The sequence below is a fragment of the Lethenteron reissneri genome, chromosome 4 (assembly GCF_015708825.2).
Source record: "Lethenteron reissneri isolate LAM-NWPU_2019-01 chromosome 4, ASM1570882v1, whole genome shotgun sequence".
NCBI classification, from domain to species: domain Eukaryota; kingdom Metazoa; phylum Chordata; class Hyperoartia; order Petromyzontiformes; family Petromyzontidae; genus Lethenteron; species Lethenteron reissneri.
The window spans coordinates 4,393,084-4,537,262 of record NC_083782.1 but is presented as its reverse complement, the minus strand read 5'-3'; the positions used below and the strand labels follow the sequence as shown (position 1 = coordinate 4,537,262).

The following is a 144,179-nucleotide window of genomic DNA, read 5'->3' as shown; positions in this document are numbered from 1 at the left end:
ACTTCGTTGTGCAATCATTTGTGGCCAGGTCGCTTCTGAAAAATAACGATATCGCTCAGTAGGCCTTACCTGGTCAAATAAAATAGTAAAATGGTTTTTATTACTGGACCACACTGGGCCGTGTGAATTGGCCAGGAATTGAACTTAGGTTGGCGACAAATATTATCGAAATAATAAATATTATCCATAGTCGTACTTTAATTTTAAATGTGGTGGGTTTATTCTCCAACGCACCGGTGTGCTGAAGTAGTAACACATTGGTACGTTTTGTTTTACGTGACAAACCTTACTAATTGGCTGCGTCTCGTGGTGGCGGCTTTAACGACACTGATATTTACGCGATCTAACTCCCAAAAAAACCCCTTCATTAGGAATTGAACTTCGTTTGCCGAGTTCACAGCGCAGTGTGCTGACCGCTGTACCACCACTCCTTTGTAATGAGATGGCCTTTAGTTATAACCAGGTTAAGATGAATGTTTGACAGGATGACCTTGACCAGAAGATGTCTGGTCAAAGGTTAAATATGGTTACGAACCTGTGTTGGACGGCCCTTAGAATATGAAGGGCTCTTTCAAAATTCTATACAAACAAGCGAAATGAGTTTCAAACGTAATTGTTTTGGAAAGCAGACCTTGGTATTCTCAGGCCTACTTTTGGATTTCATTTCGTAGTTTCCTACTCTTTTGGATTAAATTTATAACATTTTTAAAATGTAATTGCTTCTTCACGGCATTGAATCATTTTAGTTTTTTTAAAACATGAATCAGTGCATTATAAAACACATTTTACATAAAGTTATACGAGTAAAACAGTGTTTTTTATGTACATTAAAAAAAATACTTTTAATAAGCTTAAGCAAAAGCGACTTTGCACATCGCAAAATTTACGTCATCACGGAACTCTTGCCTTGACGGCATGGAAGTGACGCTACTGCCTGTCACGACAGATCTTCTGAACTATCCAAAATCAAATTCGGACCGCCTACGCTTCATATCAAGGCCCAATTTTCATATCCATCGGACAATCGTGAACACATCACTATTTTACACCCCAAAAGTTCCCCCTAAAAAAAGGGGGGGGGGAGGCGAGGGGTCTTTTAGGGCAGATGGCCCTTAGGGGTTTTAAGGTCAAGAAAAGGAGCCCTTTTAGCAAGGGGACATTAGCAGCAGCAACAGCAGCTGAGGTTTACTGTGTCAGAGTGTGTGTGTGTGCGGGGAGTGGTGGTGGTGGTGGTGGGCGCATGGGAGTTATTGCAGGAGACGGCGGAGGGACGTTGTGTGGGGTAGGGGTGATGATGATGGTGGTGGCCGTGTGTTCTTGGGTCTGGGGAATTCACTTGGGGCAGTGAGGCTGATGGCGGCACATCTCGGGAGGGGAGAGAAAACCGGAACAGATGGTGTCTCGCTTTTATAAATACAAAGACAGCACTCGTGCCTGCACGCCCGTCATTTACACCCCCCTAGCCTCAAACCCCCCCCCCCCCCTCCACCTATAACCCCTCCACCACCTCCTCTGTTTCACCTGGACCCCCTTGGCCCATCTTCCACGCAGCCACTTGACCCCGCGAGCACCTCAAGTGACCCTCACGGCAAACACAAACCTCCCGCTTGCTCGCAGCGCATGGCACAAGCAGGTTCCACAAAGCCCCCCCCGCCCCCCCCCCCGGGTAAATCCGACGAGATTCGCGCTACTCACGTATCGCACCGAGAACTCATTCATTCATTCATTTCCACCAAGAGGTGCGGACATGGAAATTGGAGGTGTCCTCCGATTGGCGAATCGTTCACCGGTTGGTTGTTGGTTATGTTCAGCGCTTAATTGCAGTCGGAACGCTGTTCCGGTAATTATTTTGCCAGGCCCCATCCATTACTTTCTCCTGTTATTTTTTATATGTATATATAAATATGTGCCAGGATTATAGGAAAGATAGGGTACAATCATACTGGAGTATACATTTTTATGTAAAGCTTTCGTGACTGCAGGGATTCATATTCTTGGTTCTTTCGGTAAATTTCCTTAGAAGGGATCACTCATCATCAGGTGTGAAATCCACAGCAAGAAAATTTCCAATGTCAAATTTTCATGCTGTGGATTTTCACACTTGATGATGATTGCTTGTGTATTTTTTTATTGTTTTATATTTATATTATATTATTATTTCCCTTCTACGTGACTTTACCGAAAGAACCAAAAATATACATACTAGAGTATTATTATTAAATTGTCCCGGAGATACATGTACTCTAGTGGTAGTCCCTTTTGCCAATAATACCTACCCCAAACCGGGCTAGTAGCCTTCCGGAAAATGTAGTGACGGATTAGGCCCTGCGTAGACTACAGACGGAATCCATGAGGTTCGCACCCCCCCCCCCCCCCCCCCAATTCGTCGCGCAGAAGAGGAGTTCTGCTGAACTAAAGTTGTCCTACATCTATGTAGCTGCGACTTGACTCATTGTCACGGTGGCTAGGAGATGTTAACTACCTCGCCTGGTATACAGGAGGTCGTTAGTTCGATCCCGACTCTGACGCCTGCTGCTGTATATTTGTAGAGTTTGCGTGTCTCTCTCTCATCATCATCACGGTGGCTGGGAGATGTTAACTACCTCGCCCGGTATACAGGAGGTCGTGAGTTCGATCCCGACCCTGACGCCTGCTGCTGTATATTTGTGGAGTTTGCGTCTTCTCTCTCCCCATGGTCACGTGGTTTTTTTTCCAGGTCCTCCGGGTTTTCCCTCCACAATTAGAACCAATAACGTGCGTTCAGAATATTTGGCTGCTATAAATTCTCCACGTGATGAGCCACTTCGTTGAGCTATCATTTGTGGTCATGTCGCTTCTGATAAAATCTGTGCAGCTCGGTGGAACCTTACCTGGTGTAGAGGTTCCGTCGTCAGCGAAATCGGCATTTACGTCGCCCTGTAGATGAAGGGAAAAACACGCGGTCTAACAAAAACCACCAGGATATTTGTCCATAATTTGGTGGCGGCTCTTAGCCACATCTAAACATGTTATGGGCGTCTCTTAGCCACATCTCAACATGTTTTGGAAGTATCTTAGCCGTATATTAACATGTTATGGGTGTCTTCACCACATCTAAACATGTTATGGATGTCTCTTGTGTATGTATGTTGAACTTATTTTGCACCGTACGTAGCCAAGCATGCTTAACCATATCTAAACATGTTGAAGTATCTCAGCCGCATCTAAAACATTTGGGGGCGTTCGGAGACAAAGACAAAGATCACCCATATAGCCTTAACAGACTGTAGGGGCAAGTGTTGTTAGCGAGCACCAATGAAGGCCGGAACGGTACACGAGGGGGTGAGTGGCCAGCACCACGCCCGACCGCCTTTGTCTCCCCAGTGGCGATGTTTACACACCGCACCAGGTACTCATTTAAGGCTGAGTCGACCTAGGGGAGGCCCAGGACCGGTTCAGATAATCGTCACTGGTGTTGGCCGTGAGCGGGAATCGAACCCAGGTTGCCAGGTTCATAGCGTAGCGCGCTAACCGCTACACCACCGCTCCCCACACACACACACAGTGACACACACGCACACACACACACTACCACACACACACACAGACACACACACACACTACCACACACACACACAGACACACACACGCACACACACACACTACCACACACACAGACACACACACACTACCACACACACAGACACACACACACGCACACACACACTACCACACACATACACAGACACACACACTACCACACACACACTAGCACACACACACACACAGACACACACACACGCACACACACACTACCACACACACACACTACCACACACACACACACGCACACACACTACTACACACACACACAGACACACACGCACACACACACTACCACACACACACACAGACACACACACGCACACACACACACTACCACACACACAGACACACACACACGCACACACACACGCACACACACACACTACCACACACACACACAGACACACGCACACACACACTACCACACACACACACAGACACACACGCGCGCGTGCGTGACACCCATCAGTGGCCGCGTCCCTGATCCCAACTCCCCTTGTAACTTAATCTCCCTGCACGTGAGAGGCCCCCCATGGTCCTGGGCCTCACCCAGGGTCCCCGCTCGCGAGAGGCTCCGGTGCCAAGCAGCTCAAAACCGGCATCGATGTAACCGGGACGTGATTAATGGCGTCGTTATTAACGGTGTCATTAGCGCGGTGGGTTTTACACAAAGTTCACGAGAGCGTGAGTATTTGAGACACTCTGAGCAAGAGAGAGGGGGTGGGGGTGGTGGGGACTTAAAATACGAGAGCGCCAATTACGTGTTACGAATAAATGCACGGCACACAGCGGGGTGATGTGGCCTGCAACACGCCCGGTCGTCTTTGTCTTCCCAGTCCTGATTGTTTATGGCCACGAACTAATGTCCGTTTTCAGGCTACGTGCCAAGCCACCCTGTGTTGTACAGAGACAGTTACCCCTGGGGGTGCCCTAGGCGAGACCACATGGCAATCTTTGCCCCCTACTGGCAGACTAATGCCCGTTTGGAGGTCAGGTACTGAGCCACCCTGTGTCACGTAGGAACGGCAGCCACTGGGGGTGCCCTTTCAAATGTGTTGAGAGGAGATGTGTTAAGCTGTCCGAGACACCCTGGCGAAGAGGGAGGGGGCGTGATCTTAAAATAAATGAATTATTCTAATAATTTATAATCCTTTTCAACTAAGGCCGAAAACGTTGATGCATTAGCTCTGTCCGTACGTAGCAGAGGGTCGTGATAACTCTCGTCAAGATGGGAACAACAACTTTTGCCATCAGCTGGCGTTGCCAGGCGTGAACGACGAGTCGGCCGAGGTGACGGCCAACCAAGAACAAGACCTCAAGCCAGGCGGGTGGTGGTGGTGGGTGGTGGTGGGTGGTGGTGGGTGGTGGTGGGTGGTGGTAGTGGGTGGTGATGGGTGGTGGTGGTGGGTGGTGGTAGTGGGTGGTGGTGGGTGGTGGTGGTGGTGGTGGGTGGTGGTGGTGGGTGGTGGTGGGTGGTGGTGCTTGCTTGCGCGCTTACCACCGTGCAAATCTTTCGGTCGTTTTTTAACCCACTTCCCGTGATCCAATCGAGCTGACATTTTGCACACAGACTCGTTGTGCGTGACAATTTATTTTCGTGAAATTTTTTTTCCAAAATTTTAGGAGTTTTTTTTCATATTTAATTTAAAATACCAATGTGATAAAAATGAAACTCTTACTCAAGAAAAACAGAAATGAATAATAAAATAAAACCGATGCCACGCATATAAAGGATTTATAGTGAAAAAATTTGTTTTTACGGGTTAGTGTTTTTTCCCCTCCACCGTGCAGGGGATGACAACCAACCTTCGCTCGGGCAAACTTTGCTCGAGAGCGAATTTCGGCGCGTTCGGGGCATGGTGCTTCTCCGTCTGTCGCTGTCCGCTGGTGCTGAAGTGGCGTTAATAACACATTAGGTCCGGCCTGCTCATCCATCTCGCGGAATATCCAGGCCCAGGTTTTAATCTGCGTCGCCACTCGCCTCTCCACCGACGCCTCACTCGATCGATTTTTATGAGCAATAGCTCATTCGAAATGCCTCGGTCTCATTAGAAATGGTACTGTTATGTCCGGACACTTTTCGCACGTGCCCTTGACCTTAAAAATAAAAAGATTCTCAAACCCCCCGCCCTCACCCCCCCCCCACCACCACCACCAACACTCATTTAAAAACAAAAACCTGTACGGATATTTAAAAGGTGTCTGAAATGATGACATGCCGCCTGGGTGATTGCTAGATTTTGAACAACAAATCTACATCTTCTGCTGGTATAAGGCCTCCCCAGACCATGTCGGTCATGGGGGTGGGAGGGGGAGGTGGCTGTCCCACCATACTTCACCTTTCTGGTTCAGACATCGGTCTCCTCTGACGCTAACCGTGGCCGGGAGTCGAACTCGGGTCACGGGTTCACGTTCTCGCTGTGCACCGTCGCTCCGCACCCCATCTCTGCCCAAGGCTCTGTCTGGTCTCAGGCTCTGGGTTATTCTTCACGCACCTCGGCAGCATGCCACTCGAAGAGGGTGGCTACCATCATCGCAGGGTTAGCCGAGGAGAGTTCTTAGGGTTTTTTTTTCGGTGAAGTCACGTAGGTAAAAAATTAAAATTAATAAAAGTAAAATAAAAAATAAAATAAAAATCACGACGTTTCGGAGGCAACACAAGCTTCCGTCTTCAGGTGGAACCGTCACAGCACGATAGCTGTATCAAGTGATTAATTTTATTTTTTTACCTACGTGACTTTACCGGAAAAAACCTAAGAATATGAATCCTTGCAGTCACGAAAGCTTCAAATCTAGAATTAGCCGAGGATAAAACCTAAAAAAAATGTCTCGGCAAACTTGCAGGTAATTCTACCTACGTGACTTTACCGAAAGAACCAACGAGTATGGATGCCTGCAGTCACGAAAGCTTCAAATCAAGATGAAACGCGCAGTCCTTGTTTGTAGTGCCTATTGAGACCCACTGTGCCACACAGGGCCTGATCATGAGGGTCGGAGACTGGATCGCGATTCTTCACCTTAACGGTGGTAATCGGAGAACTCACTGGGAGTGAACCCTTTGGCGCAATTTAAGAGTGATTTGTGATCTTGGGCTGTTGAGGCAGCTACCATCCCAGCAAACCTTGGCCACCGCTCACGTTCTATCTCACACACACGCACAGAATAACCACCCACCCGTCACCCTATCGCCTTAACAGACTGTTGGGGCAAGTGCTGTTCGTGACCACCCCTATAAAGGCTGACACAGCTCACGAGGGGATGGGTGGGTGGGTGGTCAGCACCGCGCCTAACCACCTCTGTTTCCGTGGGTGGCGATGCTTACACACAGCACACAGGTACCCAATTAAGCCTGAGCCGACCTAGGAGAGGCCCAGAGCCATATTCAGATATTCGTCACGGATGTTGACCGTGAGCAGGAATCGAACGCAGGTGGACACGTTTGTAGCGCAGTGCGCTCACCACTACACTACCACAAAGATAAAGATACCCCGTATAGGCTTAACCGACTGTTGGGGCAAGTGCTGTTAGCGAGCTCCTATGAAGGCCGGCACGACACACGAGGGGGTGGGTGGTCAGCAACCACGCCCGGCCGCCTTTGTCTCCCCAGTGGCGATGTTTACTACACACCGCACCAGGTACTCATTTGAGGCTGAGTCAACCTAGGGGAGGCGCAGGACCGGTTCAGATAATCGTCACTGGTGGTGTTGGCCGTGAGCGGGAATCGAACTCGGGTCACCGGATTCGTAGCGCTAACCGCTACACCACCGCTCCCCCCCACACACACACACACTCTCTCGCTCTTTGTAACACACACACACGCGCGCGTGCTTAACACACACTCGCTCACTTTCTCACACACTCTCTCCGGCTCGATTCTAGACCCTTCAAGCTTCTCCTTTATCTATTATTTACTTTCCTGGGATGCCAAGGTCTGATGTAGTTCTCTGATAGCTTCCGAATTCCAGTGCGTTTCTCCCTCCGCCCACTCACCTCTCTCTCCCTCCAGGCGACACACTTCAATTTGTCCTCCCCGCTCTCTTCTCACACCCCACTCTTTATTATTCGAGGTACAGGTAAATGGGATAGAGGCGCAGCCCTGCAATCGCTTGCCCGCGCCACTGTTGGCGGAAGGTCCTCCAAATGTACCGTTTAACTTCTTTCGCGGCGTGTGTAGCCAGCCGCACTAATCGGAGGTGCGGGGGAATGACAACAAACTAAACACAAAAAGCAGTTCTCAAGAAATGAGGTTTCAAGCGAGATGATGATTTTAAAGTGCGTGGCTCTAGTGGCTTCCTAATATCGGAAGGAAGAGCGTTCCAGACGGCCGTAGAGGCGCAGAAACGCATCTGAAAGCGCGCGATGAGCTCCTCTGGACAGAATTTGACCTCCTCTTTCTGAGTGGCCAGATTTCTTTGGTGGCATCCACCACACATTACCGCTACACCACACGCGAGCTGCCGATGGACTATTTGTGGGGAAACACATTTATGCTGCTGAGTTTACAGAGGTGGTAGTGGTTGGGGGGAGGGAGATTTGAGAAACTTGCCCCAATGTTTCACAGCTGCCGCGCCGGGAGATGGACTCGAATCGGGCGCAAGCTGGATCGCAAGTCCCGTGCGATAAGAATTGCACCACCGTGGCAAGCTTACTCCTGTCCCCTCGTTCTCACACTTTTGAATGAATCTCTACGCGCTTTGGATAAGGTATTGCCTTGTCTTCAGCCATCCTCGCTCCGAGGGTTGGCCGCACCATGGGCAAATCCGTCGCCACTGACTTCTGTTTTCTGCGATCATCATTTGTCTGTTCCAGCGTCAGCCTCGTCCATGCTTTTGTAATGACAATAGATCCTGCATGCGGTGTGAGTGGACTAGTGGCCACGGGAGGTAATGACAGGGGTATCAGTTGTGAGTGTGAAGGGACTGGTGGCCACGGGAGGTAATGACAGGGGTATCAGTTGTGAGTGTGAAGGGACTAGTGGCCACGGGAGGTAATGACAGGGTATCAGTTTTGAGTGTGAAGGGACTGGTGGCCACGGGAGGTAATGACAGGGGAGTCAGTTGTGAGTGTGAAGGGACTGGTGGCCACGGGAGGTAATGACAGGGGAGTCAGTTGTGAGTGCGAAGGGACTGGTGGCCACGGGAGGTAATGACAGGGGAGTCAGCTGTGAGTGCGAAGGGACTGGTGGCCACGGGAGGTAATGACAGGGGAGTCAGTTGTGAGTGTGAAGGGACTGGTGGCCACGGGAGGTAATGACAGGGGAGTCAGTTGTGAACGCGAAGAGATTGGTGGCCACGGGAGGTAATGACAAGAGAGTCAGTTGTGAGTGTGAAGGGACTGGTGGCCACAGGAGGTAATGGCAGGGAGTCAGCTGTGACTTTACCGAAAGAACCAAGAATATGAATCCTTGCAGTCACGAAAGCTTTAAATCACAATATAATTGCATCGTGATTTTTGGTGGCCCGTTTCCTGTTATTTACGATTTTACTTCCGGACAAAGAATTTATGAAATTACCAACACGCAATAATTAAGAGTTCTCAATAAATAGCTGTTAGCCGTTAAATCAACTGGTCTGCGAGATATTTTTTTATTCCAGAGTAATTGACAGCACAGTGTTTCGAGGACATGATCGTCAAATGAATCCTTCAAATTACTAAAATGATTTCGCGAGGAAACTGACCGGCCGGGCGTGCGCGGCAGGTCATCAGAGCAACTGTTGTAACCCGAGACTGTTCACCGCGGGAAGGGGAGTAGGAGTCTAGGACGCAATGCACGGGGAAAATAAAATTGAACGGGAAAGAGAAGAGACGTGGTGGAATTATATGAAAACAACAAGGAAATATAAGGCGACGATACTACTAAAAAGAAAGAATAAATTAAACAATAAATAACGACATAAGACATTTATTTTCGATGTAAAGCTTTCGTGACTGCAGGGATTCATCTTCTTAGTTCTTTCGGTAAAGTCACGTAGAAGGGAAATAATAAAATAATAAAAATAAAACATCATCAAATAAAAATTCTCACGACGTTTCGGCCACAACACAAGCAGCCGTCCTCAGGTGAAGAAACAGAGCTGTCGAAACAGCTGTCATTGGGACGCTGTATTTCCGACAGCTCTGTTTCTTCACCTGAGGACGGCTGCTTGTGTTGTGGCCGAAACGTCGTGAGCATTTTTATTTAATAGTTTTATCTTTATTATTTTATTATTTCCCGTCTACGTGACTTTACCGAAAGAACCAAGAAGATAAGACATTTCGTAATAAAAATGAGAAACTAAGAGGAAAACGATGGGAAAGGGATGGAGAAACGAGCGAAAAGAAACCTCGAAAGTGTCGTGATGGGTTTACTGCAGAATCTGACCGTGTCCGTCCAGTGTTCGCCAAGCTGCGTTGACTTCCCGTTGCTGAACAAACACATTGCGAGGTCGTGCTCGTTACACACAAAGCGCTGGCCACAAACGAAACACACGACACCTCGCGGATCTCGTCAAGGGGCATAAAACTTCGCCCGAACTCTGGTCATCTTGGCAGCAGCGGCGTTTGCTTGGCTGTCGAACAAAGAGGGTCACCGCATCGCAGATGCGCTCACCGCGGCTGTCTGGAACGCTCTTCCGTCTGACATTAGGAAGTCGCTGGGATCTGTGCACCTTAAAGTCATCATCGAGATTGACAAACGAACATCTTGAGATTCTAGATTTGAAGCTTTCGTGACTGCAAGGATTCATACTCTTAGGTTTTTTCCGGTAAAGTCACGTAGGTAAAAAAGAAAAATAATATAAATAAATAAAAATAAATAACGAAATTACTAAATAAAAGTGACTTCAATTACGACGTTTCGATTGCAACACAAGCAATCATCACCAGGTGTGACAATCACAACTAGAAAATTTGTACTAAAAAGTGCCAAAGAGTATGGATCCATGCAGTCACGAAAACTTCAAATCTAGAATGTTTTTGTTCAGTTTGTTGTCTTTCCCCCGCACCTCCGATCGGCACGGTTGGTTACGTACGGTGCGAAAGAAGTTCAACGTGCATACGTGCGGCAGTCACTCTCGCCGTAGCTGCGAGCAATACATATTGGAGCGCTCAATAATTAATGCTCCCAATTGCTCACCAGCAGCTTAAACCCTCGCCTCCACGATCATATTCCGCTAGCGAGTTGACTGCGTTTGTGTCTCTGGCCTGTGTGCGACAGAGTTGGTAGCGGGGAGCGGTGGTGTAGCGGTTAGCGCTACGCTGCGCTACGAACCCGGTGACCCGAGTTCGATTTCCGCTCACGGCCACCACCGACACCAGCGACGATTGTCTGAACCGGCCTTCCCCTAGATCAGGGCTCTTCATTGCAAGAACCGAGGGCCACTGGGAGCCGCTGGTGACCTTCATTGCGGCCTCCGACAGTACACAAAGAGTGAGAACACCTCCCCCCATCATCATCATCATGCTGCTGTCAAACCCCCAATGGTTTCAAATGTGTCGCGGCCCCTACACTGATGATGTGTTGTCGGCGAAAGGGGCTCTCTCCTCTGAAAATTGTGTGAAGAACGCTGCCCTAGATAGACTCTCAGCCTCAAATGAGTGCATGGTGCGGTGTAAAAAAAAACCATCATCACTGGGGAGACAAAGGCGGTCGGGCGTGGTGCTGGTCACCCAGACCTTCGCGTGCTGTGCCGGCCTTCATAGGTACTGGCTAACAGCCCTTGCCCCAACAACCTCTGTAGGCTATATGGGGGTCTTTATTGTTTTAAAACGGTCATGGGCCTCCCCTAGGTCGACTCAGTCTCAAATGAGTACCTGGTGTGGTGTGTAAACATCGCCACTGGGGGAGACAAAGGCGGTCGGGCGTGGTGCTGGCCACCCACCCCCTCGTGTGCCGTGCCGGCCTTCTTCACAGGTGCTACTCGCTAACAGCACTTGCCCCAAATAGTTTGCAAAGCTATCCGGGGGATGTTTGTCTTTGTTTAATGGAGTTAGTGGGGTAGAGGGACTTTGATGATCCTTCAGTTTCTGCTTAAGTGCCGGAGACTCTACGAAGTCGGACGAAAGAAACTTTATGATTCTTAGAATTCTGCATTCACGGCTCACATTTCTTGATCTGTATTTGCTGAACGCAACTTGACCACGAGAAGCAACGTACCGGTGCGCGTCTAACAAAGATGGCATTCAGAATCAGAATATGTATTTGTACTGGAGGAATCCGATGAGCGATAAAGCTCTTTTTATTTACAGATGTCCAGGAGGGGGCAGGTCAGGTCTTCACAACAACGAACTAAATGAAAACACGATAAGTCCAGAAAGGTAAACAAATCACTTAAATACACACAAAACGAACTAAGGGGCCGGCCATAAATGACGTCACGCACCTAGGGGGGAGGGGGGTCAGACATTTGTGACGATGTGTGATGAGGATGGGGGGGTGAGAAATGTGACGTCACATCAAAATGAGCAACTTTAAATAAATTTCGATTTAAAGCTTTCGTGACTGCAGGGATTCATCGTCTTGGTTCTTTCGGTAAAGTCACGTAGAAGGAAAATAATAAAATAATAAAAATAAAAAATTATAAAATAATTCTCACGACGTTTCGGCCACAACGCAAGCAGCCGTATTCAGGTGGAGAACAGGTCTGTTATGTTTTATTTTTATTATTTTATTATTTTCCTTCTACGTGACTCTACCGAAAGAACCAAGAAGAACTTTAAATAAATATAGACAACACGTTCTACTTAATTAAATAGACTTTGTAATAAATGTTTTCTCCTACAACATCAGAGTGCAGCGCCACATTAAATACGCACTACAATGACAATAGTTTAAAGCGATTTGAAGCATGTTTTATTTATTTGGGGGGGGGGGGGGGTAGAGCTTTGTGACGTCATATTTGAGGGGGGTCTGACTTTTTGTGACGCCGTGTGACGAAAGGGGAGGGGGGGGGGGGTCAAAAATTGTCCAAAATCGCGTGACGTCATTTATGGACGCCCCCAAACGACGCGCCATATCACGTGGGAATTTAAAGCGGCAACAAAAATTATCTCAATGATTCAGACGCGCGAGTTTCTTTGCCGGTCATCTCAGTCGGACCTCCCTTGCCAGGCGGCGTTCGGCAACTTCCCCGTGGCCTTAACGTGCACCTAGCCTGGTACATGCAGCGCAGTGGCTGCTGCTGCTGCTGCTGTTGTTGTTGTTGGTGCAACGAATGAAACGCACCCCATCCCCCTTCTCCGATCACACCCCACTACCCACACGCCTCCTTATAAGCCCGGAACCTGGGCCCCCATTGCAAGCCACGCGTTTCTTTTCGATTTAAAGCTTTCGTGACTGCAGGGATTCATCTTCTTGGTTATTTCGGTAAAGTCACGTAGAATGGAAATAATAAAAGAATAAAAATGTAACATAATACATTATCTTCTTGGTTCTTTCGGTAAAGTCACGTAGAAGGGAAATAATAAAATAAAAAAAATTAAACGCAATACAATACAATTCTCACGACGTTTCGGCCACAACGCAAGCCGCCGTCTTCAGGTGGAGAACAGGTTTGTCGAGAAGGCAGAGTCTACGTGACTTTACCGAAAGAACCAAGAAGATGAATCCCTGCAGTCACGAAAGCTTTAAATCGAAATATAATACATTATTTTATTTTATAATGTTTTATTTGTATTATTTTATTATTTCCACTCTACGTGACTTCACCGAAAGAACCAAGAACACGGGATCCTTGTGCAAGGTGCCGTGTACACGTAGATGTGTGTACACGTACAGTGAGCGAAACAAGTATTTGATCCCCTGCTGATTTTGTGCGTTTGCCCACTGACAGTTGCCAAACGTCAGCTTCGAAACCTTAATGACTTGGAGAAGATCTGCATCGAGGAGTGGGACAAAATCCCTCCTGAGATGTGTGCAAACCTGGTGGCCAACTACAAGAAACGTCTGACCTCTGTGATTGCCAACAAGTGTTTTGCCACCAAGTACTAAGTCATGTTTTGCAGAGGGGTCAAATACTTATTTCCCTCATGAAAATGCAAATCAATTTATAACATTTCTGACATGCGTTTTTCTGGATTTTGCTGTTGTTATTCTGTCTCTCACTGTTCAAATAAACCTACCATTAAAATTATAGACTGATCATTTCTTTGTCAGTGGGCAAACGTACAAAATCAGCAGGGGATCAAATACTTTGTTTCCCTCACTGTAGCTGTGTGTACACGTGGCTGTGTGTACGAGTAGCTGTGTGTACACGTAGCTCCGTATACATGTAAACAAATGATTACAACAAACTCTTTGAAATTCTTTCCACACTCATCCCCTCCTCGCCTCCCTGTCTCACCCAATCGTTTTTCATCTCTCCATCATTTCTCGCTTCCCCCCCCCCCCCCTCCTTACTTCTTCCAAGGGTTTTATCTTGGAGATACAAACAAGTCCATCCCTCCTTGCCAGCCTCTCTCTCTCTCTCTCTCCCACCCCGGGCGTAATAGCAGCACCTTTTAGTTTGGTGTCGTGAGCGACGATCTTGCACGGCGAGGCGAGGCGATCTCTCTGCCGAGAGAATGAATTGGGAGACGCGGGCGTGCACAGCTTAATGCTCTCTCAGCTTTCAGTCTCACGCAGTTCGCGTCGCTTAGCGTGGGTGTGGGGGTGGCCAAAGCTATGGGTTGGCTCTCCACCCTCCTTGACAACCAGCACGAGATGTGTTTTCGACAACAGTGTAAATAAAAAAAGGACAAACTTATTTAATACGCCGTTAATTTTTTTAAATGAAAATGCTTTCATTTACGTTCCACATTTAATTTGAATCTTATTACGGCGGTGACGTTTGCGTGTGCGTGACGAAGTGATTGGGCAAGCGGAGCCGCGAGATATAATAACATCGGTGCGACACAAGTGAGCTGTCAATCGAGATGACGATCTAAAAGTGCAAAGCTCTCAGTGGCTTCCTTATATCGGAAGGAGGAGCGTTCCAGACGGCCGCACGAAGCGCATCGGAAAGCGCGCGATGCGGTGACCCTTTTTGTTCAATGGCCAGCCAAAATAGCAGCTCTAAAGAAATTCGTTTTCAATCTAAATGTAAAAGCGCATCGCTACCAGTGGCTTCATAATGTCAGAAGAGCGTTCCAGACGGCCGCACGAAGCGCATCGGAAAGCGCGCGATGCGGTGACCCTCTTTGTTCAATGGCCAGCCAAAATAGCAGCTCTAAAGAAATTAGTTTTCAATCTAAATGTAAAAGCGCATCGCTACCAGTGGCTTCATAATGTCAGAAGAGCGTTCCAGACGGCCGCACGAAGCGCATCGGAAAGCGCGCGATGCGGTGACCCTCTTTGTTCAATGGCCAGCCAAAATAGCAGCTCTAAAGAAATTCGTTTTCAATCTAAATGTAAAAGCGCATCGCTACCAGTGGCTTCATGTCAGAAGGAGGAGCGTTCCAGACGGCCGCACGAAGCGCATCTCAAAGCGCGCGATGCGGTGACCATTTTTGCCCGATGGCCAGCCAAAATAGCAGCTCTAAATTTTTTTTTTATCTAAATGTAAAAGCGCATCACTCACAATGGCTTCATAATATATATATCGGAAGGAAGAACGTTCCAGACGGCCATCCAAAAGCCGCTACTGCTGCTGCTGCAATGATGACCGCTGCGATGGCGGTGGCAAGTGGCGATTCTCAGGCCCCGACTTGACGTGCCGTGAGCCGGACGACATTATTTATTTCAGCAGTGGACCACCAAAGGAACCGCACAAGGTCCTGATTTCCCAACGCGGTAAATGTACTAACTACACACCGCCTGGCGCACGCGAGATCATTGTTGCTGTGCTTGCCACAAATGCGCCGATCTCATCAGGGAGCATCAACCATCACGCGAACTCGCTGTTTACCGTGGTTGGTAAGGAGCGGTTACCGTGTTTGGTAAGGAGTTGTTTCTGTAGCTTTGAAGTTTTCGTGACTGCAAGGATCCATACTATTTGGTTCTTTCGGTAAAGTAACATAGGTGAAAATTAAAGAAAATAAAAATAACTAAATGAAATGACGACGTTTCGGAAGCACCACAAGCCTCCGTCATCAGGTGGGAGACAGCCGCAGAAAGAAGTAACTTGCTGGAGTGGACAAGAGCTGCTCGTAACAAGGTATTATATAAGGCACGAGGGGGGGAGGAGCCAGGGGGAGCGGGGGGGGGTTGAGTGCCACCAACCAATCAACAACGGCCAATGCGAACAATGGGGGTGGGGGGGGGAGTAGGGGGAGGGGCTTAGCCACCTGGTGAACGACATCGCCGGTGTGATACAATGCCGGAGTGGTGCACTGAGCGGGTCTGGGGGGTGGAGTAGAGTGTTCAAGAGACTGGAGATACGGTTATGAATATAAACTATAAAGAAACTAAGATTGTACCTGGTTAATAACATCCTTCCAATGTTTTAAAGCCTTCGTGACTGCAGGGATTCATCTTCTTGGTTCTTTCGGTAAAGTCACGTAGAATGGAAATAATAAAGTAATAAAAATAAAACATAATAAAATAATATAATAAAGTAATATTATAATATAACATAATAAATAAATATAATAAAATACTATAATAATATTGTTTTATTAAGTTTCATTTTTATTATTTTATTATTTCCATTTTACGTGACTTTACCGAAAGAACCAAGAAGATCCTTCCAATGATTGCTCAATTTTGAATCCATCTTCTCGGTTTAAGTTATGTCTATGTTTGTATATCTGGATGGCTTCATGGACAAATCTCTGGTGGTATCCAGACGGTTTGCAGAGCACTTTCGTATCGGAGAAAACAATATCATGAGAGCCCACCGCGTTGTAGCAGTGATCAGCCACGGGGGAAGAATTCATCCTGCCGTGTTTCAAATCTGCCTTGTGCTCGCGAATACGATCTGATACTGCTAATCCTACATAATGCACGAGACCCCCCCCACCGCCTACGCATTCCACAAGTAGTGACTAATCCCATATCTGCATTTCCCATAAATATGCTAAATTCCTCTGTTGATATGCAAATTCCTTTGTCAAGGCGCCCTTCCTCCCCTAACCCAGCTTAAATATACGCTGCCAAGCTTGGTGGTGTTCATTCAGACGCTGTCTTTCCGACAGACCTGTTCTTCACCTGAGGACGGCTGCTTGCGTTGTGGCCGAAACGTCGTGAGAATTGTATTTTATTATGTAATTTTTTTATTATTTTTTTATTTCCCTTCTACGTGACTTTACCGAAAGAACCAAGAAGACGTGTCGTTTCGTTTCCCCAATGTAACAATCACCACAAATGCAACTCGGTTTGTAGACTCCAGGGTACTGCAAGTCAGGAATGACATCTTTTGCGGATGGGATCAGAGTGGATGGGATTAGAGAGTTGGTAAGGAGTGGTTACCGTGGTTAGCAAGGAGTGGTAACTGTTCTGGGGTAACGGATTGGTAAACACGGGAGCGGTGGTAGTGGTGGTGGTGGGGGTCACGTGGGTGGGTGGTGGGGGTCACGTGGGTTTCCTGGCGGCACGTTCAGACGAGACCCGTTCAATAGTAATCACATCCAGAGCCAAGGCGAAGCGAGGATCACGTGTCTCTTCAAATATAATATCGCTCCCAAATCAATTACATTACAGATCCGGTTGCTCACTGAAAGGCGGCGGGGTGGTTGGTGGTGGTGGTGGGGGGTGGGTGGTGGTGGTGGGTGGTGGCTGGTGGTGGGTGGTGGTGGGGGATGGTGGTGACTGGTGGTGGGTGGGTGGGGGGTGGTGGTGGGTGGTGGGTAGTGGTGGGTGGTGGTGGGGGGTGGTGGGTGGTGGTGGGTGGTGGCTGGTGGTGGTGGGTGGTGGTGGGTGGGTGGTGGTGGTGGGGGGGGGGGTAGTAAATAAATAATTATACAACCGCACTTCGGGTTGAGAATCGCCGATGCGAGGTGGATGATGATTGGGGGAGGAGGAGGGGGGCAATGATTGTTTAGAAATCATTCCAGACCAACATTTAAACGTCGCCTTGTTGCTGTTATTGTTATTGTTGTTGTCCTCTTGGTGCGGTGACGGTTGACGTGGTCATGCTTACACCGTGGTGCAGTCATCAGTCGAGTCGGTTGATGCTGCTTGTTGCTGGCGGTGGTGGTGGTGGTGGTTAATGGTGGTTGGCATTTTTTTCATCTTCAGCGATTTGTCGCTACGATCCTGGCGACCCTAGTTCGACTCCCGCTCACAGCCACCACGGGTGGCGATTCATGATCAGGAACCGACTCAAGCCTCCGATGAGTGCCTGGTGCGGCGTGGTAAGCATCGACAAAGGCGGCCGGGCGTGGTGCTGGCCACCCATCACCTCGCGTGCCGTGCCGGCCTTCATGGGTGCGCGCTAACGGCACTTGCCCCCACAGGCTATACGGGGGATCTTTGTCTTTGGTGATGGTGGTGGCGGCGGTGATAGCGGTGATGATGGTAGAGTTGGTGGTGGTTGATGGTCGTGATCGTGGTGGTTTTATTGGTGGTAATGGTGACTATGATGGTGGTGTCAATGATTGCTTTTGTTGGCCATAGTGGAGGTGGTGATTGTGGTGATGATGATGATGATGATAGAGGTGGTGATTGTGATGATGATGGTAGGGGTGGTTATTGTACAGGCGGTGATTGTGATGATGATCGTGATGACAGAGGTGGTGATTGTGATGATGATCGTGATAATAGAGGTGGTGATTGTGATGATGATGGTAGGGGTGGTTATTGTACAGATGGTGATTGTGAGGATGGTCTCGATGGTAGTGGTGATGGTGGTGGTGATGGTGACAGTAGTGGTGGTGGTGGAAGAGGTGGTGATAGTGATTGTGATCATAGTGGTGGTGATGGCAGATAGTGATCGAGGTGGTTAATTGTAAAATCATCTTTAACTCCACACTTGTCCAAGGTGACGACGTGACATTACCCGTCAATAATTTCAGCCCCAAATCATCACCACATTAAACAAAATATATTTAATTCTAGATTTGAAGCTTTGTGTTAAGCATTACTTCTGCTTACTTACAGGCCCATTTATCAATCGACTGCTGGATGAAGGCCTCTCCACGGCGTGTCGGTGATCGTTTGACCATACTTCACCACGCTGGGTCAGTGCAGGTTGGCCGATTGTCAGCAGCCGCGGAAGGGTGGTGGAATCGAACTCAGGTGGCCGTGCTCAGCGAACTCACCGAAGCACCACCGCTCCCCCATACCACTCTCACGACGACGTGCCCTTTATTTAAACCAGCGGAGAAGGCCCACGAGCAATTAATTATTCATCATCAATTACAGCAATCAATAAGGCACTGTCCCTAAAGCCCGTGACCGATTCACCCGGATTGCACCCGAAGCTAAGCAGGCGTCAGCCTGGTCCGTGCTTGGATGGGCGACCGCAGGCAGGCTGCGGGCTGGGCAGCAGAGGGCAAATGCGAATAGGGGGAAAAAAATTCCTATTCGTGTGTAGACAAAGATCCCCCGTATAGCCTTCATCCAACTGTTTGGGGCAAGTGCTGGTCACTTGATACAGCTATCGTGCTGTGACGGTTCCACCTGAAGACGGAGGCTTGTGTTGCCTCCGAAACGTCGTGATTTTTATTTTACTTTTATTAATTAAAATTTTTTACCTACGTGACTTTACCGAAAAAAACCTAAGAATATGAATCCTTGCAGTCACGAAAGCTTCAAATCTAGAATTAGCGAACAGCACTTGCGTCGGCTGAGTCGACACATGCGGTGGTCGTGGGTGGACAGCACCACGCCCTGTCGCCTTTGTTTCCCCAGTGGCGATGTCTACTTATGATTTGCACCGGGTAATCATTTAAGGCCGAGTCGACCTAGGGGGATGCCCAGGAAACGGTTCAGATAATCGTCACCGGTGTTGACCGTGAGCAGAAATCGAACTCGGGTCGCCGGGTTCGTAGCGCAGCGCGCTAACCGCTACAACTACCGCTCCCCACTGTATACAGCCCAATGCACCCACACAGGGCTATGGTCTCCACCTTCACCAACATGCATCGACCGGCGTGGTGAAGTATGGTCAAATGATACCACGTGACCAGCATGAGAGATTCTCACCCAGCAGTGGATTGACAAAGTGGTGTACATGTCCGTGTGTACTGCAACTCGATAATTAATTATCCAAACATCCTGCACCAGACATGTACAAGGGTGTTGAGACCAATTGAGGCTTTTCTGGATAAAGTAATCGATTACAATTGTGACGAAAGAGTTCTCATTAATAATATCTAATTAGTATTAACTTGACCGTGCTACTGTACTTGTGATCCCAGAGTGATGCAGTCATTCGGAGGCGACACAGAGGTTAAGAGATCCGCGGGCTGGGAGAAGGGATGGGGGTGGTGATGGGGGTGGTGATGTGGGAATGTGGGTGGTGATGGGGGTGGTGATGTGGTGATGGCGGTGGTGATGGGGGTGATGATGTGGGGATGTGGGTAGTGATGTGGTGATGGGAGTGGTGATGGGGGTGGTGATGTGGTGATGGGGGTGGTGATGTGGTGATGGGGGTGGTGATGGGGGTGGTGATGTGGTGATGGGGGTGGTGATGTGGTGATGGGGGTGGTGATGTGGTGATGGGGGTGGTGATGTGGTGATGGCGGTGGTGATGGGGGTGATGATGTGGGGATGTGGGTAGTGATGTGGCGATGGGGGTGGTGATATGGGCGGTGATGTGGTGATGCGGTGGCTCTGGGTTGATGCGCTCCGATGGCGGGGTGTGTGGAGGGGATGCACAGACGGGGTTACGCATGGGTTCGGCATCATCAATCTCTCCGCGGCGGACAGACTGACGCACAGCGCATCGATTCTGACTGTCCGGGTCAGGAGGTGGACAGAGGAGGGGCCGTGGGCCGAGATGTTGACGCCCTCGCCTGGTATGCAGGAGGGCGTGGGTTCGATCCCGACCCTGACGCCTGCTGCTGTATATTTGGAGTTTGCATGTTCTCTCTCTCTCTGTCTTTCCCTGTGGTCGCGTGGATTTTTCTCCAGGTTCCTCCGGTTTTTCCTTCCTCATTTAGAATCAACATCACGCGTTTAGAGCATTTGGCTGCAATGAAATGTCCACGTGATTGAGCCACTTCGTTGACCGTCCATTTGCGATAGCCAGGGTCGCTTCTGAAAAGAGAGCTACGTAGCGTAGTGGTGGTGTCTTACCCGGTGAAAAAATAATAATTCTAATTTGGCTGACAGTTTTTAGTCTTAGAAATCGTCTCCTCGCGCAATGTTAAGGGGGGTTTCCTCTGGGCACTCCGCGTCTTCCCCACCTGCTCGCAAAGACAGATGGACGAGTAGTCAGGAGGACATATGGGACGCACGGAACGACAGACGCACGTGCAGACAGACAGAGGTGCAGGCAGCCGTGCAGGCAGACAGGTAGGCATGCTGGCAGGTAGGCAGCCAGGTAGGCATGCTGGCAGGTAGGCAGCCAGGTAGGCATGCTGGCAGACATGTAGGCGTGCAGGTAGGTAGGCGTGCAGGCAGGTAGACAGGCAGAGAGGCAGGCAGGTAGGTGGGCGGGCAGGAAGGTGTGTAGGCAGGCGTGCAGGCAGACAGGCAGGTAGGCGGGCGGGCAGGAAGGCAGGAAGGTGTGTAGGCAGGCGTGCTGGCAGGCAGACGTACAGGCATGCTGGCAGGTAGGCAGGCAGCCAGGTAGGCGGGCGGGCAGGAAGGCAGGTAGGTGTGTAGGCAGGCGTGCTGGCAGGCAGACGTGCAGGCATGCTGGCAGATAGGCGGGCAGGAAGGCAAGCAGGGTCCTTTCTTAGAAATATTTCCCAGTCAGACTTTCCAAGACTGTGTTGCTGACAAACGTCGCATGTCGAATGTAAAACTAAAGAACCCCCACCGCCTCCTAAGACCGGTGGGAAACAAAATCTGAACCTAATCCGCTGCTCCCCTTCGACCAATCCACACCGATCATCATTATTAAGCGCTGGTCAAACATCGCCTCACTACCGAGGTGTTCGTCCAGCAATGGATTGATAAAGGGGTGTAAATTATTGTTGTTGTTATTATGTAATCATAACGAGAATACTCATTTCGCGCGCAGGATTGTGGGAGGTGGTGCCCCGCGTCTTGGGGAGGCCCCTATTCAGCAGTGGATTGAGCAAGAGAAAGAAAATTATCGTCATCATAATAATCATCATTTTATTTGGGTCTTTCGGTAAAGTCACGTAGATAGTTTTTTTTCCTGATGACGATTGCTTGTGTTGTGATCGAAACTTCTTAGATTTTTTGTTATTTTCTTTTAACCTATCTACGTGACTTTAATAATAATAATAATCATCATCATAATTAATGATGAGATTAAAAGCACAAAAACAAAAGCAGAGATCTCCATATAGCCTCAACACACTGTTGGGACAAGTGCTGTTCGAACGGTACACGAGGCAATGTTCACACACTGCAGGAGTTACTCATTTTAAGGCTGAGTCGACCTAGAGGAGAAGCCCAAGACCGGTTCAACTATTCACCACTGTAATTGGTCGTGAGCTGGAATCGAGCTCACACACACACAGGTACACACAAAGACAAAGATCCCCTGTATAGGCTTAACGGACTTGGGACAAGTGCCGTTAGCGAGCACCTATGAAGGCCAGCACACGAGAAATGGGTTGCTGACACCACGCCCGACCGCCTTTGTCTCCCCCAGTGGCGAAGTTTACACACCACACCGGCAACTCATTTGAGGCTGAGACGACCCTAGAGGAGACCAAGGACCGTTTCAGATAATCGTCACTGCCGGTGTTGGCCGTGGAGCGGGAATCGAACCCGGGACGCCGGGACGCCGGGTTCGTAGCGCAGCGTAGCGCTAACCGCTGCACCACCACTCACTCCCACCACACAACACACCTCACCGCCGGCACGCACACACAAAGACAAAGATCCCCCGTATAGCCTTAACAGACTGTGGGGGCAAGTGCTGTTAGCGAGCACCTATAAAGGCCGGCACGGCACACGAGGGGTTGGGCTGGTGGCCAACACCACGCCCGGCCGCCTTTGTCTCCCCAGTAGCGATGTTTACACACCACACCAGGTACTAATTTGAGGCTGAGTCTACCTAGGCGAGGCCCATGACCGGTTCAGATAATCGTCACTGAGTGTTGGTAGCCGTGAGCGGGAATCGAACCCGGGTCGCCAGTTTTCGTAGCGCAGCGCGCTAACCGCTCCACCACCGCTCCCCCCCCCACACACGCACCCACGTTGGCACGCACACACACGCGCACGTCGGCACGCACACACGCGCACGTCGGCACGAGCACACGGAGTGCCGCTACCCGGCTCACACCTGTGAGTTGCGGGAAGGCAGCTCGGATGATTGATGGCCGATAGATTGTGCCATGCAAGCTCTCTGTGCGAGCGAGAGAGCGAGCGGACGGGTTCTCTCGCTCTCTCTCTCTGTGTGTATGGATTTTGTGTTCGCCTTGCCGCTCAGAGGTATTTACATAAAGCTGCGAACAAAAAAATATTCAAAGAGCAAGTCATCAATCAGAGAACGGGAGAGTGAGACGGGAGAGCGGGTGGAGGGGGCGAGAGACGGGGGAGACAGACACACGAGTACGGGGGGATTGGTGGGGGGATTGGTGGGGGGGGGTGGTGGCAGTGGTGGTGGTGGGGGGGTGAGTTGTTTCCGAATGCGCAACGGGGAATTTTAAGCAGTGGTAAGAGAGGTTAAGCGTGACTTGTTAGAGGTGGCGGGTACAGCAAGCGGGTTGACCTACACAGACTGCTCCCTCTCGCCTGTAGGGGATGTGTGCGTGGCGGGTAGTTGGGTGGGTTCGGGTGAAAGGGTGGGCTGGCTGGATAGGTGGGAGGGTAGGGGTTGTGGGTAGGGGTTGTGGGTAGGTGTTGTGGGTAGGGGTTGTAGGTAAGGGTTGTGGGTAGGGGTTGTGGGTACGCGTTGTGGGTATGGGTTGTGGGTACGTGTTGTGGGTAGGGGTTGTGGGTAGGGGTTGTGGGTACGTGTTGTGGGTACGCATTGTGGGTAGGCGTTGTGGGTAGGAGTTGTGGGTAAGGATTATGGGTAGGCGTTGTGGGTAGGGATTATGGGTAGGGGTTGTGGGTAGGGGTTGTAGGTAAGTGGGTAGGGGTTGTGGGTAGGGGTTGTGGGTAGGGGTTGTAGGTAAGGGTTGTGGGTAGGTGTTGTGGGTACGTGTTGTGGGTACGTGTTGTGGGTAGGGGTTGTGGGTAGGGGTTGTGGGTAGGGGTTGTGGGTAGGGGTTGTGGGTAGGTGGGTAGGGGTTGTGGGTAGGGGTTGTGGGTAGGGGTTGTGGGTAGGGGTTGTGGGTAGGTGGGTAGGGGTTGTGGGTAGGGGTTGTGGGTACGCGTTGTGGGTAGGGGTTGTGGGTAGGGGTTGTGGGTAGGTGTTGTGGGTAGGGGTTGTGGGTAGGTGTTGTGGGTACGAGTTGTGGGTAGGGGTTGTGGGTAGGGGTTGTGGGTAGGGGTTGTGGGTAGGTGTTGTGGGTACGAGTTGTGGGTAGGTGTTGTGGGTAGGTGTTGTGGGTAGGTGTTGTGGTTAGGTGTTGTGGGTAGGTGTTGTGGGTAGGTGTTGTGGGTAGGTGTTGTGGTTAGGTGTTGTGGGTAGGTGTTGTGGGTAGGTGTTGTGGTTAGGTGTTGTGGGTAGGTGTTGTGGGTAGGTGTTGTGGGTAGGTGTTGTGGTTAGGTGTTGTGGGTAGGTGTTGTGGGTAGGTGTTGTGGTTAGGTGTTGTGGGTAGGTGTTGTGGGTAGGTGTTGTGGGTAGGTGTTGTGGGTACGAGTTGTGGGTAGTTGTTGTGGTTAGGTGTTGTGGTTAGGTGTTGTGGGTAGGTGTTGTGGGTAGGTGTTGTGGGTAGGTGTTGTGGGTAGGTGTTGTGGGTAGGGGTTGTGGGTAGGTGTTGTGGGTAGGGGTTGTTGGTAGATGTTGTGGGTAGGGGTAGGGGTTGTGGGTAGGGGTTGTGGGTAGGGGTTGTGGGTAGGGGTTGTGGGTACGCGTTGTGGGTAGAGGTTGTGGGTAGGTGTTGTGGGTAGGGGTTGTGGGTAGGTGTTGTGGGTAGGGGTTGTGGGTAGATGTTGTGGGTAGGGGTTGTGGGTAGGGGTTGTGGGTAGGGGTTGTGGGTATATGTTGTGGGTAGGGGTTGTGGGTAAGGGTTGTGGGTAGGGGTTGTGGGTATATGTTGTGGGTAGGGGTTGTGGGTAGGGGTTGTGGGTAGGGGTTGTGGGTAGGTGTTGTGGGTAGATGTTGTGGGTAGGGGTTGTGGGTAGGTGTTGTGGGTAGGGGTTGTGGGTAGGTGTTGTGGGTAGGTGTTGTGGGTAGGGGTTGTGGGTAGGGGTTGTGGGTACGTGTTGTGGGTACGCATTGTGGGTAGGCGTTGTGGGTAGGGGTTGTGGGTAGGGGTTGTGGGTAGGGGTTGTGGGTAGGGGTTGTGGGTATATGTTGTGGGTAGGGGTTGTGGGTAGGTGTTGTGGGTAGATGTTGTGGGTAGGGGTTGTGGGTAGGTGTTGTGGGTAGGGGTTGTGGGTACGTGTTGTGGGTACGCATTGTGGGTAGGCGTTGTGGGTAGGGGTTGTGGGTAGGGGTTGTGGGTAGGGGTTGTAGGTAAGTGGGTAGGGGTTGTGGGTAGGGGTTGTGGGTAGGGGTTGTAGGTAAGGGTTGTGGGTAGGTGTTGTGGGTACGTGTTGTGGGTACGTGTTGTGGGTAGGGGTTGTGGGTAGGGGTTGTGGGTAGAGGTTGTGGGTAGGGGTTGTGGGTAGGTGGGTAGGGGTTGTGGGTAGGGGTTGTGGGTAGGGGTTGTGGGTAGGGGTTGTGGGTAGGGGTTGTGGGTAGGTGATGTGGGTAGGTGGGTAGGAGTTGTGGGTAGGAGTTGTGGGTAGGTGTTGTAGGTACGCGTTGTGGGTAGGGGTTGTGGGTAGGTGTTGTAGGTACGCGTTGTGGGTAGGGGTTGTGGGTAGGTGTTGTGGGTAGGGGTTGTGGGTACGAGTTGTGGGTAGGGGTTGTGGGTAGGGGTTGTGGGTAGGGGTTGTGGGTAGGTGTTGTGGGTAGGTGTTGTGGGTAGGTGTTGTGGGTAGGGGTTGTGGGTAGGTGTTGTGGGTAGGGGTTGTGGGTAGGGGTTGTGGGTAGGGGTTGTGGGTAGGGGTTGTGGGTAGGTGGGTAGGGGTTGTGGGTAGGGGTTGTGGGTAGGGGTTGTGGGTAGGGGTTGTGGGTAGGGGTTGTGGGTAGGTGGGTAGGGGTTGTGGGTAGGGGTTGTGGGTAGGGGTTGTGGGTAGGGGTTGTGGGTAGGTGGGTAGGGGTTGTGGGTACGCGTTGTGGGTAGGGGTTGTGGGTAGGGGTTGTGGGTAGGTGTTGTGGGTAGGGGTTGTGGGTAGGTGTTGTGGGTACGAGTTGTGGGTAGGGGTTGTGGGTAGGGGTTGTGGGTAGGGGTTGTGGGTAGGTGTTGTGGGTACGAGTTGTGGGTAGGTGTTGTGGGTAGGTGTTGTGGGTAGGTGTTGTGGGTAGGTGTTGTGGGTAGGTGTTGTGGGTAGGTGTTGTGGGTAGGTGTTGTGGTTAGGTGTTGTGGGTAGGTGTTGTGGGTAGGTGTTGTGGTTAGGTGTTGTGGGTAGGTGTTGTGGGTAGGTGTTGTGGGTAGGTGTTGTGGTTAGGTGTTGTGGGTAGGTGTTGTGGGTAGGTGTTGTGGGTAGGTGTTGTGGGTAGGTGTTGTGGTTAGGTGTTGTGGGTAGGTGTTGTGGGTAGGTGTTGTGGGTAGGTGTTGTGGGTAGGTGTTGTGGGTAGGTGTTGTGGGTACGAGTTGTGGGTAGTTGTTGTGGTTAGGTGTTGTGGTTAGGTGTTGTGGGTAGGTGTTGTGGGTAGGTGTTGTGGGTAGGTGTTGTGGGTAGGTGTTGTGGGTAGGGGTTGTGGGTAGGTGTTGTGGGTAGGGGTTGTTGGTAGGTGTTGTGGGTAGGGGTAGGGGTTGTGGGTAGGGGTTGTGGGTAGGGGTTGTGGGTAGGGGTTGTGGGTACGCGTTGTGGGTAGAGGTTGTGGGTAGGTGTTGTGGGTAGGGGTTGTGGGTAGGTGTTGTGGGTAGGGGTTGTGGGTAGATGTTGTGGGTAGGGGTTGTGGGTAGGGGTTGTGGGTAGGGGTTGTGGGTATATGTTGTGGGTAGGGGTTGTGGGTAAGGGTTGTGGGTAGGGGTTGTGGGTATATGTTGTGGGTAGGGGTTGTGGGTAGGGGTTGTGGGTAGGGGTTGTGGGTAGGTGTTGTGGGTAGATGTTGTGGGTAGGGGTTGTGGGTAGGTGTTGTGGGTAGGGGTTGTGGGTAGGTGTTGTGGGTAGGTGTTGTGGGTAGGGGTTGTGGGTAGGGGTTGTGGGTACGTGTTGTGGGTACGCATTGTGGGTAGGCGTTGTGGGTAGGGGTTGTGGGTAGGGGTTGTGGGTAGGGGTTGTGGGTAGGGGTTGTGGGTATATGTTGTGGGTAGGGGTTGTGGGTAGGTGTTGTGGGTAGATGTTGTGGGTAGGGGTTGTGGGTAGGTGTTGTGGGTAGGGGTTGTGGGTACGTGTTGTGGGTACGCATTGTGGGTAGGCGTTGTGGGTAGGGGTTGTGGGTAGGGGTTGTGGGTAGGGGTTGTAGGTAAGTGGGTAGGGGTTGTGGGTAGGGGTTGTGGGTAGGGGTTGTAGGTAAGGGTTGTGGGTAGGTGTTGTGGGTACGTGTTGTGGGTACGTGTTGTGGGTAGGGGTTGTGGGTAGGGGTTGTGGGTAGAGGTTGTGGGTAGGGGTTGTGGGTAGGTGGGTAGGGGTTGTGGGTAGGGGTTGTGGGTAGGGGTTGTGGGTAGGGGTTGTGGGTAGGGGTTGTGGGTAGGTGATGTGGGTAGGTGGGTAGGAGTTGTGGGTAGGAGTTGTGGGTACGCGTTGTGGGTAGGGGTTGTGGGTAGGGGTTGTGGGTAGGTGTTGTGGGTAGGGGTTGTGGGTAGGTGTTGTAGGTACGCGTTGTGGGTAGGGGTTGTGGGTAGGTGTTGTGGGTAGGGGTTGTGGGTACGAGTTGTGGGTAGGGGTTGTGGGTAGGGGTTGTGGGTAGGGGTTGTGGGTAGGTGTTGTGGGTAGGTGTTGTGGGTAGGTGTTGTGGGTAGGGGTTGTGGGTAGGTGTTGTGGGTAGGGGTTGTGGGTAGGTGTTGTAGGTAGGGGTTGTGGGTAGGGGTTGTGGGTAGGGGTTGTGGGTAGGGGTTGTGGGTACGCGTTGTGGGTAGGGGTTGTGGGTAGGGGTTGTAGGTACGCGTTGTGGGTAGGGGTGGTGGGTAGGTGTTGTGGGTAGGGGTTGTGGGTAGGGGTTGTGGGTAGGGGTTGTGGGTACGCGTTGTGGGTAGGGGTTGTGGGTAGGGGTTGTGGGTAAGGGTTGTGGGTATGGGTTGTGGGTAGGGGTTGTGGGTAGGTGTTGTGGGTAGGGGTTGTGGGTATGGGTTGTGGGTAGGGGTTGTGGGTAGGTGTTGTGGGTAGGGGTTGTGGGTAGGGGTTGTGGGTAGGGGTTGTGGGTAGGGGTTGTGGGTAGGGGTTGTGGGTAGGGGTTGTGGGTAGGTGTTGTAGTGGTTCGTGCTGCCGCCGCTACGAACCCGGCAACCCGATTCCGGCTCACGGCCAACACCGGTGACGATTATTTTGAGCCGGTCCTGAGCCTCGCCTAGGTCGACTCAGCCTCAAATGAGTACCTGGTGCGGTGTGTAAACATCGCAACGTGGGAGACAAAGGCGGTCGGTCGTGATGCTGACCACCAACCCCCTCGTGTGCCGTGCCGGCCTTCAAAGGTTCATAGGTGCTCGCTAACTTCACTTGTACCAACAGCCCATGTAGGCTACATGGGCATCTTTGCCTTTGCTGTTTTGAACCGGTCCTGGGTCTCCCCTAGGTCGACTCAGCCTCAAGTAACTACCTGGTGCGGTGTGTAAACATCGCCACTCGGGAGACAAAGGCGGCCGGGCGTGGTGCCGTTCGTGTGCCGTGCTAGTTCGTCATCGATGGTGCTACTCGCTCACAGCACTTGCCCCAACAGCCTGTTAGAGGCTTTGCACTGTGCAGTGTGGGTGGTGGTGGTGGTGGGGGTGGTGGATTTTTGTTGTTTACTCCGTTGGATTATAATAGAAGGCGGTCTGCCGTTACGCAGTCGAGTGTTGTTGCAGTTTTGGCTTTGCGCGCACGCAAACTCGCTGCCGTATTTATAGCGGCTGAGTGGGTGTCGGTGTTGGTTGCTGCTCTGAGTCACAGGTGGTGTCACAGGGGAGCAGGGGGAGATATCGACCTCCCCCCCACCCGCCGCCTCCCCCCCCACTTCGCAAGCCTGGGGATGAACAACAACAACAATAACAACAACAACACGGCACTATCGTCGCTTGTAGAAGCGTGGTGGTGTTCACGCTGAAACGCGTTGTCGCAGGGTCGAGGCGGCTCTCCCACATCGGGAACGCGTTTCGCACAACGCGCCCGCTATAACGCGTGTCCCCTACAACGCGAAACCAGCAGTCGGACTACTTTCTTGGGCTGCGCCGGTAATTATCGACAGGACGCGGAATGATACAGTCACGCGGTGGCGTAGCCTCGGTCGTCTGTCCCGCGATGTCGCAGCGTGTCTCGCCAAACGTATCGTGACATTATTATCCAAGCGGAAATTATGTTTCCCCCCTTCCTCCTCTTCTTCCTCTTCAATAGAGCGGCGCCTTTCAGGAACGCATCTACCGCGTTAAACCAGGACTTACTCTATACCTCAGCCCTGTCCACATTAAACTCCACGAGTTCTGGACGGACATTGCATACGCGTCGTTGTGACTGTGTGGAAGGGTCTTGTGTGGTTAGTGTCGCGGTTAGCGCTACGGTCATCACCGGTGACGATTATCTGCACCGGTCCTGGGCCTCCTCTAGGTCGACTCGGCCTCAAATGAGTACCCGGTGCTTTGTACACACATCGCCACTTGGGAGACAAAGGTGGCCGGGCGTGGTGCTGGCTACCTACCCCCTCGTGTGTTGTGACTTCATCGGTGCTCGCTAACAGCACTTGCCCCAACAGCCTGTTAAGGCTACACGGGGGATCTTTGTCTTTGTCTGTCACGGGGAGAAATTCGCCCGAGCCAGGAATCGAACGCGATCCCTTCGTGCTGTAAGGCACGAGTGTTGCCACTGCACAAAACCTGTCATTCAAGTGATGGTGATGACTACAATGATGATGATGATGGCGTTAATGTTTTAGCGAGGCAGCAGAGCAGGTGCAGCAGAGCTGAGTGCTTGAAATGAACTCGCGTACGAGTGGGGGAGTGGAGCCATCTGTCACGTGCGAAATGGGTTGTCACAAGGCAGCGCGAGCGGTAATACAGGGAGATGGATGGCACGAGTACCTCCTAGCGGGGCACCTCCACTCCCGCTGCGCCGTGCCGTGCCGCACGGCTCCCACGTGACGCACAGCACCACGTGACGCACGGCTGCCCCGTGCCGCACAACCTCCCACGTGACGCACAGCACCACGTGACGCACGGCTGCTCCGTGCCGCACGGCTCCCACGTGACGCACGGCTGCCCGGTGCCGCACGGCTCCCACGTGACGCACGGCTGCCCCGTGCCGCACAGCACCACGTGCCGCACGGCTCCCACGTGACGCACAGGACCACGTGACGCACGGCTGCCCCGTGCCGCACGGCTCCCACGTGACGCGCAGCACCACGTGACGCACGGCTGCCCCGTGCCGCACAGCACCACGTGACGCACGGCTGCCCCGTGCCGCACGGCTCCCACGTGACGCACAGCACCACGTGCCGCACGGCTCCCACGTGACGCGCAGCACCACGTGACGCACGGCTGCCCCGTGCCGCACGGCTCCCACGTGACGCACAGCACCACGTGCCGCACGGCTCCCACGTGACGCGCAGCACCACGTGACGCACGGCTGCCCCGTGCCGCACGGCTCCCACGTGACGCGCAGCACCACGTGACGCGCAGCACCATGGCTCCCACGACCTCCTGCGTACGAGGCGAGGGAGACACCCTGCAAGTGTCCTCTTGCGGCGACACGGTGAAACACGACCCCACTCCGATCTACGTACGAGTGGGGAGCTGCACCGCACGCGAACCTTCCACGAAGAGTCGAAGTAGGTAGCTGCCAAGGCAATGCAACTACCACCCTGACGATTGACGACCATGATGATGATGATGCTTGGAAAGCCGAATGTAGTTCACGCGAAATCACAAAACACAAACGCGTCCTCGCGAAAGACGACCCCCCCCCCCTCCCTCCTCCATCGACGCAGAAGTTCCCAGGCTTCGATCTTCTTGCAAAGCGTCTGGGTCACAACCTCGAACGCCTCATCCACTGCACGGGCGTGGCTGATGCGCGATAATTAAATGCGCGAATAGACAACGCGAAATTCTCCGTGGAAGCATCCATCTCTCTCCGTGGGACATTCAGTTTTGTTTTCATTCAGTTTCATTTATTAGGTACGAGGTTCGTTGACTCGGGTGCGACCGTAACAAACAAATCACGAGCAGAGAAACATCTTAAAGTGACGTTTCGCTAACAGAAACATCGAGGAAAAAACCGGTAAAAATCTTCCAGTAAAAATAGCACCGTACATCAACGCCGCGTGCAAACATCCCAATGGGATGCGAGTCGAACACATAACAACCATAAGGCATATTTCTATGACGGATCGTGGGACATGCAGAGACGCGATGGCCTCCTCGATCTACGACTACGAATGGGACAATCATCACGGCGGTCGCTCACTCCGCTGCTCGTGACCGCGGGTGTCTGGGCTTGACGCACCTGAACGTGCAAATTGTAAGTTGTTGGTGTGCATCTGAATCATCATCCGTGCGACGACGAGACGAGGCAGATGAAGGAAGAAGAAGGAGGCAGAAGGAAGAATAAATAATGAGAAGGAATAAGAAAAAGGAAGAAGAATGAAGAGAAAGAAGGAAGATGAATAAAGAAGGAAAAAAATAATAAAGAAGAAAGAAGAACAGGGAAGGAAGAAGGAATAAGAATAAAGAAGGAATAATAATAATAAAGAAGAAAGAATTACAGGGAAGGAAAAAGAAGAATAACGAAGGAAGAAGCATAAAGAAGGAATAATCATAAAGAACAAAGAAGAACAGGGAAAGAAGAATACGAAGGAATAATAATAAAGAAGGAAGAGGAAGAATGAAGAATAAAGAATGAAAAAAAGAAGGAAGAAAAATAAAGAAGGAAGAGGAAGATGGAAGACGAAGGAAGAAGAATAAAGGAGGAATAAGAAGAAGGAATAAGAATGAAGGAGAAAGAAGAAGAAGGAAGAAAAATAATGAAAAATGACGAATGAATAATAAAAAAAGTAGAAGAGAGCAAGGCACGGGCCATACAAAGGAAGATGACTCAAACCCTCCACCGGCCATTGCTCGTCCGTGTCAGCGTTCGTCCCACGCGAGTCGGAGATGGATCTCGAGTTAATTTGAGAGTTCCACGAGGGTGCGATTCATGCTGCTGGCGAGATTCCCTTTCCCCACCACCCCCCCCCCTCTTGACACTTTCCCCCACCCCATCACCCCTTTGCTTGATAAATTCACGACCACGTGCGCTCGTTACGAACCCATTAGCGGCGAAAGCGGGCAGTTTGCTGGTCCAGGCAATTACGATTAAAAAAAAAATAGCTCCGCCACGCTCTCGTCATTTGTATAAATTGTTTTGTTCATAATTGGCGTCGTTAAAATAAAATGGGGGGGTGGGGGGGGAATATCGGACGTGAAAGTTTGGGCGACTCGGCGTTCGCTGAATGCTGATGATGGAACCTCACGGTCCGCAAAGCAGTTTCATCTCGGCCGCGTTGCGCTGATGAATGTTCATGATCATTTGGCCATCGTGGAAACGGCGTAAGTTCGACTCTCGAATGTGACCAAAACGCGCGCATGGGGAGCTGCGCTACGAATCCGGCGATCCCGAGTTCGATTCCCGCTCACGGCCATCAACATCCAGTGACGATGATAACACTGGTCAACACACTTTTTCTGGCATAAGGTATTCCAACGGGTTTGAAGGTAATTTTGGGGTGCTGATTCCAAATCTGGCATCAGTTTTTGTCTATCACATCAGGTTTTTGAGATATCAAATATTGCATTTTCAATAAAAACTGCAGAAGAAAAATATTAAATAAATGTGGATATCTATATAAAATGATTCCAAATCTGGCATCAGTTTTTGTCTATCACATCAGGTTTTTGAGATCTCAAATATTGCATTTTCAATAAAAACTGCAGAAGAAAAATATTAGCTAAATGTGAATATCTACATAAAATGATATTATAAACACACTATCCTAGAAATACAGCACCATATTTTAACACTAAAGCAGTCACTGACTCGCAACAACTTGCAATCATAAGTGACTAAGTTAATTTCGGGTAAAATCAATGAAAATGGGGTATGCCTATAGCATATAAATTAGATGTGATAGAGCAAATCTGAGATCAGATTTGGAATCAGCACCCTGAAATTAGTATAAAACAGCTGCAAAAGTCCAGGCCAGAATTTTGTTGTTGTTGACCAGTGTAATCTGCGCGGTGTGTAAACATCGAAACTGGGGAGACAAAGGCGGTCGGGCGTGGTGCTGGCCACACACCACCCCGTGTACCGTTCCGGCCTTCATAGGCGTTGCTGCTACTCGCTAGCAGCACTTGCCCCAACAGTCTGTCAAGGCTATACTGGGGATCTTCATCGTTATCTGTGTGTGCACACACAGACAATTCACTTGCTAAGGTTGATAGATCAGCAGCACCTACGAAGCCTGGTTTGGCCACTACCCCTCACATGCTTAATGTTTCTGTCCGTGCTAAATTCAGAGTTTAGGCCAAGTCTACCTAGAGGAGGAGACGCTGCAAGGTGTGTAATGGTCAGGCACATTTGACATCGACGTCGGTTTGATCTCCAGGCGCGGAAGTTGGAAAATAAATGGCCAAGTTTCTTAAATCACCGCAGGCCCCCTCAGTGTTTGTCCACCCAGCAGTGTGAATGGCTTCACCACAGCCAGTGCATCAGCAGGTCACGTGTGTGGTGGGGTAAAGTGTGGGTGACGTCACCTCTTCTATCAGCAGGTCACGTGTGTGGTGGGGTAAAGTGTGGGTGACGTCACCTCTTCCATCAGCAGGTCACGTGTGTGGTGGGGTAAAGTGTGGGTGACGTCACCTCTTCCATCAGCAGGTCACGTGTGTGGTGGGGTAAAGTGTGGGTGACGTCACCTCTTCCATCAGCAGGCTGTGTGTGGTGGGGTAAAGTGTGGGTGACGTCACCTCTTCCATCAGCAGGTCACGTGTGTGGTGGGGTAAAGTGTGGGTGACGTCACCTCTTCCATCAGCAGGTCACGTGTGTGGTGGGGTAAAGTGTGGGTGACGTCACCTCTTCCATCAGCAGGTCACGTGTGTGGTGGGGTAAAGTGTGGGTGACGTCACCTCTTCCATCAGCAGGTCACGTGTGTGGTGGGGTAAAGTGTGGGTGACGTCACCTCTTCCATCAGCAGGTCACGTGTGTGGTGGGGTAAAGTGTGGGTGACGTCACCTCTTCCATCAGCAGGCTGTGTGTGGTGGGGTAAAGTGTGGGTGATGTCACCTCTTCTATCAGCAGGTCACGTGTGTGGTGGGGTAAAGTGTGGGTGACGTCACCTCTTCTATCAGCAGGTCACGTGTGTGGTGGGGTAAAGTGTGGGTGACGTCACCTCTTCCATCAGCAGGTCACGTGTGTGGTGGGGTAAAGTGTGGGTGACGTCACCTCTTCCATCAGCAGGCTGTGTGTGGTGGGGTAAAGTGTGGGTGACGTCACCTCTTCCATCAGCAGGCTGTGTGTGGTGGGGTAAAGTGTGGGTGACGTCACCTCTTCCAAGGCGTCTTGCAAGCTGATTATGAAACCCTTTTTACCGAACCCGAGATAATTTTTCGTCAAAGTATTTTCTCAAGAAATTATTACAAAACGGTACGATTAGTTTTTATAGCACGGTCATTAGCGAACAGTACACAGGGAAACAACAACAACTGCTCAAATAAGCATGGAGAAACGCGTGACTGGAATTACACCGAGATAGACAGAGGGAAACTAATAGATTAAGAAAACATTCGGGTGTGAGTACTAATAATGTCAGCTGTTAACGAAAGTCACTGGGCGCTTCGCTAGACGGGGGGTGATCGCCGATGGTCGAGATTAATAACGGAGTGGCAGCCGAAGGATGGAACGCATCCCGAGAGGCCGTCCGCCGGGGAGATGGAGCCGATTGAAATGAGATCGTGCGCGCAGGTGCCATGGTGGATCATCTGCGTAACTGCCCATGGTAAACTGGACATCCATGGTGAACTGGACTTCATTGGTAAACTGGACGTCCATGGTGAACTGGACTTCCATGGTGAACTGGACTTCCAGGATAAACTGAGCTTCCAAGGTGAACTGGACTTCCATGGTAAACTGAACTTCCATGGTGAACTGGACGTCCATGGTGAACTGGGCTTCCATGGTAAACTGGAGTTCCATGGTGAACTGGACTTCCATGATAAACTGGAGTTCCATGGTGAACTGGACTTCCATGGTGAACTGGACTTCCATGGTGAACTGGACTTCCACTGTAAACTGGACTTCCATGGTGGGTGACTACGAGATAACTTCATGAAACAGTCCTTAGCGAGCAGCACGCGGCTCTAGCCGCAAGTTGCCGACGCCTGCCCATGGTAAACTGGACATCCAGGATAAACTGAGCTTCCATGGTAAACTGGACTTCCATGGTGAACTGGACTTCCATGGTGAACTGGACGTCCATGGTGAACTGGACGTCCAGGATAAACTGGACTTCCATGGTAAACTGGACTTCCATGGCGAACTGGACTTCCATGGTAAACTGAACTTCCATGGTAAACTGAACTTCCATGGTGAACTGGACTTCCATGGTAAACTGGACTTCCATGGTAAACTGGACTTCCATGGTAAACTGGACTTCCATGGTGAACTGGACTTCCATGGTGAACTGGACTTCCATGGTAAACTGAACGTTGCCGGCTCCGGTGCCCCAGGTAACCGACCCTCGGCGTAGCCGGCAGCTGCGGACACGAAGCCATTCGGCGTGAAGGCGAAGCGCTTGCACATTACTCTACTGGTGTTTAGACTGCCACCTACTGTCCACGCGTGTGACCATTGACGTGGTGTGCGAAGTTGTTCCTTGGACAGTTCAACAAATTAAGCAACACCAGTAAGTGGTCCTCATAGTGTTTTTGTAATTGATTAGAGTATCATTTTGAAGGCGATTGCCGTTTGAGAGACTGTGGAAAATTCAACGAATTCGTCAGTAACACTTCCCTCGAAGGAGAAATATTTAAATGTCTCTAAAAAGATATAATCGGCGACATGAGATATGTATGTACTTTAAAGGCCACAGTGTCATTAACGAATGCGTGGAGTTTGTTGTTAATTGTGCTTGTGCACCATTGTCAACGCAGCAGCAGCATCACTAAATATTATCATGAGGTTTGATTGACAATTTTCAAGAAACACTTTACGAATCATCAGCATCCCAGCGTGTCAGATAATGTCAAACCACAGACCAACCAAAGTTGGAATAACTATGACAACTGTCAAAGGCAAGGTCGAGTGCTCATCTGCGCTGCGGGCCCTTAGCCAGCGACGACAATTCCACATTCCTATGACGGGAGCCAGTTCACTACATAATATTGAATGTAGGGCGTTATCCCGTATCCCTCCCAGCCCAAACCACGTGTACGGTTAAATTTCTATTTAAAGCTTTCGTGACTGCAGGGATTCATCTTCTTGGTTCTTTTGGTAAAGTCACGTAGAAGGGAGATAATAAAATAATAAAAATAAAACATAATAAAATAATACAATTCTCATTATTATTTAATAATAAAAATAAAACATAATAAAATAATACAATTCTCATTATTATTTTAATATGTTTTATTTTTATTATCTCCCTTCTACGTGACTTTACCGAAAGAACCAAGAACACGTGTACGGTCCCTTTAAGACATCCGTCACCATGGAGATACGTGGGGGGGGGGGTGTAGGGGGGTGGAGGCGTGCGCTGATTGGCCCTTGCCGCGGCCACGCTCGGGTGACACGCCCCCCAGTTGGCAATCACCTTGGAAACGCCCGCGGCGCGCTCCGATTGGCTGTCCGATCGCCCCAGGCAACCGTGATTGGCTGTCGCCATGGAGACGAGCGTCATTGGTTCCGGGACGCGGCCCCCCCATGGAGGAGCGCCGCTTGGCGGAGGCGCGATTTTGAATTTTTTGTGTTTTTTTGAGGCACAAAAAATCGAATTTAAACCGCGAAGATGCCGCGAAAGTTGTTCAAATGCACGGTGGAGTTGGACGTGCAGGCGGTGAGTACACGCTTCGTTGTTGCCAACGCGCTAGTTTGTTTCGCTGTAAACGAGAAACGTTTATAACGACACTCGCGGCCCTGTACCGGAGGCTCTAGGCACTGTACGAAGTTGCGGCGTTTTTACTTTTGAAGTTTTATTTTGCATTTTTTTTAAAGAATCCGCGGTTTCGCTTTTCGTGGCCATCGAATAATGTATCGCAATTACAACGAGTGTCACGTCTCATAGTTGTAAACATCGGTGCGGTTCGTTTTATGAAGCGCCGATTGAGAGTTGAATGCACTGCGAAGGGAAGGCCACTTGCCCGAAACGTCGGCGATTGTTTTTTTTTCCTTTTGAGGCCACGGCGTTTGTTGACGAGTGCGTTCCGAGTTTGTGTATTGTGCCTGTGGACCACTGCCAGCGAAGCATCACCAAATAATGATAAAAAAAAATTGTGAGTTTATGTTTATTTAATGCCTACAATGTACAGTATAGCTTCGCGGTAGCGTTCGGATTCGAAACAACTACGTTGAGCATTGGGGCTAATAAAGTCCTGCGTCCGACAATGCCCATTTATGTCAGCGTCCTTCACACATCTTCTTGTTTCTTTCGGTAAAGTCACGTAGAAGGGAAATAATAAAATAATAAAAATAAAACATAATAAAATACCATTCTCACGACGTTTCGGCCACAACGCAAGCAGCCGTCCTCAGGTGAAGACCAGGTCTGTCGGGGAGACAGCGTCTGAATGAAACACCACCACGCTTGGAGCGTATATTTAAGCTGCTGGGTTGGAAGGGGGGAAGGGCGCCTTGACAAAAGAATTTGCATATCAAGATGAATTTAGCATATTTATAGGAAATGCAGGTATGTGATTAGTACTACTTGTGAAATGCGTAGGAGGTGGGCGGGGGGTTTCAAAGTCATATGCCCGTGCATTATGTAGGATTAGCAGCAGAGAGGGGATAGGGGTAGCATTAATAAAGGGAATGTTAATAGTATGTAGCTGCAGTAACTAAACAACCACGTAAAAAAAAGTATAAACTACATAGTATCATCAGTATACTAAATATACTCTCCAATAAGCTGAGCTACTAACACGTGTTAAGAGGCGGGGGTCACGTTCGCCGATAAGATATCATCAGTGTGAGGGCCGCCACACATTTGAAGCCATTGGGGGGTTTGTGACAGCAGCATGATGATGATGGTGGTGGTGGGGGATGTTCTCACGTGTTGTGTGTTGTTGGGGGCCGCACTAAAGGCCCACCAAGAACTGCCAGTGATGGAGAACGCTGCTTCACTCAGTTCCACCGTGACCACGATCACCACACACCACTCCTCACCAGCCTCTTGTCATCGTCGTCAAATGCGCATCTTCGTTGCCGTCAATCATCTTCATCACCCCTCGTACATCACGTCGTTTTCGGTGTACAAAACGCGGCAAAGCAGTGCGCCGCACTTTGTGGTTCACTCACCTGTTAGCACGGTTGGTTACGTACGGCGCGAAAGAAGTTCAACATAAGGTACATGCATACAACTACTGTGCGTGTTACTACAAATGTAGTACTCTATATGGACAGGATTGACAAACACACACATACAACTACTGTGCGTGTTACTACAAATGGAGTACTCTATATGTACATGATTGAATAAAGTAAATCGCACGAAAGTACAAGTCAAACCTTGGATTGCGAGTAACTTGGTCTGCGAGTGTTTTGCAAGACGAGCAAATGTTTTAAATACATATTAATTTGATAAACGAGCGAGGTCTTGCAGTACGAGTAGTACGTGTCTACGCTTTGTCTGCCGAGCGTCACGTGATCACAACTGATATACGAGTGCTTTGATATACGAGTGCTTTGGATTACAAACACGTTTCCGCAACGAATTATGCTCGCCAGCCAAGGTTTTACTGCGCGCGCTGCTGTTTATGTTCATGCATTTTGTCCCGTTGCTGGTGTATGTACTTTACAGTGCTCACAAGTTTCTCATCATTTACACAAAGTGATGACATGCGTTCGTTGTTTCTCTGAGGCTGTTTAGAACTCTTCCCCCCCCCAGGGGCTAGGGAACGCTTGCCCGCACCAAAGTCCCTCAGGCGCAAGGCAACAGCTGGCAATGGTGATAAGGGGCCGTCCATAAATGACGTCACGCACCTAGGGGGGGGAGGTCAGACATTTGTGACGATGTGTGACGACGGGGGGTGGGAGTGAGAAATGTGACGTCACATCAAAATGCGCAACTTTTAAATAAATATAGACAACACGTTCTACTTAATTGAATAGACTTTTTAATAAATGTTTCCTCCTACAACATCAGAGTGCAGCGGCACATTAAATACGCACTACGATGACAATAGTTTAAAGCGATTTGAAGCGTGTTTTATTTTTTTTTTGGGGGGGGGGGGGGGGAGCAGAGCTTTGTGACGCCATATTTGAGGGGGGGGGTCTGACTTTTTGTGACGCCGTGTGACGAGGGGGGGGGGGGGGCGGTCAAAAATCGCGTGACGTCATTTGTGGACGGCCCCTAACACCGTACTTGAATCCTCAGCAGAATTGAAAACTCGCATCATCATTGCCCGTGCTGCTGTCGCTGTCTAACTAAGGCCAAATGTGTTCCTCTTTTGAGTTCGCGGTTCGAAAACGCGGCTGTGTGCGTGATGTGCCAGACCTGCACGGCATGAGGGGGTGGACCGATCCTGTCGTCACAATTGCGCCTTTTACTCGTCTATAACTCACTTGTGTATGATTAGTCTTAAAGTGTATGTGCGCGCAGGTAACGTAGTGAGGTGGTTAGCACACTGCGCTATGCAACTGGTGACCTGGGCTCGATTCCAGGCCACGGCTAACATTAGTTTGGAATATATTGTAAGCGATCCTGCCCCTCCCATAGGTCGACTCAATTTTATAATAAGTATCTGTTTCGGTCTGTAAAGCATTGGGAAAATAAAACAAATGTTCCAGAGAGGTGCTAGCCCCTTGTGTTTAGTGCGGGCCTTCTTAGGTGCTCACTTACAGAACTTTATTCAAACAACTTGTTCAAAAGACTGCACGGGGGATCTTTATCTACTTTTCTCTTTCTTGTCTTTGCACAGGTGACATGTCCAGGTGTGTTCCTGCCCAACAAGGACGACATCTACCTGAGCGTGTGCATGTTCGGCCAGTACCGCAAGTGCCGCTGCGTCCCGGCCGTCTTCCCTCTGCTCGTGCATGAGCGTCTGCGCTTCCAGAAGGTGGTGGTGGTGGCGGTGGTGGTGGTGGCAGTGGTGGTGGCGTCACGGGGGTGGGGATGAAAGCCCAAATATGCCCGCAAAGAGACCGACTCAGACACAGGGAAAGAAACAGGCACAGATTTTAGTCTAATAACAGATACGTGAGATAATGTCCATTCGGATAGATTCATTACACGGATGATCTTGTTTGGCCATTTGCCCGGCTGTATTACATGGGACATCCGTGGTGAGTGAGCACAGTAGCAGCAGCAGCAGCAACAAAAACAGACACGAACGTCAACATTGTGGAGGACGAGTACAACGCCCCAAAGGGATATTGCACAACTAACCAACCTTTTCAGTTTCACATTTTTTATCTTTCAGTTGATAAAATATGACGGGAGGTAATTTATTTAGTTTTTTTTATGTCGGGTTTAGAGTTAAGTGATTAAAGTTTGGATCAATAATACCCAAGAGACTGATTTACTTACTCGCATCTCTTGGACGGTAGCCGAGGCTATCCGCAAAATATTCTTTTGACGGGCGATGCTGTTGTGTTGCTCTCTCCCCATAACCTCCCCTCCCCTCACCTCTCCCGTGTGTTCTTAACCTCATCCGGCATATTCAGTTCCCCCACCCATTATGTCTCTCCTTAGCCAGTGTCGTGCCTCACTCTTGTTGCATTGAGATGCTAGATAGATAAATGAGCCAATGTAACAAGGCGAGAGAGAATCACAGGAGGAAAATGTCTTGCCAGGGTGTTCCAGCGTGTGAGAGGCACGGGTTTATTTAGCACACATTTATAAAACTCTCATACCTGCCCGTCTGCTACGTGGCCATGAGGTGGCAGTACAGAAAGTGGATTCTTGAATCCATCTGCAGACTGTGAGTGTTATCACCGCGTGTGTGTTTAGATCTTCACATGTAATAACTCAATATAGAAACTGTTCAAGGATCCCAATGCATGCAGGAACCTCCTAAAAGCCTTGAGACTCGATAAGGCTTTTCTGTACAAATGAAGGACTATCATTACTTTAGCCCTTTGTCAGTCCACTGCTGGATGAAAGCCTTTACATGCATGCCATGTTGGTCACGTGGGCTGTTTGACTCTACCACACTGGTCAGTGCTGGTTCATTAAGGGAAACCCAGAATCAGTTAAATGTTCACTTGCCACTGATGTTAGCCACGATTGGGAATTGGAATCGGGTCGTCGGGCTCACAACGCAGTGTGCAAACCAATGCGCTACTGCTCCCCCATTAAATTAAATATAAATTTGTAATTTGCGGGATACTGTGTTATAATTGCTCACGAAATGTGTTTAGGAGCGATGGTTATGACAATTAAATTTGCGATGTCGCCCCAGGTTTTCCCTAGAGCAACGGACCCGGCAGATGTTGCTCAACTCCTGGAAGGTAAGATCCGAGGCAGTTGTATAAACGGTGACAATCCAATATCCCACTAATCACCATATAGCGATTATTTTATTGCAATTTTGGCCCATGACCATGACACGTGTGATGCGCCCAGTCTCGTCAGACCTCGGACGCTACACAGAATGGAACCCGGTGTTACCCGCGGGAACATTTTATGGCAGTGGATGCAGGAGCAATAAAACTGAGTGATCGCCTTGCGACCTTTGGGATGTTATATCTTTAAAATAAAGCCACATACCTGGTAACCAACATTCACACTTGATCGCGTCCTACAAACACGAAGCAACGGTGACATCACCACACTGCTTGTGCCAGCTTTGGTTTCTTGAGGTCACGTGAAGTGTCAATGGCTCGATGGAAGGAGGTCATGGAACAGGTGTCTAGGGTTAACTTTCTTGAGGTGACTGTCAGAAGATTAACCACCTCCTCTACATAAATTAGGACGGGGGGGGTCTTGCTCTCCTAATCCTGCATTGTGTCTGATGGGTAATGGCTGCCACAGCACCTTGCTACAGAAGCGTTGTGTGGCAGCCCAAGATGCACTTCTTACTGTCAAGGAGTTGACACCTCCGATGACCACAGTTGGCTATGTACGGTGCGAAAGAAGTTCAATATACGTCACCGGAGAATGATGTGGCGACTCAACCACGCCATCCTCACGGTTCCTGCTCAAATAATCTTTGCGTCTTGACCTGTCCAAAGACACTGCACGTGTGGTGTGTATCTTGTACGTGTGTTGAACTTGTTTCACACCGTACGTAGCCAACCGTGCTATTCGGAGGTGCGGGGGAAGGACAACAAACTAAATATGAAAAGCAGTTCGAATGAAATGGGGTTTTAATTTAGATTCAAAAGTGCATAGCTTCAGTGGCTTCCTAATATCAGTAGGAAGAGCGTTCCAGATGGCCGCAGAAGCGCATCGGAAAACGTGCGATGCGGTGACCGTCTTTGTTCATTGGCTAGCCAAAAACCACTGCAAGGATAACCGGAGTTCGTGTGATGATGGTTTATGCTCCTTGACGAGACCAGCGAGGTGGCGTGGCCTGGAGTCACACCATAATATCAAGCCCGGTGTCCACCCTGTCTGGAGATTGTAGTGACTGACATCTGCACAGCAGCAATTTGTTCTCTCCTATCCTGCCTGTGACTCAAGTCTGCTGATGCCGATCTTCACGGCTGTGTGCATTCCTACTCTACCTGGCTAAAATAAACTATTTTTATTTTACTAGTTAAGGCCCACTTAGCTGTATATAGTAGTTGTTCTGGCCACGAATGATAGCTCAACAAAGTGGCTTATCACATGGGAATTTTTATCAGCGAAATGCTCAAAACGCACGTTGATTATAAATGTGGAGGGGAAAAACCGGAGGACCCGGATAAAAATCCACGCGACCACGGGGAGAACACGGATACTCCAAATGTACTGGCATCAGGGTCGGGATCGAACCCAGGGCCTCTTGTATACCTGGCAAGGTACTTAACATCTCGCCACAAATGCAAACTAAGGGAGTGTTCTTAATCAGATCTAAGTGAGGTGCCGCCTGCTCCCTTTTTAAATCCTTTATATTAAGTTCGCTTGCTTGCTTGCTTGCGTGCTTGCTTGCTTGCTTACGACCGTGCAAACCTTTCGGTCGTTTTTTAACCCACTTCCCGTGATCCAATCGATCTGACATTTTGCACACAGACTCGTTGTGAAAACAAATTAAATATTTAATTACCAATTGTTTAATGCTGCAGACAATCATCTGACCCATAGGTGGCAGCCATCTCAAGCCAGAGGACGAGAGGACTCTAGCCGCCACGCATATAAAGGATTTAGAGTGAAAAACTTTGTTTTTACGGGTTATACTTATTCTTCCAGTTGAAAAAGTACGCTCGCACAACCTAATCACCATTCGCCTGCAATTTCCCTTTGTTAGAAGGGAACAAGAGAGCATACCACACTTTGTATTTGGAAAATAATGAATGCACCTGCTCACTGTCCTCCTGATTCAACTTTAAAATTATGGTAATACACATTCCACCGTGATAATGGAATACGTAAGTGCTAAGGTAATGAGAAACAGATGAAAGGATGATTGGTAAATGTATCGTTGGAAAGAGGAACACAAGGGAACGGTCTACCAGATTTTACAACCAGCTGGGACATGAACATTGTGAACACCTTTTGAAAACACGTGGATGTGGAGGATCCCAGATGTAGCAAATACAAACGTGTCTTGATTATGATTTCTAACACAGAAGCAGCAAAATGTCAGGGGTGTCTCTGTCCTCTGTTAATTTAATACAGAAGATGATTACAGTTTGGTACGGTTATAGTCATGAACGTGAATAACAGCAGACAAAACGTATTGCAGTCAAATAGAAGATATCAAAAATGTAGTTCACTATACAACCAAAATGAGGAACAGTTTGTAACCCACCACGAAGAACAAAATAACGAGCATTTAAATTAAATAGCTGTAAGTTAATTAAAACAAAGGGGGACTTGTTGTTCAGCGGATCGTACAACGCTCTATGAACCAGGTGACCTGAGGCCATGGCTGCAGGGTTTTGGTAGTACATGTTGTTTATGCCATTTATTGTGAAAATTCCGTCACAGTTCCTATGATCACTGTTTCATTGCTTTCATGGCTTTATTTAGGTGATTTTGAAAAGTGTATTGGTTTAGCCATGTTTGTTTGTTGTAGTACAGAGTTAGACTGATGGCCTTAATTTAAGTTGTCTTGTGGTTGTTGTTGGTTGTTTGACTTACATCCCACTGGGATTTTTGCACACAGCGTTGGTGTACGGTGTTTTTTTCTGCAATATTTTGCTGTCTTTTCTTGGATTTTCTGTTTGCACTCAGTCACATATTCACTTTAAGATGTTTTTTTGTTCATGTTTTAGTTTTTTGTTTGTTGTGGTTGCACCCGATTCAAGAGCCGAATGGCTCACAGGGCTATACCTAATAAATAAACTTGAATTTGAACTTCAGTGGTGAGTGATATCTAAACCGGTGTTTGGCCCTCATTCACCAATCGGCGCTGACCAGCTTGGTGCAGTATGGCCGGAACAACCGCAGTGCAGTGGCTATAATGAATGTATCGGTGCTTGGGATTGTAATTATTAGCAGACTCAACGAGCCATGTCGCAAAATATCAGTATGAGTTCTATATATCGGCACATGCAGGATGTTACGTACATTATCTGTAAGTAATCTTTATTTGGTTCTATCCCGATGACTCTGTGTGTGTGTGCGTGTTTATCCGCAGAGGAATGTGTGCGCATCGAATTGATACAGCTTACTCTGCCAGGTAAATAAGACTGCACTTGGCCTGCATGTGCAGGCTTCTCCGACGGCATTCAAAACTCGCAAGGGAGCTGCTGTGCGTGTCACGTCTAGAGGCGCGACGCAACATCAAAAAATACGACATGCTCGATTTAGTGACTGACTCTTAACTGATTACAGATTGCTAGAACGGACGTGACCCCTGGCTCCAACTCACAATGATTAATGCATACGTTTCCTAACCCCCTAACCCTGATCATAAATAGTAAATGTCCAAATCCACAGTAGACATTTGCACAAATGTAACCCAATGTATAGTCAATGGAGAAGCCCGTCACCAGCAGAGTTCCAGATAACTCCAGAAACACACGATGGGCAAAATGAATAAATACATCTGCAAACACAAATGAGCATGCCACTGCATAGGTTTCGCGGTTGTGGATAGGTTTCGTGGCTAACCATTGAACAAAGACGTTCACTGCATCGCATGCTTTCAGATGTGCTTCTGCGGCCGTCTGGAACAGTCTGCCTTCAGGTACTAGGAAGCCACTTCGAGCTATGCACTTTTAAATCTGAATTGAAAACTCATTTCTTCAGAACTGCTTTTTGTGTGTAGTTTGTTGTCCTTCCCCCGCACCTCTGATTTGCATGCTTGGCTACGTACGGTGCTAAAGAGGTTCAACGTACATGCAAGCGTACATGTAACTATTCACGAGATGCTCTCAGCACCTCGAACAAACCGTGAGACATCACAACCCGAAAGCTCATCGGACAAACGAACGGGCAGAGTTCAAGTCGTTCATGCATGTCCGTGTGTCTGTGTGGGCTCACTCGGCCAGGCGGAGAGTCCCTGGCCACCCACGAAGGCGACGTTCGATGCTTCCTGTTCCCGGAGCCTCGCCTCACCCCATCAGCCCACGGTTCCGATGGGCAGATCCTTCTGAACCGTGCGCACAACTACCCTGTACGCAACCACCGCCCTACGCGCGCACACAAGGACAAAGATCCCCCGTATAGCCTTCACATACTGTTAGGGCAAATGCTGCTAGCGAGCACCTATGAAGGCTGGAGCGGCACACGAGGGGGTGGGTGGCCAGCACCACGCCCGGCCGTCTTTGACTCCGTAGTTTGCGATGTTTACACATCGTACCAGGTACTCATTTGAGGCTGAGTCGACCTAGGAGAGGCCCAGGACCGATTCAGATAATCCTCACTGGTGTTGGCCGTGAGCGTGAATCGAACTCGGGTCGCCGGGTTCATAGCGCAGCGTGCTAACCGTTACGTTGCCGCTCCCACGCACACGCACACACGGACACCACGGGGCACGTGCAGGCACAGTTATCTAGGCGGTTTTGTTACGTTCGTTGGAAAATTTGTTTAAAATCCCTGAATTGACTGTGAATTTTGGAACTGTTCGCTTCAATTTCGTGCCACTGATATATTGGAACATGTTATCTGTTCATGAGTGTCTGATAGAATCCAGGTCTCCAAACTCTCCCTTGCAATAAGAAAAGAATCCCCAAATGGTTTTCAGCTGGCTATTAAAGTGCATGTGTGTAGACTCACTCAAGATGTATTCGATGGGGTTTTGTTGATGGAGGCATATGCCAGGGAATAGCACTGAATTGTGAAGTATCATTTTTTATATTGTTTATGTCTTGGTTTTCCATCGGCCTGCTGTTGATAAGTAACTGAATCTTGCATTTATGGTTCACACATTGAAAAAAAACCTAATTTTCTTTTTAAATCAAAAAAAGCCGCACTGAGTCTTATGGACAGTTTTTCAAGAGGGTCCTCTATTGGCATATTTTGGTCATGATGCGCTTCTGCGGCCGTCTGGAACGCTCTTCTGATATTAGGAAGCCACTGGAGCTATTATGCACTTTTAAGTCATCTCGATTGAAAACTAATTTCTTTAGAGCTGCTTTTTGCATTTCGTTTGTTGCCCTTTCCCCGCACTTCCAATTAGCACGGTTGGCTACGTACGGTGTGAAAGAAGTTCAACATACATAACAAAACTTGGTAACCAACTCGAGCAGTAGTTGTTCACCTGGGGTGCACGCACCCCCTGGAGGTGCGAGATGCCCTTTCTGAGAACCAAAGCGGTGCAGGCTGCAGTGAAGGTGAATAACACTGGTCAACACTTTTTTCTGGCTTAAGGTATTCCAACGGTTTTAAGGTAATTTTGGGGTGCTGATTCCAAATCTGGCATCAGTTTCTGTCTATCACATCAGGTTTTTGAGATATCAAATATTGCATTTTCAATAAAAACTGCAGAAGAAAAATATTAAATAAATGTGGGTATCTACATAAAATTATATTATAAACACACTACCTTAAAAATACAGCACCATATTTTAACACTAAAGTGGTCACTGACTCGCAACAACTTGCAATCATAAGTGACAGAGTTAATTTCGGGTAAAATCAATGAAAATGGGGTATGCCGATAGCATAAAAATGATGTGATAGAGCAAATCTGAGATCAGATTTGGAATCAGCACCCTGAAATTAGTCTAAAACAGCTGCAAAAGTCCAGGCCAGAAAAAAATGTATTTTTTTGTTGACCAGTGTAATCACTGAACCATAGGTATCTCATTCTCAAGTCAGCACACATGGGTTCGGAACGCACTTGCCGTGCTGCTACTTACTGGTCACCGCACAGCTCAGTCGGTTTTTGAGTCTTAACGCGCACCGATTCGTTACATCGTTCAACGCCAAAATGCTGCTTTATTGGTGTGCGTCGCCGCGCCTGGCTATTTTTTTATAGATATATCTCAGTGAGATTTTACAAGCGATTTGCAACTGACGTGATAGATGTTTTTAAAAAGAAAGTATATGGGCGAATTAACAGTCACGCCGAGGGCCAGCTTAGGGGGCCATCTGTAATTATCATTGCTTGGCGAATGCCACGAATTTCGATTTAAAGCTTTCGTGACTGCAGGGATTCATCTTCTTGGTTCTTTCGGTAAAGTCACATAGAATGGAAATAATAAAATAATAAAAATTAAACATAATAAAATAATTCTCACGACGTTTCGGCCACAACGCAAGCAGCCGTCCTCAGGTGAAGACCAGGTCTGTCGGGGACTTTACGGAAAGAACCAAGAAGATGAATGCCAGGAAGCGACGGCTAATTTCTGAGAAATAGTAATTGATAGCACGGTTAAATTTCGATTTAAAGCTTTCGTGACTGAAGGGATTCATCTTCTTGGTTCTTTCGGTAAAGTCACATAGAAGGGAAGTAATAAAATAATAAAAATAAAACATAATAAAATAATTCTCATGATGAGGAGGGGAGGTGGGAAGAAGAGCGCTCTTCTTCCCACCTCCCCCCTCCAACCCAGCTTAAATATACGCTCCAAGCTTGGTGGTGTTTCATTCTTCACCTGAGGACGGCTGCTTGTGTTGTGGCCGAAACGTCGTGAGAATTATTTTATTATGTTTTATTTTTATTATTTTATTACTTCCCTTCTACGTGACTTTACCGAAAGAACCAAGAAGATGATAGCACGGTTATGAATCCCATACCCTGATTTGAGTCTAGGTCAATACAAACGCGAAGGGCTTTGTTGGTGAACATTCGTGTGCATTTTGAAAACGTGGTGGTGCAGCTGGGCTCACCATTGTGTCGTCCATATTAAGAACACAATTTATGCATGGCAGCCACGCACACGGGCAAGCACATATTTGTGTTGCCTCTGAAACGTCGTGATTTTTATCATTTTATTTTATTTTACTTTTTTTAATTAACATTTTTTACCTACGTGACTTTACCGAAAAAACCTAAGAATATGAATCCTTGCAGTCACGAAAGCTTCAAATTTAGAATTAAAGCACAGATTTCGCACATTCATGCATTCTCTCATAACGCAGAAGCCTCTTAACAAAGCAGGTGCACTTTAGACATCTTACAATACACGGGTTTTTGACTACGTCACCCAGAACGTGCCGACCTTGTTAGGTCTCAGAAGCTGAAGCGGTGTTGAGCCTGGATCGTGCTTGGATTGGCGACTGTCGTGCATAACAGGTGTTATAGGATGCAGGGCTATGTTGTGGGCAGCAGAGGGCATTGCAGAAAAAGTTCACCGCCCGTACTGTACGGTACCTTTTTTGCTCCCATGGTTATCCTCCCCACCTTCACCAGCGTGCACTTGACCAGCTTGGTGAAGTAAATCACGTGACGTGGGGAGGCCCTCATCTAGCAGTGGATTGACAACAGGCTGCACATGTGCGCACGTGTATAATTGTCTTGTCTTCTGTGTTTATAATTGGCAGTCACCCTCGGTCTTGCAGCGGGCTGGTAAAATAGTGCCTGCTGCTAGTGCTGCTGTTGCTGTTGCTGCTAGTGCTGCTGTTGCTGCTATTGCTACAGTTGCTGCAGTTGCTGCTGTTGCTGCTGTTGCTGCTGTTGCTGCAGACATTGCCGAGTGTTGCGTTCCCCAGCTGGCCGGCGAAGCATGGCCAGCCGGCCGCGACCTGCCGCACGCCTTTGGGGAGGCATTGGATTCACGTGCGCGCGCATAATAATTTGACGCGCGATATCTTGACTGTCCGCGGTGAAGGGCATCGCTCCTCAGCTGGAGTTCTCCACTCGGACCTCCATCGTGGAGACGTCGCGACGCGCAGACGGGGAGGGGCAGGAGGGGGAGCACTGGGGCCCCTGCTCCTTCTGCTGCTACGGCAACGGCGCCGACGAGGCGACGACGACGACGAGGAGGTCACGCGGGCGCTCGCCAGTTGCGAGGACGTCGCCGAAGAGGGCCTCGGAGGGCGGCGCTGCGAGGCCGGCGAAGCGACGTAGCGTGTCGCGAGCCGCCGCTGCCGTGAGTGGTCGATAACCTCGAGGTCATCGGCGACTGCAATACCTGACACCAAAGACATAGATCCCCCCGTATAGTCGTAACAGACTGTCGGTGTAAGTGCTGTTACCAAGTAGCACCTATGAAGGCCGGCACTGGCCACCTTTGTCTCCCTGGTTGCGATGTTTACACACCGCTCCGGGTACTCATTTGCGGCTGAGTTCGACCTAGGGGAGGCCCAGGACCGGTTCAAATAATCGTCATCGGTGCTGTTCTGCAGGAACTCGGGTCACTGGATTCATGGCGCCGGCACGCTTTAATCGCTACACTACCGCAGTGCGGCTGAAGGAAGCGCCGGGTTTTTACCGCCGCAGTACTGCAGTCGTGCCCGCCGATGGCCATGAGCAACGAACGCGTCGTTAGCTCCGCCGCCAGCCCTGCTTGGCCTCGAGCCAGATTCAGATGCCTTCTGAGGCCAGAGGTCTTTATAGTTTGGTTCCGGCTCGGCTCGGCTTGGAAAATAGCCAGTGGAAAAAAACACTTGTATGCCGATAGCCCTACACTGGCGTCGATCCGCTTGTTGTTGTTTTGAGCGGCGGTCACAACAACAAGCGGAGCATTTCAGTTGCTAGAGCGCGGTGAGTTGGCGCCTTGTGGAGTGCTACAGTAGGTTAGCTCGTAACGTGTGAATGTTGGGTGACTCGCCAGCGTGTCTTCGTCACTTCACATGTCCTCAAAGTACACCTGGCCTGGCACAAGTGCTGTGTTGACATTGCCGCCACTGAGCGGAGAACGTTGTTGTATTGTCGCAGGTGGGATCGCGCGCCAGAAGCACCTCTCCCCGCCAGGGATACTTCCCAGGGACCAGAAGCTCGCCTTCGGGTAAAATGTGCACGCGATAAATGCACCTCGTAAAAGAATTGACTTTTTAATTGGCTCCAATTTTCTGTTAATGAACCCTTTCCCCGTTCCGAGACGTCTGCAGGTTGCAGGGTGGGTGCTGTTCACCGCTGAATCTCGGAACGCAAAAGCATTTAGCATTTATTTTAGAGAGGCATAGCGCCGTTTTAAAATACATTGTACTCGCTGCAGAGAATTGTAGCGACACGACCGCACTCTGCGATAGCTGGTGCCAAACTGTGCCGCACGCCCTCTCGCATGGCCTTGTGGGAGCCTCGGTACCGATAAAGTTATTTTATTTTAGTTCTTTCCGTATGCGTACGTCATCGGAATGGGAAAGGGTTAACCGTACACTGGTTTCAATGGAGTGGTGGCGAAGTGGCTAGTGCACTGCGCTATGAACCCAGTGCCCGAGTTTGATTCCTGGCCACAGTTAACTTTAGTGGCGAGTGAGATCTGAACTGAGCCCGTAAGTATGTGTGTGTAACAATTGCTTGGAATTTTTGTTTGTCTTTTTTTCAGCTTCGCCCAACAGATGCCAAGGCAATCGGTGTGGCAAGGTGTGACTACCCTTGTGTCGGTGTGCTCGCACTGCCATTCATCCAGGAAGCCCTGAGCTTTCAGAATGCTTCATGCATGCTTTTGCATTGGGAAGTCGGCTACTCCCTTTTGAAATCCTTTATATTAAGTTCGCTTGCTTGCTTAGGACCGTGCAAATCTTTCGGTCGTTTTTTAACCCACTTCCCGTAATCTAATCGAGCTGACATTTTGCACACAGACTTGTTGTGCATGACAATGCATTTTCGTGAGAATTTTTTTTTCAAAATTTTACACTGTTTAGGGAATTTTTTTTAAAAATATTTAATTACCAATTGTTTAATGCTGCCAGACAATCATCTGACCCATAGGTGGCAGCCATCTCAAGCCAGAGGACGAGAGGACTCTAGCCGCCCCGATGCCACGCATATAAAGGGTTTAGAGTGAAAAACTTTGTTTTTACGGGTTTACTTGTTTAACACTTTCCAACTGAGGTTGAAAGTGTTCGTGCATAAGAGACGGACGGTTACATCATGGTCAATGGTGGGGGCGGCTGGAGGGGGGGGCCGAGTTCCCTTTGCCAAAGGCTCACCCCCCTCCTAGATACTTAGAGTCGAAGTGAACAAATATTGGGAACTGCAGTAGAATGCACAACGAACAAACTCAGATCATTCAGATAAGCCCCTCCCCCCCCTCCCACTTAACTTTAAGAGCTTGCCTCTTGGATTGTTTTCCTCACTTGATACAGTAAATTTAGCTGTGACGGTCCCACCTGATGAGGGAGACTTGTGTTGCCTCCGAAACGTCGTGATTTATACTTTTATTTCTATTATCATTTTTATTATTTACTTTAATTTTTACCTACGTGACTTTACCGAAAAAACCTAAGAGTATGAATCTTTGCAGTCACGAAAGATTCAAATCTAGAAACTCAGATCAAGCCATGAGTACTATTGCCGTTTGTCGTTTTAACGTTTCTTTAAAGTTTACGTGACGTTGATAGTGCTGTGCCCCCCCCCGCACTCCCCCAAGTTTTCTCACGCGCCCTCGCTGCTTTAAACCGGTCCGTACGTTACCACGCGACGGTCATCGTGCGTGCACATCCACAGGTGGCCACGGTGCACAACGTCACAATCAGTTACGAAGACGGCGACAACTACGACGACGACGACGATGGAGCTGACGACGATGACCTCACGGTGGGGGCGCTGGCGGCCCGGCCGCTGTCGGCCCCGACGGCCACGTCACGGCGTACGCCGCTGCTGGATGGGTGAGTGCCGTCGCTTGTACGTACGTGTGTATGTTGAACTTCTTTCACACCGTTCCTATCCAACCGTACTTTGTGTATGTTGAACTTCTTTCACACCGTTCCTAGCCAGCTGTGCTTTGCGTGTATGTTGAACTTCTTTCACACCGTTCCTATCCAGCCGTGTTTTGTGTGTATGTTGAACTTCTTTCACACCGTTCCTATCCAACTGTACTTTGTGTGTATGTTGAACTTCTTTCACACCGTTCCTATCCAACCGTACTTTGTGTGTATGTTGAACTTCTTTCACACCGTTCCTATCCAGCCGTGTTTTGTGTGTATGTTGAACTTCTTTCACACCGTTCCTATCCAACTGTACTTTGTGTGTATGTTGAACTTCTTTCACACCGTTCCTATCCAACCGTACTTTGTGTGTATGTTGAACTTCTTTCACACCGTTCCTATCCAGCCGTGTTTTGTGTGTATGTTGAACTTCTTTCACACCGTTCCTATCCAACCGTACTTTGTGTGTATGTTGAACTTCTTTCACACCGTTCCTATCCAACCGTACTTTGTGTGTATGTTGAACTTCTTTCACACCGTTCCTAGCCAACCGTACTTTGTGTGTATGTTGAACTTCTTTCACACCGTTCCTATCCAACCGTACTTTGTGTGTATGTTGAACTTCTTTCACACCGTTCCTATCCAACCGTACTTTGTGTGTATGTTGAACTTCTTTCACACCGTTCCTAGCCAACCGTACTTTGTGTGTATGTTGAACTTCTTTCACACCGTTCCTAGCCAACCGTACTTTGTGTGTATGTTGAACTTCTTTCACACCGTTCCTATCCAGCCGTGCTTTGTGTGTATGTTGAACTTCTTTCGCACTGTACGTAGCCAACCGTGTTGGATTTACCTTGGCTGCGATGACCTTGTGACCTCATCCAGTTGAGTGCGTTTTGCCTTGGCAACATTCCGTTTCAAGTTCGAACAAAGTTGCCGTGTCGCACAGCTACGTGCCGTTGTCCACGTTTAAAAACAGCACGACATCGAGAGCAACTGTGTTTTAAGCAAAATTATTGCTTTAAAATTGCGCGGTGTTTTTTTACGTTCGCTTGAGGAACGGGGTTCATACGTGAGGCACCCACGCGCAGTCTTCTCCTAACTGACCCGCGCGCGGCTTGCCGTGGGGTTTTGTCAGGCGTGAAAGCTCGCCGGTGAACTCCTGGGAGAAAATTCACGAGAGGGTCAAAAACTTGCTCGCGACTCACCGTGCTCGCGACAGGCTGTGGAAGGTAAGAGCTCGGCACAAGTGGCACGCCCGCACCAGGCGACTCGGTTGGTTTCGGGAAAAAAAAAAAAAAAAAACACTTCAATGAACCCCCCCCCCCCCCCCCAGAAAAAACATGTCTTTCAGAAAAATTGAGTGCATCGTCAGCGCATCGCCACACACACACACACGTCAGTGCATCACCACCACACACAGACATCAGCGCAACAACAACAACCGCCATTCGCCACTAAGTGACGGTGACGTCACCACGGCGCTTGTGCCAGGCTATGTGCACGTTGAGGCCACGTGAAGTGTTGAACGTCCACCGGCAGGAGGTCACGGGGCAGACCCAGGTGTCATGGGTCGACTGACTGAGATGACTGGCCGATGTACCACCTGTGCCCCCTACCGTGCCAACTTGCAACATCAGCGCATCACCTCCACACACGTCACCGCATCACCTCTACACACACACATCACCGCATCACCTCTACGCACACGTCCCGGACTCGTTCATCGTGCGTGACGTCAGTGGCACGGCTCTGCTTCCACTGGCTCGGCGTGGCCCTGGCTCGGCTTGGTTGCGCAGTGGAAAAAGAGGCATAAAGAGGATGCTCTGTGCTGCAGGGGGCGACGGAGTGGGAGGTCAAGGAAGTCCTGGAGAGGAGGAGTTTGTCTCCGCACCGTCTCACTTTTCGCGAGAGCCACTGACGGGCAACGGGGCGATCGCGCACGCTGTCCACCCCCCCCCCAAGCACGGCCGACGAACATCGTTGGCAGACAGCGCTGGGGAAAGTTGGCTACCCCGCACGACCACACACAGAGACCCCGCGGGCCACCCTCCGCTGCCTACTACCTCTTATTTCCCTTGTACTTAAGTATTTCATGTTTTACACTGCAAGACAGCTGATTATTATTAACCCTCTCTAATGCGTGAATTATTAAAAGCAAAGCCTGTGTGTTTTGGTTTTATGTGATTTTTGTCAAAGGCACCGCTTCCAAATATGCAGAAGGTTTCATGTAATTTATCACAAAATTATGATTATTTCCATTACAGCAGACACTGAGCTTCCTCTGGCCACCGCCTTCATGAATGGCAACCTCCGCTTTACCAAACCTCCCTGCCGTAGAATCACACTTTCCACCGCCAGGTGGCAACACTGAATAGCTTACACGACGTCCTGCGGAAGGACGACCGCACGCACCAACGAGAGCTTTGCTGTCACCACGGCTGAAATTCCAATAAATCATCGCAGTCCACCACAGTGGACATGATGCACGAGAGGGTTAAACACAAGAGGTGGGTGGTGGGGGTGTGCTGTGCGTCATATGCCACGCGGCCCGTGCCAGCGACCATCGGTGCCAAAGTTAGCAATGATATTAGCAGCGCAGGCACCGCGCTCTGGTTTGTGCCATTCAAGGAGAGTGTTCATAAAGGTTGATGAGTCAACGTGTGCCTTCGTTTCGGTGACTGTGGAAATGCCTTTCTCGTGCCCCGTGCCACGTGGTGGCGAGTCCACACTTCTAAAGGTCTCTTCCGTAGACACAACCACTTTCAGTTGTCCTCACAAAAAGCGATGCTCATTTTAGTGACCCCCTGAAGGTATGATTGGTCGATTTCACTCCCGGCCAGGATTTGAATGTAGCCTTCTGAATGTGAGTTAAGTGATCTGTCACATCATCACGCAGCCTGTTTAAATAAACAAGTGTTATAATTACAGTACAGTATCTTAAGACGCTGAATGAGTCCCAGAATTACAAAAATAACAAGTGAAAAGTGAATGGAATTGTCTTATTTTAAACCGTGAAACTCGTCAAACCCTTTGCGAGAGTCCACATCTAAATGTGGTGCAAGCTCTGGAGATTTACGGGGTGGCATGGTGATTAATGACTATCAGATATAGTTGTGCCTTTGCTAAAGAAGAGAATATGACACAAACATTAACTGTGGGCTGTCGTCACATTACACGCCTGCATGGACACGGTGGATGTATCGCAAGGTCAAGAACTGCTCCACGCCTCGACCACACAACTTGCAGACCATCACATTTTCCAGCTGTTTGACACAAAGGCTCTCGCGAACAATATTATCCATAAGAGGTTTTGGGTTACACATGCCAATTCGTCGCTGTAGTAGTAACGAATTGTCACGTTTTGTTTACGTGACAAACTTGACTAAGCGGCTGTGTTGGGTGGTGGCGGGTTTAATGACACATTTATATTTATGTGATCTAACCCAAAAACCTATATTTATGGTTTTGCCAGCTGCAACGAATAGTCGGTACATTGGAATGTCACCAAAAAAACCAAGCAATGCAGTTCCTTTTTAAACAATTTTCACAAGGTGACTTTCCAGTGTAGACGGTCCCTTCGTACACCCAGGATGACGTAAAAGATCACGTTAGTTGTTCGACTCAAAAAGCAATTTGTTTTTTTTTTTGCTATTAAACAATGACATTTAGACATTCATCACAAAAGTGCTAGCTAGCTGCAGTCAACGTAGCCTTTCCAGTTATTACATTTTATTTTCTTGACCCCCTTTGGGCAACGCTACATTTCCCACCATGTCCTTGCGCGTGCCTCATTTTGCTGCATTATTCCTCACCTTTGGAAGAGCTTCGTAGCCATCGGGGTCGTGAGGTCAAGTCTCCAGAGATCCTCCGTAACAAAAAAACACCGGTGATTGCAATTGTCAACCACTTCGTACGACGTGAAACGTGTGGCAAGTGAAGTGAACTTGAGCGGTGGGTTAGTCGGCCACTGTTGGGAGGAGATGCGTGGTCTAGCAAATAACATTGCAGGGTTTCGTTTGCCATTGCAAGGGAGTGTGGTAGTATGGACCCCTTTAAAATACTACCGTTCTCTCTGTGATGAATGATTTTACTTTCTATAATTGACTGTGTGGTTTACATTTATATGCTGTGTTGACGCATGTGATATTTTTGTATTTGCATCATACGTAGGGAAGGTTTCAAGCCAGAGAAAAGTTGAACAAATACTTTAAATGATATTCGTTGGCTATACCTTGGGTTACCGTAATCTTGCAATGAACAGTTAATCTTCTACCCCCATACCATGAAGACTACTATCCATAGTGCATTGCTGCTGTTCATTTATATCAACAGCAACCTGCACGGTCAGAATTAAATATAATGTGATACATTTCTTCCAAAACGCAAACGCAATTTTTTGTTAACGTGCCAAAGTTTACATTGAATCAATTTATACTCAAACTTACTAAATGTTTTGATGGTTTTTGTTGTTGTTGAAGGATTGAATAAACTTAATAACGAGAACATGATGCATGCGCATTATGCAAGCCCTTTGATCGTGTCCTTCCTGTCCATTGTGTGTATTAAAATAGCCGTAGCGACGGTAATCCCTATTGAAGTATGGTGGCCTGTATCGGCACGCATTTAAACAATTTATTATTTGATGATTCGCTTCCACGCAGCACTAAGTCGGTAGCTACCTGAAAGGTTAAAATTTGTATTTCTTTCAATTTCGATAGATTCTCTAATTAATCTTTCCCAGTAGCAGCTGTAAGGTTGGCGGAGCTTCTAGGAGGGGGTGAAATATTGCATTTTTAGTGACAAGCGGAGAAACCTCTTATTGGTTCTTTCGGTAAAGTCACGTAGAAGGGAAGTAATAAAATGATAAAAATAAAACATAATAAAATAACTCTCACGACGTTAAGGCCACAACGCAAGCAGCCGTCCTCAGGTTAAGAATGCATTTATTTATGTTTTATTGTTTTATTTTTATTATTTTATTACTTCACTTTTACGTGACTCTACCGAAAGAACCAAGAAGATGAATACCTGCAGTCACGAAAGCTTTACATGGAAATTTAAGCGGAGAAACATTCTCAAGCACAGCAGTTGGCCTCAACAAGAAGACGGTGACGCGGGGGGGGGGGGGGGGGACGACCAGGGCAGGTGGTAACCGCAGTCCAGGGGCTGAAAAATCAGCTTTTCCAAAACCTGACATCGTAGGTCATTCGTTGACCCCACGTAACGAGCCCCGCGCCTCTGGCTCCTCCAGGTGACAAATGGGGCACCAGCCGAGGCCAGTGCTTGGAAGTTCCACATTCACGTGCCGAGCGCAATAACAGTACGGAAATTCATTTTGATGTCCACCCACGTGCGTACGTATGTACGTGTATAGAGTACGAGCTTTTATTATTTATTTTGGTGTAACTTCAATATGAACAGTGGGGTGATGGAATTGTGTGGTGGTCAGCGTAAGGCGGTGTTGGGCAGTTGAGTGGCAGTGCAGCCAAAGTAGGGGCAGTCCTCGCTTAACGCGTGGCGGCTTTGACGTTGTAACGCGTTTTCGCTGTAACGAGGACCTTCCATTAGGGAACACTTCGCACAAGACGAGCGGCCCGTTATAACGCGGAAGGCACGTCCTGTTATAACGCGCGTCCTGTTATAATCCGGTTTCTGAGCGGTGGAAGAACTACTTTCCTGAGCTGGGCGACTGAGCGGAGTGATATAGTACGCGGAATGATACAGTAACGCGGCGGCGTACCCTCAGTGATTTTTCCCGCTATCTCACTACGTGTGCTTGCGTAGTAGTAGTCTTACAGCGTATCCCGCCAAATGTTATCATTAACATTATACTGGTAGGAACCTCCTGGTTACACCAGCCCACAGGGGATTATTGTGTCCGTCCGTCCGTCCGTCGTGCATCCAAAAATGGGAGGGGTGGGGCTGGGTGGAGAGGGGCTGGGTGGGGAGGGGCTGGGTGGGAGGGTGGGGCTGGGTGGGGTGGGGCCGGTCACCCCGTGGTGCCCTTATAAAACTCAACGTTTCACCTACTCACGCCGGCTTGTGCCCGCCCTCACAGTCGGGCATATTTGCGGAATACACCACGCCGCCGTTGACCCTGCAGGCCATTGACCGAGCAACCCAACGTTCCTACCAGCTCCCTCCGCAGGAGGAATGTGTTTAATGGGGAAATAGTTTTCGCTTAACGTGGCACTGTTCAGGAACGCACCTACCGCGTTCAACGAGGAATTACTGTGCAGTTGCACTTCTATGCTCCCACGCCTTGCCAAATACCGCACTGATCGGCGTGGTGAAGTATGGTCAAATAGCCCCCAACAACGTGAACGGCGGTGTGGGGAGGGCCCTCATCCAGAAGGGCTGCGATGCAAGTGCTTGATTGGGGCATGGCAAGACCGATGGCAGGGAGAGGCCTTCATCCAGCAGTGGATGGAACATGGCTCACGACGATGACGACGGCGTCACGCAAAGTTTTACACAACATATATTTATTATTTAGACACGGATAATGCACAAACGCCACATTGCAGCACCATCAGCTGTTGATTCTAAAAGTGGAACCACCAAGAGCTCACACTTTTGTGTCAACCGCAGCGATATGTAATGCGATTCAGAGATTATAGATTTGAAGCTTTCGTGACTTGCAAGGATTCATATTCTTAGTTTGTTTCGGTAAAGCCACGTAGGTAAAAAATTAAAATTAATAAAAGTTAAATAAAATAAAAATCACGACGTTTCACCTATAGACGGAAGCTTGTGTTGCCTCCGAAACGTCGTGATTTTTATTTTATTTTACTTTTATAAATTTTTTACCTACGTGACTTTACCGAAAAAAACCTAAGAATACGATTCAGAGATACTCCTATAACCAAATCACCCAGGATGCACCACATCTCATCAAATAGTAGCCGTTAATATGAACATCTATTTACTTTTTTGTTTCACGAGTTATTTGTACGCTGAATATTTGCCGCCGTGTCTTGTAACAGCGCTTTAAAGGTCCTCCATGAGAGGCGCTTCATAAATGCGATTCTTGTCGTCATTGTTGTTAAAACAATTTGCAGCTTCGCGAAACGGACGAATCATTAAATTTCGATTTGCTAAATTCCTCTTGATATGAAAATTATTTTGTCAAGGCGCTCTTCCCCCCTCCGTCCCAGCTTAAATAGACGTTCCAAGCCTGGGGTGTGTCATTCAGACTCTGTCTTCTCGACAGACCTGTTCTCCACCTGAGGACGGCTGCTTGCGTTGTGGCCGAAACGTCGTGAGAATTATTTTATTATGTTTTATTTTACTGGTAGGAACGAAGTGAACCAGCCTACAATTAGGTGTAGCAACATCGCCCCCTACTGCAAACACTTGGCAGGACCCTACAAAAACCTTTAGACTCAGTGAGGCTTTCCTGGCTAAACAAGTGTAACATTCCCTTATAATTCCCTGAGATAGTTTTTAATTAAAACATTGGAATTAAAAATTAACTCACAGCGGCCTAAAGCCTACAGCTAGGCCTAAAGCCTAGAACTAGGCATCAAACTCTCCCTTCGTATCGTACCCCCGCCATTTCATTTTATTATAGCCATTCATTTGTTCGTTCCTACCAGCCCACCCCGCAGGGACCTGTTTATTATTTTATTATTTCCATTCTACGTGACTTTACCGAAAGAACCAAGAAGACGGACGAATCATTGTTCGATCGCGAATTCGATATGCGACCAGCACCGCCACACAGCACAGGTGCTATAGGCTGCTGCGGGGTTACACCGTGGGCAACAGAGGGCAGTGCAGCACAATCCATTGTTGTACTGTATGCCTACGTTGCCAACGTCTATGCTCCCCGGGCCTTCAGCAACCTGCAGCGACCAGCGTGGTGAAGTGTGGTCAAAGAGCCCCCAAGAAACCCGCCCTTGGCGTTGGGAGGCTGTCATCCAGCAGTGGATAGAGAGCTGGGCTGTATGTGGTCGGCGTTATATTACTGGGCTGCACTCTGATGCGATGGATTTGTGGCAAAGTTGAAACTAACTTTAAAAACTTTTTATTTGACCAGGTAAGGCCCACTGAGCCAAGGCGCAAGTTATAACCCGAGCCATTGGGCAAAAGCCTACGTGGGACTCAAAATCCTTTCACACATTTCACAAGATTTTCAACGGTCAAATACCCAAGAGATTAATAATTTACCATAAAAAAAATAACAACGCAACGCACGGATGCTCTGTAGAATATATATATCAGTTACGTTTATAATAACAGTATTTTATATAATAAATTCCAATATATACGTGTACGATATCTGAAAGTGCAAAATGATGACGCTTTGGGAACATTCTTTAAGTCGGCGTTTTCTTTCTTCTGATGTCTCGCGCTGCCTAAAGGCAACACCTAATTAAAGTTGCCCGGTGACAGAAAACAATTCCACTGGAAGAGGATTTTGTATTTCTTCCACTGCACAATCGCACACGGGCTGTGTTTCTGATGCAAGAAGGTCGTGGTGAACAACGTGAGGATCCCAGAATCAGAATATTTTATTTATACCGGAGGAATCCGATTTAGCTGCAAAGCTCTTCTTCTTGGTTCTTTCGGTAAAGTCACGTAGAAGGAAAGTAATAAAAGAATAAAAATAAAACAATAAAATTATTATGTTTTATTTTTATTATTTTATTACTTCCCTTCTACGTGACTTTACCGAAAGAAACAAGAAGATGAATCCCTGCAGTCACGAAAGCTTTAAATCGAAATGCAAAGCTCTTGTTTCACAGATGGCCAGTAGTTTCACAGATAGCCAGTAGTTTCACAGTGTACCACATTCCTGGGAGGCTCAACCGGGACACACGGCGAGGTGGTAGCCCCGCCAGCTTGTACATCGCCACGGCCACCCAATCTACCGCTCCTCTGGTGACCACGCGACTTTGTTATCTATCGCGAGCCGAGCGTGAACCCCCCCCCCACAGACAATTTGAAACCGCAAAGAAAATCTCGGATTTTTTTTTCGTACTTTTCAGGACGCAGCCCTTCTGACAAAGCGGCACTGCCCAGTGATTACATAGCAACGAAATTGGGGATTGGGTGGATGTTGGTTGTTTATCCGATATATGTTACGACGAGGCTCATTTAAAAATTTCTCAGCCGTTTGCGGAGGAACAGAGCCCATTACTTTGTAGCATAAACAATATATATATTTTTAAACCGAAAGTCCATGTAAGTCTACACGAGCAATAACAATAAAATTAATCTCACCGAGTGCCTATAATGCTCCACGCAACAACATCTCCAGCACACTGAGGCCGTATTTCTAAAGTGCGACAAAGGCCTCCCCCCCCCCCACCAGGTAGCCTCAATGGACTGTTGGGGCAAGTGCTGTTAGCGAGCACCTATGAAGGCCGGCACTGTGGCACACGAGGGGGTGGGTGTCCAGCACCACGCCTGGCCGCCTTTGTCTCCCTCATGGCGATATTTACACAACGCGCCAGGTACTCGTTTGAGGCTGAGTCGACCTAGGGGAGGAGGACCAGGACCGCTTCAGATAATCGTCACCGGTGTTGGCCGTGAGCGGGAATCGCCGTGTCCTTCCCACGCGTGTCGACTTGTCTCTTTCCCGTGCGCGTGGAGGCCTCTGGCTCTGCAGTGTCAACTTTCACCAATTGGAGCGGCAAGTTTCGGGATCCACGTTGTTTTAGCGCTCAAGTCGGCGAGTTCGCAGTTTCCTGTTTGAAACCCCGAGCCCAGCCTGGAGATTCCACAATCGTATGGACGGTGTCCATCTCGGACAAGCTGGAAGCCAACTCTAGATGTCTCGGGAGCGAAGCTTTTCACTTATCACCGACTACACTCTGGGTCACTTGGTAGACTGGTGTAAGCACGCGCACTGTAGCTGCAGCGATAGTGAGACGTATACTGGATGTGGTGTGCAGGCTGTAAGTAATATCCTCTGGCTCGCCAACCCAAACAGACCCGAATGAACTCAACTATTTTTTTTATCTGACCAGGTAAGGCCCACTGAGCTATTTAGCCTTCTTTTCAGAAGTGCCACAAATGATAGCTTAATAAAGTGGCTTATTAGCGCGATTAAGTTGACAGCAGCCAAACACTCTAAAACGCATGGTGTTGAGTTGAAAATGTGGAGGGAAAAACCGGAGGAACCCGAAGAAAAGTCCATGCGACTACGGGAAAAGAGAGAGGCAGGGAACATGCAAACTCCAAATATACAGGCGTCAGGGTCGAGATCAAACCCACGAACTCCTGTATACCAGGCAAGGGAGTTAACATCTCGCCACCGTGGAACTCTATACCCGCACCTCACACCGAACATGTAGGAATGCCTCTCCCAGCGATGCCTTCGAACCGGTGGTGAATGGCCGTAAGAAGTTCTGACTGCCGTGGGTGACCCACGGTTCGAGCATCAGGGGAAAAAAATAAAACCGTGGTCGACTCGCGGGTGAGCCTTCGGGAAGGGTCGCGCGCCTTCACAGCTCCGTGTCCTTCTGCTGCTGCTGCATCGTCGCTTGGTTCATCAGGGACTCCCACTCCTCCCCGTCGTGCTGGTGCTTGGCGAAGCTCACGAACACCTGCGGAGGGCGGGTGCGGGATGGGGAGACACGGCGATCAATGGCGCGAGTCTCCAGCGCACGTCCACGAGGACGCCCTGTCGCGAGCGGCTGATCGAGCGGCGGGCGAGGCCCGCGTAGAGCCGGCGCGGCGTGGCTCAGGGAGGCGCGAGCTTCTTGCTTCCCCCCATCGCAGAACCAGAGGCCTTGCAGCTCCACGCGCGAGAGCCATGGGCAAGTCGACGCGCGTGGGAAGGACACGGCGATTCCCGCTCACGGCCAACACCGGTGACGAGTATCTGAAGCGGTCCTGGGCCTTCTCCCTTTGGTCGACTCGGCCTCAAATGAGCACCTGGTGCGGTGCGTGATAACATCGCCACTCGGCCAGGCGTGGTGCTGGCCACCCACCCCCTCGTGTGCAGTGCTGGCTTTCATTAGCTGCTCGCTAACAGCACGGCGGGCGGGGGACCTTTGTCGTTGACGCCATGTTTGAGTTGCAAGCACTGAAGCGACAATTCGAGCGGCGAGAGCGGCGTTCGACCAAGGCCCCTGGCCCCGCTTGGCTCAGTTGCCAGACTTAGACACCCTCTGTGGAGCCCAAGCGCATCATGGTTTGGTTCTGGCTCGGCTCAGATGTGCCAGTGGAAAAGGACCTTGGAGGAGGCGGAAGTAAATACAAGGAAGAGCCGTTGAACAGCCCCAATTGTGAAAACACGTCCTGTTTTATCGTGGTCGAAATCGTGAGGAGCTAACGGCACATTCATATACATGTACATACATCCAAATCTTTACACTCTTTTCAGTTAAGACTCCCGCAGTATTAACCAGGGCGGCCATCGGGACTCGGTCAGCGATCCTCTGCAATGAGCGGCAAAACGAGCAACCGCTCGGCCATGTCACCACAAAAATAATCTACAATTTCTATTTTACCAGGCCCACTGAGCTACATAGCTCTTATTCAGAAGTGACCTGGCCACAGATGATCGTTCAATGAAGTGGCTGATAATCACGTGAATAGCAGCCAACTACTGTAAACGTGTGATGTTGATTCTAAGATGTGGAGGAAAAAGCCACGCAACTACGGGGAGAGAGAGACGTGGAAACTCCAAATATACAGCAGCAGGCGTCAGGGTCGGGATTTAACCTACGACTTCCTGTATACCAGGTGAGGTAGTTAACATCTTCCAGCCACCGTGATGATGATGAGAGAGAGAGACACGCAAACTCCAAATATACAGCAGGCGTCAGAGTCGGGATCGACCCCACCACTTCCTGTATACCAGGCGAGATAGTTAACATCTCGCCACCGCAGCGCCCCCTACGATTTACGTTCAAGACGCCCGCAGTATTAACCAGGGCGGGCATCGGGGACCGCGAGCGCGACGGCCGTGGAGCCGGCTTCACCTCGTCGAGCGTGGTCTGTGAGACGGAGTAGTCCTCCACGTTGAGCTCCTCCTTGTGCAGCGCCAGCAGGTTGAAGATCTTGGCGAGTGAGGACTCGGCGGAGGGCAGCTGGTACTGCAGCATGTTGTGGTGGCGCTCCTTGAGGAGGCTGCCGGGGAACGCCGAGTCGATGAACTCCTCGACGGGCGGCAGCACCGGCGGGGAGCCGGCCACGCGCAGCGTCACCGTGTAGCCGTCGCCAAACCTGCAGCGGCACCACCACCGCCGCCACCCAGCGACGTTACCAGGGAAACCAGACGGTGCTGTGAGTGTGTGAGTGTGACTGTGCGTGAGTGTGTGAGTGTGACTGTGTGTGAGTGTGACTGTGTGTGAGTGTGACTGTGTGTGAGTGTGTGAGTGGGGAGCGATAGTGTAGCGGTTAGCGTGCTGCGCTATGAACCCGGCGACCCGAGTTCGATTCCCGCTCACGGCCAACACCAGTGACGATTATCTGAACCGGTCCCGGGCCCCCTCTAGGTCGACTCAGCCTAAAATGAGTACCTAGTGCGATGGGTAAACATCGCCGCTAGGGAGACAAAGGCGGTCGGGCGTGGTGCTGGTCCACCCACCCCCTCGTGTGCCGTGCTGGCCTTCATAGGTGCTCGCTAACAGCACTTGCCCCTACAGTCTGTTAAGGCTATAAGGGGGATCTTTGATCTTTGTGTGTGAGTGTGTGTGACTGTGTGTGACTGTGTGTGACTGTGTGTGACTGTGTGTGACTGTGTGTGACTGTGTGTGACTGTGTGTGACTGTGTGTGACTGTGAGTGCGTGGTGCTGGCCACCCACCCTCTCATGAGCCGTGCCGGTCCTCATAGGTGCTACTCGCTAACAGCACTTGCCCCAACGGTCTGTTAAGGCTATACGGGGGGGGGATCTTTGTCTTTGTGAGTGCGAGTGTGTGCTGGGGCGGTAGTGCAGCGGTAAGCTGCGTGTGCTGCGCTACGATTCCGGCGACCCGAGCTCGATTACAACTCACGGTCAACACCCAGTGGCGAATATCTGAACAGGTCCTGGGCCTCCCCTAGGTTGACTCAGCCTACAATGAGCACCTGGGGCAGCTATGTAGACGTCGTGTGCCGTGCCGGCCTTCATTAAGTGTTCGCTAACAGCACTTGCCCCAACAGTCTTGTAAAGGCTTTCTGGGGGATCTTTGTCTTTGCCACATGCAGGTCGCCCACTCACTTGTTCTTGAGATGCTGCACGCTGCCCAGGCACTGGAATCTGCCGTTCACCATGATGGACATGCGAGTACACAACGCCTCACACTCCTCCATGCTGCACACGGGCACACGGGCGGGTGAGCGAGCGGGTGGGTGATTGGGTTAGTGGGTATGTGAATGGCTGAGTTGGTGAGTGTGGGTGGGTTATTGGGCGAGTAGGTGGTTGGGTGAATGGGTGAGTGAGTGAGTGAGTTGATGAGTGATTGAGTGAGTGAGTGGGTGAGTTATTGAGTGAGTGAGTGGCTGAGTGATTGAGTGAGTGGGTGGGTGAGTGATCGAGTGAGTGAGTGGCTGAGTGATTCAGTGAGTGGGTGGGTGAGTTATTGAGTGAGTGAGTGGCTAAGTGATTGAGTGAGTGGGTGGGTGAGTTATTGAGTGAGTGAGTGGCTGAGTGATTGAGTGAGTGGGTGGGTGAGTGATCGAGTGAGTGAGTGAGTGGCTGAGTGATTGAGTGAGTGGGTGGGTGAGCTATTGAGTGAGTGAGTGGCTGAGTGATTGAGTGAGTGGGTGGGTGAGTTATTGAGTGAGTGAGTGGCTAAGTGATTGAGTGAGTGGGTGGGTGAGTTATTGAGTGAGTGAGTGGCTAAGTGATCGAGTGAGTGTGTGGCTGAGTTAGTGAGTGTGTGGCTGAGTGATTGAGCGAGTGGATGGGTGAGTGATCGAGTGAGTGGGTGGGTGAGTGATTGAGTGAGTGGGTGGGTGAGTGATCGAGTGGGCGGTTGGGCGGCCGAGCGAGGCGAGGGAGCGGTACCTGTGCGAGGTGAGCAGCACGCACCGCCCCTCCTTGATGACGCTGAGGATGCAGTCCCACAGGAAGCGCCGCGCCTTCGGGTCCATCCCAGTGGTCGGCTCGTCCTGCGGAGACAAAAATCGTTTGAGCGTCTGCCCCCACAGCCTCCACGTGACCAGCCCTCCGCGTGTGGCGAGCACTCGGTCCCCCAGACACCGACCGTGTCATCTCACCTGTACCGTGTTCAACCACCTCCACCACCACCACACTGTGGCGGCTCTCAACAACGCACTCACCCCACCCCGCTCACCTGCTCACTCACTCAATCACGCACCAAAACACCCACTCACGCACCAATACACCCACCAAATTCGCGAAACGTATCAACTCTCTGATCATCGCTGGCCGCCCGGCGTTTTTTTGGGCCCGTGCTCAACAAGCGTGTGAAAATGTAATAATAACAACAATACGATCGCCCCTCCACGCGAAGGGCACGAGTCCGAGCGCGCGGCGCGTCTCACCAGGAAGACGACGGGAGGGCAGCCGATGAGCGCCATGGCCGTGGAGAGCTTGCGCTTGTTGCCACCGCTGTAGCTGCCGGCCGAGCGGTCCGCGTAGCGGATCAGGCCCAGCTTGCGGATCCCCCACTCGGCCACCTGATGCGGGGGGGGGGGGGGGCGTTGGGGATTAAACGGCTCTCGTGGTTACCGAGCGTGCGGGTGGTGCGACCACGACCTCTGGCGGCCCACAACAATGTCAAGTTCTGCGGTCGGATGGCCGCAATTGGTGGATTTGTGCACGTGAACTGGTCACGTGACGCCAACGCGCCTTGGACAATATCGTGGTACGCACCTTTTATGCATGCTTGTTGAACTTGTTTCGCACCGTACGTAGCCGACCGTGCTAACCATCGGCAGGATTAGAGCACAGCTTGTCTCATTTAATGTCATGCCAACCATGCTCTGCTGCTGCTGAGAGGTATGGGGTTGGCAGCTAATGGGTGGATAACAAAATGGGGCGGCACTGCAGAGAAACCCCGAGGGTCGCCGCTGGGCACCTACCGTGGCCACCTCCTTCTCGGGGACCCCGCGCAGGCGAGCGTAGAACTCCAGGTGCTCCCGCCCCGTGATGAGGTCGTTGATGGCGTCGAACTGCGGGCAGTAGCCCATGTTCTGGTGCACCTCCCGCATGTTGGTCAGGATGCTGGCACGTGGCGGCACGGACAGGAGTGTGAAATTACACCAAAAACACAAACTCGGGTTACGTAAGTAAAAAAAAATTCACAATATACTTTTGAACAATGGTTTGCTGGGGACGAAAGGAGTATCTCGAAATTTCGGCCGACTGGCCTCCCACGGGAAATATCGAGGTCTAGAGACAAAGACGATCATGGTCTAGAGTAGATCTCAGACGACCTCTCTACAATGAACACGACGACGCGTTTGGATGCCACGCGCGCGGAACCGTTCCATCGTAATTGCAACCTGACATTTCACGTACGACTTCGCTGGACCAGCAAACCGGACCCAAGTTCACCGTGTGACCAGGCAGGAGTGTAAACAAAGCAAGGAGGAAGAGGACGGGGACGAGGAGGAGAAGAGAAACACACGGGAGGCAGCCATACACTCCCAACGCTTGTGAAGACGCTAAAGACAAACAATAATGATAGTCATGGCAAGAAGCAGCTGTGTGCAGGTATGGTGCTGTTATCGCCATGGGACTGCCAGTACTGTATTAAGATGAAAAAACAAATATTAAAAAATACTTTAAAAAAAAACACGCTTTAATGAAATGTACTGTCTGAGCTGCCCCTCCCCCTGCCCCCTTCCCCCATCGCCCCTCCCCTCCTTCCACATCCCCCGCCCCTGAGCGTGGCTCCCCGAGGCTTGCTGTGACGTCAGGGATCACGTGGTGATTAACAGCTAACGTGAGTTGAGCGTGGACAATTAGAGCCGTAAACGTGGACAATTAGAGCCATAAAAAAGATTGTTTAAAAATATATTTTTATTTTCAATGATAGAATATAGTATTGTCATCAGTATGACATACCTATACCAAGTTTGCAGTCGATACGACATTGGGAATACGGTTGAAATTGACTTACACATTTTTTGGATACAACACATACAGTAAGTTAAATAAAAGCGTGTAAAAAGTTTTCAAATATATGTTTTGGATTTTTTATGATGGAATATCGTGTTGTCATCAGTATGACATACCTATACGAAGTTTGCAGTCGATAGCACATTGGGAAGTGTGTAAAAATTGAGTTACAAGATTTATTTTTTGAGGATACAACAGACGAAGTGAGTGAAATAAAAGCGTGTAATAATAAAAAGGCTTTGGCCTTCCTGGAATAATGTGTCTATTTTGGTGTTTTAACATCTTAACACCAGCATTATTGCCAGAAAAGGTAGAGCCTTTATTATAATTTTATTTTAAACGGACTCACTCGAGTTTAAGTGTAAAGATAATTTTACAACATAATTGCAATGATTAAGCTTGTTTGTAAATTGTGGAAAAACTCACATCTCCTTCCTGAATGGAAAATTAAAGACTCCATGCTGCCACGGTGGTGAGATGTTAACTCCCTCGCCTGGTCTACAGGAGGTAATGGGTTCGATCCTGACGCTGACACCTGCTGTATATTTTGAGTTTGCATGCTCTCCCTGTGGGACGTGTGGATTTTTCTCCGGGTCATCTGGTTTTTTCCCCTCCACATTTTAGAATCAACAACATGGCCTCTAGATTATTTGGCTGCTATAAGCTTACACGTGACGAGCCACTTCGCTTGGAGCTTTCGTTTGTGGCCGAGTCACCATTTAAAAACAGTTTCTTAGCTCTACGGTGCTTTCCTCGGTGGGAAATCAACTTGTGAACATCCCACGATGCCCTCTCGTGTTTCACTCGAGCCGCTGGCCTCTGCCACGTGCCACGGTGCGTCCTGCCCGTCACCTGTATTCCGTGAGGAAGGCCTCGCCGCTCGTGACGTCCGTGTCGCCCGTCAGCATCTTGAACATCGTCGTCTTTCCCGCGCCGTTCACGCCCAGCAGGCCGAAGCACTGCAGGGGAGAGAGACGACCGACCCGGGCCCGTCCGCTCGTTTACCGACGCGTACCATCGTGTGCGTGCGTGTGCTCGTACTTAAGCATATACGGCAGGTCCTCGCTTTACGCGCGGTGTTCACGCAACTCGCTATCGCTATAACGTGGTTTTCTTCCATTCTGGGAACACTTTTTTGCACAACGTAGAACGCGCCCCCCATTATCGCATGGTTTCTGACGAGCGTTGTTTGACGACTTGCATCCCAATGGGATTTTTGCACACAGTGTTGGTGTACGGTGCTTTTTCTGCAATATTTTGATGTCTTTTCTCGGATTTTCTGTTTGCACTTAGTCACATAGTCACTTTAAGATGTTTTCTTGTTCATATTTTAGTTTTTTGTTTGTTGCGGTTGCACCCGATTCAAGAGCCGAATGGCTCACAGGGCTATACCTAATAAATAAACTTGAAACTTGAAAACTTTCTTGAGCTACTCGGCTGAGCGGAATGACACAGCAATACCGCGGCGTACCCTCAGTTATTTGTCCCGCCATCTCACCGCACGTGCGTCGTAGTACGTCGTATCTCGCCAAACTTTAGCGTCCCCACATTATTTACGGGGAAAGCGTTGTTCGCTTACCGCTTCTTTCAGCTCGCCATGGCACTTTTCAGGCACGCATCTCCTAGCACATTACAACGAGGAGTCCCTCTACTCGCGCGTACGCCACGCAGGCCTGTCACCCACGTGGCCGCGCCTACAGCTGGTACGCAGAAGTAAGAAAACAAAGCTCGCCACGGTTCGCCATGAACGACGCGACGTTACATTTTGGAGGTCACGCTTTGCCCTGTGAGAAGTGGTGGGGTGTCCCGGCGGAAAGTTCACGAAACATTTGACAGAGGCGATGTGTCTAAAAACGACGACGGCGCTACGCCTACTCTTAGGTTTTTTCGGTAAAGTCACGTAGGTAAAAAATATAATTAAAATTAATAAAAGTAAAATAAAAATCACGACGTTTCAGAGGCAAGACAAGCTTCCGTCTTCAGGTGGAACCATCACAGCACGATTGCTGTATCAAGTAAGAGAAATTCTAAGAGACCCGTCCTTGTACAGTAGAACCTTGGATTGCGAGTAACTGGGTCTGCGAGTGTTTTGCAAGACGAGCAACATTTTAAAATAAATATTAATTTGATTAACGAGCGAGGTCTTGCAGTACGAGTAGTGCGTGTATACGCTTTGTCTGCCGAGCGTCACGTGATCACAACTGATATACAAGTGCTTTGATATACGAATTATGCTCGCAATCCAAGGTTTTACTGTATATATACTGGTTGAGGGGGGGAGGAGCCAAGGTAGGCACCTGGATCGGAGTTTTGTATTATTGTTGTGAGGTTGGTGCGGCTGAGGCTGCTGCTAGGAATGAGCCTTTGTTGTGTAGACTGGTTGAACTGGGAGGTGCCAGGGTTGTTAAGGTGTGGCTGCTGTAAATGGGACTGAGCCTTTATGTAGATGTAATATGAGAATATATCCGGCTCACTGACGTATCACACCTTGTCCAGGGTTGCGATTTCCGCACCAATTTCCGCAAACATGCTGTTTTCGACCGCATTTTGCGGTAGTTTCTGTGACCCTCTTCCGCACAAATTTCCGCAATTTGCGGTGATTCCTGTGAAGACTTCCGCAAATCGTGACTTCGATTCCCGCCTTTCTCGGTGCCGTACTCGCGCGGTTGGCGCACATATCTTGCGTATGCCCATTTGGCTCTGCTGACTTCTGGAAAAAACGATATGTATATATGAACTATGGATTCCTGCATTCAGACAGCGTTGTTGGTGCGCACGAACTGTGAAAAAATCAATGAGAGCCGCGAGCTCTTGTGCGTCGAAGTACTTGTCGATGCCGTCGATGAAGCACACTTGCCACAAGTACACGACGCCACCGTTGACATGTTTGTCGCCGATAGGAATCCCTACGGTTGCATCTTTCCGGATCGACGCAACCCCCGGCGCTGTGCTCAGGCCCTTTTGCCCAGCCCCATGATGTCTCCTAGCGTCTGCCATTCGGAGCCCTCGCAGTACTCGTAGCGACAAAGGAAAAAAAAAAAACTGTAGCATTTTCTTTATTCATATTCTGTCGATATGCAAAACTATTCATCGTCGCTCAGATTGCAGCGCGTTGGGAAATCCACTGGTAATTTTGGCCAAGCGCTCAGATACCCACGCTGTTTTCGATACGCTCAGATACACACGCGTTTCCGCTCAGGTAATATCCTCGTCCAGCGTACGCTCATTTGCCTCTGTCGTAGCTACTTTATACCAGAGGTGTGGACTCGAGTCATGTGACTTGGACTCGAGTCAGACTCGAGTCATGAATTTGATGACTTCAGACTCGACTTGGACTTGCATAACAATGACTTTGTCCCACCTCTGCTTTATACCTCCTGCGAATATATACACTTTACTGCTAACGATTAAAACTTTGGCGCACAGGTCGGTCGGCTGTGAGAGGGCTTTCTCTCTGCAAAACAACATCAAGCCCGAGGAGTGGTTGCTCCTCTCGTGCAAGCAGTTGAACGCGCTTATAGTTTGCACCCGCGACAAGCCAAAACTCAGCATCTTTCACGCCGAAGACGACATGAAGCGCTGGAAGAATGCGAAGAAGTGAAAGTACATGTGCTCGTAATCACGGCTCCGCATTTGAATAAAGTATGTGGTTCTTGTGCGGAAATGCGGAAATCATATATTCATTCCAATCAGTAACTCAAAGCCCTACGTGATGCTGGGCCTTGCATGTATCCTTTCCAATAGAACGCATTAACGTGTTGTTAAAAGCGCGCGGTCATAGGAGTAGTCTTTCCACCGTTTGCGGTTGACTTTAGCAAAAATGCGGGAAAATTTGAACCCTCCTTCCGCATTTTCCATGCGGAAATCGCAACCCTGACCTTGTCATGGTGATTGGCTCTGCCGGTCCTGGTTTACAGCCAATGGGGGGAAGCCTGGGGGCGTGGCCCTGACGTGATGGAAAGGTGACAGCTATAAGGATTGGTTCTGCTGGCTTTGGCCACAGCCAATGGGGAGATGAGTCAGGGGCATGGTCCCGGGAGCTGACGAGGGAGCCTGGAAGATTCGACGCAGGCTAACGAGGATTGGCTGAAGCGTACCACATGACCCGGGGATTAAATAGGGGTAGAGAGGAATGACACGTGGTCAGAACGGGAACCAACGGAGGAAGGCGCATGGCTCCGAGTTGCCACGTGGCAGTGCGTCTCTCTCGGTCTATCTGTCCCTGCACGTTGTCTACCAGCAGCGTGAAGTAGATGTAACCCAAAGTGAATAAAAGACGGATTCCAGAAGTCGTCTCAAAGAGTCTTATTACATAGATGAAACAGCGCTGAATAAAATGTACGCCGGGTCGCTTGGATTCGGCGGTGAACGGGACGCCCCCACACTGCCACTTGCAGACGTCTCGGAGCGGGAGAGTGTCAAGGTGTCGATTGGCCGACGGGCGTGCGCTTGGTTACGTGGCGTACCTCTCCCGGCGGGATGCCCACGGAGACGCGGTCCACCGCAGCCTTCTTCTTCCCGCGGTAGATCTGCACGCGGGAGACGCGGCCACGGCGACTGTGAGTGCTGCAGTCGGTAAAGCAACGCAGTAGAACTGCCCCCCCCCCCCCCGCTCTTAACGGCGGTAATTGGTTCCGCGAAACCAGTCGTTAGGTGATTTGGTCATTAAGCGAGTGTAGAAAATACACGTATTTTTTTTCTCACGTACGTATTTAAACAATGGATATTAATACATAAAATATACTAAACACATATTAAAAGAAACATGGTTAATCAATGCATTCATATATATTTACTGTACCTACAACAGCCCTTTGTTAACAGGGGAATGGTCGGTGAGCAAACACATTGGGCTCTATTGGAGGCACTACAATACTATACACTACACTACTATACACTACACTACTACTATACTACACTACTATACACTACATTATACACTACTATACACTACACATTGGGCTCTATGGAGGCCCGTCGTTAAGCGATTAGTCGTTAACAAGGGTGGTCATTAACAGGGGTTCCACTGCAATACTACCAATGGAAATAATCTGATGTCATCGTGACATTACCAATGTCATTATTTGGATGGTGCTGTGGTGCCACGGCGCAAGGTCCCCGGTTCCATCTCCCGCCAACGGGGACGCAGCGAGCGTCGACCTGTCCAAGGGTCACGGCGTGACCCTGGATTTAACCTCCCTGTGATTATCCACGACCCACACGTGCGTATGGACATTGAACTCCGCTCACACCGTGCGTAGCCAACCGTTGCTCAATCCCAGGTCTTAGGTCCCACACCTCTGACAACGGTCCGAGCTGTTACAATGGACTTGGCAGCCAGAGCTCCCTCTGGTTGGAACAAGCGAGCAATTGCAGGGCTGCGCCTTTACCTTTGTCACCTCTGTCAATGGAGCCCCCCTTGAACGGTGGGCAAAGAGCTGTGGCAATTGGGGCAATAATGCAGTGGGGGGGGGGGGGGGTCGGGCGGAAGGGAAGAAGGGGTGGGGGGGAGCCACACGGACGGGTTGTTGATCACCTTGACGAGCTCAACGATGCGGAGCGAGTCGGTGAGGCCGCCGCCGGACGCGATGCGCTGCCGCTCGCGAGCCACGTCCTCGTCCTCGTCCTTCGTGGCAGGTAGCTCCATCTTCACCGGCCTGGGGGGGGAGGGGGGGTGGCGGCACGCACCGTGGTGATGGCTCAGAGAGAGAGCCTGGACTTGTTGTTCAAGGTCCTCAAAAACATCCACCTAAAGTTCAGCCTCCACTTCTCCCCGACGGTCCTCATCTTTGGATACCAAAAGGGCGACGGACCCCAACATCTACAGGGGCTGGTCAACGTGCTCGTCGGCTACGCCAAGCTCGCCGTGCACAGGGCGAGGAAGGTGGCCCTGGAGGGGAAACGTCCGGCCAGCAGCCTGGGCATCTTCCGCGCTCTGGTCGGAGCCAGGGTGTGTGGACCGGAGTTCCGCCATGCGCGGCTGACCCACGCCATGCCGGCCTTCAAGGAGCAGTGGGCGATGGAGGAGGCCGTGTGCTCGGTGGCAGATGACAGGGAGCTCTGCATGCTGATATGAGCTACCCGTCTGAGGCCGTCAAACTGTGAGAAGGGCTGCGTGCAGAACGAGAGAGAGCGAGAGAGTGAGCGAGAGAGTGAGCGAGAGAGTGAACGAAAGAGTGAGCGAGAGAGTGAGCGAGAGAGTGAGCGAGAGAGTGAGTGAGAGGTGGGGGTTTACATAAAGCAAAGTTATAAAAAAAAAATTACGAAATGATGAACGAAGCAAAGTGCCGAATACACCGAGCATCTTCTTGTTTCCACTGATCGTAAAAAAAAGAGAGAGTAGAGAGAGGAGAGAGGAGAGAAACAGTGCAGAGAGAGAGAGAGTGCGGCGGAGGACTCGCTGTGCCGCTCACCTGGGCTTGACGAAGAAGCGGTATTGGATGAGCAGTGTGAGCGTGAAGAAGACGACTCCCTCCACGGCCATGGCGAAGAGGTTCTTCCCGACCACGTCCCAATCAAAGGGGTTCTTGAACGAGTTCTGGCCTGGTGGGGGTCGCACGGGGTCACGGGGTAGCGGGGTCGTCCGCGACTCTCATTGCAAAGACAAATTAAAATCTGGATTTGTGTTTCGGCGTACGCTCAGGGCTGCATTGAGTTTGTGAGGGGCGGGGGGGGCACGGGGGTGTTATAGTTTTATGGGACTCCCCCACCCCACCTCCCCCCCCCCCCGCCGTTGCGCATTTAATCCCTTCCCTTGCTTGGCTCACGCCCTGCCGATGATCTGTGATGTCCGCGATGGGAGGGGCATCGCCGCACGTTTCCGCAATAGCACCGCCCGCAGAGGGGCAAACCGTCCCTCCCCGCCTCCCACGCAGTCCTTGGGCGCAAGAAGAACATCACGCACAAGTGCGTACGTACGCACGCAGGCATACGTACGTATGTGTGCGTACGCACGCACACCTACGTACATTCGTCTGCATGATGTTCTTCTTGCGCCCAAGGATGTATGTATGTACGTACATCCGCGTACATACGTACAAACGCGGATGTACGTACGTACACGAGCGTGTGCGTGCGTGGGTGCTCGCGGCGTCGTACCGAAGCGCGCGCCGATGTCAGCCAGCTGCTGGTTCTTGGCGAGGTCCATGAGGCCACGGCCGAGGCAGAAGTGCGGGAAGATGAGCAGCACCACGCGGAGGATGTCGTTCGCCTTCTGCAGGTCCTGCTCCACCGGGACGCAGCAACGGGGACAACAACAACAACAACAATGACGACGACGATGACAACAACAACAACAACGACGACGACGACAACAACAACAACTACGACGACGATGACACGGTGCTCGTGCCAGCCCAAGTGCACTCCAAGGCCACGTGACCGAGATAAAGACACACACACACACACTATATATACAGAGATACATCTGTGTGCTTGGATGTACATACCCAAGTCCAGGACACAAAAAAACTCAAATACTCCGTATAGCCTCAAGAGACTGTTGGGGCAAGTGCTGTTTAGCGAGCACCTATGAAGGCTGAGACGGCACACGAGGGGGTGGGTGGCCATCACCACACGATGTTTACACACCGCGCCAGGTACTCATTTGAGGCCGAGTCGACCTAGGAGAGGAGGCCCAGGGCTCATTCAGACAATCGTCACCGGTGTTGGCCGCTAGCGGGAATCGAACCCGGGGCGTTGGCTTCGTAGCGCAGCGCGCTAACCGCTGCACTACGGCTCCCGAGGGCACACACACACATACAAAAATGCATACATATAGACACAAAGGTCCCCCGTATAGCCTGCAACAGGCTGCTGGGGAAAGTGCTGTTGGCGAGCAGCACCTATGAAGGCCATCACGGCACGCGAGGGGGACTGACCGGCTGGTCTTTGATGAGCTCCAGGACGAAGGTGGCGACGCTGCCGTTGATGCCGATGAAGAGGTTGATGCAGGTGAGCACCACGTACGCCGTGCTGGGCACCGAGAAGATGAACGACGCCGGGTACATCAGCGGGGTGATCGACCACCTGCGGCGCGGGGGGAGCGGCGCACGGGGAGACGCGTGAGTCCACGTCGGGCGGATCCCACGCACGAGCGCAGGCTCTCGCACGGTCAATATCTCAGATGTTGACTACCTCGCCTGGTGTGCAGGAGGTCGTGGGTTCGATCCCGACCCTGACGCCTGCTGTATATTTGGAGTTTGCGTGTCTCTCTCTCTCATCATCATCACGGTGGCTAGGAGATGTTGGCTACCTCGCCAGGTATGCAGGAGGTTGTGGGTTCGATCCTGATCCTGACGCTTGCTGTATATTTGGAGTTTGCGTGTCTCTCTATTATCATCATCATGGTGGCTAGGAGATGTTAACTACCTCGCCTGGTATGCAGGAGGTCGTGGGTTCGATCCTGATCCTGACGCTTGCTGTACATTTGGAGTTTGCGTCTCTCTCTCTCGTCATCATCATCACAGTGGCTAGGAGATGTTAACTACCTCGCCTGGCATGCAGGAGGTCGTGGGTTCGATCCTGATCCTGACGCTTGCTGTATATTTGGAGTTTGCGTGTCTCTCTCTCGTCATCATCATCACAGTGGCTAGGAGATGTTAACTACCTCGCCTGGTATGCCGGAGGTCGTGGGTTTGATCCTTACCCTAAAATAAAGTTTAGAAAGAAGCTCAACATACATTCGGAGAGCGGACATCGCCGTGGAGGAAAACAGCGCGTTGCAAACGACGACGACGGCGACTTGGGGAGACGCGAGGCGAGGGGGGGTGGGCGACTGCGTGGGGGGGCGACTCACCCGTAGAGGAACAGCAGCAGGATGAGCACGGGAAGGTTCGCCGTGGACACGTACGCTTGCTTTTGGAAGCAGAGGAATATGACGATGACGATGACGGTGGGGACCGCGTAGTTGCACTGCGGGGGGGGGGGGGGGGGGGAGATGCCGCGAGGGACGCACGCTCGATGACAACGACAACGAGCGTGTCCGCTCTCGTAACGAGTGCCTTCAAATGGTGCTGGACGATGTCGCCCTGACAACTCGGGGCCGTCACCCCCCCTCGCCCCCCCCGCCCCCACCCCCCTCCCTGTCACGTTACTCTCAGAGCGGTGGGACATGGTACGACTGTGTGACAGCCCCGCTGTGTCAATGCGGTGGAGCAGGAGGCCAATGGCGCACTGTCGTCTCCGGCAGTGAAGTCCGTCAAGGCGTGCCGGGCACAGACCGGTTGTTGCCCTGCACGTGCTGGAGGGGGAGGCTGTCACGCGGCTCTGTGACTACGTTGGGCTGACGTCCACCTCACGTGTAACATATCTGGCGCTCTCAATGTGTGACGGTCACGTGTAACAGCATTCTCCAAGTATATTAGTGCTGCCCCCTTACGTCACCGCGCTGCCGCTCTCATCAAAATCACCCCCCCGCGTCCCCACCCCCCAATGCCCCCCACCCCTCACCATATCCCAGACGAAGTTGCAGATCCAGTAGACGGCCGGGTTGACTCCGCTCACGAACTGCAGGTGCTTGGCCTTGCTCACGCGCTCCTGGATGAGGAAGAGCACGAAGCTCGCCGGCACGAAGGACATGGCGAAGATCACGCAGATGGCCACCACCACGTCGATCCCCGACGACCTCCTGCCGAAGGAGACAGACGCGGCATGTCGTCGCAACGGAATCAAAAATCCATCCCGAACGGAATCGCAAGTAAAAGGCCGTGCGGGAAAGGCGCGCGGCGCAGTGTCGGCGCCGGCTATCGTGGAGTGCGGCGGTCGCGTCCGCTACGGTTCTCCGCGGCGAGTGCAATGTCGTCAAGAACAGCGGCGCAAATGCTGCGGGTGCTCACGCGATGACGTCCGTGAGCTGCTCCTTGGTGAGGTTCAGCGGGTGGTTGAAGGCCGTGATGCCGTAGTCCGAGGGGTCGGCCCCCGCGGGAAGGCCCGCGCGCAGCACGGCGTTGCTCGCGACGCTCGTGAAGGCTCCAGGGGCGTGGAAGGCCTTGCTGTTGAACCAGACCTGTGGGCGGACACGGGTCGCGGGCGCTCAAATGCCACGGTAACGTGCCGCCCCCCCCCCCTTCCCCCCCTCTCTCCGCACCGCATGTTATAAAATATGATTAACCTAATTGGTAACACGTACAGTCTGCTCTCCTCCAACACGTGCTTTCATAATGCCCAGAGACTCCAGTGTTATCATTGCTCCTGCAGTACCGCTCCTTTAAGGCGTGAACAGTAATTCGGTGCCGTTCACGTGAACAGTGACGGTGGTGGTGTCGGTACCTTCAGGTTGTTTCGTGTCCCAATGAAGTCTTCGATTGTCACTCCTGACGAGCCCATGGTCGGCTGCACAAGAGACATTCCGCGTTCATTGACGACAACGATGATGACGGTGACGAAGATAGTCAAGTGGTGGTGGTGAACCACAACTCGCCAATCTTCTAAATGTGGCGCACACCTCCACGCAACAATCACAACGACAGCCGCCGTTCGCCACCGAGTTGCGGCATCCGCATACAAGACAAAGATCCCCCGTACAGCCTTTAGCAGACTGTTGGGGCTATGCCCCGCCGCCTTTGCCTCGGCCAGTGCTGATGTTTACACACCGTACCAGGTGTTCATATACAGCTGAGTCGACCTAGGGGAGGCCCAGCGCCGGTTCAGATATTCGTCGCCGATGTTGGCCGCGAGCGGGAAATCGAACTCGGCTCGCCGGGTTCACGGCGCAAGCGCGCCAACCACAACGCCGCCGCTCACCGCCGCAACAAAGACAAAAGATCCCCCACCCGTATAGCCTTAACAGACTGTTGGGGCAAATCCTGTTGGCGAGCAGCACCTATGAAGGCCGGCACCGGTGCGCACACACACACACACAGACACGTGTCAACACGCACCCAAGGCAGCGAAGGAAAAGTGTCGGTGGCATCAGCGGCATTGGTTGAGATGACCTCTCAACCTTGACCTGGATGCGCACCCCGCACAAGAGCGAGAGAGCGAGAGAGCGAGCGAGCAAGCGGTGTGAGAGGTGCACGCACCACGCTCAAGTTGAACATCTTGCCGAAGCGTGCGAGGAGGAGCGACTGGTCGGCGGCCGTCATCCGAACGACGCTGTTCTTGTCTCCGACGGAAATCCCGCCGTGTCTGCGGCACACCGAGGGGGGGGGGGGGGGACGACGACACACAGCTGTTCGTTACAATCAACACCGCCGGGGCTACCGAGACACAGAGACGGCACTGCCGAGATCCTGTGTTTTAATCCGTCAGTCCCTTGTAGATGAACTGGCCTCTCAAGTGTGGAGGAGTTGAATGGTCTCAGCCTGGTCACCGATGAATGCACGAAATAACCCATTGCTATAGTCGGTTTTGCACTTAGTTTGGCCAAAAAAATAACTTTTAATTTCACCAGGTGAGGCAACCTGAGCCTTATAACTCTTTTTTAGAAGCGACCTGGCCACAAATGATAGCTCGCTCAAAGAAGTGGTTTATCACATATAAATGTATAGCAGCTAAATAATGTAAACGCGTGATGCTCATTCTAAACGTGGAGGGAAAAACCGGAGGACCCGGAGAAAAATCCACACGACCACGGGGAGAGAGAGATACACGCAAACTCCAAATATTCAGCAGGCGTCGGGGTCAGGATCGAACCCACGACCTCTTGCAAACCGCGGTGAGTCGATGGTGTCAGGTTGGTCAACGATAAACGAAAAAAAATAAAACCTCATCGCGTAAAATTTGGTTTTCGATTGACGCGGAAGATTCTTGGTCATCATTCCATCTCGTGACGAGTTCTGCGCAAGCTCACTCCGCTTTCTTAACTGTCAAAGCGTGTTTTTTTTTAAGACCTTTAAACCACGAAATATTTGCCAGTCGGTCCCGAGGACATCACTTGCGATTTGTCTCCCTCTCTACGGACACAGAGAATGCTTGGAGATAAATAAAAAAAACTAAAAGATTTAAATTTTCAATTAATAAAAAAAACGTGTAAATATTTTCAGACCGCATAAATCACCACAGGTGGCCATCTGCACGTGCACGCACGCGTGTGCGTGCCAACGTGTGTGTGTGCGTGCATGCGGGGAGCGGTAGTGTAGCGGTTAGCGCGCTGCGCTACGAACCCAGTGACCAGATTTCGATTCCCGCTCACGGCCAACACCTGTGATGATTATTTAAACCGGTCCTGGGCCGCACCTAGGTCGACTCAGCCTCAAATGAGTACCTGGTGCGGTGTGTAAAAACATCGCCACTAGAGAGACAAAGGCGGTCCAGCGTGGCGCTGGCCACCCACCCCCTTGGTGTGCCGTGCCGGCCTTCATAGGCGCTCGCTAACAGCACTTGCCCCCACAGTCTGTTAAGGCGACACGGGGATCTTTGTATTATTTTGTGTGGGCACGCGTTCCACGGCACCTGGTTTTGTAGTATTTCGGCAGCGTTTTCAGGATGTGGTCAGTGATGTTGACTGCCGTCAGGTTCTGCAGGGTGTCCGTGTTGTTTTGCAGTCTCTGAAATGGCAAGGACGCAGCACACGCTAGGAATCCGCTCTCCTCTTCTGCTTTTTATCGTATCCCCGATTGTTGCTGCTGGCGTTGCGTTACGATGATGAGGAATATATATATATTTTGTAACAACCGATGTATTATTCAGAATCAGAATATTTCTTTATACTGGAGGAATCCGATGAGCTATAAAGCTCTTTTTCACAGATGTCCAGTCGGGGCGGGTCAGAACGTTACAACAACAAACAGTCAAAAAACACGATAGGAGAGCAAAGTGCAGGAAAGGTGAACAATTCACCCAAACGCAAACAAATGAAACTAAGCCACCCCCCCCCCAGATGGATATTATCAATCGCAACGAAATTGCTCCATTTGCTGCCCAAGTCAGACTTTACTAATGTCCCAACGCCTTTTTATTTTGCCGGAAGGTTCCACAGCGGGATGCTCGGCCCACCTTCCAGTGATAGCGATTCGTGTGCGCGAGCGCGGAGATCCGATTGGATCTCCCGCAGAGCGACTGCCAAAACCTCCCGCGTTCGAACGAACGCCGTCCGTGGAAACAAGACAAAGCAACAAACGCCGTCCGGCCAGGCCCGGTGTGCAGTCACGGTTCGGCTTCTTCCGGCTCGGCAACGAGAAACGTCCAGTGGGGGGGGAGGGTGGGGGGGGGGGGAAATGACCACGCGGGGGGCGGCCCAGATGCACCAACGAGGGTAAAAATAATAAAAATTTTAACATTAAACGAATAATAATATTCTTAGATTTTTTCGGTAAAGTCACGTAGGTAAAAAATTACAATTAATAAAAGTAAAATAAAATAAAAATCACGACGTTTCGGAGGCAACACAAGCTCCCGTCTTCAGGTGGAACCGTCACAGCATGATAGCTGTATCAAGTGATACAGCTATCATGCTGTGACGGTATCAACTGTATCAAGTGGTACAGCTATCAAGTGATACAGCTATCAAGTGATACAGCTATTAAGTGATACAGCTACCAAGTGATACAGCTATCATGATACAGCTATCAAGTGATACAGCTATTAAGTGATACAGCTATCAAGTGATACAGCTATCAAGTGATACAGCTATTAAGTGATACAGCTATTAAGTGATACAGCTATTATGTGATACAGCTATCAAGTGATACAGCTATCAAGTGATACAGCTATCAAGTGATACAGCTATCAAGTGATACAGCTATCAAGTGATACAGCTATTAAGTGATACAGCTATCAAGTGATACAGCTATTAAGTGATACAGCTATCAAGTGATACAGCTATCAAGTGATACAGCTATTGTGATACACCAATCTTGCTGTGTTACCTCTGAAACGTCGTGATTTTTATTTTATTTTACTTTTATTAATCATAATTTTTTTTACCTACGTGACTTTACCGAAAAAACCTACGAATATAAATCCTTGCAGTCACGAAAGCTTCAAATCTAGAATATTAATAATAATAATAAACGGGGAAGAGACCGCCGCGAATCACCTGCATGGGGGGGGCGCCACCCGCCCCCTCGGGGCACTCGGGGAACATGACGCGGTGCTTCTGGGTGCTGCACTGGCACGCGGGCGACGGGTTGCCCATGCTCCAGTTGCCGCTCTGCAGGACGCTGGAGGCCTCGGCGCTCATGGCCGGCTGAGTCCAGTCCGGGCTCCCGCCCCCTGGGCATGGGTACGAGCTGCGGAGAGTGGGGGGGTGGGCACACGGAGAGTGGCAGTTTTTGATAAAAAATGTTTTATTTATTTAAAGCTTTCTTGACTGCAGGGATTCATCTTCTTGGTTCTTTCGGTAAAGTCACGTAGAAGGGAAATAATAAAATAATAAAAATTAAACAATAAAATACAATTCTCACGACATTTCGGCCACAACGCAAGCAGCCGTCCTCAGGTGAAGAACAGGGCTGTCGGAAAGACAGCTGTCTTCACCTGAGGACGGCTGCTTGCATTGTGGCCGAAACGTCGTGAGAATTGTATATTTTAAATTATTTTATTATTTCCCTTCTACGTGACTTTACCGAAAGAACCAAGAAGATTTTTTTTTTACTTTATAAAAAACTTTTCACGAGGTTTTGAACCCAGAGAGAGGGGCAGTGCAGGGGCAGTGCAGCTCTCTGTGTCTATACAGAATCAGAATCTTTGTTGGGGGAGGAATCCGATGAGCTATGAAGCTATTTTATCATCACAAATGTCCGGTAGGGGCACGGGGTCAGAAAGTAACAGCAACAAACACGAGACAAAACGACGGGAAAGGGAGTGCAAAATAAGGAGAGAGAAAAAAAAATAAGCAAGTCGCTAAATGTAAATGGATAAAGTACACAAGTCAGATTTTTCAACACTAAATGCAAGCTTGGGCAAGGCAGTAAAACAACAAACACAGTCTCAGACCACACCAAGACAACACACAGTCCCCCTCAATAAAATGGCACGTTATTAAAAAAAAATGTGACACGGGGGGGGGGGGGGGGGTCCGATATACACGTCACGCGGGTGAACTCGGGCGTGGCGCGAGTGGTGCGTTGGCAGTGGTACGCGAGCACTGATCATTAAAATAAAATCTCTCTCGCCTGGTGCTGTGACAAAGGCCCATTGCCCAGACAGTCGCCTCTCGTATACTTTGTCTATGCAAGGCCACAGCGTTATTGACAAATGTTATTTATGCTTTAAGGAGGTCAGCGTGGGCACGTGCTAAGACGGCCAGCACCACGTTGTCCCTGCTGAGCCTCCCAGAAAAGGTCGCGAGCTCCAGCAGGCGGGCCGGCCACACTCACGGGATGGGGTTGGTGTTCATGCAGCGGGTGCCGAACCCGGGAGACTCCGTCAGGGAGCGTGCCAGGGCGTTCACGTGGCTCTCGCCGGGGGCATCGTTGCTGGGGTTTGGACGAGACGATGCAGGGGGGGAAGGGAATGATGGCAAGCCGGCGTGGAGAGAGGAATAAAAACACGCAACAAATAAACAAACTTAAAACCACCACGCCGTTTAAAATCACACCATTTAACACTTTCCCATGCCGATGACGTACGATCACAAGTTCGTGCGCATCATTAGAATTTTTTTCTTTTCACTTCCGATGACGTCTGGAACGCTCTTCCTTCCTATATTAAGAGCGATGCACTTTTACACCTCGATTGAAAACTCATTTCTTTAGAACTGCTTTTTGTGTTTAGTTTATTGTCAATCCCCCCGCACCTTCGATTAGCACGGTTGGCTACGTAACGGTGCGAAAGTAGTTCAACATGGATACTTATCACGGTGGGATATGTGCGGTGTGAAAGAAGTTCAACATGAATACATATCACAGTTGGCTATGTACGGTTCAAAAGAAGTCAAACACCCATACAGACAAGAACCTGCGACTCAAAGCAAGGGATGATACTGGTAGGAACCTCCTGGTTACACCAGCCCACAGGGGATTATTGTGTCCGTCCGTCCGTTGTGCAGGGAGAGGCTGGGTGGGGAGGGGAGGGTGGGGTGGCGGTGGCTGGGGGGTGGGAGGGGTGGGACTGGGTGGGGAGGGGCTGGTCACCCCGTGGTGCCCTTATAAAACTCAACGTTTAACCTACTCACGCCAGCTTGTGCCCGCCCTCACAGTCGGGCATATTTGCGGAATACACCACGCCGCCGTTGACCCTGGCCATTGACCGAGCAACCCAACGTTCCTACCAGCTCCCTCCGCAGGAATGTGTTTTCAGCGTCAGTGGTGGCCACGGCCGCCCCCCCCCCCCCCACCCCCTCGGGGCGCACGGGGAGTGTGGACGCGAGGGCCACATGGAGGCCGCCTCACCTGACGAAGGTGAACTGTGCGCCGTAGAGCCACTGGTGCAGCTCCAGGCTGGGGTACTCCGCAAACGGAGGCACGACGCTGCTGAAGATGAGCGCGAGGCACACGAAGGCCGCCGGCAAAACGATCTGCGGACACGAGGGGGCAAAGGACGTTACGCAGCCTTCACGGACTGTTGGGGCGAGAGCTGTTCGAGGGCGGCAGCGGCGGTGCCTATGAAGGCCGGCGCGGCACACGAGGGGGTGGGTGGCCAGCAGAGGTCGCAACCGGGTACCCGATACCCGTACCCTACCCGATACCCGGCTACCCGTACCCGGCCAGGTACGGGTACGGGTACCCGTTTGCGACCCTGGTGGGGCCGGGTACGGGTACGGGCAGGCCGTGAGTAACCGTTTGTCACTCATTTCGGGTAGGGTACGGGTACGGATAGGGAACGGATACCCGTACCCGGCCGGGTATGGGTACGGGTACACATTTGCGACCCTGGTGTGGCCGGGTACGGGTACGGGTAAGGAATCAAAACCCGTTTGCGACCTCTGGTGGCCAGCCACCATGCCCGCCCGGACGCTTTCGTCTCCCCTGGCGATGTTTGCACAGCGCTAAGGGTACTCATTTTGAGGCCGAGTAGACCTAGGGGATGCCCAGGACCAGTTCAGATATTCGTCGCTAGTGTTGACTGTGAGCGGGTATCGAACTCGGGTCGCTGGGTTCACAGCACAGGACGCTAACTGCTGCACTACCGCTTACCACATGCATACACACACCACAATAACCGCCATTCACCACTCAGTGGCGGAGACGTCACCATTGCGCTTGTGCCAGGATACACAATAGACACAGGTGCCATGGTTTGATTGAGATGACTGGTACGACAAAGATCCACCATACAGCCTTTAACAGGCAAGTGCTGTGAGCGAGTAGCACCTATGAAGGCCGGCACGGCACACGAGGGGTTGGGTGGCCAACACCACGCCCGGCCGCCTTTGTCTCCCAAGTGACGATGTTTAAACACTACACCAGGTACTAATTTGAGGCTGTGTCGACTTAGGGGAGGCCCAGGACCGGTTCTGATAATCGTCACCGGTGTTAGCCGTGAGCGGGAATCGAACTCGGGGCGCCGGGTTCATAGGGCAGTACACTCCGCTGAGCCCAAGACTTCTGACAAAACCGCCAATGAGTTTGGACTATAAAATGTCCCCCTTTTGGCTGGGTAGAGTCCCACTTTCACAAGGACATTTCCTGAAAATGTTTATTCTGTCCCGGTTTTAAAATGTTCTATCCCGGTTTGAGACAGAGGGGACGAAGAAATTTTTTTTAAAAATCACGGATTCTAAAGCGACGCTCTCCAACGCTTTCCAACGCACGTTTGCACTCGGCGAATATTTAGTCAGCAGCGACGACAACGACGGTGCAGGAGGCCAGACGTGCGGAGTCCCTGACGAGGCAACGGCGGGTCGGGCAACGCCATGGGAGGAGACGCCTCTCGGCTGCAATTCGGTTCGTGTCTCCGGGTTGCTGGGCGACCCTTTTAACGAATGTAGCGGGTTTTTTTTTAAGATCGGGGGGGGGGGGGCGGAGGGGGCAAATCCTTAACGGCGACGCAACTTGACACCAAAAGTTTCCGCTCACGCCGAGCGGGCGGGCGGGGGGGTCATCTTTACCAGTGTTATCGTGACCTCGCGTTACAGACAGACAGGCAGGCAGGCAGACAAAAACGGACAGAGGTGATGAGAGAGCGATTTTTTTAAAACCCGACCTGAGCCACGAAGCCCTTGCGGCTGCGCCTGGCGAAGTGGAAGCGTTTGATGAAGAGCGCTCGGAACTGCTGCCGCAGGAACGCCTGTCCCGTCACCTGGCAGGATCCTCGCCCGTTGTCCACGGCGTCACCGGTGGGTTTCACTGCACGCGGGAGGAGCACGCACGCACACGCACACACACACACACACGCACGCACACACACACGCACACACGCACACACACACGCACACACGCACACACGCACACACACACGCACACACGCACACACGCACACACGCACACACACACGCACGCACACACACACGCACACACGCACACACGCGCGCACACACACACGCACGCACACACACACGCACACACGCGCACACACACGCGCACACGCACGCACACACACGCACACGCACGCACACACACACACGCACACACACACGCACACACACACGCACGCACACACACACGCACACACGCACACACGCGCGCACACACACACGCACGCACACACACACGCACACACGCGCACACACACGCGCACACGCACGCACACACACGCACACGCACGCACACACACACACGCACACACACACGCACACACACACGCGCGCACACACACGCGCACACACACGCGCACACACGCGCGCGCACACACACGCACAGACGCACGCACACGCGCACACACGCACACACGCACACACACACGCACGGCATGCCAAACGCGACGTCATTCCAACACACCGGCGCCGTCGTTTGTCACTCCATCCCTGGACTGAGGGCCACCCGGTTAAAATCAGATTCGATCCCTTGCCCTGCCACGGACCCACATCACTGACCATGATGTGAATATGCATGTATGCTGCACTTCTTTAGCACCGTACGTAGCCCATCGTGCTCATCGGAGGTGTGGGGGCAGGTGAAGGAGGAGGGTCAAACTGGCCCATAAGGTGTGTCAGAGGCCTCCATCCAGCAGTAGAGCGACTAATTATTCACATAATTCATTACTATTTGTCTAATATTGTTTTTTTTACATCAACATGGACGCGCGTCCAAGGACACCAGATTGGAAGCTCATTTTCGTCTCTTCCGTTTCAGAGGCCGGAAACTAAACCCGGGGCTCTTGGCAGATTCCCCCAAACCGAGACACAAACGCGACGCGGGTTATTTTGGCCTCCGGCGGCGAGAAGCACACACAAACAACACGGAGCGCACGGTGAAGCGGCACGACGGGCTCCTCAGTTGAACACGTAGCGGGCTTTCGCGGCCAAATATTATTCACGACAAAGGTTTTTTTTTGGGGGGTTTAGATCGCGTAAGCGTAAATGTGTGGTGACCCTCCACCGGCCGACACGGCCAGTAAGGTTTGTCACGCAAAGGGGGTGCCAATTAGTGACTACTTCAGCCCACCGGCGTGTTGGAGAGTCAATCCACAACATTTGCAATTTGAGCACCGCGACTTTTCACTCGTAATTACAACCAGCATCAAATTTCGATTTAAAGCTTCTTTCGCGACTGCAGGGATTCCTCTTCTTGGTTCTTTCGGTAAAGTCACGTAGAAGGGAAATAATAAAATAATAAAAATAAAACATAATAAAATAATTAAATTTCGATTTAAAGCTTTCGTGACTGCAGGGATTCATCTTCTTGGTTCTTTCGGTAAAGTCACGTAGAAGGGAAATAATAAAATAATACAAATTAAACATAATAAAATAATTAAATTTCGATTTAAAGCTTTCGTGACTGCAGGGATTCATCTTCTTGGTTCTTTCGGTAAAGTCACGTAGAAGGGAAATAATAAAACAATAAAAATAAAACCTAATATTACTTTCTTATTTCCCTTCTACGTGACTTTACCGAAAGAACCAAGAAGAACAACCAGCATCATCGGGTGATTTGCCAGAAAAGTGAAGCAATCCACCTGCTTCCGCTCTTAAATCGAGCAAGATGATATCATCGATGTGAACCTGCTGGGCTCTACTCACGCGACGCACAGCTGCACGTTCACAGGCGACGGGACCATGACAACATGAAAGCAAAAAAAAAGGCTGCCGCGATTTCAGGGCTTCAAAGCGTTAATTCCGACATGGCATCGCGTCTCCCATCATGCGACCTGTGACCGGTCGCGTAAAAAAAACCACGCGAGTTCGAATTCCCTGTAGTTGTCCGTCCGAATAAAAAGGGATACATTCAGGGACATTTCCACTAAACCCTTTTTCCGTTCCGACACGCAGGGTGTGCGTGTCCTGTTCACCGCTGAGTCTCGGAACGTGCAAGCGGATTAGGCACAGCGCCGTTGTAGTCACTGCAGAGAGCCGTAGTGACTTGACCGCACTCCACGATAGGTGGCGCTAAATTGTGGAAGCCTTGGTAACGATAAAGTCATTTTACTGGTAGGAACCACTCTGTCGTGCAGGGAGGGGCTGGGTGGGGAGGGAAGGGCTGGTTGGGGAGGGGAGGGTGGGGCTGGGTGGAAAGGGTGGGGCTGGGTGGGGAGGGGAGGGTGGGGAAGGGTTGGGTGAGGAGGGTGGGGAGGGGCTGGGTGGAGAGGGTGGGGAGGGGATGGGTGGGTGGGGAGGGTGGGGCTGGGTGGAGAGGGTGGGGAGGGTGGGGCTGGGTGGGGGGTGGGAGGGGTGGGGCTGGGTGGGGAGGGGCTGGTCACCCCGTGGTGCCCTTATAAAACTCAACGTTTAACCTACTCATGCCGGCTTGTGCCCGCCCTCACAGTCGGGCATATTTGCGGAATACACCACGCCGCCATTGACCCTGGCCATTGACCGAGCAACACAACGTTCCTACCAGCTCCCTCAGCAGGAATGTGTTATTCGAGGTTTTCATCTTTGCCGTTATTCGAGGTTTTCATCTTTGCCGTTCCGATGACGTACACGTACGTCATTGGAACGGCAAAGAGTTTTATGCAATCAGCCATCGGGTGGGATGGGTTGGGTTGAGAGCAGGGCCAAGGGTTTGAGTGACGACGCTGGGTTCCTAGGCCGGATTTCCACAGCAGTCTGTGAGCTGCATCCATGCTGCGATAGCTCCCTTTGCGGAAACAGTGGTGACTTTGCACGGCCAACGGTGGAAGAGGGCACGTGGAATTTAAACGGAATAATTTCCTCGAATTTTTTTGGTCAACTTCAAAACGGCCAAGCCCACCGTGGAGCCCAGGATCGGGGCCATTGTATAGAGTACCATCATCGTACCATCATCGTACCATCATCGTGAACACTCCAGGAATGGCCCGGAAAAACACGCGCGTGGGTATGTAGCATAAATTACGAGGTGCGCTGTGGTTCGGTTTGTGTTGAAGCCAGAATCGAATTTAGCCTTCAAGTGGTGATGACGGATTACCCTGACATATGCATCGTCAGCACCCACCCCACAAGCCCCTCACACACCCAACCACCCCCATCCCCTAAAAGACACGCGGCCACCCTGTTCATCAATTACCCACACGGCATCTGATTGATGAGTCTGCAAGTCTGTGTATGTGTGAGGGGCACGTACAACAATCGAGCTTTCGGAAGCCTACATCCAGCAGCGGATAGATCACGGCTGACGACGACACGACGTACAATCAAACATCGCCAAGCGGGACACGAGGACACGGGACCACGGGACGGAAGCGTGGCGACAGAGATTGCCGTGGGTACCTCTTGTACGAAACGCCGGTTTCTTCTCTGCACGGGCGGAAAGGCGCCCACCGTGGGGAAAATGGCGGCGGCGATAATGGCGGCAGACGTTATTAAGAGGGGAAACCGTGGGGTACATTTTTGTTACCATACGACATCAATTATCAGGTGATATCAGATTTCCATAACCTCCTGTCTGCATTTTGTCTGGGGTGCCACAGTGGCAAGATGTTAACTACCTCGCCTAGTATACAGGAGGTCGTGGGTTCTATCGCGACCCTGACGCCTGCTGCTGTATATTTGGAGTTTGCGTGTCTCTCTCTCCCCGTGGTCGCGTGGATTTTCTCCGGGTACTCTGGATTTTCTCTCCACATTTAGAATCAACGTGCGTTCAGAGTATTTGGCTGATATCAATTTCGACATGATAAGCCACTTCGGTGAGCTATCATTTTCGGCCTGGTCACTTCTGAAAAAGGGCTACATCGCTCAGTGCGTCTTACCTGCTAATATAAAAAGTTAGTAAAGTTAGTTACTATTTCTACTGTACTATATTTGTACTTTCTTCTCCACTTAAGTGCGTGATTATAGATGATGGCTTGAAAGTTCTTTGTACAACATTCTTCTAATCGTTGCAAATAATATATAGCGTTTATAATGCACACTTCGATTTAAAGCTTTCGTGACCGCAGGGATTCATCTTCTTGGTTCTTTCGGTAAAGTCACGTAGAAGGGAAGTAATAAAATAATACAAATAAAACATAATTCAATTAAATAATTCTCACGACGTTTCGGCTACAACGCAAGCAGCCGTCTTCACCTGAAGACTTCACCTGAAGACGGCTGCTTGCGTTGTAGCCGAAACGTCGTGAGAATTATTTTATTTTATTATGTTTTATTTTTATTATTTTATTACTTCCCTTCTACGTGACTTCACCAAAAGAACCAAGAAGATATAATGCACACGTTCGTGTGCGTCATCAGGATGGGAAAGGATTAATTACGGCGATTGGGTTGACTCAGCCCATCATCTCTCCGGGGTCAATAAAATATTATACAATTTTGTGGGGGGGGGGAAGTCAACGACAGTGGTTATCCTAGTGATTTACTCTCCCAGCACCGTGCGGAGGCAGCAGCGAGGGTTCGCCGATCACCGCACAGATGCTGAGAAGGTACCTCTGCCCATGAGGAGGAGGAGCCTTAAGTAACCCTGACTCGCTAGGAGGAGCTCGAAACAAATAAAATGTGTATGGGATACAGTGTTGCCCCCTCGCACGTGTGGGTTTTACCCGGGCGCTCCAGTTGTGTCCCACATGTAAAACACTTGTTCATTGGCCGATAACATCTTAATATCTAGAGGACTGCAGAGCTTGGATGGGGGAGAATTTGGTGCCATTTCACTGCCCGGCCGACTTCCTGCTCATCCATGTGGTTCCTCGCGCCTCCGAGTTTTTCTACTCTCCTCGAAAGTGAGCGTGTTCATCATCATCACGATCCATGGGCAGAGAGCCTGTACGTGTTCTCTTCACATTTCGTCATTTGTTTCCACTTTTCTCTCTGTCTTGTGCCAACATGCTCAAGTAGTGCCACATCTTTCTGCCACCAATCTCTTATGTCGTCATCAAGCATTACTCCGTTAGGTCTTTGCAGTTCCTTCCATTTTTCCGAACAACGCACTTAAAATGTTCCCCGCTGTTGTCCATCCTACATGTGTGAGCGTGTTACAAAGTTGAAATCATTACTATTGCCACGATCTTCCGACTCGCGGGAGAGCTATGGCGCGTTGGCGTCGTTTAAAGAAACGGGGGGCACCCGGGTGCCGAACGAAGGAAAAACGAACCTCCTTCCGGAGTCTTCTTCAGAGCTCGTTCCGCCCGGCCGCTGGACTTCCGGCGCAGGGAGCGACGTTCCCAGTTGGAATCCTCGGGCGACCGCGACACCTCCTTCGGCGGCGGCACCACCAACGGTTCTGTGTGCGCGGTCCGCGGGGGCCAGGGGAGGACAAACCGAGTGAGCCGCTCGCTCCGAAACACAATTTTGGAGCGACAAGGAAAGCAAGAGGTTCTAGAACTTTTTTTTTGAGAGACGTATCGTTAAATTCGTATTTACTTTCTGATCCAACACGTGCGTCACATTCACTTACGTTCAGCTAAGGGGGGAGGGGGCAGCGAAGTGATGTCACAGGCTCGGTTCGATCGGCCTCCCGCAGTCACATGACCGGAGAGTGCACCTACATGGTCACATGATGATACTCGTGGCTGCCTGCGATTGGCTAGCGATACCGTTGCAATGGGAGTCGGTGCACGGGGTACGAACTGAAGATGAATACTAATGCAGTTCATAAGGCGCACAATATTTAATGGGCATAAATGACTGTGGCTTCTAAGGTGTGTAACTCTAGATGAAGATCGCACCCCATGTGTGAAACACAGCTCAGGAGCAGATGTTTAAGTAAATTGATTGATTGCTCCGCTAACTATTCAGTACATCCATCGATTATATTGTACCGCTCAGGATAGCTGTAGAGAATTAAAATGAGGTGGGAGGGGAACAGCATTGCAGTGGCTTAAGCGATGTGCTGTACTACAAAACTGGCAACTTGAGTCCGATTCTTGACTGTGGCTAAAATCAGCGGCAACTGACATCTGAACCGGCCCATTTCCTGGGCGCGCCTTTCACCAACCCCCCCACCGACCAGGGTGGGGAAGTATGGTCAAACAAGGCCTCCACCCAGCAGTGCATTGACAAAGAGCCATAAACTTAAACAATTATAGTAATAATACAATTTATAACAACCGTCCAATGCCTTACCGATAATTTCTGTGTCCACTCCAGTCTCTTCAGCAACTTTCAGGAAGATCTGATGGAACAAAACAGACGCAAGGTTTGTTGTTGTGACTTCGCAAGAGAGCTACCCCAAAACTACACCTCCGTCTGGGTCGGGCTCAGCTTTGCACTGGCAGTGGAAAAACAAAGACAAAGATCCCCCGTATAGTCATAACAGACTATAGGGGCAAGTGCTGTTAGCGAGCAGCATTACCGATGAAGGCCGGCACGGCACACGAGCGGGTGAGCGACCATCACCACGCCCGGCCGCCTTTGTTTTCCCGGTGGCGATGTTCACATATCACATCAGGCACTCATTTGAGGCTGAGTCGACCTAGGGGAGGCCCAGGATCTATTCAGATAATCTTAGCTGGTGTTGGCCTTGAGCGGGAATCGAACTCACTTCGCCATGTTCGTAGCAGAGTGCGCTAACCGCTGTGTGTGTGTCTGCACGTGCGTGCGTGTCTGTACGTGTGCGTGTCTGCACATGCGTGCGTGTCTGCACGTGCGTGTCTGCACGTGCGTGTCTGCACGTGAGTGTCTGTACGTGTGTGTGTCTGTACGTGCGCGTGTCTGCACGTGTGCGTGTCTGCACATGCTCGTGTCTGCACGTGCGTGTGTGCGTTGGGCGCCGCACCTCCTCGAGCGTGGTGTCCGAGACGCCGTAGCTCGAGACGCCGAGCTCCGCCAGCTTCTCGTCGAGTTCCTTGAAGAGCAGCGCGAAGGCGCCGTCCTTGGCGCCGTGGTAGGGCAGCACGTAGGTCAGCTCCTGCCCAAAGTTCTCCACGAGCCGGGCGTCCGGCACGTGCTGCTGCAGCAGCCGCGTCACCGCGCTCACGTCTGCACACCACGCGGCATGTCGTCATCGTCGTCATCGCCTTCCTCGCTTTGTTCATCGTCGCCAATCGTCAAGATCATCATCGTCATCATCGCCATCGTCATGATCATCATCGTCGTTATTGTTTTTGTCATCGTCGTCGTTGTCATCATTGTCATTGTCGACATCATCACGATCATTGCCATCGGTGTCGTATCGCCGTCATCATTGCTGTGAACATCGTGTATGTGTGTATGTGTGTGAGTGTGTGTGTATGTGTGTGTATGTGTTTGTGTATGTGTGTATTTGTGAATGTGTGTATGTGTGTGTGGTGTGTATGTGTGAATGTGTGTGTGTGTATGTGTGAATGTGTGTGTGAGTGTGTGTATGTGTGAATGTGTGTATGTGTGTGTATGTGTGACAGAGGAGGTGTTCAGGTTAATTGAGAAAAAGCGACAGGCCCACTCTCATCGCCTACAGCATCCCACGTCAGAGAATGAGGAGGTTTACCGCAGCCTTCGCTCGGAAGTTCGGAGAGCCGTAAGGCGTTGTAAGGATGGGTGGTGGTCGCGGGTTGCTGAGGAGATGGAGTCTGCCTCAGTGGCCCGTGATCACAAATCACTATTTAACTCCATCAAAAAAGTAACCTGCAGCGCCACACCTATTACCATCATTAGAGGAAAAAACGGTGATCCAATCTCCGACCCCCAGGAACAGGTTTGCAGATTTTCTGAGCATTTCTGTGAGGTCCTGGGGGAGGGAAATTCTCTCAGCCAGGAAAACATCATGGCACAAAGTGGGGATAACCCTGCTGAGGCTGCGGTGCCTCAAATATTGGAAGAGGTCACCCCCTGTGAGTGGCTGGCTGAGGTTCCAGCTGTTGAGGAAGTACTGAGGGCGATCCGGAGTCTGAGACCAGGGAAGGCACCGGGCAGAGATGATCTCCCAAGCGAAATGCTGAGGGAGGGTGGCGTTTGTGCACAGACTGCCCTATATGACATCATAACAACAGTCTGGACCACTGGACGGGTTCCGCAGGACTGGAAGGATGCCCTGGTGGTCCCCCTCTTTAAGAAGGGGGACCGCACAGACTGTAACAACTACAGGGGCATCTCACTCCTCAGTGTGCCGGGTAAGGTCCTGGCAAGGATTATTCAACATCGCCTTGCTAGGCACGCTGAGGAGGGGCTTGCGGAGCCCCAATGCGGTTTCAGGAAAGGGCGGTCCTGCACAGATGCCATATTTTCTGTCCGTCTGCTACAGCAGAGGTGTAGGGAATTCCAAAAAGACCTACATCTCTGCTTTATTGACCTGGTCAAGGCCTATGATACCATCAGTAGGACTGGACTCTGGGTTGTTCTTCGTGCTTTCGGAGTCCCTGACCCTCTGCTCACGATCATTAAGGACCTTCATGATGGTGAGCGGGCCCGGGTAAAACTACGTGGCCGGGAGTCGGAGCCTTTCCCTGTACACCTTGGGGTGCGACAGGGATGTCCTCTGGCTCCCACATTATTTAACATCTATTTTGACCGCGTAGTTCGTGAAGCCTTCAATAGCTGTACCGGGGGAATTTCCGTTTGGTACAGATATAATGGGAGGCTGATCGACGCCCGGGTGCGATCAAGGGATGGCTCCCTATTGGTCAACCACGTTATGTATGCCGATGATTTGGTAATAGCTGCTCATTCAGAAGAGGAGTTGGAGGCGCTGTTGCTGAGACTGGAGCGTGCCACTAAGAGGTGGGGCCTTACCATCAGCCCCACCAAAACCAAGCACCTGCCTGGGTATTTTGTACCATCGGACACTCCACCCCCACAACTCCCAATTGGTGATGGGGCAGTTGTGGAGAGAGTGGAGAGTTTCCCATACCTGGGCAGTATGCTTATGACCGGCTCCAGTCTATCAGCAGAGGTCTCACTCCGAATCAGTCGAGCGGCAATATCTTTTCATCGGTTGCGTAACGCTGTGTGGAAGCTACCTGGTCTGTCGCTCCGCACGAAGCTTCAGGTCTTCTCGGCCACGGTCATTCCCTCCCTTCTCTACGCTTGCGAGACGTGGACCCCCCTGGTGGAGCATCTTCGCCGGTTGGAAACATTTAGGCTGGCCTGCCTACGATCCATCCTGGGTTTAACCAGGCTGGATTGTGTGAGGAGCTCACAAATCCTTGAAAGATCTGGGCAAAGTCCCATCAGTGAGCTCCTCCGGCAGGCAAGGCTGCGTTGGCTGGGTCATGTAGCCCGCATGCCCAGCCACCGCATGCCTAAACAGCTTTTGTTCGGCCGGATCGAGGGGGCTAGACGGGCGCGGCACGGGCTGGAGAAAAGATGGAGTGATGTGGTACAGGAGGACGTGGAGCTGAGTGGACTTGCCGATGACTGGTACCAGCGGTGTCAAGATCGGCCTCAGTGGAGGAGGCTCGTGAAGGACGCTACTGGGCAGTTGGAGGCAGTCGCCCTCCAACAACAACGGAGGGCGGAGGAGCGACGCTCACAACAACGAGCGGAGCGCCGGGTGGCTAAAGCACAGCAAGTTGGCACAGTAGGGGGCACAGGTGGTGCATCAGCCAGTCATCTCGGTCATCTCGGTCAGTCGACCAGTGGCACCTGGGTCTGCCCCGTGACCTCCTGCCAGCGGGCTTTCGACACTTCACGTGGCCTCAAGGTGCACTTGGCCTGGCACAAGCATCGTGGTGACGTCACCGCCACTTAGTGGCGAATGGCGGTTGTTGTTGTTGTTGTATGTGTGAATGTGTGTATGTGTATGTGTGTATGTGTGTATGTGTGTGTGTATGTGTGTATGTGTGAATGTGTGTATGTGTGTGTGTATGTGTGTATGTGTGAATGTGTGTATGTGTGTGTGTATGTGTGTATCTGTGTGTGTATGTGCGTGTGTATGTGTGTGTATGTGTGTTTATGTGTGTATGTGTGTGTGTATGTGTGTGTGTGTGTATGTGTGTGTATGTTGAACTTCTTTCACACTGTATGTAGCCAACCGTGCTTAGATGTGAGCACGATTTGGCTACTTGATGAGTGTAATGATTATTACTTTCATCAGGTTCGTCATCACTTTTGTCAATAATGTCGCCAGCATCACCATCATCATCATCATCACCACAATCATCTTCATCATTGCTGTTATCATCATAATTGTTGCCACCATCATGATATTATTATCGTCAATGTCATCATCATCGCCATCACCGCATTTCTAATCGTTGTCATCATATTTCATAATCACCATTGTCATCATCATCGTCATTAACGTCGTCGCCGTTACGATTATCACCATCTTCAGTCACTGCCCCCACTGTAATAAGCATGTTCGTAATCATCACCACCATCACGATCATCATCAGCGTCATCATCATCACCACCATCACGATCATCATCAGCGTCATCATCATCACCACCATCACGATCATCATCAGCGTCATCATCATCACCACCATCACGATCAGCATCACATTCATCTTAAGTTGAACACGTAGGCTTTCGCGACCAATATTATTCATAATCAACGTTTTTGGGTTAGATCGCGTTATTGGCCGTGTCGGGTGGTGGAGGGTTACGACACATTTATAAATAACGCGATCTAACCCAAAAACGTTGATTATGAATCACATTCATCATCACATTCATCAGCATTAAATGCTCTCCCCATTAGCGCTTACCGGCAATGTCCTCCTGGCTTCCCGACTCGCTGCCCAGTCCTTCGTCCGAGCTCTGCGACTGACCGTCCGTCTAGGGTTTGAACGCAAACGGCAAACTCCGATAACACATCGCGACCGTTTTCCCCACTCTGCCATTCCTTTGTCCTCATTCAGCGTTTCTCTCTCCTAAAAACGCACCTGGCGATGACAAAGACATTGCCGAACTGTTCCCACACTTAACCCCATATGTGCAAACACTCATTAATTGTCCGAAAACATTTTAATATATATAGGAGGCCGCTGAACTTGGGCTCAAATAACTCAAAAGTTAGCACTACGACCACTGACAGCCACTGCTATTACCTCTGCCAACGATCACTACCCGTCACTGTCAACATCTTTAACACAGAGGAGGCTTTCGCGACCAATATCATCCATAAGAGAGGTTTTTTTTGGGGTTAGATCACGTACATTTATAAATGTGTCGTTAAAACCCGCCACCACCCGACACAGCCAACTAGTAAGCGTTGTCATGTAAACAGAACGTGCCAATTTGCGACGAATTATCATGTTCTGTTTACGTGAAAGACGCTGTCTTTCTGACAGCCCTGTTCTTCACCTGAGGACGGCTGCTTGCGTTGTGGCCGAAACGTAGTGAGAATTGTATTTTATGTAGAATTTTTATTATTTTATTATTTCCCTTCTACGTGACTTTACCGAAAGAACCAAGAAGATGAATCCCTGCAGTCACGAAAGTTTTAAATCGAAATTTATTTTATTGTACCAGGTAAGGTCCACCGAGCTGGCCACAGATGACAGCTCAACTCAGTGGCTCATCACGTGGAAATTGATAGCGGCAGCCAGATACTCTAAACGCACACGTCGATTCTCAAACGTAGAAGGGAAAAACCTGGGGACCCGGGAGAAAAATCCACGCGACCGCTGGGAGAGAGAAAGAGAGACTCCGCAAACTCCAAATACGCAGCGGGCGTAAGGGTCGGGACCGGACCCGTTATCACCGCCGCCGCCACCGCTACAATGTAGCCACAGGGGACGGACCTGCTCGAGGTTTTTGTAGAGATGGGCAGCCCCCGCGGAGGGTCGTCGTGAGCCCGGCTCGCTCTTCACCATGGTGAGGTAGTAGCCGGCGCCGAAGGCGTTCTTCAGGAAGAGCGACGAGCCGCAGCAGCGCAGGCGGCCGTGGGAGATGATGGCGACGCGGTCGCCCAGGAGGTCCGCCTCGTCCATGTGGTGCGTGGACAGGATGATGGTGCGGCCTGCGTGGGGGGCGCGGGGGGTGGGGGGGGTAACGAGGGAAGGGGGGGCATGGGGTGGAGACGCGGGATGCACCGAGGGGGCACGGTAGGCAAGGGGGTGGGTGAGCGGAAAGGGGACAATGGGAGACATGGGAGAGAGACACGGGGGGAGGGGAGGCGGGGGGGGGCACGGGGGGCGAGGATGCACGTATGTTGAACTTCTTAGGCACCGTACGTCGCCAGCCGTGCTAATTGTAAGTGCGATGATATGGAGGGGACACGAGGTGGGGGTCGGGGGGTAACACGGGGGACACACGGGAGCAGACGCGACAACGTGGGAATGAACTCGGGGGAGACACGGAGGGGACACAGAACAACGGGGTGGCGAAGCAGCGGAGAGACGTGTGGCAGACACGGGGGTATGGAGACATTTTCGTTGCCAGCACCGTTTTAAAAGCCACTTTTAAATCAGTGGCAAGAAAGACATGGAGTGAGTAGCAGTTGGGAGGGACACGCGGAGACGCTCCGGGGACACGGTGCGCATGCGTCGGGAGTGTTGGCGACCTCGGTGACCCGAGTTCACGTCGGTTGACTCGGCCTTAATGAGGACTCGCCGCTCGGGAACCAAAGGCGGCCGGACGTGGTGCTGGCCACCCAAAACCCCCTCGTGTGCCCCACGTGCCCGCCTTCATAGGCGCTGCTCGCTAACAGCACTCGCCCCCCAACAGCCCGTTCAAGGCCACACGGGGGATCTTTGTCCGTGGTGTGCGTGGAGCGGGAGCTCCGTACCGTGCCGGTACTTGAGCAAGAGGTTCCAGATGCCGCGGCGGGCGTAGGGGTCGACGCCGGCCGTGGGCTCGTCCAGGATGACGATCTGCGAGCCGCCCACGAACGCGATGGCGACGGAGAGCTTCCTCTGCATGCCGCCTGCACGCGCACGCACAGGCACGCACAGGCACGCACAGGCACGCACAGGCACGCACAGGCACGCACAGGCACGCACGCGCATGCACATGCACGCACAGGCACGCACAGGCACGCACAGGCACACACGGGCACGCACAGGCACGCACAGGCACGCACAGGCACGCACAGGCACGCACAGGCACGCACAGGCACGCACAGGCACGCACAGGCACGCACAGGCACACACAGGCACACACAGGCACGCACAGGCACACACGGGCACGCACAGGCACGCACAGGCACACACGGGCACGCACAGGCACGCACAGGCACGCACAGGCACGCACAGGCACGCACATGCACGCACAGGCACGCACAGGCACGCACAGGCACGCACAGGCACGCACACGCACGCACAGGCACGCACAGGCACGCACAGGCACGCACAGGCACACACGGGCACGCACGCGCACGCGCGCACACGCACGCACAGGCACGCACAGGCACGCACGCGCACGCACGCACACGCACGCACAGGCACGCACAGGCACGCACGTGTGAGCGCACGTAATTTTAAGATCGACTCGGCCGCAAATGAGTGCTTGGCGCGATGTGTAACAACAATCGCCACTGGGGAGACAAAGGCGGTCGGGCGTGGTGCTGGCCACCCACCCCCTCGTGTGTCGTGCCGGCCTTCATAGGTGCCCGCTAACACTTGCCCCAAGAGTCTGATAAAGTTTAGCATGTCGGCTTTCGCGACCAAAGTCTGATAAAGGCTAAGTTGGGGGGTCATTGTCAATACCAACATCACTGTCATTATCACCATTATCACCAACACTATCATCACTATCCCCAAAGCTTCAATCATGACGACCAACAAAATCAATGATCCCTCATTATAGCCTTGACTCCGTCTTGTTTAATCTGCCTCATTTGTATTGTGCCACTCATCTGTACCATATAAGTCTCATTTGTAGCCTCAACGGCCAACACCGTACCGCACTGCATTTAACAACAATTACATTTTTATTTCGATTTAAAGCTTTCATTCTTCACCTGAGGACGGCTGCTTGCGTTGTCGCCGAAACGTCGTGAGAATTATTTTATTATGTTTAATATTTATTATTTTATTTTTTTCCTTCTACGTGACCGAAATAACCAAGAAGAATTACATTTTTACCGCGAGCAAATTAATCCACTTTATATATTTTTAGCAAAATCGACTATCCGGGGCGGGCACGTGGATGCGGGCGGGTATGCATGGGCAGGCACGGGCATTGGTTGGCATGGGCATGCACGAGCGGACACGGGCAGACACGGGCTGGCACGGGCAGACATGCGGGGAGGGCACGGGCGGGCAGGAGTGGGCACGCATACCGGAGAGGTTCTTGGAGAGCTCGTCCTTCTTGTGCGGAAGCCCCACGTCCAGGATCATCTGCGGCATCTCCTGCTTCACCTGTTCCTCCGAGCAGCCCTTCATGCGCGCGTAGAACCAGATGTGCTCCTCCACCGTGAGGCTGCGTCAACACGGCGGTGAAGGATGGCGGGGGGCATCGTCAGGGTACGTGGGATAGGGTACGGGGTGTGGGGTACAGGGTGTGGGGGACAGGGTCATAGGGTACAGGGTATAGGGTACAGGTCATAGGGTACAGGGTATAGGGTACAGGGTATAGGGTACAGGTCAAAGGGTACAGGTCATAGGGTACAGGGTATAGGGTACAGGGTATAGGGTACAGGTCATAGGGTACAGGTCATAGGGTACAGGGTATAGGGTACAGGGTATAGGGTACAGGTCATAGGGTACAGGGTATAGGGTACAGGGTATAGGGTACAGGGTATAGGGTACAGGTCATAGGGTACAGGGTATAGGGTACAGGGTATAGGGTACAGGTCAAAGGGTACAGGTCATAGGGTACAGGGTATAGGGTACAGGGTATAGGGTACAGGTCATAGGGTACAGGGCATAGGGTACAGGTCATAGGGTACAGGGTATAGGGTACAGGGTATAGGGTACAGGTCATAGGGTACAGGTCATAGGGTACAGGGTCATAGGGTACAGGGTATAGGGTACAGGGTGTAGGATGCTGGGACAGCGGTCCGGTTGGATGGGGGTGACAGGACTGCCCCACGTACTTCTCAAACAGAACGTTGTGCTGCGGACACATCCCCAGGCTCTTGCGGATCGAGTCCATGTCGGTGCGGATGTCCTTTCCGCACATGTACGCCGTGCCGGACGTGGGAGGGAACAGCCCCGTCAGGATGGACCTGTCCGGGCGAGGTGGGGGTACAGACGGGGTTAGGAGGACGGACGGAAACGTAAGAGCGTTTTCAAATTCTATTAGTGCATCATATTGTAGTATCTATATAAGTAAAGACCTTAATCTGTGTATGTAAGTCTCAAAAAGCTCTAGGGTACTTCCCGACAAGGTAGAAAGCTGGAATGTGGTACATGGGTGGCTTGCAGGGCACAAACAAAAAGGAAAAGTCTGAAAATCTGAGCCTTCTTATTTTAAGTGCCCCATGAACACGTTTACGCGTGTCATTCAGAAACCGTTCAAAATATTATATTGCGGGTTTTTTTCGTTTGATAGAGCGTTAAACAGCAAGTGACATTATAGTGAGAACAAAAAGAATATGCATTTTATGATGTTCAAATCTTATTAATTCGAATACGCTAAAAGGTAGGATCTTCCCCTCACAGAGTATTAAGTTCATACATTTTTGTTCTTTCTAATAAAAAAAGGACGGAATCTTTAAATTGGGTACGTCTTTAAATGTAAAGAAGTTGAATTAAGTCGTCAATACATTTTTTTAGTGGTTCATATCTGATCGTAGATAAAAATAGTAATTACTTTATTTATTAAAAAACTTTTTTATTTATTAAAAAACTTTGTCTGGCAAAGACAGGTTTTCTGCCTCAATTCCTGGCTGGCACGTGGCCAAGTTCACGTTCGTGGTGGTGACGTCACCCACGTCGTGCCGACGTCACGCCCCTCGCCCTCCCACTCCCCCCTCCAACCCCCCATCTCACCTCTACTCCCACCCCTCCACCCACTCACGCAGTGTACCCCTATCAGAGGTCGCAAACGGGTTTTGATTCCTTACCCGTACCCGTACCCGGCCGCACCAGGGTCGCAAACGGGTACCCGTACCCGTACCCGGCCGGGTACGGGTAGCCGGGTATCGGATAGGGTACGGGTATCGGGTACCCGGTTGCGACCTCTGACCCCTATTATGGAAAACAGGTTCGCTCACTGGCTGTCTGGCTGGAAGGAGAGAGAGGAAGGGATGGAGTGAGGGTGGGAAGGTCACATCCAAAAAGATACGTGGACTGCCAGTATATGTATCAATATCGTTTGCTACCAACGTCCCGTCAAGAGATGGACCCAATCCGGCCGCCCTCATCGACTGCCCCGAAGAGGCCACGGCGCGTGGGGTCGGGTGGCGGTGGGTGGTGCGGCGTGGCACGGTGGCACGGTGGCTGGCGTGACGTACATGGTGGTGGTCTTGCCGGCCCCGTTGTGTCCCAGGAAGGAGGTGATCTGGCCCTGGTAGAAGTTGAGGGTGAGGCCGTCGACGGCGAGCTTCTTGCCCTCGTCGTAAACCTTCACCAGGCCCTGGATGGAGACGCCCACGGGCAACTTGCCCGGCTCCTCCTCCAGGATCTGCTTGTCGCCTTGAGCGGTCCAAGCGGCCGCGGACAAGAGAACGCTTGAGATCATTTAGATTCTTGTCACCCCCCGCCATCCCTACGCCCGAGCTACCTCGAGAATGTTGGCTACCGTTTGCCCACAAACCACCGCCCTCCGTCGGAGGACCCCCTCCCGTAAGTGGGGGGCACACCGCGGGTGTCGTTCTGGGTTGCTCCCCCTTTCCCCCTCGCGGTTTTTCTGCCCCCCACCCCTCTCCCGCAGCAATCCCCAGCGCGTTGTACCGAACTTGGTTGCATACCTCAATAAAAAAAAAACACTTTTTGTAACTTTCGATTTAAAGCTTTCGTGACTGCAGGGATTCATCTTCTTGGTTCTTTCGGTAAAGTCACGTAGAAGGGAAATAATAAAATAATAATAAAACATTATAAAATAATATAATACATGAGAATGATTTTATTATGTTTTATTTTTATTATTTTATTATTTCCATTCTACGTGACTTTACCGAAAGAACCAAGAAGACTTTTTGTAGCTTTAAAAAATATATATTGATTATTTGGCTGCTATGAATGTCCACATGAAGATAAGCCACTTTCATTGAGCTATAATTGGTGGCCAGGTCGCTTAGTGGGCCTTAGCTGGTAAAAATAAAAATATATATTTTTTTGTAAATTTGCTTAAATTTCTTGTTGTAAACGTTCTGACACCATGTCCCTACTGGACATCTGTGAAAAAGAGCTTTATAGCTCATCGGATTCCTCCTCTGGTGTAAACAAAAATTCCGATTCTGAACGCGGCGATGGAGTAAGCGGGGCATTGATCGTCCACATCGTTCAGTCAAATCAAGCGATACATTATTCAATCAAGTGATCTGTAAGCGATCTAACGGGTCAATAAACAAGTAACTTGTTTTCAGTCGTTCTTCTCAAACTTAATTCCTATTGTGCATTTGGCATCCCAACACAAAAAATTTATTTCGGATCGCACGCACAGCAGCACGGCTCTGTGTGTTAGAGAACGGCCCATGGGAAGCGGACATCACAGAGCTACCGCTGAGATCCTGTTAATTATTTAATCCTCCAAGTTGGATTTTAGCTGCATTAAGTCCAGAGCCGATTTGAAAGTGTTGCGTTTTTTTGCGGGCAGCCATTGTACGTATGTTGAACTTCTTTCGCACCGTACGTAGACAACCGTGCTAATGGGAGGTGTGGGGGAAGGACAACAAACTAAACACAAAAAGCAGTTCCATAAGAAATAAGTTTTCAATCGAGATTTTAAAGTGCATAGCTCCAGTGGCTTCCTACTATCGGATGTAAGAGCGTTCCAAATGGTGGCAGAAGCGCATGTGAAAGCGCGCGATGCGGTGGTCGTCTTTGTTCAATCGCTAAACAAAAGCTGCTGCTGCTGCGAGGATGAGCGGAGTTTGCGTGATGGTTTATGCTCCTTGACGAAATCAGCGAGGTGTTGTGTGGTTCGTTTGTGGCAAGCACAGTCACTGACGGCTGGGCTGAACTCGAGATCTCAGCTGTGCCAGTTCAGCACTCTGACCTCTGAACCACTTAAAAGTAAGAAATATATCGATGTTTTGACTTATTGGAGACATTATCTTTCAGGCTGGCTTTTCTTTTCCCGTAGACGGCCAATATACCGCACTGCTCCGAGACTCAAAATGGATTTCGCGTCTAATGACAAGGTGCCGATAGCGAAGTAAAAAAAAAAAATCGGGAAAAATTCGTGGGTGGAAAAAAAAGCATAATTTTTTTTAAAAAGACACAAAAGCGATGGTGACGATAGCGGCGAGCGTGTCGGTGTGGACCTACCGGAGCTCGGGGGCTTGTAGGAGTGAGGCAGCGTCTGACCGTCGTGCGATGAAGCCCCACACCAGTAGGACCTGGTGAAGGGGAAGTACCAGCGCCGTGGCACACCGTACTGGCCTGGGGCACGCACGGTGGGGGGGGCGGGGGCGGGGGAGACACGTCACAGTCGTCACAGTCGTCACAATCATCACGACGCCACAATCGTCACAAATATCACAAACGTCGCAGTCGTCACAATCATTGCAAACGTCACGTACATTTGCATTATATGTATGTTGAACTTCTTTCACACCATACGTAGCCAACCGTGCCAAATCGGAGGTGTGGTACTTCGCGTTCTCTTTGCTTTGCTCGTCTCTCCGAGTTTTTGGGCGACGCTTCGGTCAATTCTGGCCGGTTTTCAACAGTCCCCAATAGCAAACGCACAATGTACACCGAAGCTTGTTCATAGCGGATCATCTCTGCGAGAGGTCGGACAGAGCATCCCTCTGCCACCTGCCCACACCCAGACCCATTTTGCTCTCCCCGTCTTCTGCTTTGTGCGGTTGGGCAAAGACGTGCCGAGCCAGGCCCGGCGTTCCGTTCTCGGGCGCCTACCTGGGAAGACGTTCTCGATGTACCACGTGAGCACGCCGTAGAGGAGCGCGTCCAAGAACATCATGATGATGGAGGTGACGAGCGAGTAGCGGTCTCCGTCCACGGTGCTGACGCGCAGGTTGCTGGGCTGCGAGCCCACGCCGAGCTGCTCGTACTGGGAGATGTACTCGGAGCCGAAGCCGAACGACACTGTGGACAAGAGGCTCTGGCAGGAAGCGAAGACGCCGACGACGAGGGGATGTGGGGGGGGGGGGGTTGGGGGCGGCACGGGCACACGTCATACAGATGAGGGTAAGTGACTTTGATTTCGACCGTTCCCGGCCACGGCAAAAATAGCGGTGGTGAGCGATGTCCGAGCTGGTCCCGATCTCCCACCTCCTTCACCAAGACACGCTGACCGGCGACGTAATGGTGCATCTGTGAAAAAGAGCTTTATAGCTCATCGGATTCCTCCAGTATCAATAAATAATCTGATGATTGTGATTAAAGGATGGTCAAATATACCGTCGTGACTACCCTGGTGTGTGGAGGAAAGCCTTAATCTAGCAGCGCTCCAACAGATGGTGATAAATATAATTGTTGCGTACGCACGTATGTTGAGCTTCTTTCGTACCATGCTAAATCGGAGGTGCGGAGGAATTGACAGCAAACTAAAACACAAAAAGCAGTTCTAAAAGAAACGAGTTTTCAATCAAGATTTTAAAAGCGCATCACATGACAGCCCACCAAAGGCTGAAAATGTACGCAATCTTGAAGTTAAATAACGCAATGCATGTGTTTAGGCTCAAATCGACCACTCGCCAAGACCCCCCGTGCGGCCTAGGGGGAGAGGGGAGGGGAGGGGAGGGAAGGGGCAACTCACGGCGAGTATCTTCATGGGGAAGGTGAGTCGGTCTTGCCAGACGTTGCACAGCACGTAGGGGAGGTAGAGCAGGAAGTAGAGGATGCCCCCGCAGGCCGCCGCCAGGTTCGCTCGCGCGAAGAACGTGCTGACCAGGAAGCACTGCATGATGGTCGCCACGGTGAACGCCAGGAAGTAGAGCAGCAGGATGAGGAAGCTGCTGTTGGGGAACACGTTCCCAAACTGGCGGCGGAGGGTCGGGAGCGGAGGGGAAGACGCGGACGTGAGATCGGTGTGAAGGTCGTGCTTTTTCACGGGCCCGAAGCTAGATCGTGCGGCGGTGGTTAAGTCTGCCAAGCGTCCCTGGGTCCTCTCAGTAAGACTATCTGTCTCCTGGTGTCCCCCCCCCCCCCCACCATCTATCCTGATCAAATTTCTGGCCTCATGCTCCACGGAGGGGGCAAGGCGGGGAGTGGGCGGGGCTTGTCGAGTTGTGGGCAGGGCCAACGTCAAGGTGGTTGTCCTCCCTAAACGAGCGTGTGCACCGATGCTCAGCTCCACGTTTACTGCAGCCCTGGGCCAGGAGTACGCGTGCGTCATCGTGTACGTTATCGGAATGGAATCGGAGGACAAACTGATCGGAATGGGAAAGAGTAAACCCCCCCCCCCCCCCCGGACACTCCGCGCGGGCCAGCATGCCTTGAGGATGAGTATGAGGCAGATGGCGCTGACGATGAACGGAATGAAGCAGGAGATGAACCAGCCGAGCCAGTGCAGCCCGTTGGTGAGGCCCATCATGCGCATCGTCTCCTTGAGCCGCGCCTCCTTCTCGTGCACCACGCCCTTGAGGATCATGGCCACCGAGTAGATCCACGCCAGCGTCATGAAGAGCGGCAGCGAGCTCGTCATCATCTGCAGGAACCTGCCATGGCGACGGGCCGGGGGAAGGGCGGCGGGGGGGGTCGACAGGGGACAAGGTCACGCCACGCAATCATATCTTGCATTTTTTTTTATAGCAGCGCTTTATGTAGTGCCTTATTCCAAGGAGGTGCTCTACAGATAATCGTAAAATTGTACGTAAGATGATAGTGGCAGTGGGTTGTGGTAGTGAAATGGGTTGCGGTAGTGGAAGGGGTAGTGGTAGGAGTTGGGGTAGGCCTGGTTGTAGCTTGGGGGCGGGGCCAGGGAGTTGCAATACGAATGGATCGGCAGGTGAAGGGCCGACCTAATGAGTGTGAAAATGAACAAACGAGCGGGTGAACGAACGAACAATGAACGGGCGAGCGAGCGAGCGAAAGTGATCGAGGGTGTGGGGCAAGGCGTGAGGGCACACGCACGAGTCCTGCACGTAGCAGGGGTAGGGCATCTGCTGCAGGAAGATGCCGGTGGCAGGCTGCCCGCCGGCGAAGAGGCGCGCCGCTGCCCGCTCCACCATGTCCTGCACGAACGCGAAGCCGAACTTGAGGTAGCGCGACTCGTTGCGTGGTCCCGGGCTGTACACCCTGCATGCGACATCGTCACCGTTGTCATCATGATTGTCATTGATAATTGGTTTTTTACCCTTCTATCTGGCAACAAAACTGACACCTTTTTTACAAGGAGTCATGTTTGCATGGACCACAATACCTGCAGTCATAATGCAAACAAAAAACATAACTCTGATAATGTATGCACTGTCCTTGAAGTTGATTGGTCCACACCCGAGACAGCTTTCCTTAGAGCCTAGTCTCACATGGTGTTGGACCAGATAACGCCAAAAGGCGCACAACTCAAAGACAATGCACCATCAGAGAATGAGAGCTCGGGGTAAGCATTTACACCATTAGAACCTCATTTGCCGGTAAAAAATATTATTGTTTCTTTACCCTTTTATCTGACAACAAAACTGACACCTTTTTTTACAAGGAGTCAACATGTCAACATGACTCCTTGTAAAAAAGGTGTCAGTTTTGTTGCCAGATAAAAAGGTAAAAAAACAATTATCATATTTTTTACTGGCAAATGAGGTTCCAATGATGATTGTCATTGTCAGGGGATGGGAGGGGATGGAAGGGTAGGGGATAGGAGGGGAGGGAATGTTAGAAGAGGGTGGAGCGGTTGGGAGGGGGGGGGGACAGCACCTGTCTTTGACCCTGTTGGTGACCTCCACCGAGTCGATGTCCATGCGGATCTTGTACTTGAGGTGGCGTGGCACGGGGTCGGCGGGGCCCAGCTCGGGAAAGACGAGAGCGGCCCACAGCTGGCTGCTGCCCAGCAGCTCCAGCGAGCGGTTCACGAGGCTGCCCTCGTTCGCTTGGCCCTCAAACTTGTTCAGCTCCAGGCACTGCGTGCAGCACAGCGGCGGCGGCGGCGGCGGTTGGCAAGCGACGACAGCAGCAACAGCGGCGGCGGCAAAACGTGTTTAAATTATAATAAGAAGAATTTACATCTGTAAAGTGTCGCATTTCGTCCGCAGATCCCACCAATGCGCCACCGTGTTATGGAAAGCAGCAAATAAACACAACGGCCAGAACTAGTGGGGGGGGGGGGGGGGGGGGGGGGGGGGGTGTAAAGGCCAGTTTAGAGAGGTGAGTTTTCAAGACGGACTTGAATGATAACAATAATAATTGTCGCTCTCAGCTCATCAACTGCCCCCTGTCCAGTCGGCTTGTTACGTACACCGTGGTGGTGGCAGTAGTTCTTGGACACAGGACTGCCTTACATACCCACCACACTCCGCTGCCCATCGATCACGATGTGTGCACGGGGCACTAGCGGCCCGGATTGCCTTGGGCCAGCCCTAACAGACTGGCGCGTGGCTTGCGAGCGACCTGGCACGGACGCAGTGATTGAGATGAAATGCAACCGCCCCATGAATGCAAATCCTTAACGCTTATTATGCAAGGGTCACTCCACTGGGATGATACGTAGAAATCGTCGCCCTTTACTTGCGGCGGACTAATCCACAAAAATGAATAGGTTTGACCCTTTCTAGCAGTAAAACAGGCGTTAAGATGTTCCGTCGATAGACTAATGCCACTGGGCTGCCGTTTCATTATTTAGAGTATTTGGCTGCTATAAATGTGAACATGATAAGCCGCTTCGTTGAGCTATCGTTTGTTATAGCCAGGTGGCTTCTGAAAAATAAGCTGATAGCTGAGTGGGCCTTACCTGGTAAAATAAAAAATTAGTTTATTTTCATTTTTTTAAAAGTTATTTGCTTACCTTCCCTACACTTTGCACTCCTATCATGCTTTTCGTATAGATTGTTGTTTTACATTTTTTAGCCCGTGGCCCTACAAGACAAAGAGCTTCATAGCTCATAGCTCATCGGATTCCTCCTGCAGTATAAATACATATTCTGATAATCTAAAGCTATTTCAAACTAAACCATGTTTTTTATTTTACCAGGTACGGCCCACTGAACTATGTAGCTTCTTTTTTCAGAAGCGACCTGGCTATCACATGTGATTATAATTCAACGAAGTGGCTTATCGCGTGTAAATTTAAAGCAGCCAAATAAATCTAAATAATGAAAAGGTACCCCCATTGGCAGCTGCCCCTGTAGATATGAGATGACTCGCCACTTGGCCCGTAAACGTGTGGAAATGTATAGCAGCCAAATCAGAGGTCGCAACCGGGTACCCGATACTCGTGCCCGTACCCGATACCCGGCTACCCGTACCCAGCCGGGTACGGGTACCCGTTTGCGACCCTGGTGCGGCCGGGTACGGGCAGGCCGTGAGTCACTGGTGAGTAACCGTTTGTCACTCACTTCGGGTAGGGTACGGGTACCCGGGTACGGGTACGGGTACCCATTTGCGACCCTGGTGCGGCCGGGTACGGGTACGGGTAAGGAATCAAAACCCGTTTGCGACCTCTGGGCCAAATGCCTTTAAACGTGCGTCTGTTATCGCAGTGGGCACGCTGGTGGCCGTGGCGGCCGCGGCAGTGGACACCTGCACGTAGCTGGACACCGTGTGCAGGACGCTGCCCATGCTGCCCATGATGCTCCTCCACGTTGTCCCGTTGCCGCCCGATAAGAAAGTGGAGAGGCCGGCGGCCGTGAAGCCGGAGCCGCTCAGTGCGGGGTCCAGCATGCTGGCCACCATCGGCGAGGCCAGGGCACCCTGCGGTGGACAAACGTGTGCGAGTGCGAGCGTGTGGGGAGAGGATTGGCAGTGTAGCAGTTAGTGCGCTTGCGCTACAAACCCGGCAACCCAAGTTTGATTCCCGCTCACAGCCAACAACACTGGTGACGATTATCTGAACTGGTCATGGGCCTCCCCTAGGTAGACTCAGCCTCAAATTGAGTACCTGTCGTGATGTGTAAACATCGCCACTTGTTGAGACAAAGGCGGCCTGGCGTGGTGCTGGCCATCCACCCCCTTGTGTGCCGTGCCGGCCTTCATTATGTGCTCACTAACGGCACTTGCCCAAACAGTCTGTTCAGGTTGTCGGGGGGGACCTTTGTATTGTTGTCGGTGTGAGCATAGTATGGTGTTCAAGAACGTCATGCCAAGCAAGACGCGGCGGCGTGGCCCGAAAAACACATCGGAGAGTTGGCCGGGACGGCCGTGAGGATGTGCGAATGAAGCCGAGTTACCCGAAGCAGTTGCAGCTCGGAGCTGTTGCTGAAGAAGTTGTAGAGGGCAGGCGACACCGTGTCCCAGGCGACGCCCAGTCTCCCCAGCATGGCGAGAGCCTCGAATGTCGTATTCGCCTGCAAGAGGCCCCAACCGATCGATCAAAGACAGATAAAATCCAACAACCTCGACCAATCGAAGCTGCCCAATGTTTGGGAGACTCAACCAAGGACACATGCCGAGGCGGCAGCCCGTGCCTCGAATGTTAGAAAATGTACGAAATAATAGATCTGGTATTGGGGCCCTCAAACAAAACAAAAACAAAAAATCTGCGTATACATTTTAAAACGCTCAAAATAATTAAGACGAAAAAAATATATGAAATAAAAATAAAAGCCATCACCTCATCTGGGGTGTCTACCTAAAACTAAAAACTAAACTATTCTTTATTTAACAGGTAAGGCCCATTGAGCTATACAGCTCTTTTTCAGAAGCGACCTGGCCACAAATAATAGCACAACAAAGTGGCTTATCATCATGTGCAAGTGTAGATTAGCCAAATATTCTAAAACACACGTTGATTCTAAATGTGGAGGGAAAAACTGGAGGACCCGGGAGAAAAATCCCCACGATTACGGATAGAGAAAGAAAACAGGCAACTCCAAATGTGCAAAAGGTGTCAGGATCGGGATCGAACTCACGACAACCTGTATACCAGGCGAGGGAGTTAACATCCTCGCCACCGCGATGCCTACCTGCTGGAGGATGGCACGCACGGCAGGGGTGTCTGGCGTGTAGGGGATCTTGCCAAGCAGGAAGGGCTTGAACATCTTCCACAATATCTTGGTGGCCGCCGACGACTCGGCCATGCTGATGAGGTTGGCGCACAACGAGTCTGTGGAAGACAAACCGCGACCATATCCCTTCCCCCTTCCCGTGACATACGTCTACATGATCGTTTTTCTTCTTCCGATTCTGGAAATAAAACATCGGTACCGAGGCTCGCACAAAGCCATGTGGGAGGGCATGTGGCACAGTTTGGCGGCGGTCATGTTGCTTCGGTTCTCTGCGGTGCATGCAATGTCTTTAAAAGCAGCGGCGCTATGCGTCTCCAAATGAAATTACCGCTGAGCCACTTGCCCGAGATTCGACGGCGAACGGGACACCCACACACCCTGCCACTTGCAGCCATCTCAAAAACGGGAAAGGGTCAAGGGAGCTCACGGAGAAACAGCCCCAGAGTAGAAGAGAGGAGTAGGACACAGTCTGGAGGCCGCAAGGGCAGGAGCAGATCTGTGCCAATGGTCGTGAACACCAAGGGACTGAGGAACAGGAAGTGGGGCTACTTTAGGAGACCGGGTTTCGCAGGTGATTTTTGAGGCTTGTGTTCAGTTGACGTCCCACTTGCCTTACGCTACGCCCAACGTATTCGTACCACTGCGGTGGAGCTTCTTAGCACGTTGGGGTTTCAAGCGCTCTGCGTGGTTCTATAGGTCGGGCCTATAGTGGTTACTAGGCCTAAGCTAGGCCTAGACTAGGTCTAGCCACGATACATTAATCAGCACTATTAAATGTTAAAGTTGTAATTCTGTGGATAAGACTTGGTATTTATTTTTTTAACTTGGGGAAAGAGACAGTTGGAGATAATTCCGAAGTTGAGCACTGCGAGGTTGAACGAACGCAGCGTGGATGGCGTGTAACAGCCAGTCTACAGGACCGAGTCCTCTGCATGGTTTTATTTCGATTTAAAGCTTTCGTGACTGCAGGGATTCATCTTCTTGGTTCTTTCGGTAAAGTCACGTAGAAGGGAAGTAATAAAAGAATAAAAATAAATTATTTTATTATGTTTTATTTTTATTATTTTATTACTTCCCTTCTACGTGACTTTACCGAAAGAACCAAGAAGATGAATCCTCTGCATGGGTTGAGTAGTCGGTGAGTGAAGCTCACGAGAACAGCAACAACCGTGATAGTAGCGATAGAAGAGTGACATTATGAGACCTCCTTTACCAGTAGCAAGATACAGTAATAGGTTTTTACCCTTTTATCTGGCACCAAAACTGACACCTTTATACAAGGGGTCATGTTTGCAATAACCACAACACAAGCTGTCAAAATGCAAACAAAAATAAACAACTCTGATAATGATATGCACTGTCGTTGAAATTGATTGGTCCACACCCGAGACGGCTTTTCTTAGAGCCGAGTCTCACATGGTGTTGGACCACAAAAATACTCTGATAGTGCGCTGTTTTGGAGTTGTGCGCCTTTTGGCGTCATCTGGTCCAACACCATGTGAGACTGGGCTCTAAGAAAAGCCGTCTCGGGTGTGGACCAATCAATTTCAAGGACAGTGCAATATCATTATCAGAGTTGTCACTTTTTGTTTGCATTTTGACTGCAAGTATTGTGGTTATTGCAAACATGACCCCTTGTATAAAGGTGTCAGTTTTGGTGCCAGATAAAAGGGTAAACACCTATTACTAGAAGAGTGACAGTACGGCGACTGCCGGCGAGTGAACGAGCGATCGACTTGAGTGAACATGTGCATTACGAAGTGACTGCAACGTTCGTACTGCCGGCGCTGGCTGTGGAGCTCGAGTTCTGGCTCTTGGTGGTTGTGGTGGTTGTTCCTCCGGATGTTCCCGAGCTGGAGGTGTTTGAGGACCCCAAGTTGTCCAGGAAGCTGAGCCCCCCACTGCTGCCGCACATCAGCTGTGACAGCGAGAAGCCAGTAGAGCCGCCCAGTCCGCCCATGACAGTCTTCAAACTGTCAAGACCCATCACCTGTTTCGGGCATTAAAAACACAAAACAAAACCCATGCATATAATGATGTAATGTGAGGATATATCCGGCTCACTGACGTATCACAACTCGTCATGATGATTGGCTCTGCCGGTCCTGGTTTACAGCCAATGGGGGGGAAGCCTAGGGGCGTGGCCCTGATGTAATGGAAAGGTGACAGCTGTAAGGATTGGTTCTGCTGGCTTTGAATTTGCATTTGAAGAGGAAATGCAAATTCTTTTGTCAAGGCTCTCTTCCTCCTCCCTCACAGCTTAAATAGACACTCCAAGCCTAAGACGTGTCATTTAGACTCTGTCTTATCGACAGACATGTTCTTCACCTGAGGACGGCTGCTTGCGTTGTGGCCGAAACGTCGTGAGAATTATTTTATTATGTTATATTTTTATTATTTTATTACTTCCCTTCTACGTGACTTTACCGAAAGAACCAAAAAGATGAATCCCTGCAGTCACGAAAGCTTTAAATCGAAATTTAAGAGTGTCTCTGGTGTAGGCCAATCAGTTTCAAAGACAACGCATTTCTTATCAGGGTTTTTTTGGCGTGTTCGCCACAAGTACGTGTGATTAATGCGGACTTGATTATTTACAAAAGGTTCGGTGTTTGAACATCTTGACATACCTCCTGTTTTATTGACAGAAATCGTAAAACCTATTCTTAGTTTTCAAAACCCACGCAAATGGGAACCGGTTTAGACTGTGGGTGTAATAACCAAAACAGCCAATGTCAACTATCACTCAGAATGATGGTCTCTTGATACATTGAAATTATTATTATTCTCATGGCGCATGTTATTTTTGTTGTTATTCATTTGTGTTCATTTCGCTGCTATAAATGTCCAAATGATAAGTCACTTTGTTGACCTTTGTGGCCAGGTTGCTTTTGAAAAAGAAGTTAATGCCTCAGTGGGCTTTTTCTGATAAGATTAGAATAGTTTAGTTTTATATGTATTGCTTACCTTTCTTGTACCGTGCACTCCCATTATGTTTTTGGTCTTGTTTGTTGTTGTAACGTTCTTACCCCGTGCCCCCTGCCCGGACATCTGTGATAAAAGAGCTACGTAGCTCATCGGATTCCTCCTCCAGTGTAACAAAAAAAATTCGGATTCTGATGTGTGGCTCACCGAAGAGCTTTTGTTTGTACTATACCTGCTGCTGAAGAATGCCGAGACTCGGGCCCAGGGTACCCACGAGGCCCAGGAGCTGCCCACTCACCGTCCTGTTCAGCGACATCATCACCTGCAACACACACGGGCGGGGGGCAAGGCGTTGAATCGCGATAAAGGATAAGTTGGTGTAGTGCAGGCGGTGCAACTGCACTGACGCTGGGCCAGGAAATGGAAGTTCATTGGACAGAGGGGGGGGAGGGATGACCCTTTTAATTCTTGTAACAGGACCCATGCTAACCAGGCTGCAGTGAATGCAAGCACGAGAACGTCACGTTGAATTCGAGCGGTACATAATGCATGGGGAACGCACTAGAATACCGTTACGTAGTATATAATGTATTTTAGATGCACTATAATACCAGGAGAATATCGTTATGAAGTCCATAATGTAGTTTAAATGCACGATAATGCAACTACAATGCTGCTAAGTCTTATATAATGTATTTTAAATGCATTACAATGCCGTTATGTAGTATACGATGTATTTTAAATGCACCCGAATGCCGCCCCCCCCTGGGGCCGGCTCACCTGCGTGGAGAGGCGACTCGCGTTGACGCTTAAGGCCGCGGCGGCCGCGAATCCCTGGAGCTGCTCATCGGAAAGCGAGCATGTGAGATTGACGAGCGAGCTCCGGTTGCTCGAGCCGATGACCAGCACCAGGCTCTGCAGGGAGGTGTTGCACGCGAGCGCGCGCGGACTCAGCCGTTGCGCCAGCGACAGAGCCAGGAACTGTGACGGCGAACGACACGAGAGGGCGAGGAATGTAATTAGACAAAAAGAAAATCGCTCATTCCGCGCGGATTCTGTGACACCGTTCAACGCGTGTGCGCCACCTTAAGTGTGATTTTCTGACGGCTGTATCGCGCCCAGTGCCAGATCAAGCTAGTATGGGGCCTGTAGCAAATGTTATTAAGGGGCCCTAAAAAAAAATATTAAAACACACATTTTTTTACTTGAATGGTAAATAAATTGTATGTTTTAATTCGCTATACAGCCAGATAATACGACAAATCGCTAACCTTAAACACCCAGTCGTTCGTAAAAGTTGAAGGTGGTATAGTAATATAGTAATAGAGCAAGTGCAGAATCACTGAACCGGAATTGATAGCTTGAAAGCATTTAGCGCGGGGCCCTTGAAAGTGCGGGGACCGTAGCTACTACACGTGCAGCTGCTACTACACGTGCAGCTGCTACTACACGTGCAGCTGCTACTACACGTGCAGCTGCTACTACACGTGCAGCTGCTACTACACGTGCAGCTGCTACTACACGTGCAGCTACTACTACACGTGCAGCTACTACACGTGTTGTAGCTACTACACATGTAGCTACTTTGCTACTAGGATAATCCGGCACTGGTTGCGTCATCAGCCCTGCGAGGTACAAGTGGCTGGACACAAGTTCAGGATCGGCAAAAAAAAGTTACGGTTAGTCAAGAGCCATGCTCTAAACACCACCCTACAGACACAATCCTGCAAACACCCTCCTGCACACACACCACCCATCACCCTACACGCACCATACTGCACACACACACGTATGTTGAACTTCTTTTGCACCGTACGTAGCCGAGAGTATTAACTCGGGAGGTGCGGGGGGGAATATAAACAAGCTAAACAAAACAACGAGCAGTTCTGAAGGTGGCCACCGCGATCGATCACCCACCTCGATCGACGAGTTATCGATTTAACTTCTTAATGGGCTGCATTGAAAAGCTCGAGCAGGTGCGTACAACAAAGGCTGCTCGGGAGAAAAAGAAAAGCAGCTGACGAGTCAGTCGTAGCCCACTTTAATTAAAGCTGCTGACACAATGGTGGCCATTAGACCTCGCCACCCGTACCCCTCTTCAATTACAAAGACGCCCTTCCCTCTACGCGATCACAATAGAGACGCGGCGCTCTGCAATCTGCTCCTTCTTGGGGCTGGACGAATGAAAAAATAAAAATAAAAGCCAGACCCCGCCGAACGTACTCTGTCGCGCGAGGATCATTATACATTTTTTTTGTACGTTTTCTTTGGAATAATGACGTTTTTTTTCTCCCGAACGGACCATACGTTTAATAATCCGTCTTTATTTAGCAGGCTTTCCAACGGAGGTTTATTTGACTGCCCATCCCGTCCGTCTGTTACCGGGGAGGCTGGAGGTGGGGGTGACACGCCATTTCGTGAGGATCATCCACAGCACGTGCCAAAACCCCGGCACGGAGTTGCCTTTTGCTATTGCAGTGAGCCACCTCAAGTGACAACCCGGGCCAACCTGACCAAAAGGGGTCGCCCAAAAATTGTGTGCGACCCAGGATCAGTTTAGATATCACTTGCCGCTGATATTAACCACGGAACGGACACATACTCAGGACTGCTCAATTCATATAGCACAGTGGGCGAACCACTCCATACTCAGGTGGAGACTCTGTCTTCTCGACAGACCTGTTCTCCACCTGAGGACGGCTGCTTGCGTTGTGGCCGAAACGTCGTGAGAATTATTTTATTACGCTTTTATTTGAATGTAATTTTTATTATTTTATTATTTCCATTCTACGTGACTTTACCGAAAGAACCAAGAAGATGAATCCCTGCAGTCACGAAAGCTTTAAATCGGGTTTAACTTGGTGACGCTATCTTCGTGATTACATTGCTGCGCTGTCACCCCGACGCGTTTCTGGTCCCTCCGAAGCACTTTAGGCCACCGAGAGAGTGAACTCCTGGTCAGAATCGATGACACTCACAGCTAGCAAACCACACTTGGCCGCTCTTAACAACAACGGCAACAAAACCCTTTGCGGGAGGCGGCGCATCGAAAAAAAGAGGATGCCGAGTCACGGCACGTTCATCGCACGCGGCGATCTTCGGTGGCTCCCTCGCACGATGAAGCCACGACAGGGGACGACTGGCTCGCTCGTTAGGCTAATTGTTGGGCAGCGGGCGACTCCGGCGGCATTTCTTGATGAGGCCTCCCGGGCAAAAGGCTCCCTTTTCTTGATATTTGGCTCGCTCGCTCGTACGCAGGCAGGTAGCACAAAGTGCCCTGCCACCGCGGGACTCGTTACAAAGCGAGGACGGAAAAGGTGGAGGCTGGGTGGCTCTCGGGGACGAATGCCGTGCCGGGGACAACGAGAGATGGAATCCGCTAGAGAGCCAGCGCCAGGGCCGGTGTAGTGGCTACTACACTGGACTTGAGGGCATGGCAAGCGTGACAATGGTGCAAGTTTCTTAAGTCTGCATCGCCCGTGTCAATGCAGGGGTATAATTGTGTTCACCACAGTGAGTTTTTGGGCAGATCACATGCAGTGGGATAAAGTGTAGGTGCTCCCCACTGCATCTCAAGGGGTCTGGCCAGGGGGAAAGAGCAGGCCAAGTACCCTCTAGATCAGTGGTTTTTTACCTTTACTAAAGTCTGCACCCCTTGGGTTCTCAATCCTATTTTTAAAAAATAATGTGAATAAATACATAGGTTTAATAAAACAAAAGTAGTTGTACTTACGTGCCCATGCTTAATTTGTGTTTTCGATTATTTGCCTTCTAAAAAAAATCTGTCCATGTCTCGCACCCCCAGAAAGGGCATCTCGCACCCCCAGGGGCTGCGGCGCGCACCCCAGGTGAAGAGCCACTGCTCTAGACGGAGCTCACCAGAGCTCCGTCTGTTCTAGGCCCTTGTGCCAGCAGTGGCACGAGCAATCAATTGCAGTGTTGCCCAAATCCTACCCTCAATAAAGCAACAGATCATTGTTCATCTTTAAAATGTGTGTGGCCTTATCTGCCACACACATTTCTCGCATTACGATGCAAAGGTGTCTAGGTGACGGCGGCTCTGGGGTCAGACGACTGAGCCGGCGCTGCTGGAATCTTGGGTTTCTAATTTTGAATCTCGGCCACTCGTGCTGAAACCGGTTATCAGGGTCGTGAGCTGATGGTTTCAGCCTGGTCACAATTGATGTAACTCCTCCCCCCTCCCTCCTCGCCCTGCCCAAAATGAAATGATTCCACTATGTCTGGACAGTGTATTAAGATTCAATTGCATATAGGACACCGTATAAATCCAAACTGTGGCTATTGCCAAGTCTGTTTTTTACTTAACTTACTCCGCCTTGGAGGAGGAGGAGAAATAAAACATGCTTTCACTGTCTTCAATCAACAATACTGGCAGGGCATATCAAAGTTGTTTTCCTGGTGCGGATAAACAGGTCTCTTGAAGTGACTTTGGCGGCAATCATCTTGCGGTGCCATTATCTGACAGGCCGTGGTACACTGCTCGCCGTAAGAGTTGTGAACTGCACGACGCTGACGTCGCAACTGAAACATGCATTTCAAAATAAAAAAATTCTAAACATCGAAGAAAAAAAAACACGTAAAAGAAGAGATTTCAATTTCCCCAAAAGCAGGAAAATGCTCACCTGAACCAACCGCGGACACAACACTACACAATCAGGGCTTCAGTTCAGCCGGGTGTGTCTGGGTTCAGCGACCCAGAAAATATATTTCGGCACACGGCACACCACGTCCAGGAGACCACTCGCTGTGGCTATGGTCACAAGTCACGTGCCACCTACTACCAGTCTACCAGCGACCCGGAGAAATATTAAATGAGAAATTGAGCCCTATACATAGGCGGTGTTTTACTTCTATATTTGGGGGGGGGGGGGGAGGGTTCGCTTTGTCCCTCACATTAGGAATCACTGGGTGCATCAAATGTATTTGTTTTTAAGCTTACTTGTAAACTACTGAAAATAAATTCATGAAGGTGTCCAGTTTGGGGGAGGTGTTGCCACCCCTCCCCCATGCCCCCCAAACTCCGCCCATGGCCCTATATATATACACACTGTACGATCATCAGGGACGCACGTAGCTCAGGGGATTCACAATCATCAGATTGGAAAAACACGGAACCAGTGCCGGGATTCCAAGTTCTTCAGTGCGTTTCCAGGTTTTGTAGAAACGTGAACATTTTAGGAAGCGAGTTCGGCGTCCCCGAAACGTGTCCCGGCACGTGGAGCGATACGTCGGACATCATACCGAGCAACGCGGGGGTATGAATGGAAAGCACGGTGGAGAGATACACACAGCAGCAGCAGCAGCAGTGGCAGCAGTGGCACAACGGCGAACGCACACCTAGGCCGCGGTGAAATATCAAAATAGTGCTTCATAAAAAAAAAGTAGTTTTTTTAGTTAGATCGCGTAAATATAAATGTGTCATTAACCCACCAGCACCTGACACCGCCAAACAGGAAGGTTTGTCACGTCGACAAAACGTGCCAATGAGTGACTACTTGAGCACGAACCGCTGGCGTGTTGAGTACTGTGACATGTCGCTGGCAATCACAACCAGCCTCATCGGGGGCGATTTGACAAAATTGTAGCCCTTCGTGCGAACGGCTCAGCCCACCGCTTGCTGCTGCTGTTGTTGTTGGGACACACGCGGCTGAACGGAAGATATCACGGGCTGTACGCGTGCTCATTATCTCCGTCTCTCACCGGTTGGGGTCGGATCTGCACGGCCATCAGGTCCGACACGGCCCAGTCCGGAAAGGACAGGTTTCGCTTCATGTAGGCTTGTAGCGGGGAGCTGTCCACCAGCACATTCTGTAGCACGATGTTACCTGTTGCCGACGAAACAACAAGGTCAAAGGTCACCCGCGTAGCCCGCACGGACCATCGCAGCAAGTGCTGTTAGCGAGCACCGACGGAGGGTGACACTGCAAACGGAGGGAGTGGGCGGTCGGCACGACGCCTGGACGCCTTTGTCTCTCCGGCGGCGGATGTGTGAACACCGTGCCAGGCACTCATTTAAGGCTGAGTCGAACTCAGAGGGGGAAGTGGGGGGGGGGGGCATAACCGATTTAAGATATTTCGCCATTGTTATTGGTCTCGAGTAGGGATCGAACTCGGGTCACGCAGCGTTCAAACCACCGCACACAAATACAGAGATGGTGGGGGGCTTGACATGATGGCGCCAAATCACTCCGTAGAACCCAGAAGGGGAAATTTAGTTAAGGCAAGGAAAAGTTCAACTGGGGGAGGGGGTGGCGGTGCGTGATGCGGCACAAGAGCATGTGAAATCAAGCGGAAGGTGACGCGTCGTTTCAAAATAACGAGGCCACGCCAGCAGCGTTCCTCCACGGCAGCACGTCGTGCGAGGTTGCGTGACTGCCTTTGACGAGACAAAAAGATAAAAACCTGAATGTTCGGAAATAAGTCTGTGGATTCTGAAACCGAGAGCGTGGCAGTTGGTGGGGGTTGAGGAGGGGACATGAGAGGGAGAGACGTAACTGGGCAGAGGGAACACGATCTCATTCACAAAAGTGCCAATGGATATTTGCATGCCTGATTTGACTGTGTATGGAGTGAGTGGTGGCGCAGCGGTTAGCGCGCTGCGCTGAATTCATGACTGTTAACATCGGTGGCAAACAATGTCGGAGTCGCTCCTGAGCACACAACTTTAGGTATGCATGTACGGTGAACTTCTTTCGCACCGTACGAAGCCAACCATGCTCATCGGAGGTGCACTGACCAGGGTGGTGAAGTATGGTCAAACAAACCTTCACTACATGACATGGCATGGGTAGGCCTCCATCCAGCAGTGGATTGCCAAAGGGCTGTACATTTTTTTTATTTGATTGAACTTTAGAAAACATTAAATTGTAATCAGGCTGATGACTTTCTTAGCAATGTTAAACTACAGCGGTTGTGTGCGTTGCATGTACAGGTATGGTTTTACAAAAGCTGAAAATTGTATTTCTTATTATTATATGAAAAACATTTCACAGCTCTATTCTTCCACCAATGAATGAAGGGTTGGCCATGTGTTGGTCATGGAGATTGTTTGACCATGCACGTATCTAGACATGCCTCATGTACATACAAAACATAGCCGACACAGACTGGTGGGGCAAGTGCTGTTCACGAGCACCTATGGAGGCCAGCACGGCACACGAGGGGGTGGGTGGCCAGCACCACGACCTAGCGGTGAAGTTATTTTTACACATCGCACCAGGTACTCATTTGAGGCAGAGTTGACCGAGGAGAGACCCAGGACCGGTTCAGATAATCATCACTGGTGATGATGGTGAGCGGGAATCGAACTCGGGTCTCTGGGTTTGAAGTTCGGCGTGTTAACTCTTGCACTACCGCTCCCCACTGGAGCATCAACAACAACAAGCGCCATTCGCCACTAAGTGGCGGTGACGTCACCACGGCGCTTGTGCCAGGCCAGGTGCACTTTATGGTCATGTGAAATGGAGAACTCCCGCTGGCAAGAGGACAGACTCAAGTGCTCTGGCTTGACCGACTGAGATGACTAACCGACGCACCATCTGTGCCCCCTACTATGCCAAATGGCTGTGTTATAGCGGCACGGCGCTCCGCTCGTTGTGAGCATTGCCCCTCTGATGGAAGGCGTCTGCCTCCAACGCTGCACCATACATACTCACGCACAAGAGTGTGTGTGTCCACCCACCGGTCCAAGCCCTTGGGTCGGTCAGGATGACGTTGGCGAGCCCCATGGCTGATGTTCTGCTCACCCACACGGTCTCAAGGCTGCGCCAGAATGAGTCGTTCATCAGCAAGCCCTGCGTGTCCACCAGCACCCGGGACAGCCTAGCAGCACGCAAACCACAGTCAACCACAGATCCAATCACACAGTCAACCACAGAGTCAACCACACAGTCAACCACAGATCCAATCACACAGTCAACCACAGAACCAATCACACAGTCAACCACAGATCCAATCACACAGTCAACCACAGATCCAATCACAGAGTCAACCACAGAGTCAATCACACAGTCAACCACAGATCCAATCACACAGTCAACCACAGATCCAATCACACAGTCAACCACAGAGTCAATCACACAGTCAACCACAGATCCAATCACACAGTCAACCACAGATCCAATCACACAGTCAACCACAGAGTCAATCACACAGTCAACCACAGATCCAATCACACAGTCAACCACAGATCCATCACACAGTCAACCACAGACCCAATCACACAGTCAACCACAGATCCAATCAGACAGTCAACCACAGACCCAATCACACAGTCAACCACAGATCCAATCACACAGTCAACCACATATCCAATCACACAGTCAACCACAGATCCAATCACACAGTCAACCACAGATCCAATCACACAGTCAACCACAGAGTCAATCACACAGTCAACCACAGAGTCATTCACACAGTCAACCACAGAGTCAATCACACAGTCAACCACAGAGTCATTCACACAGTCAACCACAGAGTCAATCACACAGTCAACCACAGACCCAATCACACAGTCAACCACAGAGTCAATCACACAGTCAACCACAGAGTCAATCACACAGTCAACCACAGAGTCATTCACACAGTCAACCACAGAGTCAATCACACAGTCAACCACAGACCCAATCACACAGTCAGCCACAGAGTCAATCAGACAGTCAACCACAGATCCAATCACACAGTCAACCACAGAGTCAATCACACAGTCAACCACAGATCCAATCACACAGTCAACCACAGATCCATCACACAGTCAACCACAGATCCAATCACACAGTCAACCACAGATCCAATCACACAGTCAACCACAGATCCATCACACAGTCAACCACAGATCCATCACACAGTCAACCACAGATCCAATCACACAGTCAACCACAGATCCATCACGCAGTCAACCACAGAACCAATCACACAGTCAACCACAGATCCATCACACAGTCAACCACAGAACCAACCACACAGTCAACCACAGAGTCAATCACGCAGTCAACCACAGAACCAACCACACAGTCAACCACAGAGTCAATCACACAGTCAACCACAGAGTCAATCACAAAGTCAAACACAGATCCAATCACACAGTCAACCACAGATTCAATCACACAGTCAACCACAGATCCATCACACAGTCAACCACAGATCCATCACACAGTCAACCACACATCCATCACACAGTCAACCACACATCCATCACACAGTCAACCACACATCCAATCACACAGTCAACCACAGATCCAATCACACAGTCAACCACAGAGTCAATCACACAGTCAACCACAGATCCATCACACAGTCAACCACAGATCCATCACACAGTCAACCACAGACCCAATCACACAGTCAACCACAGAGTCAATCACAGTCAACCACAGAGTCAATCACACAGTCAACCACAGATCCAATCACACAGTCAACCACAGATCCATCACACAGTCAACCACAGATCCAATCACAGAGTCAACCACAGAGTCAATCACACAGTCAACCACAGAGTCAATCACACAGTCAACCACAGATCCATCACAGAGTCAACCACAGATCCAATCACAGAGTCAACCACAGAGTCAATCACACAGTCAACCACAGAACCAATCACACAGTCAACCACAGATCCAATCACACAGTCAACCACAAATCCAATCACAGAGTCAACCACAGAGTCAATCACACAGTCAACCACAGATCCATCACACAGTCAACCACAGATCCAATAACACAGTCAACCACAGAGTCAATCACACAGTCAACCACAGACCCAATCACACAGTCAACCACAGATCCAATCACAGAGTCAACCACAGATCCAATCACACAGTCAACCACAGATCCAATCACACAGTCAACCACAGATCCAATCACACAGTCAACCACAGATCCAATCACACAGTCAACCACAGACCCAATCACACAGTCAACCACAGATTCAATCACACAGTCAACCACAGATCCAATCACACAGTCAACCACAGATCCAATCACACAGTCAACCACAGATCCAATCACACAGTCAACCACAGATCCAATCACACAGTCAACCACAGAGTCAATCACACAGTCAACCACAGAGTCAATCACACAGTCAACCACAGATCCAATCACACAGTCAACCACAGATCCATCACACAGTCAACCACAGATCCAATCACACAGTCAACCACAGAGTCAATCACACAGTCAACCACAGAGTCAATCACACAGTCAACCACAGATCCAATCACACAGTCAACCACAGATCCAATCACACAGTCAACCACAGAGTCAATCACACAGTCAACCACAGAGTCAATCACACAGTCAACCACAGATCCAATCACACAGTCAACCACAGATCCAATCACACAGTCAACGACAGATCCAATCACACAGTCAACCACAGATCCAATCACACAGTCAACCACAGATCCAATCACACAGTCAACCACAGATCCAATCACACAGTCAACCACAGATCCAATCACACAGTCAACCACAGAGTCAATCACATAGTCAACCACAGATCCAATCACACAGTCAACCACAGATCCAATCACACAGTCAACCACAGAGTCAATCACACAGTCAACCACAGAGTCAATCACACAGTCAACCACAGATCCAATCACACAGTCAACCACAGATCCAATCACACAGTCAACCACAGAGTCAATCACACAGTCAACCACAGAGTCAATCACACAGTCAACCACAGATCCAATCACACAGTCAACCACAGATCCAATCACACAGTCAACCACAGATCCAATCACACAGTCAACCACAGATCCAATCACACAGTCAACCACAGATTCAATCACACAGTCAACCACAGAGTCAATCACACAGTCAACCACAGAGTCAATCACACAGTCAACCACAGATCCAATCACGCAGTCAACCACAAAGTCAATCACACAGTCAACCACAGACCCAATCACACAGTCAACCACAGATCCAATCACACAGTCAACCACAGATCCAATCACACAGTCAACCACAGAGTCAATCACACAGTCAACCACAGATCCAATCACGCAGTCAACCACAAAGTCAATCACACAGTCAACCACAGACCCAATCACACAGTCAACCACAGATCCAATCACACAGTCAACCACAGAGTCAATCACACAGTCAACCACAGATCCAATCACACAGTCAACCACAGACCCAATCACACAGTCAACCACAGATTCAATCACACAGTCAACCACAGATCCAATCACACAGTCAACCACAGAGTCAATCACATAGTCAACCACAGATCCATCACACAGTCAACCACAGAGTCAATCACACAGTCAACCACAGAGTCAATCACATAGTCAACCACAGATCCATCACACAGTCAACCACAGATTCAATCACACAGTCAACCACAGAGTCAATCACACAGACAACCACAGACCCAATCACACAGTCAACCACAGATCCAATCACACAGTCAACCACAGACCCAATCACACAGTCAACCACAGAGTCAATCACACAGTCAACCACAGATCCAATCACACAGTCAACCACAGAGTCAATCACATAGTCAACCACAGATCCATCACACAGTCAACCACAGATTCAATCACACAGTCAACCACAAAGTCAATCACACAGACAACCACAGACCTAATCACACAGTCAACCACAGATTCAATCACACAGTCAACCACAGATCCAATCACACAGTCAACCACAGAGTCAATCACATAGTCAACCACAGATCCATCACACAGTCAACCACAGAGTCAATCACACAGTCAACCACAGAGTCAATCACATAGTCAACCACAGATCCATCACACAGTCAACCACAGAGTCAATCACACAGTCAACCACAGAGTCAACCACACAGTCAACCACAGATCCAATCACACAGTCAACCACAGATCCAATCACATAGTCAACCACAGAGTCAATCACACAGTCAACCACATATCCATCACACAGTCAACCACAGAGTCAATCACACAGTCAACCACAGAGTCAATCACACAGTCAACCACAGAGTCAACCACACAGTCAACCACAGATCCAATCACACAGTCAACCACAGAGTCAATCACACAGTCAACCACAGAGTCAATCACACAGTCAACCACAGAGTCAATCACACAGTCAACCACAGATCCATCACACAGTCAACCACAGATCCATCACACAGTCAACCACAGAGTCAATCACACAGTCAACCACAGAGTCAATCACACAGTCAACCACAGAGTCAACCACACAGTCAACCACAGATCCAACCACACAGTCAACCACAGATCCAATCACACAGTCAACCACAGAGTCAATCACACAGTCAACCACAGATCCATCACACAGTCAACCACAGATCCAATCACAGAGTCAACCACAGAGTCAATCACACAGTCAACCACAGAGTCAACCACACAGTCAACCACAGATCCAATCACACAGTCAACCACAGAGTCAATCACACAGTCAACCACAGAGTCAATCACACAGTCAACCACAGAGTCAATCACACAGTCAACCACAGATCCATCACACAGTCAACCACAGATCCATCACACAGTCAACCACAGAGTCAATCACACAGTCAACCACAGAGTCAATCACACAGTCAACCACAGAGTCAATCACACAGTCAACCACAGATCCAACCACACATTCAAACACAGATCCAACCACACAGTCAACCACAGATCCAATCACACAGTCAACCACAGAGTCAATCACACAGTCAACCACAGAGTCAACCACACAGTCAACCACAGATCCAACCACACAGTCAACCACAGAGTCAATCACACAGTCAACCACAGATCCATCACACAGTCAACCACAGATCCAATCACAGAGTCAACCACAGAGTCAATCACACAGTCAACCACAGAGTCAACCACACAGTCAACCACAGAGTCAATCACACAGTCAACCACAGATCCAATCACACAGTCAACCACAGAGTCAATCACACAGTCAACCACAAAGTCAATCACACAGTCAACCACAGAGTCAATCACACAGTCAACCACAGATCCATCACACAGTCAACCACAGATCCATCACACAGTCAACCACAGATCTATCACACAGTCAACCACAGATCCATCACACAGTCAACCACAGAGTCAATCACACAGTCAACCACAGATCCATCACACAGTCAACCACAGATCCATCACACAGTCAACCACAGAGTCAATCACACAGTCAACCACAGATCCATCACACAGTCAACCACAGATCCATCACACAGTCAACCACAGATCCATCACACAGTCAACCACAGAGTCAATCACACAGTCAACCACAGATCCATCACACAGTCAACCACAGAGTCAATCACACAGTCAACCACAGAGTCAATCACACAGTCAACCACAGAGTCAACCACACAGTCAACCACAGATCCACCCACACAGTCAACCACAGATTCAATCATACAGTCAACCACAGATCCATCACACAGTCAACCACAGATCCACCCACACAGTCAACCACAGATCCATCACACAGTCAACCACAGATCTATCACACAGTCAACCACAGATCCATCACACAGTCAACCACAGAGTCAATCACACAGTCAACCACAGATCCATCACACAGTCAACCACAGATCCATCACACAGTCAACCACAGAGTCAATCACACAGTCAACCACAGATCCATCACACAGTCAACCACAGATCCATCACACAGTCAACCACAGATCCATCACACAGTCAACCACAGAGTCAATCACACAGTCAACCACAGATCCAATCACACAGTCAACCACAGATCCAATCACACAGTCAACCACAGAGTCAATCACACAGTCAACCACAGAGTCAATCACACAGTCAACCACAGATCCAATCACACAGTCAACCACAGAGTCAACCACACAGTCAACCACAGATCCAATCACACAGTCAACCACAGATCCAATCACACAGTCAACCACAGAGTCAATCACACAGTCAACCACAGATCCAATCACACAGTCAACCACAGATCCAATCACAGAGTCAACCACAGAGTCAATCACACAGTCAACCACAGAGTCAATCACACAGTCAACCACAGAGTCATTCACACAGTCAACCACAGATCCAATCACACAGTCAACCACAGAGTCAATCACACAGTCAACCACAGATCCAATCACACAGTCAACCACAGAGTCAATCACACAGTCAACCACAGAGTCAATCACACAGTCAACCACAGAGTCAATCACACAGTCAACCACAGATCCATCACACAGTCAACCACAGATCCATCACACAGTCAACCACAGAGTCAATCACACAGTCAACCACAGAGTCAATCACACAGTCAACCACAGAGTCAATCACACAGTCAACCACAGATCCAACCACAGAGTCAACCACTCAGTCCTCACGTGACAAAGTTGTTTTTGCTCTGACTTCTATCGCTGTAGGGTATTATTCTTTATTTGTTTTGCTTTTGTCTATTTGGTGACCCCAGGTCATCGCCTGGTTAAAATAAATAAACTTAGCGTCGCGCGACACAGCTAACCACACACAGTCTATATGTTCCCGGGGTGGGCTCTCCTCTAGGTCCACTCAGCATACAATTATAACCTGTCTGATGTTGCTCCTAGGTTGACTCTCCCTTCAAAAGAAAATCATTACCATTGCCACCATCGCAATTCATTATCAATGTCATCCACATTACTGTCATAAAAAATCATGTTTATAATCAGTCGCCATCATCAATATCATAATCAATCATCATCACGTGTATCATTAATGCCATCATTATTGGCAACATCGCCATAATTATGGATTTGAAGCTTTCGTGACTGCAAGGATTCATACTCTTAGGTTTTTTCGGTAAAGTCACGTAGGTAAAAAATAAAATTTAAAATTACTAAAAGTAACACTGTAATAGAAAAAAAAATCACGACGTTTCGGAGGCAACACAAGTCTCCGTTATCAGGTGGGACAGTCACAGCTAAATTTACTGTATCAAGTTAGGCAAAGATTCCAAGATACAAGTTCTTAAATACAAGCTGTGTTGCCTCCGAAACGTCGTGATTTATTATTTTATTTCTATTATTGTTTAGTAATTTTTTATTTTATTTTTTACCTACGTGACTTTACCGAAAAAAACCTAAGAGTATCATCGCCATAATTAACAAATAAAAGGCTTATTTTCATATGGGTCATAGAGACACGGGGTTGGCAAAGTGTGCGTGGCACTGCGACCACGGAATTCAACCCACGGCACCTGCTGGGCCCGTCCCGTGGCCTCCTCCTGCCAGCGAGCCTTCGACACTTCACGTGGTGGCCTCAAAGTGCACTTAGCCTGGCACAGGCGCCGTGGTGACGTCATCGCCACTTGAATGGCGGGTGTTGTTGTTGTTTGTTGTTGTGGTGGGTGGGACGCGGTGGTGGGGGAATAACATGCGGTGACATGGACTGTAGAGCCACGGGGCAACGGGGGACACGATGACGACGATCACAATCTGTATTGAGACTGCAGGAGAAATCCGATGAGCTATGAAGCTCTTCTTTACGGATGTCCAGTAGGGACGGGTCAGCAAGTGACAACAACAACACACACACAACAACACGACAGGATGATATAGACGTGGCAAAAAGTGTTGGTGGATGCAGTGACGTTGACGCTAATTATGATGATGATATTGATTGCGATGATTGCAGCCATGATGATAATGATATTGATTGCGATATGATTGCAGCCATGATGATGATAATGATATTGATTGCGATATGATTGCAGCCATGATGATGATAATAATATTGATTGTGATGATTGCAGCCATAATGATGATGATAATAATGATATTGATTGCGATATGATTGCAGCCATGATGATGATGATACAGACATGGCAGGAAGGCGGACACATTGATGATGATGATAATGATTGCGATGATAATGATTTCGATGATGACGATGATGATTGCGATGATAATAATTTAGAAGATGACGACACAATGACATGACAACGATTGCGATGATAACGGCCATGATTATTTCGACGATGATTTTTATGACGATGATTGCGATGATGACGGCGGTGACAACGACGGTGCCGACGACACGGACGCAGGCAGGAGGAGGAGGAGGTGGAGGATGAGAGGAGGAGAGGGGAGGAGGAGGATGCATAATCTCCTCTCTTACAGCGAGTCTCTGTAGTTGTTGACCTCCCCGGGGGCCTCGGCATGCGTGTGGCTGGTCACGCACGTGGTGCCCAGCTCGCACATTGTCCCCTGTAGCCACGGCAACAGCCCCGCTGATGGCAGCGCCCGCACGCGGTAGTGACCTGGCTCCACGCGACACACGGACGACAGGCGGAGAGGGTGACGATGGGATGGCGAGGGTGGTGGTCACTGCAAGGCTTCGCGGACCACTTGGCATGTGGCCCCCCCCACACACACAAAATGTGAAAACACCCCCTCCCCCCCCCAAATTTCAGTTTTTCAGTTTCATGTATTAGGTATATAACCCTGTGAGCCATGCGGCTCTTGACTCGGGTGCAACCGCAACAAAACAAAAACACGAACAAGAAACATCTTAAAGTGACTTACACGCAAACAGAAAAATCCAGGAAAAAACAGCGAAGTCTTCCAGAAAAAAAACCGCGTTTCAACGCCGCCGTCAGAGCCCCAATGGTTTCAAACACCATATTTCAATGCTGCCATAAGAGCCCCAATGGTTTCAAACACCATATTTCAATGCTGCCATAAGAGCCCCAATGGTTTCAAACACCATATTTCAATGCTGCCATAAGAGCCCCAGTGGTTTGAAAATGTTGCGTTGGCCTGCACGCTGGTGATGTCTTATTAATTATATCGGCAAAAGTGTAGCACCGTTCTGAAACAATGAGCGAAGAACCCTGGGATGTAGTGTGGGACGACATGTAACCAGGTTGCCGTGGCGTGTTCGTTGAACTTGAACTCTGCTCTGGTCGCTTGTCCGATGAGTTTTTGGGTTTAATGGCACGTTGTAACCATTGCTACAGTCTACATTATAGACTGCCAGTACACTCAGCAAACTTATTAACCAGGCTACAGTCTACATTATAGACTGCCAGTACACTCACCAAACTTAATAACCAGGCTACAGTCTACATTATAGACTGGCAGTACACTCAGCAAACTTAATAACCAGGCTACAGTCTACATTATAGACTGGCAGTACATTCACCAAACTTAATAACCAGGCTACAGTCTACATTATAGACTAGCAGTACACTCACCGAACTTAATAACCAGGCTACAGTCTACATTATAGACTGCCAGTACACTCACTCAGCTTAATAACCATTGCTACAATCTACATTATAGACTGTCAGTACACTCACCCAACTTAATAACCAGGCTATAGTCTACATTATAGACTGCCAGTACACTCACCGAACTTAATAACCAGGCTACAGTCTACATTATAGACTGCCAGTACACCTACTCAGATTAAGAACCAGGCTACAGTCTACATTATAGGCTGCCAGTACACTCACCAAACTTAATAACCAGGCTACAGTCTACATTATAGACTGCCAGTACACCCACTCAGATTAAGAACCAGACTACAGTCTACATTATAGACTGTCAGTACACTCACCAAACTTAATAACCAGGCTACAGTCTACATTATAGACTTCCATACACTCACTCAGATTAAGAACCAGGCTATAGTCTACATTAGTGTTTTTTATTTTTTTTTCACTTTATTTGTATTCTTTTTTCTACCTACGTGACTTTACCGAAAGAACCAAAAACATATGAATTCCTGCAGTCACGAAAGTTTTAAGTCAAAATTTGTTGGCCAAGACGGTTGTGTTGGAGGTGCTGAGAGCTCCTCATGAAGACAGCTACACGCACGTGTGTGTGTTGAACTTCTTTCACGCCGTACACAGCCGACCGTGCTAACCGGAGGTGCGCTACGTATGTATCCCTGAGAGGTTTTTGGGTTAGCTCGCCTGATGAAGTTGGTTGCAATCACCAGCGAAACGTCGTTCTTAAATGTTGCGCGTTTACTCCCCAACACAGCGTTGTGTTGCTGCAGTAGTCACTAATTGGCACCTTTTGCTTACGTGACATCACGCACCTGACTAATTGGCCGTGTCGGGTGGTGGCGGGTTTAACGAGACATTTGTATTTACGCCATCTAACCCCAACAGAAGCAGAAGACGAAAAAATTAACCCGTAAAAACAAAGTTTTTCACTATAAATCCTTTATATGCGTGGCGGCTAGAGTCCTCTCGTCCTCTGGCTTGAGATGGCTGCCACCTATGGGTCAGATGATTGCCTGCCACCATTAAGCAATTGGTAATTAAAAATAAAAATAAAATCCTAAAAAGTGTACAATTTTGGAAAAAAATTTCACGAACATTAATTGTCACGCACAACGAGTCTGTGTGCAAAATGTCAGCTCGATTGGATCACGGGAAGTGGGTTAAAAAACGACCGAAAGATTTGCACGGTCGTAAGCGCGCAAGCAAGTGAACTTAATATAAAGGATTTAAAAAAACCTTTCATTACGAACGCAAACACGGGCGAACAAGCGTTGGACAACGCTGGCCGCTCATCGTCTGCAGCACTCACATTCCCCGTTGGCGCTTGGAGGCGTCGTTGTCCGGACCCACACGAGGATGAGGAAGAGGAACAGGGGCCACAGCAACTCCACGAAGACCCGCACCTGCAACGCAGCACAACAGGCAGCTGGGCTCAGTCACACTGTCACCATCCCCGCGTTTCCACCCGGGGAGGCTTTAAACTCAACTTTTGACTATCTTTACACGTAATAGGGTTTTTACCCTTTCAAATGGTACAAAAACTGACACCTTTATACAAGGGATCATGTTTTGAATAACCACAACATTGGAGACAAGGCTCTAAGAAAAGCTGTCTCGGGTGTGGAACAATCAACTTCAAGGACAGTGCATATCATCCTTATCAGAGTTTACACCATTGGAACCTCATTTGCCGGTAAAAAATATGATAATTGGTTTTTTATCCTTTTATCTGGCAATAAAACTGACACCTTTTTTACAAGGAGTCAACATGTCAACATGATTCCTTGTAAAAATGTATAGACTAGGCTCTAAGGAAAGCTGTCTCGGGTGTGGACCAATCAACTTTAAGGACAGTGCATGCATTATCAGAGTTATGTTTTTGTTTGCATTATGACTGCAGGTATTGTGGTCTATGCAAACATGACTCCTTTTAAAAAAAGGTGTCAGTTTTGTTGCCAGATAAAAGGGTAAAAAACCAATTATCATTATCAGAGTTGTTTCTTTTTGTTTGCATTTTGACTGCTTGTGTTGTGGTTATTGCAAACATGATCCCTTGTATAAAGGTGTCAGTTTTTGTACCAGTTGAAAGGGTAAAAACCTATTACTATATTTTGACACTGGTAAAGGAGGTCTCATAGTGTATCTTTACACGCTTTCTATTAACTCACTCTGTCTGTTGTCGTTGTTGTTATCGTATCCTCAAATCTTGTAACTCAATTTGAACCCACTTCCAAATGTGATATTCACCGCAAACTTGGTATAGCTATGTCACACTGATGACAATGCTATATTCTATCATAAAAAATTAAAATATATATTTTTAAACATTCTTTTTACACGCTTTCTATTAACTCACTCTGTCTGTTGTTGTTGTTGTATCCTCAAATCTTGTAACTCAATTTTAACCCACTTCCCAATATGGTATCGACTGCAAACTTGGTATACTTATGTCATACTGATGACAATACTACATTATATCATAAATTATTTTAAACTATCTTTTTTATATGTTATGTTTCGCCTTGGGTCTCATTGGCCACGGTCAACTGACGTTGGCTGTAAATCACCACAGTCCCTGATGTTATGGAAAGCTTCGGGGCCACTTCCTGGAGTCGTGGAGTCTTCCATTACTAGTCAGGTATATTTAATTAAAGCGTGTTTAAAAAAAAGTGTATTTAAATATTACTTATTTGTTGTTTTGTTTTGCCAGGTAAGGCCCACAAAACCATGTGGCTCTTGCTCAGAAGAGACCTGGCCATCGCGAGTGATAGCTCCAAACGAAGTGGTGGCCGATCATCTCGTGGACATTTATGGCAGACATTTCATCTTTAAAACGCGTGTTGATTCTAAATGCGGAGGGAAAAAACCAGAGGAACCAGAGAAAAAAATCCACGCGACCATGGGGAGAACACGCAAACTCCAGATATACAGCAGGCGTCGGGGTCGAGATCGAACCCACGACCTTCTGTGTTCCAGGCGAGCTAGTTCACATTTCGCCACTGTGGCACTGACCGGTGAAGTATGGTCAAACAATCCGCCACGACCCGCATGGCATAGATAGGGCCTCATCCGCCAGTGACAAAAGGGGACTGCACAGAAGACGTACAGTGCTCGTTTGGGTTGTTGAGTAGATCAATGTTATGGGAACAGCACACACGGTTATGCTGTACGCTCTCGAATGGTGGCGTCTTTATTATTCTGTACAACGCAAGCAGAACCTCCTGAAAAGGCTCTTGGGAATCAATCCACGGCTTTATAGAGGCCCACCCCCACCCCGTGCTGCGTCGGTCAGGTTGTTTGACCATACTTCACCACACTGGTCAGTATCCATTGGCAAAGGTGGGCCCAAACCGGTCAAGATCTCACTACTGAGGTTAGCCGTGACCCGGGGAAGTCGAACTCAGGACGCCGGATTCGTAAACGAAGTTGCGCTAACCGCTGCCCACACCGGCTCCTCTCACTTGACACGTCGTTGTTTTATTTGACGGCGTTTCTGTCCTCGTGTTCTTCGTCGTAAGTTGTACAACAGGAAAGGAAGCTGAAGGCGCAGGCCTGCAATTGCCGTGACTCACTCCACTGCTGGCTTTAGGGCACCACAAGAAGGCGCTCTGCAGAGAGAACCCCTCCTCGAGACGATATTCTTAGCCCAGGTGGGAGTACCCACACTTTACCCCACCACGCGCGTACCTGGCGATTGACTATCTAGATTTGAAGCTTTCGTGACTGCAAGGATTCATACTCTTAGTTCTTTCGGTAAAGTCACGTAGGTAAAAAATGAAATTAAAATTAATAAAAATCAAACAATATTTATTATTTTTTATTGTTTTATTTGTATTAATTTCATTTTTTACCTACGTGACTTTACCGAAAGAACTAAGAGTATGATTGACTATATGTGGTTGTACCCAATTAACAAGGGCGGAGTTTGCAAAGTGGACACGTTTATTAATTTATTTTCAGCAGTTTACAATGAAGATTTACAAAATAAATTACGTGCACCCGCTATTCCTAATGTGGTGGGACGAAGCAAACCCCTGCCCCTCCCAGATACAGGGTGCTTCAAAAAAATGTTAACACTTGGGAGAATTTGCAACAATTTCACGAGAAATGTGGCCTCCGAGCTCTCGAGACCACCTGGAGAAGATTCCAGGCACGCGTTGACAATGATGGTGAACAAGTGTAGACTCTAACTTTTTGAAGCCATTAACATACATTTGTTATCATGTTACAGTTTATTATTCGCTCGGCCATTAAAAACGATAGTCCCGTATAAGTGTTAACATTTTTTTAAGCACCCTGTATAAAAGTCAAACTCCGCCTATGTCAATTACGTATATACTGCTGGGAAGGACGGAGGGATTTAATAAACTTGTACTATTGTTTCAACTGGATAACCATGGCCAGTGTTTATAAATCGATTAAAACTATCCAACTTTTTATTTTACCAGGTAAATTAAGATCCACGGAGCTCAATAACTCTTTTTTCCAAAGCGACCTGGCCACAAAAATGATAGCTCAGCAAAGTGGCTGATCGTATGTAAATGCGTAGCAGCCAAATACGATTCTAAAATGTTGAGTAAAAAAAACCCGGGGGAGCATTCGGAGAAAATTCCACGGCGAGAGAGTCACCGCAAACCACAAATATACAGCAGCAGGCGTCAGGCTTGGGTTCGAACCCACACCACCTCCTACAAATCAGGCGAGGAAGTTAACATCTCACCACCGCGGTGGTAACCATTACATCACGCCCGTCGTGTTAATGGAACTCTGACTGGACGTGTTACTTCCGATACGCGGTCTCACGTCGGCTGTGTAAAACTGAACGCGGTCTATGCGAGATGTCGACCCCTCCCCCACCACCCTCCTCTGACAGTTACCAGAGCGGTGGTGTTTGTATCCAAGGGTTCAGTTGCTGGAGCCCAGGTCAATCCCATGGGACGCCGAATATCCACGTATTTTAGCAAGTAAAAACACTGGTCAACACACTTTTTCTGGCATAAGGTATTCCAACGGGTTTAAGGTAATTTTGGGGTGCTGATTACAAATCTGGCATCATTTTTTGTCTATCACATCAGGTTTTCGAGATATCAAATATTGCATTTTCAATAAAATCTGCAGAAGAAAAATATTAAACAAATGTGGATATCTACATAAAATGATATTATAAACACTCTATCCTAAAAATACAGCACCATATTTTAACACTAAAGCAGTCACTGACTCGCAACAACTTGCAATCATAAGTGACGGAGTTCATTTCGGGTAAAATCAATGAAAATGGGGTATACCGATAGCATAAAAATGATGTGATAGAGCAAATCTGAGATCAGATTTGGAATCAGAACCCTGAAATTAGTCTAAAACAGCTGCAAAAGTGCAGGCCGGAAATTTGTTTGTTGTTGTTGACCAGTGTAATCATCAACACCACAATTATTATCATCATTACCACGGGGGACAAGGATCCAGATTGGCATTGTTTTGTACGTTGAACTTCTTTCGCGCCGTACGTAGTAGCCAAGAGCGCCTATCACAGGCGCGCGGGGGGGGGGGCAACAAACTAAAAGCACAAGAAACATTGCACCATGTAACCATGATGGAAGTGGATCAAACGGGGACACCGCAGTTCGTCGATGATTGGCGAGCCGCGTGCGGTGGGGTGAATTGTGGGTACCTCTTTCAAGGAAGCAAAGGGGCCGTCCATAAATAACGTCACGCGATTTTGGACGATTTTTGACCCCCCCCCCCTTCGTCACACGGCGTCACAAAAAGTCAGACCCCCCCTAAAATATGACGTCACAAAGCTCTGCCCCCCCCCCAAAAAAAAAAAACATGCTTCAAATCGCTTTAAACTATTATCATTGTAGTGCGTATTTAATGTGGCGCTGCACTCTGATGTTGTAGGAGAAAACATTTATTAAAAAGGTATATTTAATTAAGTAGAACGTGTTGTTTATATTTATTTAAAGTTGCGCATTTTGATGTGACGTCACATTTCTCAACCCCCCCCCCTCCATCCCTCCTCACACATCGTCACAAATGTCTGACCCCCCCTCCCTAGGTGCGTGACGTCATTTATGGACGGCCCCATAGACTAATTACCCCCCCCACTCCCAACAGGACTCCCCTCGAGTGGAAGCCCCTCCACCAGCAGTGATGTGAGCGAGCGGATTGCAGGGCTGCGCTTTTAACGTTTTAATAACGAGACGGGGAGCAGAGAGAGAGCAGTGAGTGCCTGGAGGTTTGTGCACACACAGAGCTACGGACCATCAGCCACTCCGATCTCCATATACAGTCACGGCGACAGAGTTATCCTTCTTTTCACATATCGGTGGAGGTAACTGTGATTTTAATTATATCGATACCGTGGTCACAATTGTTATGTATTACCAATTCATTGCGGGGAGCCGATGGAGCGGTTGCGCAGTGGTTAGGGAGCAATGTGTTACAAAACCGGTAAATCCATCAGCTGGGCAGGTGCCTACTTACTCACCCCCAAGTAGCCTTGTGAGCTAAGATAATTAAAACAATTTAAACTAATTTAGCTATTATCAAATCATTGAAAACCCAGATGCTGGGTGAAAGGTGCTTTAAAAGTGTCAAATTATTTCTAGATTTGAAGTTTTCGTGACTGCAAGGATCCATCCTCTTTGGATTTTTAGGTAAAGTCACGTAGGTGAAAACTAAATAAAATAAACTAAAAATAAAACAACTAAATTAAATCACGACGTTTCGGAAGCAACACAAGCATCAGTCATCAGGTGTGACTGCTCCAGAAAAATTGCTGTACGCTACAGTAATTAATTTAGTTGTTTTATTTGTATTTTATTTTGTTTTCACCTACGTGACATTCCGAAAAAAAACAAAGAGTAAGTCAAATAATTATTAAGAGCACACGCACGGAAACTACACAGGAAAGGCACGCGCATAGAACATCAGGTGTGCCAGATTCACCATACTCGTGGCTTTAAAACACACATTTCCAACAATGCCACTGACATGCGGCATGTCAAGTTTTCTCACGAATGCTGGGTAAGACGGGGGTGGGGGGGGGCTCCCACGTGCTGCCTTCAATGCCGTGAGAAATGACCTCGTGACGCCCGTGTCCCCCTACCAGACATCTGTGAACGAAAAGGGCTTCACTGCTCATCGGATTCCCCCCCCCCCCTCCTGCTGCGGTCGAAATAAAATAAAAATTCTGAATCTGAAATTTGGAGGCGTTGAAGTTTCCCCAGTGCGTGACCGTGATCACACGGGACGGGATTTCCATCGCCTACAGAACTGTTCTCCGCCGCCCGGTCATATTTGAGCGTAGATGTGAAGCTTTCGTGACTGCAAGGATTCATATTCTTAGGTTTTTGCGGTAAAGTCACGTAGGTAAAAAAATTAAATTAATAAAAGTAAAATAAAAATAAAATAAAAGTAACGACGTTTCGGAGGCTTGTGTTGCCTCCGAAACGTCGTGATTTTTATTTTATTTTTGTTTTACTAGGTAAAACATTTAAATTAATAAAAGTAAAATAAAAATAAAATAAAAATCACGACGTTTCGGAGGCAACACAAGCCTCCGAAACGTCGTGATTTTTATTTTTATTTTACTTTAATTAATTTAATTTTTTTACCTACGTGACTTTACCGAAAAAACCTAAGAATACACATTTGAGCGTTCCGCTGACAAAAGAGTGGGCGACCAATTGATTGTCCACTGCAATAATAGTCGCCCACACTTTCCCGTACCTCCGATGCAGCGCGGGTTGGCGACGTACGGTGCGAAAGAAGTTCCCACGTACACGCACGCACACACTCGGAGAATGACCACGTGAAATACAGAGGCCAGCGTCGCGCTGAATATTCCAGAGGCAAACGTCAACTAGGCCAAGACTCAGAGAGAGGAGGGAGGATGCTGACAAAATTAGCGCCGGTAATGAGGGGATCAGAGGGGCAATAGCAGCCCTGTTGGGAAGGGAGGGGGAGGGAGCTATATTCTTAGGTTTTTTCGGTAAAGTCACGTAGGTAAAAAAATTACAATAAAAATTAATAAAAGTAAAAAATTAAAATAAAATAAAAATAAAAATCACGACGTTTCGGAGGCAACACAAGCTTCCGTCTTCAGGTGGAACCGTCACAGCACGACAGCTGTATCAAGTAAATGAGAAATTACAAGAGATACCACTCCGTATATATAATGGTTGAGGGGGAGGGGGGAAGGGCCAGGAACGGCACACTTTGTATTATTATGGTAAGGTGCGGCTTGAGACTACGGCTAGCCTACATAACAAACTGCTGCAAATGAGACCGAGCCTCTGCCATGTAGATGGTAAAAGCACAAAAAAGCAGGTCAGGAAGAAACAGCCTCCTGCTATGTTGTTTGGTGGGTAAAACTTATAGCAGGAAACGTGACTTTACCGAAAAAACCTAAGAATATGAATCCTTGCAGTCACGAAAGCTTCAAATCTGGAGGGAGCTATATTTTTGTAGTCAAGTCAAGAAAATGTTGGCACAATATCCATCCAACACGAAGTGATGGGGGCTTTCTTTCGGCCGTTTTATCAGATGCACACAGCAGGACGCGAGACGGACATCGGCAAATGTGGCGTCATCTCGGCACACTCATCCTGCGTCACGTCTCGCATTTGTTTAGAGTTTGTTAAAGAATGACAGCGTGAGTTTTGTATGTTTTATGACAATAATCCACAAGCCCCTACACTGTATCAATTGTCAACATCACTCGGGGTGGCTAGAACTGCAGTTGGTTCTAATGCCTTTGATGTGGCCGATAATCGTGACCTCTGTGATAACCATCACAGAATGAGTCGGGCTATGAAGCCACTCACTGCTGTTTGCGAGCCTTACGGAAACACAACGGTGTGTTGCAGTGGCAACTAATTGGCACGTTTTGTTTACGTGACAAAACTTACTGATTGTCTGTGTCGGGTGGTGGTGGTAGTGGGTTAACGACAGATTTATACTGTCGCGACCTTAACCCATAAAGCCTTTATTAGCAGTAATATTCCATTGGAACCTCATTTGCCAGTAAAAAATATGATAATTGTTTTTAAACCCTTTTATCTGGCAACAAAACTGACACCTTTTTTTACAAGGAGTCATGTTTGCATTGACCACAATACCTGCGCCTTTTGGCGTCATCTGGTCCAACACCATGTGAGACTAGGCTTTAAGGAAAGCTGTCTCGGGTGTGGACCAATCAACTTCAAGGACAGTGCATATATTATCAGAGTTATGTTTTTTGTTTGCATTATGGCTGCAGGTATTGCGGTCTATGCAAACATGACTCCTTGTAAAAAAGTTTCAGTTTTGTTGCCAGATAGAAGGGAAAAAAACAATTATCATAGCAGTAATATTGTTTCTGGCTTGTTAAACCTTTAAAAACATGGCTACGACACAAGCTCTGCTACCTCGGTTGTAACCAACGTCCGAATTGTTCCGCGGATTTCACTGCACTTCAGGGGATGGGGGAAACCTTCCAAGAAGGAGAAGCAGAAGCAGATACCGCATCGCACGTGGAGAGCCGCTTGTACACAGACACAGCGAGCAGGTGACAACACATCTTGCGACTTGAAATAGGCGATGGAATAAAGTGCGTCTCTTTCAGTTGATGTGTCCCCCATGTAGTTATTATTTTAAACAATACTGTACAGCTGATCGTCACCGAGACATCATTCCGTCGCAAACCCTTTGCCTGCCACATATAATATCAATTGCTCTTTCCGTTCAAATTATGTTTTGAGATTTCAGTTTAACCAACAACAACAAAAACAACGGCTGCCAAAGAGCCGAAAGAGGGGAGGATGGGATCGCCAAAGAGCCGCTCATGCGCAAGTTTGCCGGCCCCACACACGGGAGCATCGTTACACACGAGGCCACCACGTTGGAGTGGCTGGACAGCAAGCAGCAGCAGAGCAGCAAGTGGCTACCGCGTGCGTGACCGCAGCAGCGAGCGCCGTGTACCTTCTGGCGTTTGCGAAGGGCGAAATTCTTCCACAGCAGCAGATAGAGCTGCGTGCGGCCTCCCATCGCCTACAGCCCTTTCGTCTCGGAGCACCGCTCAGCTGTCACGAGCCTGACCCAAGGTGGTCGGGTAAGAGGAAGGGTTTTATTACCTGGCCGGAGGGAGGGTGGGTGGGGGGGTAGGCAAGGTGGGGAGGGCAGGGGGTGACGTCGTGGGGGGTGGAGGAGGAGGAGGGGGTGGGAGGGTTCGGAGAGGAACTACACCTGGTACCGGTTATTACCGAATTGGGTTCTGTGGAATCCGCGTGCCGCCTCCTCGCAACTCGGCTGCTATCCGCTTGCAATGCCCTTCAAGCAAACTGATGAGAACATTTGGCATTCCAGTGATGAAACACGTCGCCAGCTCGCAGATTAAACAAGTGCGTGAAACGCTTCCACGTAATGATACCAGGGCGCTGTTTGTTCACCTCTTTAACTCGGGTTAATGCAATGTATTTCCCCCACCTAATTAATACATAATGACAAAAAAAACCTTTACAAATTTGAGGACCCATCACGCTCATCTGGGATTTTTCACCACTGCCTCGGAGCGATCAAGGGTGAACAATGCCACTTCAGTATTTCTCAACAGCGTTGTCGCCCTAAAAATTTAAACATAAATGCAGGTGGCATACTGGGCAATGGGAGCCTTCTTCATAGCACACATAGAAGCCAGAAAGACGGAGTGAGTCGATGACAGAGGGTTCAGTGAATATACTCACATTGTGGCAAATTCAATTATAACCGGTCCTGATATCTGGACCTTCACCAACCCACGCTGACCAGTGCGGTGAAGTATGGTAAAACAACTCCCGCGACTGATAATTAATGCATGTTGAATTGTACGTATGGTGAACTTCTTTCGCACCGTACGTAGCCAATTGTGCGAATCGGAGATGCGGGGGAAGGACAACAAACTAAGCACAAACATAAGACGCACAGGAGGCTTTCATCCAGTATTAGATTCACAAAGGGTTGAATACGATGAATCAGCCATGGTTCATCCACTGCTGGATGATGGTTTCTCGCACCTCTTCACCATCCCTCAAGGTCTCCTTCAAATGAGCTGTTCTAACCCTTCCATCCCTGTGGTGGTCGTCCTCTCTGGCATGTCCTCTCCTTCGGTTGCCAATCCAGATCACCAATATCTCCTGCTGGCCATCATTTGGAGTGCCACCGTGGCGAGATGTTAACTATCTCGCCGGGTATACAGGAGGTCGTGGGTTTGATCCCGACCCTGACACCTGCTGTGTATATGAAGTGTGCGTTTTCTCTTTCTCCGTGGGCGCGTGGATTTTTATCCGAGTCCTCCGGTTTTTCCCTCCACATTTCGCATCAACATCACGCGATTAGAGTGTTTGGCTGCTTTACATTTCCACGTGATAAGCCACTTCGTTGAGCTCTCATTTGTGGCCAGGTCGCTTCTGAAAAATAGCTACACGGCTCATTGGGCCTTACTTGGTCAAATAAAAAAAACAGTTTAGTTTAAAATAAAAATACCTCTCTGTAAATGTGTCTTGCCCTCGCCTGCTTAACTTTCTTAACACTCAATGTGAAGTCTCTCCAACTTGATTATGTTTTCTTACCCATAGCATGTTCCCCCGTGATGTCTTTCAGTGTAATTCCAAAAATGTAAAAATTAATATTTGAAATACGTTTGCATTTGTCGCAGTAAAATGCTTATTATTTAACCTCAACATTAACAATTTCGTCCTTAGCTGGGGTTTTTTTCCCCATTTTGTAAAAAGTAGTTTATTTCACGTTCGCCTGACTAATGCAAATACTACAATGATGTTATTACGAACAAGTCCTTCCTCTTAAGTCGTGCATTGACAGACACGGTGAGCCCAAATCGGTTCGCCAGGTGGGCATTTAACGTACGGGCGATTAATAATAACAATGCTCAACGCAAAGACTGACAGTAATTACCGTCTCATTACTCGGGATCCCAACATGAATGTGCACACAGTCCACAAATGGTCACGCGCGTGTGCGTGCGTAACGGATTGAGATGTCTCCATAACTCACAATGTGCGTGACACAAGACGACGATGATAACAACAACAACGGTATTTTGTTGTTGTTGTTGTTTGAGTATTATGAATCTCCAGTGAGATAAACACGCAGGCACGCACCGTGGTCTCGGTTAGTTAAGAAGCCCTAATTAGCAGAGACTAGCCACACTTTCATACAAAACCATTATCGCAGCGGATCAATATCCGAGCGTCTTCCTCACAAAATCCAACAAATAAAACCACTCAGACACCCC

General features: G+C 49.8%; 2 protein-coding genes across 2 annotated transcripts; one reads left to right on the top strand and one right to left on the bottom strand.

Annotated features, from left to right (window-relative positions):
- Nucleotides 1-36,716: 36,716 nt before the first annotated feature.
- Nucleotides 36,717-56,867, top strand: LOC133349823 (spermatogenesis-associated protein 6-like). Its single transcript, XM_061563619.1, has 11 exons — nucleotides 36,717-36,881; nucleotides 39,961-40,098; nucleotides 41,443-41,491; nucleotides 44,767-44,808; nucleotides 45,623-45,747; nucleotides 49,349-49,609; nucleotides 50,398-50,467; nucleotides 51,008-51,045; nucleotides 52,132-52,292; nucleotides 53,470-53,563; nucleotides 54,169-56,867. The coding sequence occupies exons 1-11, from the start codon at nucleotides 36,834-36,836 to the stop codon at nucleotides 54,250-54,252; spliced, it is 1,110 nt and encodes a 369-aa protein (XP_061419603.1). The 5' UTR covers nucleotides 36,717-36,833; the 3' UTR covers nucleotides 54,253-56,867.
- A 1,849-nt stretch (nucleotides 56,868-58,716) lies between these two features.
- LOC133349354 (phospholipid-transporting ATPase ABCA1-like) lies at nucleotides 58,717-142,001 on the bottom strand. Its single transcript, XM_061562712.1, has 49 exons — nucleotides 141,872-142,001; nucleotides 133,215-133,308; nucleotides 130,789-130,930; nucleotides 122,361-122,500; nucleotides 120,380-120,504; nucleotides 115,439-115,639; nucleotides 114,891-114,980; nucleotides 113,516-113,726; nucleotides 111,695-111,834; nucleotides 110,960-111,076; nucleotides 110,313-110,483; nucleotides 108,495-108,697; nucleotides 107,712-107,876; nucleotides 107,074-107,296; nucleotides 106,396-106,617; nucleotides 105,534-105,738; nucleotides 104,940-105,053; nucleotides 102,962-103,142; nucleotides 101,600-101,731; nucleotides 100,844-100,983; nucleotides 99,350-99,487; nucleotides 98,364-98,581; nucleotides 97,326-97,395; nucleotides 93,476-93,678; nucleotides 92,824-92,872; nucleotides 91,853-91,981; nucleotides 90,037-90,063; nucleotides 86,394-86,536; nucleotides 84,641-84,765; nucleotides 83,627-83,725; nucleotides 82,345-82,537; nucleotides 80,760-80,854; nucleotides 79,388-79,493; nucleotides 78,636-78,698; nucleotides 78,203-78,372; nucleotides 77,817-77,994; nucleotides 77,164-77,279; nucleotides 76,247-76,394; nucleotides 75,465-75,588; nucleotides 74,780-74,909; nucleotides 73,903-74,023; nucleotides 72,833-72,895; nucleotides 69,219-69,325; nucleotides 67,325-67,466; nucleotides 66,785-66,919; nucleotides 66,285-66,388; nucleotides 65,496-65,588; nucleotides 64,274-64,517; nucleotides 58,717-62,890 (listed from the first exon to the last, which is right to left on the bottom strand). The coding sequence occupies exons 1-49, from the start codon at nucleotides 141,935-141,937 to the stop codon at nucleotides 62,789-62,791; spliced, it is 6,717 nt and encodes a 2,238-aa protein (XP_061418696.1). The 5' UTR covers nucleotides 141,938-142,001; the 3' UTR covers nucleotides 58,717-62,788.
- Between the last annotated feature and the right edge of the window lie 2,178 nt (nucleotides 142,002-144,179).

Coding starts and splice junctions, on each gene's coding strand:
- LOC133349823 (XM_061563619.1), top strand. CDS start 36,834: ATGCCGCGAAAGTTGTTCAAATGCACGGTGGAGTTGGACGTGCAGGCG. Junction 36,882..39,960: donor TGGAGTTGGACGTGCAGGCG/GTGAGTACACGC, acceptor GTCTTTGCACAG/GTGACATGTCCAGGTGTGTT. Junction 53,564..54,168: donor CTCGCGACAGGCTGTGGAAG/GTAAGAGCTCGG, acceptor TCTGTGCTGCAG/GGGGCGACGGAGTGGGAGGT.
- LOC133349354 (XM_061562712.1), bottom strand. CDS start 141,937: ATGGGAGGCCGCACGCAGCTCTATCTGCTGCTGTGGAAGAATTTCGCC. Junction 91,982..92,823: donor AGTGGACACAGAAATTATCG/GTAAGGCATTGG, acceptor CCGCGCACACAG/AACCGTTGGTGGTGCCGCCG. Junction 77,995..78,202: donor CAGCTCACGGACGTCATCGC/GTGAGCACCCGC, acceptor CTCCTTCGGCAG/GAGGTCGTCGGGGATCGACG.